The following is a 144179-nucleotide window of genomic DNA, read 5'->3' on the forward strand; positions in this document are numbered from 1 at the left end:
TAGAGCTGGAGCACAAAGTGGATCTATGAATAACATCTCAGGACTTGCAGGGGGATGCATGGATACAGCCTCTCTTTTTAGCCCCTACTCTGCATGTCCTGCAAGGGAGGACCAAGAGAGAACCCTCCCAAAAGAACCTCTGATCACAAAAACCTTCACAGAAGCCATTGCCACCTATTTTTTTCTCTATTTGTTTGTATTACAACATGGCCCAAATTTCCTGAGCAATACTAGCTCTGTTTGAGTTTGTCTCTGGGCACAGTTACCAATCCCCTTTGTGATTTGGAATAGGAAGTGTTTAAAATAGGTAAAATGGGGCATCACTGGCTTTGAAAATCTGACTTTCTCAAATGCATCTGTTGGATGCAGGAGATAAGGAAACAAGACCAAAAAAAAGGTAGAAATAAGCAGCAGGAGTGCAGCCAACATATGCCTTGTGCATTTTCCCCTGTTAATATTTTCTCCTGTGTCTGCTGAAACAGCATTTTTCTTCAGTCAGCATATAAACAAGAGAATAGAGAGGCTGATGACCTTGGCCAAATAAGCCCATTCCACTCTCCTGGAACTCCTTGGATGAAGCAGAAAATCTTTGTCAATCTTAGGGCACAAAGCCCAGACAGCCCTCCTGGAGTGCCCAGCTATCGGCAAAAGGCTTTCCAAGCATGCAGACCTAAGACCTCTGAGTTCCTCAAGAAGGGGAGTCAAGCCAAAATTTCAACAGAGGCTGCCATCCTCAGCTGCCATAGCCACAGTAAAGATTGTATCTCAATACAAAAGAGGAAAAAACAAGAGAAAAAGGGTGTTTCAAGGCAAGGGAAGGTCTTAAAGGAGAAGTTGCTTCTAACTTCACCCTGAAGTGAAAGATACGAACTTGCAGAACTGAGACTCCTCGGACCTTTGCCACTGAGGGTTGAAAACAGCTTTTTTTCTCTGAATTCAAATGCTAAGTAGACCCAGACTTGCTCTTCAATACTTGCGCATGAAGACACTACGAGCATAACTGAAGAAGTCAAGGTCGGGCGTTCAGCTCCAGAAAATGCTGAGCTGAAAAAACCAAAACACACCCCAAAACAACAACAACATCTTCTCAGCAGCTTTGGGCTGACAGAGGGGAAATGAGGAGAACTTTGCCATGCTGACTCACAGGGTACAGACTCCATGTCATTGACTTTTCTCTCAGTTTGCAGGGATTTCCCTTCTACCAGCAAAGGGGCAGCTGGGCCTTGGTAAAAAGGAGAAACTTATATTTTGTTCACACATCGGTGGCAAAGACGGGCTTGACAATGAGCTGTTTTCTTCTTGCATTGAGCAGGGAGCTTCAGTCACAGAGAGAAAACAATATCATCTGAAAAACTCTCTGTTTCCTTGGCTGGTAGAGGCTATCAAGGGTCAGGCTGGTTGGGAAATGTCTGGATAGAATTATTTGCAGCTCCAAAATCTCAGATCAAGTGTTCCTAGACCATGGTGACCACAAGATGCTGGAGAATGAAAAGGGATGTGGATTTATTATAACCTCTGTGTGACATATGGTCTTGCCATATACCACTAAATTCCCAGAGGTTTTCAAAGTGCCTGGCAAGGATTCTCATGCCTTGGAGCAGAGGGAAAACCTGCTGGACCAGTGTTGGTCAGCAGAGACAGAAGAAATGATGGGGATCTTTCTATTTTGGGGGTCAGAAAAGTTATTTCAGGAGACAGGCTGGCTGTGTAAGCTCCTGGAAAAACTGATATGAGCATCCTTGAGCACACAAGGAGGGAAGCTGCTCTGCACTGTCTTGGCCCTCCATGCAGTCAAGAAGCCAAGTGGCCCCCACCATAGTTTCATTGGGTTATTCATCACTCGAAGGATGATTATGAAGTGTTGCCTGCTCAGGGACCCTTTCCATGGATATATCATCAGGACTATGCACTAGCCAAACCTTCTTCCCTCGTAAAACTGCTTAATTGATGACACATTATTAGTGGAATCTCCTTAGGCCTCCTTATGCTTCTGTGAAGCTGGTCAGACAGACAGGGCTTAGCATTCCCGGTAGGAGGCAAACTCCTGCTCCCTCCTTGGCTCCATTTGGAGGAACAAATATATCTGTGAACGTATAAACTGCAGTTCATGACACATCTGCTCAGGCTCCAGGGCTGATGTGTTTGGCAGCCTCTTGAACTTGCTCCTTCACCAAGAGGGCACATCGGATGTGCCGGGGTTGGGAGGAGCTTTCACATGCTCCGATCCCTGCAGGCTCCGTGAAAGCAGGGCTGCATTCAGTCAGAGCTGAATGAATTTGTGGGACACCTTGTCAAAAGGCAGACAGCAGAGAGCACCCACAGGCTGTTTCCAGTGAGGGTTTGGAAGAGCTGAGGTCTTGAGAGAAGTGGGCAGACTTTTTATAGTCTGAGAGAGAATCAGCTGGCTGGAAGTATTGGGTAAAGAAATCTTTTGGAGCAGATCCCAAGAGCAAAGCTCTATGGTTCCATAATTATCTCAAATGGGAGGCACCTGAGGTCTCTAACTGGTGTTCATGGCCCAGCCTAAGCTGCCCAAAATCATAATGCAGTCAAGTCTCATTACTCCAGTGGAGAGACTGTGAGTGCCTTGATGTCTCATGGATGCATGAATGGCTCACTGATGAATTGGTGGATGGCTGGTAGATCCACTTTCCTGTAGAGTCCTGGTCCATGCCAAGGGGCAGAGAAGGTCGGTGATGTGTCACCTCCTGGTGTTCATGCTCTTGGGGTCCAGCTGGAGCCCTATGGAGGTGTGTGCTCGTGCCCCCATCTAGTGGCTTTCCCCGAGGCTGCAGCATGTCCCCTCCTCTTCCTCGGGTGGCATTCAGCTCTGTGAGGAGCACTTTGACTCTGCTGTTGATGTTTTTGGGTCCTACCTGGCTTGGGACTCTGTCCTTTTGCAACTAGGCTTTATGGAACATTCCAAAATTTCCATGTGGGAAATTACTCGTGCACAAAATTCCTGGGAGGCAAAGAATCAAATTCTGAAAACAGTCATGGAAGTGCAACAGGACTGGGTCTCTTACTCCTTTCCAGGTTCCCAACACATGATCTGGCACTGAAGAATGTGTCCTTGCATGGAGTCCATCACCTCAGCTAAAGCTGCAAAGGGGGGGAAAGTATATTCTGGTGATGATAAATCAGGTTTTCCCTCACCCTCATGCTTAGGACTTGCTTTTGTGCAAACAAAATTCGTTTTGCAATGTGATTACCTAAAAAAGAAAAAAAGTCATAGAATCATAAAATAGTTTGGATTGGAAGGAACCTTAGAGACCATCTAGTTCCAACCCTCTTACCATGACCAAATTGCTTCAAGCCTCATCCAGCCTGGCCTTGAACACTTCCAGGGATGGGGCAACCACAGTTTCTCTGGGCAACATGTTCCAGGGCATCACCACACTCACAGTAAATAATTTCTTCCAAATACCCAATCTAAATCTCTCCTCTTTTAATTTAAAATTGCTTCCTTCTGTCATATCTCTGCCTATGTAAAAAGATGCTTTCCCTGTTTTTTCTAACCCTTTTAAAATCCCCTAAAACCACCACCAGCAACAAAACAACGGGCGGTGGGTTCAGATGTGAGCTGCTTCCCCAGGCAGAGGATGAGCTTTCAGACAGCATCTGAAGCGAAAGTGGAAGCTTTGTGTGAACATTTGGCTGCTCTGTCAAATGCTGGGAAACAAGATGATGTGATTTTAGTGCTGAATGTAACTGGGATCTCCCAGTGAGCCTGAGACACTCCAGCAGTCACCTGCCTTTTACACAAGCTGCGTCACATATCAGCTCCAGTGGTGACATCAAGGGCTCTCTGTTTTCTGTAGGTATCTTTACAGCTCCTGTTACAACATTATCTCAACTCTACAACCTTTATTGTATCTCCTCCAACTCTTCAGGCAGATAGTCAGAGTTATTTCCATTCAACCACTGGGAAAATTGAAGCGCACTGAGAGATGTACTGAAGACCCCAGAGGAAATAACCAACAAAGAAAGCAGGGAATTGAACTTACATCTCTGCTTGCCACTGAGCTGCCTTATCTGAAACAAATCCTAAACAAAAGCCATAGTACTCCTATAGCAAGAGCAAGTTCCTAAAGATCTTAAAATTTTGAATAGGTGTCCTTTAGGTGCATCCTTAGGGCTTTCTGGTTGATTTTGCATAGCATGCTTTGGCTGTTCTTGCAGGCAAAAAAACAGCCTGGTTTTTTGACAGAAAAAAACATTACCTTTCAGCTATGCCTGCTTGAGTTAGCAAGTGTAATCCCTTGGGAACAAAGGCCTCTTGTCAGGACACATAGATATGGGACTGATAGCTCTGTCAGTCAACAGTGGTGGTACAGCCAAGGCTCAGGAGCTGGAGGTGGGGTTGATGTTCCCCCTGGATTTTGGTCTAACAGCTGTGGTAAAGCGAGGTTTGATTGGTGATCACTCCTGTTTTCCCAAACTGTTGCTTTTAACTCCCTGATGTATTACTTTGGGCTAGTTGAAGAAGTCTGCTGGGCTCTCCAGGAGTTTCTCCAATAGCTCCTCTTCTTTCTCTGTGTATAAGTTGGTGGAATTACAAAGATCAAGGCCAGGCTGGATAGGGCCCTGAACAACAGGATATAGTGGGTGATATCCTTGCCCATGGCAGGGAGTTGGAACTAGTTGATCCTTAAAGTGCGTTCCAGCCCTAACCATCCTATGATTCTATGATTCTCTGTGTTGAGATTGCTCCATACCTGGCACACATCACAGCATTGTCCAGGAGTAGTCAAGGTATGGAGGGCCAAAGGGCTTAGTAGCCCATCCTTTCCCCATTAATAACAAGGCTGGAGATCCAGTGATCACTTCTTCACCACCAGATTCACCTCTTTCAGGCCACTCATGATCATCTAGGCATTTTATTCCATTTGCAACACCCCATTTCTAGCTGAAATACTTAATTTCTTGACATACAGGGTCCTATTTCACTTCCCCGTGTCTCTTCCACTTTTGCTTGTCTTTTTTGGAGAACAAAAATTGTGCTTCATATTCTGTTTGTGGAGAAGGGCCTGGATGTCTGTGGTATTTTGACCTTTCTGACTTTACATTCTGACTTTTACTCCCATTCTTCCAGTGTCCTTTTTCACTACCCACCTGAGGTGTCCCCAGACCGTTCCTTCATCTCTCGTGGCAAAATGGAGAGGTGGGTAGTTTCTGGTATACAACCTTCTCAGGCCTTTTTCTCCCTGAAAGAACAGCAGCACTGGCTAAAGTCTTCCAGAATTAAGTAATCCAGTCAACACCTTCCTGGAGGCATGGTGGGGAGCAGGATGATCCCATGAATTGGTTTCATTGTCCTCTCAGCCAGAGGCCACCACTGTGGAGCTGTCTTGGCAAAAACTGCCCAGTTCAAGGACTAATAAACAAGCCCTCTTGGATGCAGTATGGTTTACAGTTGGGCTGGAAGAGAGAGGAAGAAAGTTTTCTTTTCAAGTCCTGTAGCGATCCCAGACTTAGTAAACCCACTCTTTTCCTTTCCTCTTCTTCCCTCACCTCCCAAGAGTACAGCTCCAGTATTTATGAATGCAAATGCTTCTGGGGTCACAAGCAGGTCAGAAAAGGCTGTGCAAGCAGGATAACATGTTCTCTGTTCCACCCAGGCACATACTGCCACACAAAAAATGCTGCCTGTGCCCCCTAGATGCTCCATGCTCACCCTCCCTCCCATTCTGACTTGTGCCCTGCCCTGCCCTGTGGAGAGTTTGGCTTTCTGAAATCATGGAGGCTGAAATGATCAATATCAGCCTGATCTGCTGAGCAGCTGTGTTTCTAAAAATGGATGGGATTATATAATTTTTTTTGAGGGGGAGGGAAGTAAAGGATGGAAAATCACCATCAAAAGCTAAGGCTGTGCTCATCAGCTGCAGGTCACCACTAAGGCAGGGAAGTTTCTCAGGAAATACATGAACTGGAGCCCTCTGTGGCAACATGCACTTAGTGCCAACATCTTTTAGAAGAGAAAACATGATTCTTGGCTTCCCAAGGCACAGTGATTCATGGAGACTGTGAGCCAAGCTGAGTTCTTGCTTTGGCTCCTTGTTCACCTGCCTAAAAGCCTCTTGAAGTCACTGGGGATCATTTTGACCCTTATTCCCTGCCTTTGCCAACTGAGTGCAGAGGAGCAAGGTCTGCTCCTTGGCAAGGAGCAGTCTGAGCCTCCCTTTTCCATCCCTCTTGGTCTTCACAGCAGTCCCAGTGATTAAATCAGGTTCCTGTGCTGTGTGAATGGTGCTGTGAACTCCAGGAGACACATTGGCTTGGCTTTCATTGGAGCACAAACTCAAGAAAAGCCCTCTAGATCCATGCCAGCATCCCTGCATTCACAGCACAGCCCAAGCACATCCCTGCATCCCTCTGTGTTTCTGCCTGCCTGGAGGACATTGGTACTTATCAACTAATTGGTCCTCATGACAGTCCTGTGACACATCTGTTCCAGGTCAGGGGGAGGGGAGAGCTGATTTCCATTATTGCCTCCGGAGATGATGGGGAGCACAGATCCACCCTGCCCAGCTAGCAGGAGTCCAGCCCTCCCCTGTTTACCCGTGGTGCCTTCAGAGGTCCCCTGGTGCTCATAACAAGGTCATTTATGAACTCTTGTTATGCTCAGCCCCTGCACAGAAAACACAGGCAGACTCTGAGTATGATCACAGTGTATTTATACATTAGTTACTCTTTTAACCTTGGTCAGCAGCAGCCTCCTGATCTGTAAGTCCTGATCCTATTTATATACCGGCTGCCAATGCTAAGCAGCGTTGTGCTGACCAAGCTGCCCTCCTTACTGCAGATAATGATGAGATAATCTAATTTACCATCTTGCTTCCTTCTTGTAAGACTAAGAAACATATTTAAACTCTGACAGCTGGAAGGGTAGGAGTAGTTGTCGCCTTCACTGATGCTTTAAGAACCAGCTTGTAGGTAACCCATGAAATCCAAATGCAGCTTGTAGGCAACCCAAGAAATCCAAATTCTTCCTTCCCTGTTTGTTTTCTGCTGAGCAATAGCTGGCATGGGTCACTCTCTTCTGTGAACAGAGGAGGCCACATTCAATGGAGAAAACCAATGACTCTTGAGATTGTAAAGTCACCTCTGGACCAAATTCAGCTCTTGATGTCAGTGGAAAAGCATTTCTAGCCTGGCCTGCACATGACAGTGCCCTGCACTGAAGTGATACATGTGTGAATGGGCCTAAAATTGAATTAGTTGCTTAGAAAAAGGTGATAGGGAAATAATATGGAAAACCTTGTGGAACTGACAGAAATCATCCTCTTCAGAGGTAAGGCTAGCAGGAGAAAGTCACCCTCTGAAACAAGTAGTTGCTCCTGTACGTTTGCTACATTCATCTTTGTCCTTCCTTCCCCATCGAAGCATTGACCAATCCTTGAACTGCTGCTCATCCTGTCCATGGAGAAGAATGATATTTTGGGGGAGAAGAAGCTGAAGGTCTGGTCCTGGTGTGTGAGGAGGCCAAACTGCAGTTCCCCAAGCATCAGTCATCTGTCAGCTTCCAACACTTTAGCACCACAGCTTGAAAGTTCACTTATCTGATGGAAAACATCAGAATATAATCCACAGTCGCGCAGGCACAGATTAACTTTACTAAGAGTACTCATGGCTTTTACAAAGGAAAGGGCGGCCAAATGCAATTCAGTGGATGTATTTGTACTAAAACCCATGTGCCTGCAACTGTCTGGGTTAGAACAGGCACAGGCTGACTGCAATATCCCCTCCAAATGAGGTCATTTGAAACAGTACAACAAACATTGCTAATGCTGCTGCATCATGCTGGGCTGTCAGACGGATCCCAGGGCTTTAATGCAGTGCTATATGTATATTTATACAGTTGCCCACACTTATTTAATTAGGAGATGCAAATGCTAGTGAGAGAAAAAGCAGAAAATGCCAACACAGGCAGATCATGCTTCCGTTCACATGGAGGCCCTCACTGCTGACGAGATACGGCTCCATCAGCGGTTTCTTTCGGGGCTGTATCTGGCTCTGTTAAATCCTATTGATTAACAGCAAATTGTCTGGAGTGATGTCATTTTCCAGGGGTGGCAGAGGGGTAAGGGTGGAGGGTTGGGGTTGCACCTAAGCTACCAGCTCTGTGGGGGGCTGTACTCATAGAATCATGGAATCACAGAATAATTAAGATTGGAAAAGACCTCTAAGATCATTGAGTCCGACCATTAACCCAACACTGCCAGGTCCACCCTTAGCTGTGTCCCCAGGTGCCACATCTACACATCTTTTAAATCCTTCCAGGGATGGTGACTCCACCACTTCCCTGGGAAAATTGTTCCAGTGCCTGACAACCCTTTTGGTGAAGAAATTTTCCCTAATGTTCCCTAATGCCACATCTTGAAACTGTTTCCTCTTGACCTATCACTTGTTCCTTGGGAGAAAAGACTGATCCCCACCGATCTACAGCCTCCTTTCAGATACTTGTACCAGGAGTGATAAGATCCCTCTTGAACCTCCTTTACTCCAGACTAAACAATCTCAATTCCCTCAGTCACTCCTCAAGGTTTGAGACACCATTGCCTGGACTGAAAAAGCTCATGATCTCAAAAAGAGATTGGGAAAGGTTGAGAAAGGCTGCCTGTGGATAGGACAACATGGGTGTCACTGTCCCTCCTTGGTCTGGTTCAAAATTTCCTAGTGCTGCAGCTGTGGGTGGATAGGGGCACGATGGGGATGAAGGGCATCAAGGGGATGAATGTACTGTCCTTTCTAAAGCAGAGAGTGGATGTGTAGGATGGGGCTGCAAGAAGCAGCCTGGATGAAATGTCCTTCAGGGCAGCTGCCCCTGACCTTAGGATCGTAGAACTGTAGAACTGTAGAATGGTTTGAGTTGGAGGGAACCTTAAAGATCATTCAGTTCCAACCCCCTGCCATGGGCAGGAACACCTTCCACTAGACTGGGTTGCTCCCTGTCTTCTCTTGGCTGGATGTGTGCAGTCACATGCAGTGTGTAGTGCTAGGAAATGCCCAAGATTTGGATAGGGAGAGGTTCATATTCTTGCTGTTTGGGAAAGAGAGGAAGAACTCAGCCACAACAGCTTGGCAGGACATCCAGACTCCATCACACATCACGCCCCTCTCTACACCAGGTTGTATCTGTCCCAGTCTGTACCAGAGGCATCACTCTCCTCTGGTGTGGACAGATCCTCCAGGTGAAGTGCCCAGATGTGCAATAGTGACTTGGTGGACAAGATGGATGTTGAGATAAGACAACCTGATTAACCTTTAAGTCATTCCCAGTGCTCCCATTTACCACAGTTTTCTTCAGAAAACTGCCCTCATGCCTTTAGGAGCAGAGTGATGGAGGGATGGGACCAATTGCAAGGCCGTGTACATACTTCAGACTATGGAAGGGGGTTTGGGACTAGGTGATCTTTAAAGTCCTTTCAAACCCAAACCATTCTGTGATTCTATGAATTTCACTATAGGAATAAAAAAAAAAAGCCAACAAAACAAAACAAAAAAAAACCAACATGGAAACAAACTGAAAGCTCAGCTGAGTTTACTTTCATCCTGAATAAAAAATAAACCCATTGCCTATCACCATTCTCATTTGGGTCTAAAGTAGGATCTGAGGTGAGACCTTCAAATTAAAAATATCATCCCTCAGTCCCTTGGTCTTGAAGGTTACCCTGTCTCATAGCTGTAGGATGCTTATATTCTCCTGAATGGCACAGTTCAAAGTGGAAACACCGAATATTCATGATTCTACTTTCTCAGGGACATGTCTTCATAGTATTTAAAATAAATGTAGCAGACTATAAAGAGAAGTGCTTATTCTACCAAAACCAGAGAGCAAGTGTGGCAGCAGGAGAATGATGTTTTGACCAGAAGTTCAGTGTAAACAAGTCCTTGGTGTGGAGGCTTAAACTGGGATTCAACCCTGGATGAATTTCCAGCCAGCCTGAGATTTTTTTACTTATTTTTCTTGTCAAATGTTTAAACTCTGAAGTTAATGTTTGCTTCTCCAATCTCAGTGAACTCAGTGTTATACTCTTGAAATAGTCAGATTCATTCATCATGAAGTGTTCATTTGTACTAAATCCCCAGTTAGTTGTACTTTGAAGCAATGGTGCTGGAATAATATTTGGTACCCAACAGAAGATTAGAAGAAGAGATATTCTTCTGCCAAATTTAAAGCTTATCAGAGTTGCTACTATACAGATTTAGAACAGAATGGAACTTGCTGGAAGATTTGCTTGGCTTTAGCTTTGGCAAACCCTGCTGTTTTGAGCTGCCTCCTATTCCCCAAAGAACCCTGAAAGTAAAAGAGAAAATTTTTTCCAAATAAGAATAATTATAGCTTGCATAACAGTCTTGCATTCAGTTACAAAGTCAAAGAAATCAGTCAGGGCATCTCATTTGTATAAACAATATCTTCAATTGCATAAAGGAATGTTTCATGATACCCCCAATCTAAAAAATATCCAGCTACCCTTTGTTCTAGGTTTTAAAGTTCAAAAGATTCAAAAAACCTAAACAATCCTCATATTTTTCCCCACTCCCCCTTGTTAAAGACCTGCCCTGAAAGTGAATTCCTAAAGTTTTTAGGTTGAGAAAATACAGGAAAAAAATCAATTTTGCCCTTGAATTTACCTGTGCTTCCTCCAAGGTCTTTAATAAGTAAATAATTTTGGAATTCTATGCACTCGTTTCTTTCTTCTCTTTATTTATTTACTTTTTTTTTTTTTTTTTAGGCTGTACATGCTTTGTGGCATGGATGTCTGTGCTTCAAGCTTTTTTCTCTCTGACTAGGGAGACAGGGATCTCTGACTGCAATACTCCCAATGAACAAATAATAAACAGTTCAGTGGTGGTTAGTTCTTTGGGGCAGGACACTATAATAAAGCCTGTCCTAAATAGCTGCCTAGACATGTTTTGGGAATAGGCTCTAATATGATAATTCTGGGGAATTTTCTTTCTGAAAGCAGAGGCCTGTGGAGCAATGCCCTCCTACTCTGAAGTGTCTCTGCCGACACCCTGGGATGTTGCATGGACATGGCAATTATTGAAAAGATGGAATAGGTTTGCAGTAGTGCCAGCAAATTCCATCCTGTTGAGAAGGAGGGGAGGAAACCTTGGTAGGAGCTGGATCAGATAAACAGAAGGGCTGCTTTTCAGTAGCTGGTGCCCGTGGGCTGGTGCACAGTTACTCTACTACTTGCACCCGTTGAAACCCAGCTGCCTGCAAATGTTTTTCTAGTGAAGGAGATCACAGAGGTCCTTGCCTCAAGTTTTGCAGGCCTGGACCCCAGGGCAGTGCCTGTAGTTAGGGATGAAGTGCATTGCAGGTCCTTTTTCTTCAGACACAGGATGTGGTGTGGTGTGACAGCAGATCCAACAGCAGCTTCTGTGGTTATCCACAATCTGGGATACCAGGAGGACCTACCTTGTCCTCATTCCTGTTTAGAAAACAAATGACCATTTCCAACTAACAAAATGTCCCTCAGGAAAATCATAGCTGTGCTCTCAGGCACAGGGTGTCCTTCCCATGGCTGTCCTGTGAGGGGCCAGGAGGTGGACTTGATTATCCTTGTGGGTTCCTTCCAACTCAGGATATTCTAGGATTTTATGTAGTTTCACCCCTCCAGACTTTACTTCCCCTTATTTCTAAGTAAGAGAATATCAAGGTATTTTCTTAGGAGCTGCCATTTCAAGGAAGGGGAAACACCGGGTACTTGCACATTCATATTGGAATTGTGTAACACAATCTACCAAGAAGATAATCTAATCTGGTTTAGAAAGACCTTCTATTTTTGCAGTGGTGATGAACCCACCTGTTGTGTCCACAGAACAAGAACTGAGGGATTTGCAAATCCCAGGGCCAATTGCAAGGCAGGAGAAATTTCCGTTTACCTTTTTTGCTTCCTTCCCGTGGAGGTCAGAGACCACAGGGGTGTTCCATGCTATTCCTTCCACCTCAGAAAACAAACATAGGGATCAGATTCATCCTACTGATACAGACACCCAGTATAGGCATCGGGACAGTGGTGTCTCCATGTGATTAAGGAGCCCAAAGAAGATTTAATTAAACTATCCAACAGAAATCTGGGCAGGGATCCAGCTGGTCATATGTAGGTGCCTAATACAAAGTGAGTTATGTCACTGCCCAGACTATTGATGTTGGGTTTAGTTTTCCAAATACAGATGTGTAGCAGATAAATTGTGTGCTAGAAGGGTTGGCTTCACTGCCTCAGAGGGAACCTAAACTCGGTGTTTTTAATGCAGAAGACTTCTGTGAGTGGCTGTTTGATGAGCTCCATCACAGTTAGAAAAGCGACAGCTCAGTTTCTATGGAGCAAACAAGCTCTGCTCCATTACTTTGACGAATGTACGAAAGGACAGGCAGGTGCTTGTCCCACTCTTCAGACTGTGGCAGCAAGAGGCTCACCTTCATTCTGCTGCTTAGATAATTAGGGATGAATACCTTCAGTTTTCTTGCCTATTCCCTCTTCCTCTAAATAGAAGGGAAAAAAATGGGTTTTGAACATCCCAAACCCACCAAAAATGGGTTTTGAATGGCTAAGGGCACTTGGTTGGTTCAAACTGGAGAAGAGGTGTCTGAGGGGAGACCTCATTGCAGTTACAACTTCCTCATGAAAGGAAGAGGAGGGGCAGTATTGATCTCTACTCTGTGGTGACCAGTGACAGGACCCGAGGGAATGGCCTGAAGTTGTGTCAGGGCAGGGTTAGGTTGGATATTAGGAAAAGGTTCTCCATCCAGAGGGTGGTTGGATGCTGGAACAGGCTCCCCAGGGCAGTGGGAAAACACTAAGCCTGACAGAGTTCAAGTGTTTGGACAATGCTTTCAGGGACATGGTTGGATTCTTGGGGCTGTCCTGTGCAGGGCCAGGAGTTGGACTCCATGACCCTTGTGAGCCCCTTCTAGATCAGGATATTCTATAATTCTACGATTCTATGACCTCCAGGGATTATTTTCAAGAGACAAAGCAAGTTTGAGCAGGAAACTCTTCACTGTCAGTGCTCTATTTTCAATTAGCTTTATGCTTTCCTGTGGCTTATTTCCAGAAGATGTTGAGACACTGACCTGATCCAAAATGAGTAGACACATGTAAAACAATGTGCAGTACACTTCATGGTTTGCTTGGTCACCACCAAGCTTCCTGCTGGGATATGGGGCTCAAATGTGTCCTGTGTTCAGTGTGACACCAAGAGCGTGAAACCATGGCCCGGGCAACTGGAGAACCAGGACTGTGGACACACATCCCATTCCCACAGCATCAACACAGCCAAGGATCCTCCCAGTCCTTCTCATCAACATCTAAAACTATTCACAATCCTTACCAGGCAGGGGGAGCTTCATGGGCACAAGCTGGATGTTTGGGGAAACCGTAAAGGAAGAATGACTCCTTGGAAGGGACCTCTTTGCTGGCCCATCAGCCACATTTTTGGCTCTTGTGTTTACAAGCTGTCTTAAAACTGAAAGGAAGACAACAGTGTGAACCCTATAGAAATCCCTCCCGACAGGGACCTCCTAAGGGCAGAAGAAAGCCTCTGCTACAGCCAGGAGTGCCAAGAATGTGGGACAAGCCCTTGTCAATAATTTTCCATCACCATTTCCAGTACGGGAAGCATTTTACACTGAAGGTTTCCTTAATTGCCGTGTACTCTGTGTTCCGAGCTGAACGCGGGAATTTATTTTGCTCTGGGGCCATGGCTCTGCTTGAGAATAAATTGCCTTTGGGTGGACACAGGAAGGGAGCAAAGTACATCATGTGTTCCTGATCTACCCCTCACCTTCCAGGCTCAGGCAAGAACAATAAACAAGATCAAGCCCCAGTGCCCCTCCTGCCTGAATCCTCATGGCACGTGTTGCTCTCACGCGGCTCCTACCTGGGACCAAAGAGCTTTAGTGAGTTACAATAGTCTTACTCAGTGCCTCCCCTCTGCCCTGCACCACATGATCTTATCTGAGCGAGAGAACCGCAGCCGAAAGTTTTTTCTTGCAGAGGGGAAAACATCAGAGATGTTATGAAATGTGTTCCTGGCTCTTGCCTCACTCCACGGTGGGTGGAATGATTTAAAAACACAAGCGCTCTCCCTCTCTTACCTGGCTCCTCTCCTCACCATGATCCTAAACCTCGCTGGAGGGCATTGAAAAGTCTCCCAGCTGGAAATGCCTGAGTGTTTTGCAGACTCGTGGCTCCTTCAAAATTGTCTCCATGCTTGGGCCCTGACCCTACTCATCTGTCAACAGGGCAAAGCACATGTCTGAGAGCTTTTCCCACGCACGCAGTGAAGCTCGCTTCCCTTGTCTGGTCCAAACATGTTTTAGGTCAGATTAAAAGCTACAGAAGCCTGATGCTGCCTTTTTAATGCATAGGTGTGGGTTGATTACCAGGGAGTGGTCAATTCTGTTCTGCTTTCTTGGCAGGGTTGAGGAAAGAGAGGGAGGAATACACTGGAGAGGAGCAATTCACTCTTCGAGAGAGTCTCTCTGTTCACAAACCAGAGGCATCTGAGGAATGCAAGGTGAAGCAGACACCACGGCAACAGTTGCAGTTATTGTCCCAGGAAATCTAACTTTTTTCCCACAATTTGTGAGGCCAGTGACACAGACACATTCATGGGAACTGCCTCTTTTTTGAAGCACGTCAAAATCCCAGATGTTTCCAACTCCATCGTGAGTTTCCAGCTGTCAGGACGATGGACAGCTGAGGTGAGTCCTTCCACCCCAATAGTTTTGGGATGCTACAGACTGGTTAAACTGAATTTTGCAGAGAGGAAAAGGCTGCAAAAGTATTAATTTCAAGGAGTTTAATGAAAGTAAATAGCCCAAATGAAGACAGAGAACGTAATAATTCCCCAACTGAGGGAAGGTCTGTGCAGTGAACTCATTCCTTACAAGGTACCAAAGAATTTAAATTAAAACCTGAGTTAGAGGGAAAATGCTATGAGAAGCTCATAAGCATGGAAAGTTCAACCACGAACTTCCAAACAACAATTCCAGGCAGTTTCTGTCATCCAGGAACAGCTTGTTTGGCCCTGATTAGAATAAAATGGATTTAGAAATAATAAATAAACTTTCCCTCCTACCCCACCCAGCTTAGGATCTGCTAGAGAGACGGTTTTTACATTTTCATAGATGCCTTTCACAATAACCTGGAGGCTCTGGGCTGCAGCTGCTCAGTCTTGTGGAAACGTTGCTGAGGCTTTTGTGATGATAAACATGGTATTATTAAAATGGCTTTCTGTGATTTGCCTACCATAAATAATAAGGTGTTGTGCTTACACAATGATTCACTTTCAGACCACTTCATGGAAATAAGATTCAAAATTATGGCTTCTGTCAGTGTGTGGGGAAGAAGAAATCTCTCTGTTCTTTGGGAGAGAATACATGAAAACTTGGGACTACCGGGTCTGGAAGAGTATAATGAAGGAATTTATGGAGTCGTGAAGATGAAGCATGATCATATTCCATAGGAGGCTGTAGCTCATATGAACTGAAAAGATCTACAGGACTTCACCAGCTGCATGTGAAAGGAAAAGAAGTGAAGGGCTCCAAAGTGTCCATAGCAGGAGAGGGAGGGTCTTCCAAATCTGGACACTGAAGATAAAGGCCAGTAAACTCATTTAACAAGCAGTTATACAAGGAATCCCTGGAAATTACTGAAGAGCCTCAACTCTCCCACTGAACAGGAGATAGTAAAAAATGTTGGGAGAAGAGTGGTGGTCTCAGGGCTGGATGCAGCCAGACTATGGAGAAATGAAAATATTTTTATGTACATCTGCAAGTCCTTGTGTTACAGTGGGTACTGTCAAAGGGGGTTGTAGCTCCCATCGTAAATGTCCGGTAAATAAAGCCCTTGAAGTTCAAGTGGGTAATGATCCTCGTTCTGGAGTTTTGTTCATTCTTTCCACCCCTGCTTATTCATCTTCTCTGTCCATCCAGTTCCCTTCTGGATGAAGTTGCAGGACCAGCACAACCATCAAACCTCTTTTCTGCACTGTCCTGGCTGGAAAAGGACATTACTGAGGATGTAGCTCCATCTACTGGGAGAATGTCAGTCCTCCACCAGCATCTGTGTTAGGCCCTTTTGCGGGTGCATAAAACAAAGTGAACTCAGTACAGAAATGACTCATTGATCCTTTTGTTTTCCCCCTAAATACTACTACTACTACTACTACTACTACTACTACTACTACTACTACTACTACTACTACTACTACTACTACAACAATAAATCAGTTACAAGCAAATTATAATTTCTGGACATTCAAAATTCCAGTAAAACAATTCTATTGAAGTAGAAAATAATAATATATGATTTTTTTTTTGTCCCTAGATCTCCAAATTACCCTACAAAAGCCATTTTACCAGCCATAATTATTCAAAACTGAGGAAAGTTCTGGAAAATCTGGCCCAAAACACTATGGTTTAATCTGACAGTAGAAAATTAAGTTGGCCATGGTCAGGGGGATGACTTTGCTTTCAGTGGGTTAGTTTTCCTCTGGGTTCTGTCACTGATAGGATAAGGAAGTAGTGTAAAATACTGTTTTGGTTCTCTTTGTGGCCAGTATGGAGAAGACAACAATTCCAGAAGGCAATTCATCCTCCCCTTGCCTGGCTCGGGATTTCACGGATGGCCCTCTCTCCGAAGAGACACAGAGGGTGGAAGCTGCAGCAAGAGATCCAGAGATGCAAACAAAACCTTTTCACTTTAACTGTAAGAGCAGAAACAACTTGCACAGGACAATGCCATTGGCAAGGAAATATGGATTGGGTCTCTCCTCCTGAAACACACAGTCCATTGGATCTGAGTGTGAGGAAAGAGCTCTTGGCTGAGCCAAGCAGAGCTATGGGTGCCTGGAGAAGGGCAAAAGCCACAGGTCGTGAGCACTGCTGGTGGGCAGAGCGTGCTGGAAATAGATTGTCACAGCATTAAACTTGCCAAGAAAGCCAGATGGAATTCTAAAGGCCCCAAATTCCCACTGACATGTCCTTGATAGCGTGATGTGACCCTACATCTTGACGCAAGTTCTCCACCACTGGAAGTCCTCCAGGAAAGGACCAGCAGACATGGACTTGCAGGGTGAAGTTTTTGGCCTTGTTTTTTATGTTTGTTTGTTTGTTTGTTTAATTATTATTATTTTTCCCCAGATCTGAGAGTCATTGTAATCTTTATCAAGGATTAATTAATATCAGTGATGTTATTAATGACACAGTGACAGTGAGAGCAGAGGAGTCTCCAACAGTCCAGCAGAAAAGTCTTGCTCAAGGATTTAACCCAGGGGATTTTGATGTTAAAACAGGCTCTTGGCTGGTTTAAAACACCTAGCTAATGTTTATTTGATTGATCTCTCATTTCCCAGCTCTTTTTTCACTAGAAAAGGTGTTGCTACACCTGGATAGTGGTTTCACATCACATCAGGAGCAATTCTTGGGAGAAGTAAGGCTTCCAAAAGTGGTTATGTGGGAGTAGAACAAAGGATTATATGATCCAAGTGCAGTTGTCAGAAGTCCTTCTGAGAGTAAAAGTCACTTAAAAATATTAAAAACCTACTGAAAATCGAAATTTTTATCCTGCATTCTCTGAAATATTCAGAAAAAGGTGACTGTGGATTTCAGGATCACTGGGGCTCCTGAGGGACATGCGCTGTGGTCCCATTCGGATTCATCAGCAGTCACTGGTAATACTTGTATTGATTTCAACAAAAGCAGGAGCCAGACTCATTTTGCAGAATCCAGGGACAGTGCATTGGTCACCAGAGACAATGACAGCCTTTCTATTGACTTCACTGGGCTCAGGCTACGGCTGTGAAAGCTGGTCTTGTGTTGCACAGAAAGGGAATGGCTTTGGGATTGCATAGCTCCAGGGATTAGCAATAAACAAAGAGCCTTTAACTTCTAGGTCAGTGCTCTGAACCCCTGCCAAGCTTCTGGCCAGTGAATGCTGTTGCCATTTGTACAGAGGCAGCTGATGAATGAGTTTAGCAGTTCTTGGCGTGGTCCTGGATAGAAAATGTCCATAGCATTGCAAAGACAGTCTTCTGTTTTTATCTTTAGGAATCAAGGGGACCTACGAGATAGACCATTTTGCTGCTGACAGTATTCCCAGATGTCTGGTACCTGCTGAGAGGGAGCAGAGGAGTGCTTGGCCTTTGAGGAAAGATGCCTTCACTCATTTGATTGGCCATAGCTGTGGTTGGGACAACGTATTCCTGCTTAGCATCTGGCCCAAAGGTTTCAGCTGGTGATAAAACAGATTAAATGAGCAGCTGTAAGGAGCTGAATTTCTGACCAACTCATTTTGACAGCTTTGTATCCTCCTGGACAATCTCCACTGCTCTCTGTCTCTATCTTAACAGGTCTTGTTGAACCTGAGCTGTATGTGTGTCCTTCCAGGTCCAGGTGAGTCCTGGATCCCTCTTTGAGTTGATATTAATTTTTCCCTGTTCAAACATATTATGAACCTCCATGATTTAGCTCTATTTCATAGGATCATCAGATAATTTCTTTGGGCTTGTAGCCTGCTCATCCTCTTCACTGGGAAGGGTTGGACATAGTGGTAGGACATGATGTACAATTGTGGTTTGAAGAGGAGTTGCAACCAGGCTCTTTGGCTGTTAGGGAATTGCTTTTGGGTAACTGAAAGTTCAAATGTGTACTTTTCCAACATATTTTCCACTGGTTTCAATCCTATCCAGTATTTACCCTTGCTGGTATCATCAATCTGTGGCACTAATAGGTCAACAATGTGCATGGAAAGAGGTAGAGCTATCACAGCTTAGGGCTCAAACACACAGTGCCTTGGCTGCAACACTGCAGTACCAGGACCTGACCCAAAATGCCATGATACGGGAGACTTCCAAGTGTATCATGATCCCCACCATCTGTCTCTGGCAAGCTGAAGTGGTACCATTAGGTAACCCAGAAAAGCAGATGCTCTCTCAACTGCATGAACTTCTCAGACTTGGTGTGATTTTTACCCCAGCAACTTTTATTTTGTTTTGTTTCATTTACTTTTTCCTTTCCAAAAGCTGCTTAACAATTTTTAAAAACAATCCAGAGTTTAGGAATAGTGAGCTGTGTGTGCCTGTGAAGGCTGCCTGTGAAGGACTTTCCTCATCATGTCCCCACTCATACTGTATTTATTTTAAAAGCATAGGATGTCACAGAAATAGGGACAGAAAGGAGGATGCTTGTGTGACTGAAAAAGCAGGGGCAGGTCTCTCCAAACAAGTGATTCTGAAGACAAACTGTCACAAAGAGTAGATTGATTATTACAAAGAGTCAAGGTAATTGCAGGGAAGGGGTAGCTAAGTGGAGATCTAAAGAAAGATGAGGATTTGACCACAGGATTCAGGGCCCACCCACTGAATTGATGCATAACTGCTCCATACTGCAATTTTCTGCTGCTTGGTTTATTCACCTCCAAACACCCAGCTATTAACTTGACATGTTGTCAAATTACAGGTGAATCTCAGAACCTCAACTGAAAAATTACAGGCTAAAAACTTACAGGCATTTCCAGGGGAGGATTCACTTTTAGTTATGTGTGTTTATACCTTGCAGGAGGGAACCTGGAGTGGAAACTTCTAGGAATGACATCAGACCAGTTTGTAGGGGCTGAAAGGAGAACATTGGGTTGGTTCAGGTGTGCAAATACCAATAACAGCTTATTGGCTTTCCCTGAGTCGCTGACACCTCCAGGGACTGCAATTCAGGTGCTACCAGGATGGCAACTCAAGACACCTCCACTGGAGTTGGACTTTGGTGATCCTTCTGGGTCCCTTACAACTCAGGATATTCAGAATATTCTATGATCCAGGGGTGTGGTTGTGTGAGGAGGAAACCATTTGGGTTTTGATGAAAAAAAAAAACCCACCTGAGAAGATGTTAAAGCTACATCTGTACAAACCACAGCCCCCTGTCCTGCCACAGCAGAGTCCTCATGAAGATGGGAAAGACACACATCTAAAGAGCTGCTCTGGACTGGGAAGCCAAGGAATTAGGGGTGGGAAAGGGCTAATGCATTGCTAGTCACTGAGAGTCCAAAAACACAGAGCAGCTCTCTCTCTCCTCATGAAAAGAGCATCTGCCGCATTTTGGCTTTTAGTGTATGGGAACATCTCCACAACAAGGAAAGAAATCTCCCTTTAGCCTTGTTTTCTTTGGAAAGAGATTTATGCAGTGCTGAGTGTTGCACCAAGAACCATTGAACCAGTTGGCTGGTTCTAATCCCAGTCAGCAGAGAGGGAGATGTCTCCCTGCCCATGGATTTTGTAAGCAAGTGTCTGGGAAAGAAGAATCTCTAAGGGCTCATATGAGCCTCTAATGAGGGGCAGACAAAGTCACTGGGCACCAAGAAGCCCCATGCCAGAGCAATGGACATAAATATGTGGTTCATAATGTCTCAGTCATGTGCTGACAGGGTTAGGCACAGAAGGCAGGTAAGGAAGGTTTTTGACTCCATGAGGAACTGTTTCCTCATTTTCATTAAAATTTTTTAGTCTGGTACATCTTTTTCTGAGTGAGTCCTACTTAATCACACGACTCTTGGAGCAGTGAATTACCATCTGCTCCATCTCCCTGGTAGATGATGCTTCTTTTCCCCATGTTCTTTTTGCTGTTGGCTCAGTGTTGTTCAGTGGCTCAGGTCTCATATACATCAGGGATTAGCTTTTCCTTAGAGAAGGGCAAAGAATTTGCATTGCATCCACAGTGGACTGAGAAGCCTTTTCCAAATGCTGACTGGGGTGGGAACACTGCAGACACAGCAGATCTGAATTTGGTTACAGTTTAATCCCGGATAGTGCATTTTTTGTTGCTAGTTTTTGCTCAGCTTGTATTGCATTTGCCATCTGGCACTTTCTGCCTGGACTAAAGAGGATTTTAATAGAATCATAGAAACATTTAGGTTGGAAAAGGTCTCTAAAGTCATCAACCATTAACACAGCACTGCCAAGTCTGACACTAAACCATGTCCTCAAGTGCCATATCTACATGTCTTTTAAATCCCTCCAAGGACCATCTCCCCATGGCTTCCAGCTCCTCCTGTTTGTTGCCCTTGCTGTGTGCATCAGTGTAGATGTACTTCAGTTGGGTTATTAATCCCATCACCTTTTTAGGGGGAGAAGTCCTAATTCCTACATGACCATTTTCAGGTGCTTCCATGGTCTCTAACACATCAATAACTCTTGTTTTAAATACCATGAGAATTAGAAACATTCAAGGCTGGCAGTTGGTGGATGGCAGCACCATCTTGTGTTCACTTCTGGAGAAGGGACAGTGGTTTTTTTCTTCACTGAACAGGCCACAGATTCTCAATCTCTTTGGTAGCTCTCCTGAGAAAAAGAATAACTTATTGGCAAACCAGGGATCAACACAAGACAGAGGCATAAAGTCTAGGCCAGGCTCCAAGCCTCCATCCCACCCGGGGTATCCAGGTAGCACTTTTATTTTGTTTGCACATCACAATTGATTAAAGGTGTGTGCCACTTGTATCCTAAGAGGTGCTCAGTCCTATCATATATGCTCTGGTAAGTCACTAAAACCACCCTTTAAAATCAGACATCTTATTTTTCCCACCCTGTAAAGTTTCAATGCACAGAAACTTTGCATTATCTAGTTTGATGGGCTATATCTGGACTTGATTATCATATTATTAAATCCAGCCAGCAATTCCCTCCCAGAAACAGATCTTGAAACTATTAAAGACAGTTTCAGACTGTTTTCAAAGAGAATTTGTACAAAAAAATTACCCCAAGACGTTGACATAGTGCAATGAGGTTATTGATTCCAATTATTTCGCATTTGCATATGTAAATAAATCTCTCAGGTCTCTTCCTGCAAGTTTGTAACTTCTCCATATTTCCTGCATCCAGGTTTCCCATAGGCAGGATCAAGTCTTATTCATTTTCAGAGCAGCAACAAGAGACATCAGCACTGTTGTACCAAATCACATTGGAGGCATCTCTGTATGATGATGGAGGGGTGACAGAGAAAGGGAGGAACTGAGATTTATGCAGGAAAACAGGATTGTATCTCCTCAGGGTGTGAGATTTCACCTCTCTGGTCCAAGAGGTCCTCAGTGTCACCAAAGTGCTTTGGTCAGAAGGCTGTCAGAGCAAAGGATTAGGGAAGGAAATGTAACGGTACACAAGAAATTCACCTTAATCACAGGGTGAAGAATTTTCTGTGTGCTTGGAAAATGTCTGCAGGAGAGCAGGCGTGCAAAGCTCTTTTGGGTATGTCCGTGTAACACACCATGTGCTGATGTGAAGCAGTGAGACCATGGCACAGCTCTACACCAGCTGGTGGGTCCTGAGCCTTTAGGGGCCCCTGCTCAAGCTTGGTACTGGGATTCTGTTTCCCCAGCCCTAGCCTCACAAGACCAGTGTCTTCTGCACTGGAAAAGTCAAGTATGTACCAACTGGCTGGGAAACTGGGGCACTGCCAGAATAAATCTTGTCCAGTCAACCTACACGTACAAAAAAGGTGCCCCTAGAAGTGTTTGTACTTGTCCTCCTATGTAATTTCTACCATGCTGTCACCTCAGCGCCAAGTTTTTGACCTAGACCTTCTCTGTTAGAGAAACCAGGTGACATCTGGCCAGATTTGAAGCAAGGGCAGATTTGCTGCTGGTTGCAAAATACGTGTGTGTCATAACTGTTGTTTGTGAAAACTGCGAGATTAGAGACCACAGTTTTGAAACGGGGATGAGGTTGGCCATCCTTTATTCATTTGTGTGATCTGCTTTGAGGTATAACTAGGAATTCACACTGTGTACCAGCTCTCCCTGAACATAACCACACCAGTATAGGTACACGCTCCACGTGTAACTATATAGATAAAACTGGTCAAGTGTGATGGAAACATTATTGGCCACTGCCAATGGTTGTGAAATGTTAGAACATTCTCTGGCACAATTTCGGCTTATTTTTAGCAAGTTACCCCCAAACCATTCCCACATTTGGCAATTAGTCCAATCCAGGGAGCATTCCCAGCTGGCAGTTTGCTCACAGGCTTGCTTTGGCAGCTGCCAGGTCAGTGCCATGTGGTCAAGCCGGGACATACAGGATGGTCCCAGTACATGGGAGCACCCCCTGGAGTACTTATTTTATTAGTGTGAATGGTTTTAACCCCACTGCCCTGGAAAGATGGGAAGTTTTACAGTCCAGACGGAAAACAGGATAGGAGAGGTTGATACAGGAAGAGGGAAACGAAAAAAGCATCATGAGTGGGGAGGAGGTTTTGCACCAACATTACCTGCCCTGTTGCCCACCAAGCCATGACAGTGTGGGAGAAGATAACACAGCTGGAGAGCATTTGGGAAAACCTCCCATCAACATGGTTCGGGCACTGAGTTGTGGGTTTCTTACTTAGGGGCAAGGCAAGTTGTGATTACACATATTTTTTAAAAAAAAATTCTCTGATGGTTTTGCTTCAGCTGAGATTTTTTCCAACCAGCTTTGCTGAAGAGCTGCCACCAAACTCCCAGGACACAGTTAACAACAGCACAAAGCAACACTCAGACAACATGAACAGCACAGATGGCCCAACCCAGTTCTTATTCTTGAGCTGATCAGAATTTTAGTCTGCTTGTGAAAATATTACACGTGTGTATGAGTGTGTTTGTACGTGTGTACCTCTCTAAACACAAAGATTTACATCACATCAATTACTGTCAAATAAGTGCAGTGGATGTTCACTCTGATTTCCAGACACGCTCACAACTGATATTCTCCTGCATTTACCACAGCATGCATATTTTAATGAGTTATAAATGAGTTTGCTGGCAGAAAACCCCACTCAAATAGCTGATTAAAGCAACTCATTAGGAGAGTAGATTTCAAATTTACAAGAATCAAATAGGCAGGCTGGAAATATGCTCTAAGTGTAACACTCCCCCAGGTGGGCACAATAAAAATGCTGAGAGCTACCTCGATTGGGCTCACAGTCTCTCACAAGGATGGGCAGCCAGCAAGCACAAATCAGCAGGCTTGGGTCATCCAGAGCAACAAAACAGCTTCTTTATTCCTTGTTTTCTCAGGAAAAAAACTTTACTAAAAAACTCTAGCTCATGAAGTTAGAACTATTTCCAACTCGAGGGCATCAGGTCACAATTCGTGTGATCTACACTTAAAATCAGACCGAGTTTGTGACAGAAAAGAGTTGCTTGTGGAAGAATTACAAATAATTCAAGGGAATTAGGCCATGATTGACCAGCAGCTGGGATTCAAGTTTGAAGAAAAATCCCCATCTGCTGATTCCAAGAACACAGGAAAAGAGGGAAAGAAGCTATTTGGGAACATTATTGGTCATGTGTTGTCTGTGTAGCTTGTCCTGTCCTCCACATTAGGACAATTTGGTAAGGACCAGATTCTTTTGGAGAAGCTTTTCTCTTCCCCCTTCAGTATTCTGTGAACCCCTGAGGTTCTTATGGGTCAAAAGTAGAGATACAGAGTAATCTGGCAACACAAATATGTTTATTGACTTGCCATGAACAGGAACATTCATCATGTCTGTCTGGTTGTCTCCATACCAAGAAATTAAACAGCAAAGGACCTGAATTGCAGTGGTTTCATTACTAGAATGATTATTTTTTTAATTAAATTCTTTCTAGTTGGAAATCTTCCAGAAAATTCCCACCACCCAAAATTAGTATGGGTCAGAGGGCAATTCAAAAGTCAGTTTTGATGGGAGCTTTCCTGGAGGTGAAAGAGTTGCACCTGATGGACAAGAACAGGTTGTCACATGGGACCTCAGGACCACAGGAAGAGCCCTGAACATGGTGATTTTCCTTGTAGGTACTCTCTCTTTTCTGTTTATTAATTTTGTTTTCAATGGGTCCAGAAGTTGAATGGAGCGCAAAGAAAAAGATAAGGAGAGAAGAAATCAGAGAACAGGACTGTTAAGTCTTACTTATCTAGAAAAGGAGGAAGAAAATGAAGACTGAAATAATTCCTTTACCCAAATTTATTTCAATGCAGCGTCTGGGGTGCTAATTTCATGGGTACACTGCACAACATGAACTCTGTTGATTTCTTAAGTCTGGGCTATGTCCTAAATTCAGCTCAGGTGCCTGAACTTTAATTACTTTTTCCTCTTGACTTTACAGGATGGCAGAGTCTGTTAGACTTGTTTTTTAGGTGGTTGTAATCACTTACCAGTGATTTCACACTGGAAGTATAATAGCCATTGACTGAATTAGCGTTTGACTTATAGGAGAAAATAATTATCCAAGTGATTGAAGTTAGGCTCAGGATCAGGGTGTTGTCTGGAACTGGAGTCATAGTCCTGGCATTTCCTCATGGGTTTAAGTCACATGCATAGCTGGGATTCTCCTTGTTTTTTCTGCCTTGCGTGGGAACTGCTATGGATGATAGAAGGAAGAGTGAAAGCAATAATTTATCAAAGCTTTGTCCTGCAGGTTTATTCTGGTAAAGAAGAAAAGTAGTTAGAATCATGGATTGGTTAGGCTTGGAAGGGATCTTAAAGATATCTGGTTCCAACACCCCTGCCATGGGCAGGGACACCTTCCACTATCCCAGGTTACTCAAAGCCATACCTGGACTTGAACACTTCCAGGGATGGGGCATCCACAACTTCTCTGGGCAACCTGTGCCAGTTCCTCATCACCTTTGTAATAAAGAATTTATTCCTAATATCTCATCTAATCCTACCCAAGTTCTTGTTTTAAATGGAAAATGGAAAAAAAAATAGAAATCTTTCCTCTCCTTTGTGAGCCAGAGACCAACAGCACTGAGGGAAAGGACATGATTGGTTTCCCTGGGAGTGTGTGACAGAAGTACAAAGTAAAAGGTGAAAAATTGAGGCAAAAAATGCTCTTTTTCTGTGGACTCATCCCTTTAACCCCCAGGACCTGCTGGACTTGGTCTGTCTCCTCACATCATTTTAATCACAAATATTACCTTCCCATCAAAGGACACCAGCTGGACCATCCCATCCTTATGTGCTGGTTGTAACCACATCAGTGACCAAGGAGCTCCTTCTTCCCCAAACAGATGCTTTCGTCAAATGCTCTGGAATTGGAGAGGTGTGATCACAATGGTGTTAAACTGGAATTAGTCTAATTTCACATCATGGGCAAAAATCACCCACCACCCCTGTCCTGGTTGCTACCTGTCAGTCCTTTCTTTCCTTTGTCAGTAAGGTACAGACACAACAGCTTTTTGAGGAGAAGAAGGCGACTTCAGATGGGTATTGCTGGATCTGTCCTTTCCTATGCAAAGGGTTTAAGGAAGGAACTATTTAGAGCCAGTACAGTAGCACCAAATATGGTTAAGAGTAGTCTCTTTGAAGTCTTTCTCCGAAATTTTACTGGAAATTGGTTGATTATGAGCCAACTCTGTCTTGGAGAGCCTTCTTTCATGCCATTGTTTAGGTTTGAACTTGTCTGTTCTTTATTTTTGCATCTGACTCAACTATACAAAAGGGTGATCTACTTGCAATGTGTTTTTCTCTTTCGGAAAAAAAAACCTCTGTGAACTATGAAAAAAAAGGCTGGTGCCATTGCCATGGGAATAAGTGGTTGTAGTTACAAGGAAGAGGACTTCTGAGAAAATAGGACATTTCTCTGGCACACAAAAACTAAAAAGTTTGTAAGAACTTTTCTTCAAGTCCAGATTCCAGAGCCGCAGGGACCTTCCCCTGTTAACGACCTCAGACTCACAACGAGCAAACCTCTGCAATTTTAGCTTGTTTTATACTTTTTAAAAATTTATTTCATTCTCTTCTCAATCTGAGGAGAACAACTTACAGGAGAGACAAAATCCACAGATGAAAGTACAGCTGTACAAAGCCTCAAATCACTATCCAACAAGAGAAGTTTACTGTGGACATGAGTCCAGTTTAGGTTTGCCTCTGTGCTCAGACAGGGCTGCAAACAAAACTAAGGGGTTTGAGTAACTAAACACAGGGAATTCATTATATCTAAACAAAACACACAGTTATTCCTGGAAATAGAGTGTTCCCTTTAACCAGAAGAGGTGTTAGTTCCAGTTTTTGTCTAAGTAGGGCTGCCTGGAAGTGAAGAACGTTATGGACCCAGAACCAGTGAGTGAAGGGAAGATTTACAGCGAGACCATCACCCAACCAGGCTAATAAAGTACAAATTAAGACAGATGTTGCAAAAGAATAAGCTGCGCAGATCAATGATGAGATGGCTGCTCAAAGTCTGTGCACAGACAATTCTTGAATAGAAGATGCTGTGATTATTTTCTTCCTTCCCATTATTTTGGCTTTTCAGCTGGCTCCAGAGCTCCAGCATCCAGATGCTGGATGTACAGCTCCGGAGCTTCTGTCCTTGCATTTGTTAGTTACTGTGTATGGAAAAGTGAAAAACATTGTTTCTTACATTCCAGTTATGTCTAGAGAGTCCATCCAAGTCTCTTCTTAGTTTTTACAGACATGGAGAGACTAGATCTGTGCCGGAGAGCTTAGGGTAATTACATTCTGCCATGTCATCTAAGGTGACTTCAGGTTTCCAGTTTCCACTTAAAGGAAGTTAAGTATCTCAATATTCTGAAAATATAAAGTGATGAGTTACAGTCTGATATTGAAATTCTATCTAAGTACATAAACCCAGTCTTTCTAAGCAGATGGTATCTCTGAAGGCTTTGAAACACTACTGGGAAACACTGGGCACGTGGGTTTAGGAGAACTTGGGGCTGTCTAACCCTGTCTTGAGCGACTTTGATACTGTTTTTATCTGGGGGCCTGGATATCTAGAGGGTTCAGGGATGGGTTTTGTGGGTCACAGGGTCTTCCATTGTCTAAGTAGGGCTGAAAACACATCTTCAACAAGCCAGCCATGCCTGGGGAAGGCAAGACACATGAGAATGGTTGTGGCTTACAGGAAGTCAGATGGCATTTTGAGCTCTCATGTATGTCTCCTTCACTGAGCTGAAACCTGTCTGTGCTCCCTGTGCACCCCTAAGTTGTCAGTTGCTTTTCTGTCACTGCACATGCTTTCCTGCTAGTCTTTGATTTTCTCTGCATCTTCAGAATTTGTTTACAGACATCCACATTCAATGAGATTAAAAGAAAATAATGAATAATTCATTTGAACGAAGAATTGAACTGCAGTGACCTTTATGTTAATAAAAGTGCCCCTTTCCTCTGTGCAAACGCTTTAGCCCTTGCAAAGCAGGGAATTCACTGCATCTGTTGAATTCACAAGTGGTTTTTTTTTTGTTTTGTTTCTGTTTGTTTTGTTTTAAATGACTGCCTAATAGCTGGAACCAGCATTGTGTTCCTCCTGCTGACTCACTGGTTTCCAAAAGCTCTGTGATGAGTGTGACATCTTTAAACACCACAGAATATACTGTTTCCTTTCAACCAGGCATAATCTGCAGTGATTCAACTCATGTAAAAGAACCATGTGGGTAGAAGTATCCCAGCGGGACACGTCACCTTCCATACCTCCAGCCTCTGTGCCTTGCACCCGACATGCTGTTGCCATTCTAATGCTACTTTTACTATGGCAATCCATGAAAAGGTTTTGCCTTTGTTTTGAAAATCATGTAATGAGAGTGGAATTTGGCTGAGGCAAACGGGTCCACGCTCCTTAAAGCGGATAATTCCAATCCTTGCCTCTATCAGGATGTGGAGTGTACTGACACTGACTACAAAGTGGTTGTATAAGGGGTGTCACCCACAGGGGCCTGGACAGGCTGGAGAGGTGGATCTATGCAAACCTCGTGAAGCTCAAAAGGGCCAAGTGCAAGGTCCTGAACCTGGGTCCAGGCAATCCCAAGCACAAATACAGCCTGGGTGGAGAATTGATCGAGAGCAGCCCTGAGGAGAAGGGCTTGGAGGTGTTGGTGGATGAGAAGCTTGACATGATCGGGCAGTGCACACTCACAGCCCAAGAAAGCTCTACCATGTCCCGGGCTGCAGCACAAGAAGTGGGACCAGCAGGTCAAGGAAGGGGATTGTCCCTCTTTACTCTGCCTTCGTGAGACCTCACCTGCAGTGCTGCATCCAGCTCTGGGGCAAAGAACATAGGAAGGATGTAGAGCTGCTGGAGCAAGTCCAGAGGAAGCCACAGAAATTCTCCAAGGGCTGGAGACCCTCTGCTCTGGAGCCAGGCTGGGAAAGCTGGGGGTGTTCACCTGGAGAAGAGAAGGCTCCAGGGAGACATGCTCCAGCCCCTTCCAGTGCCTAAAGGGGCTCTGAGAGAGTTGGAGAGGGACTTGGGACAAGGGGATGGAGTGACAGGACAAGGGGAATGGTGTGACAGGACAAGGGGAATGGTTTTACACTGAAAGAGGGTAGAGTTAAATTAGATATTAGGAAAAACATGTGAAGGTGGTGAAGCACTGGCACAGGTTGCCCAGAGAAGCTGTGGCTGCCCCATCCCTGGAAGTGTCCAACACCAGGTTGGACGGGGCTTGGAGCAACCTGGTCTAGTGGAAGGTGTCCCTGTCCATGGCAGGGGGGTTGGAACAAGTTGATCTTTAAGCTCCCCGTCAACACAAATCATTCTATGACTCTAAGATTCTATATCGGGTACCCTTTGTAGGGTAGGGCATTGTTTGGAGTTATGAAAGAGTGAAAGGCCAAAAATCCATACATTAAAACATCCCTATATCACTGCCTGGCAAAAAGTATCTAGATCTGAGCATTGTGCAAGGATGGGTATTCAGGGAGAGCAGAGGCTTATTTTATGATTCTTCTATTTGACGTCTAATTTAGGGGAAGTCTCTTCACTGTGGTCAACATCAGTTCCTCGTCTGGAAAATGAGAACAGTATTGTGTCATTTTTTTTTGTGCATTTAGACCAAACTCTTCAAGAAGGAGGTTATTTCTCCTCTGTGCATCTCTAGAATTGAACACAAGAGGGCTTTTCTTCTGGGTGAGATTTCAAGATAGTGCTGTAAAAGAAAGGATCTGTGAGTTTTCTTGTGTTTGTGTGCAAAATCTTTTTATTTGCTTTTTGGAGACTGTTTGAATGTTTACTTGTAAGAATGTCTGCAGAAAGTTAAGTTGTCAGGAGAATTGGTGAGAATAAATATTCATGAGAATACTCTCGCTGCAAATGCTTTTGTGGCCATCTGTAAAAGCTTTTTTATTATTCAAACAATGCTGAGCTTTTTGCAGACAATTTGCCAACAAAAAAAAAAAGGAAAGGGCTTTTTTCCCCCCTTTTTTTTTTATTCGTTTTTTAAGAGGCAGCTGATGCTGTAGTGGCAAAGTCATCATCTCTGATGTGTGATTTAATATCCAGCATGGGACACAAACAGCCAGGAAGGAGTAATGAGAACACTACTGTCAAGCTATCAGAGAGATATAAATATGTTTAAACTGACTATTTTGAATAGAGAACAAATTAGTATAACTACCACCTGTTTGTGAATAATTAAGGCAAACAAACAAAATATTTTCAATATATCAAATAACTTGTTTATAGCAGCAATTCTCTTTAATGTTGGTGTGATGCCTTGGTGTTGTTACACAGGAACCTTCTGCTCAGAAGGAAAATTCTTAATTGTGGGAATTTTCTTTTTTATTGACGTGAATCAGGAGTAACACAAACAACTTTTCTTTTATTGGTCTTTTCATCCAACGTCTGTGTTTTCCATTTTCACGTTAGCAGATGATCTCCAAAGTGCTATGGCTCTGTACTTACCACACCTGCTTTTTAAGGAAGACTGGCGATCTCTTTTTCCATAGGAAAGGAAGCGTGCAGAGATAATACTTGCCCTTTGCTAAGATCACCCTGTGGCAATTCTGGAAAGTGGGATTTTATCCAGTTCTCTTCTCTTCTCTTCTCTCTCTCTCTCTTCTCTTTATCCAGTATTGCCATTGTCACAAAACCGTACTCTCTGTTGATTATTCCATTCTTTCTTTTTTTTAAGTTTGAAGCTGAAAGGGAGGAAAAGTTGTGAGGATCCCTTTGTTCTCAGAATTTTTCCCTGGACAAGGACTTCTCACCATGATTAGACAGATGTTTGTGCACATGAGGGCCATTGATCTGACCCAGCCATCAGATTTCTCATTATATTTTCTTCCTATTCCACAAGTGTTTTGCTAAAAATGATTAAAACATTTGATGTGCTGTTAAACTCCACATTATCCTTCAGCAAGCGAGTTCCACAAGTGAGTTATTCATTGCATACAAAGTTATATCCATTTTTTAAAATTGTTTTGCTTATAAGCACTGTAAGAATTTTTGCTTCCCTGCACTCATCTGTATTCCAGCCTGCCAATACTCCTAGGCTGTGGCTTCTGCTGAAAGTCCTGGAGTCAGATATTTAATTAATAATAATAGTCAGATAATTAACCTTCTGCATTGCAAGGGTGAATCTCCTTTAAAAGTCAAGTCTTTGGTATCTCTTGCTTTTTCTTTAAACAGAGATTTTCCCAAAGAACCTTGAATCTGTAGAGAAATTTCAGCTGAAATCATCCCAACGGAATCCGTTCAGGGTATTTCAATTTTTCTGAAATCAGCCGTTGAAAACTTTGGAGAAGTCGTAGGAGCAAAGGAGAGAGTTTCCTCCTGGCTCGTTGCACCAGGGTGGGAAGAAACCAGGGAGCTACTCCACGGTGCCCAACCCTGCATTGTGGATGGAAATTAGGGCTCAGGAGAAGAAGGCAGTAAGATCCCAGCATATTTCCTTCTTCAAGCAGCAGTGATGAACACTGGAGGGAAGCAACGTCCTTCCAGAGGAGTCATCTCCAGCATTCCAGGGGACAGGAACAGCCCTGCCATCAGTGTGGGTGCAGAGGTGCACCATGTCCTTGTGCACCTGCTCGAGTGTCTGTGAACGTGGCTGTGATGCTGAAACACCTCTTGGTTGTTGGTTGAGCTGGAGCTGAAACAGGTTCCTGTGAAAATAACAGGGAATCCACCCACAGGAAAATTCTGTTTTCTCCCAAACAAATTATTTGCAAGACCATTTTTTTTTTTTTTTCAGAAAAAATATCCCATTCCCCATTTTGAGCTATTATTATAATTTTGAACACTTCTCATGGGGTGACTCAATCTCTGCTGCAGATTTTGTCCTGATTCTGATTGATCAGCACAGACATGGATCAGAAAAAATATGGCATTTACAGGAGGAACAGCAGCCCAAGCTCAAAATCATTTTTATTTCTCCAAATCTCCTCTTTGATGCCTACCCTTAGAATTTTAATCTATTTTTTATGCTTCACATGACCATTTGGAGTCACTACCATTGGGAGTAGCTGGGTACTGTGTGGTTCACGGATGGAGGAACAGAAGAATTTTGAGCATGGACTTCACAACCCTCTTAGTTCTGAAGGCCTTTATACATATCAAACATGAACCAAAATCAATAAGGATACATTTCATCCATAGCTTCACACCATGCCCTGCCCTAGACCCCAACTGGAATGTCACACACAGCAGTGAGTTTGGGCCCAGACTCTGAATTTATGATGAAAAATAAATTTCCCTCCCCACTCAGAACAAAACAGGCTGGCACTTTGCAGCTCCTGTCCTGCTCTCTCTCCCTCATCAATTCTTTTTTCCCTTTCACACATCAGCTGCAAACACCTCATTTGGCTGGGATGCTGAAGGCAGGCTCATCTCTAGCAGTTCCAGACTGTTAATTCAATCAGCTCTTACATCAGCACTAACATAAGGAAGCAAAAAAGGCTCTTGAATTTCATCACCTTGTTAAAAAACTCGGATGGATTTCTGGAAGGATTATTCGATTTGCTTCACTAGGTTTCATAAAGGTTTGTACACAGCATTTAAACTATTATTATTTACTTTTAACAAGCTATTTATGTCCTACTCTCAATTGCCTAATCAATACTGCTCTCCCATCTGTTCCAAGATCCTGACATCAGCACACTTCAATTCTCTGCTGAGTGAGTAAAAAGGAAGGAATAATTTAAACACAGTGAGTGAATGAGAGAAAAAGAGCCCAAAAGAGAGTGATATAAACTAAATCTCCATGTCCAAAGGTGGCCAGGCATGCAGGAATTGTGGATTCAAGTCCTAAACTTGAATTGAGGACATTGCTGAGAACACTGGAGGAAGATGCTATGACTCAGAGCAGATTAAAGTGCTTTCTTTCACTGACAAGAAGAATATTTTGATACTCATTAAAGCTACTTGAATGAGTGTTATTTAAAAATAATTAGTTGAGACTAGTTTTTTTGATTTTGCCCTTGAGCAGGCCAAGGGGCTTCACTTGGGCCTCTCCAGGTGCACAACCGGCACAAAATAAGTTCTGAAATAATTCTGCTCCAGGGGGCAGGCTAGAGTGTTATAAGTTTCTCTGACAGTAATAATTAATCCTTAGTGACGGTAGAGGGAGCTGAGGTTGTGCTTGTTCAGGTGCAAACATCTACTCTGTATACTCTACTACATACATAAATCACAGATCTGGTTTCTACAGCACTTATTTTCATGTTCCCTGCACTGCAAGTGTGTCCCAGCCACAGTATTGGCTCAGTCTTTGTATTAGTTCTACAGGCATCTGAAGAGTGTTTCATTTGATTTGTTTGTTGATCCCTATTTGGGATCAACCTCCCTCTGCTGATCATGTGGACAATCCTCATGTCTTGTTGAGCTGGACCCTTGGTGGACCAGGTTAATGGCTGGACTCCACGATGTTCGAGGTCTTTTCCAATCTAAATGATCCTGTGATTCCATGATCCCTACAGCTAAGGTCGGATGAGAGAAATAATCCTCGGTGCTAACACGGAAAATAAGATTCCAAGGACTTAACATTAAACTCAGGTCTACAGACCCTGAAGAAAAAGGATCTTCTCCACATTAAGCAAGGTTTGTGTTGCCTGCAGAGGCACACCAAATAAAAACACTGTCCAGAGTTCTCCTCTGATCAAGGTCACTCTGTAGCAGCAGAAGAAGCACAAGTAATCCAAAGACACTGATCAAATGAACAGACAGACCTTTGGGTCCCGTTTCCTGGAGTAAATGGGCATAAATCTGTGTGGTAAGATGTGGTGGAAAGCTGCCTCCACCTGAGTGCTTGTTACTTCTTCTGAATACAAAAAGCTTGATCACAGTTTCACCACTATTCAGTGCCAGTGTTTGGTGAGCACTAATGGTAAGGAAGAAATGTGTATTTCAGGGGGTGACACCACAACATTCAGACTTTTTAATTTCTTTATACCAAGAACAAATGCAACTTTTTCTCTTGCAGTGGCCCTTTGCTGCCCTTAGCCTGTATCTTGAATTTTCCTAGTTACCTTCTCAGCTATGTCTAGACTTAAAATTCTGACAGACTTTGGGTGCAGGAGATCTTATTATTCCTTATACTCCTGCTCTGAGAAAGAACTACATCACAGTTCCCCAGAGCTCCATGGGAGACCCTCCGTTTGGAATAGGGGAAGTGCTTCAAGATGGTTGTTGCTGCTAAAAACAGTGGGTTGAGCTGATACAGCTTTCTCCTTTTAGTGGTTAGTCCACATAAGTCCGTGAAAGCGTGGCAGCTTTACAGACAAGGCATTTAATTGAAATATTAAGGCATTTAGCCCTCCTTTCAGAAGGTTCAAGCCCTGCTTTGGGTGTTTTTCAGCAAAAGATGCCGTGGTTCTTTTGTGGAGATTTTCTATTTATTCCTTTCTTTTTAGTACACCCAAAGAAAAAGAAGCATGTGTATGATTTGGTGTGGAGACAGCCCAGCACAAAGAAACAACTGGTATTCCTCTTTCCATCTGAATGCTAGTGTCACTGGATCTCCTGAAGAAGTAAAACACATTATTAACATCTTTCCAAAAAAAGGTCATCTGGTGTCACTGCTTACTCCTACCTCACTATCTCAAAATGCTACTCTGGGCTGGGATTTATTATCCTTATGATAACTGTGTGCTCCATTTTCCCCACTTTGTCAGGTTTTTTTACTCTTTTCATTCTGCTTAGTATGACCAGAACTGAGTTGATTTGCTGGGTGGATTATTGTTCCTTTTGAATGAGGGTTGCTATTTTGTCCCTTTTCTCCACTGTTTTGGCCCCATGACATTTTTGGGGTGGAAAGGAGGGAGGCAATGAGAGGTTATATATTGAACAATTTCACCCTGCTGGAAAATACCAATAGCTTAAAATAAATATACTCTCCGAGATATCACATTATCCTGCTGAGCTCATGTACAGCAGAGATAAAATGGCTTTTTTTTTTAGAACTGATTTTTCTTTCTCCACCAGCTGAATGGAATATCAAAACACACCATTTAAAGTAACTGTTAGAAAAAAGCTTATACACAATGCTATCAACAGAAGGGAGCTGAAAATTAAATGGAAATTATTACCAGAGAACTCATTTCCTTTGCTACTGAGAGGCTAACAGCAACAATAAAATAGAATTTAGAAGTGAAAGCTGAGATTCTTCCTTTGATGTCTGAATATTTTCTGCTTATGTTCCTCTAAAATAAAAGGCCACATTATAAATTAAATGTGATACTTAATTTTTATTTTCTCTCCACTCAAACAGTATGTTTCCTCTAGGTGATTATTAAAATAATGATTCACCTCCCCAGCTGCTGTAGGCTGGCAGGTTTTTGTTTAGGCAGCAGAGCAGCATGGGTTGAGTGATTGCTGGGTCCCAGACAGGCAGAATCCAGTTGCCTCTTGGAACAGAGGTTAAGAGGGGTTTTTAATTTAACAGTGAAAACGTAAAATGAGAAAGAGCTGGTGCCCTTAAGCTTCATCTTAACTGAACACTTCCTATGATGTATCTCCTGTGATTGAATCATATAATCACAGAATGGTTTGTGATGGAAAGGACCTTAAAGATCATCTCATTCCAACCCCTACCATGGGCAGGGATGTCACCCACCAGGTTGCTCCAAGCCCCATCCAATGGCCCCAACACTTCCAGGGATGGGGCAGCCACAGTTTCTCTGGGCAAACCTGTGCCAGGGCCTCACCACTCTCTGAGTAGAAAAAATTCTTCCTAACATCTGATTTAAACCTTCCCTCTTTTAGTTTGAAGCTTTTCCCCCTTGAAAGCAAAGACAATTCTCAAAAGACCATAAATACTGATCTTGGTGCCTCTCTGGTTATCACTGCTTTAGTATGGGAAAGGGAACATGCTTGTCAATGGGAGGGGGAATGCAGTGTCCTCTGGTCCACCTCACTGAGGATGTACCAGAAGGATGGAAGATTTTCTTCATGAAGTTCCTTTAGCAACTACAGAAAACATGTTGATAATTAATTTTTGATGTTTTCTTCGTACAAGACTCAGCTGGTTGAGTGTAGGTACTTGCTGGAGGGTGAACTCAACCACCATGCCTGATTCTGCTGTGCGTGGGGAGGTATCCACTGCTATTAGGGGTGTTTTTGGGTAACAGGGCTGTGGGATGAGCCACAGGTTGTAGGACAGACCCACATTTAGTGAAAGGATAACCCAGGCTGTCTCAATGAGGCTGGGTGACTAAAGGCATCCCTATGCCATAGACAGTCCAATTAAAATATTTGAATCAGGACCCAAGTCCAAATTCAGAGCAGAAATAATTGGATTTCTAGGGGAGGTGTGGCAGTTCTGTGCTACCCAGGAGGCAGGATCAGAGCCATTCATCTGTTCTAGTCTCAGGCTCCAAAAATCCCCTGCTTCAGCTACAGAGGAAACTCTAGGATGGTGCTGGTGGCTTTGAAGGAAAACAGTGGAGTTCTAATTGAAACAAATGAAGGGAAGTGTTGTTTAAGATTACACTAACCTGTACCCCTCTCTTCTTCCTTACTTTCCTTTTCTGTGCTTGTTTCATCTTCCACGACTCAATGATGTTTTTTGTTTCCCTTTACTTTTATTGTTCAATTATATCTTTGTGTATATAAACACTGAGGTGATGTAGAGAAAAAAGGACTCCATGGCTCCTGTTACCAAACATAGAACAGACCCCATCATGTCAGGTACAGTCACTGAGCTGTTCAGGACTCCTGCGTTGTCACCAGCGCCAGGCACAGAAGAGCTAAAAATAAATTATTTCCTCTATTCACCAGCTCTGCATGTGCTGTGATGTACCAAAGATAAAACTTCTGTGTCTTTTGTGAGGCAGCAAGACTGGGGAAGGAGCAGTTGGGTGATGGGGACTCCCAAAACTCGAGCTGAAGCAGGTGGTGCTGGAGATCAGACCCTGATGTTTGCTGGTGCCACGGTCCTACGGTAGTGGTGGGGCTCCAGAACAGGACTGAGCCTTCAGCAAATGAATAACCAAACCTGGCAAGCCTATTTACCATGTCATAAAATAAACATTTTGTGGAGGAGGAGACAGGAAAAAAAAAAAAAAAAAGAAGAAAAGATGGGTATGGAGGTGCCAAGTTCAGCCATGGCAAAGGAGCATCTCTCATGAGTACCTGGGCTCCTGCTCATTTCCGTGAGGGTGTTTGGCTTTCAGCCCTCACTGACTGTTATCTCTCAATCTCTGTCACCACAGGAAAGCGTTTCCTGCTTCCCACGTCACTCTCAAACCCCGCAGGCACAGCTGGGAGGGTGCTCAGGCTGCGGCACCACCGCGAGCACGACCGTGGTGGTTCGTACCCACCTCTCCCCATCTCCCTCCCCCATCCTCAGTGGGTTTGTTTGGTTTTTAAGCTGAAGACACCCTGCAGAGAGAAGCAGGTGCTTCTTCTTGTGGTTTTCATCAAAAACCCTACAGTCAGCCTAACTTTGGCAGTTACTCAATGTGCTCCTTTACAAGCCACTCTTAGGTTTGGCTGCTTTAGCTATACAGGGCCACAGCTGGAGTGCAGAGAGCCTTGCATCTGGTCAGAGAGGTGTTAAAACCTGGTGATCTTCAGTTACTTAGCCAGAACAGGTGATTCAGCGTCCTCCTTCTTTAGTCTGTGCTTTTGGGGTCTCCCTGCATTGGTGTCAAGCACAAACTGCTGCACCATTGCAAAGGGAACATCCCTATCAGTCATTTAGCATGGGATACTGCCAGCCTTCAAATGCCTAGAAATGCAGTCTCTAGTCTGGATCAGGCCATCCAGACTCCATCAGAATGGACTTGAGTCTTGGACACACTCATGTGGGCAGAGTCAGGCCCTCCCAGGACTCAGCTGATCCAGTTTCATTCAGGTATCAAAGGAAGATGTCCTGAGTCACCCTCTAATAGTAACGACATCTGCACATCCCCTCTGAAACCCCTTTGAGATACCAGACCCCACTGACAGACCTGTCACCTTCTGGTAGTGAAAAGGAACATTTTATTCTCTTTTTGGATACCTTTGCACAGTGCCCAATGTTTTCTTTTAGATACTGCTCTATGCAGCAGTTGCAGTTGTTCAAATGTTTGCTGCTCCTGTATATTTATGGGTTGAAATTCCCCTGGGGAACATTCCCCAGACAGCACAGAACCATTTTAATGGCTTTTCTAAGCACCTCTGTTCTTTGTCCCTATTTAATCACATCAGTGTCCATTTTTCAATTGTACACAACGTTCTATTAAACTGTACAAACAGCACTGGCATTTAAAAAATTCATGTTAACCATTCTAATTAAACATGATGACCAGCTACACAAACTGTGAGCACAGATGCCCCCTGTGTTTCATACAGCACAAACAAGGATTTCATCAGAGTCACTGGACTGAAACTTTCCCAGGGCACTCTGGTCTTCTTGTTGACTTCAGGCACTTCAGCTCTTGTTCCTGCAGGATTTGGTGCCTGCAGTCGCTGTCAGTGATATCACAGCACTGCCTGCAAGGCTGCATTTATCCTGTAGGGAGGTCCAAGTTGACAGCCTGGTCCAGCAGAGTCAGAAAGGCACTTCTGAAGCAAACCTGATTTTGGGATAACTCATCTTCTAGAGCTGTTCTTCTCTGTGGACTCGAGGGGTTGATGCAATGAAGCTCCAAATGTTTGCTATTCAGTTAGAGCCTAACACCAACCTGGGTGACTGCCTAAGTCTAAGCTATTACAGAATCCTCTTTTTAGGTTTTGACTTAATTTTGACCCAGTATTTAAGTGGTATCTCAGTGACAAGCAGTAACTGGGCAATTCTACAGCTCTCCAACTTCAGAAAAAAGTGCATCTTTATTTAAAAGGATCCCATGGCAAAAGGATCACAGAAAAGACTTTTTTTTAACCCAACTAGTTTTCCACAGACTGTAAAGGGGTAGAGCACACAGCAAAATGTCATGAGATGAAGGCAAGGACCACCCTCACCTGATGTGCTGTCCTGCTCTCTGACTGTTGGGTGCAGTTCTTTGATCTGTGCCCACGTTGCCAAAGAGTTGGGGCATCATTTAGAGCAACAGAAAGCAAATCAGTCTTTGCAGGGACTGGTTAGTATCTCTCAAGTAAAATACCCCCAATCTGAGCCTGGAACACCAGTTTTATGATGCTTAAACAATGTTTCGAGGAAACATCTTCCACTTTTCTCATGCAGTTTTAGGATAAAAACCCAGAAATCCCAGTCCAGATTTTGCCCTGATTTTGGCAAGGAGAGTTAAAGCTTAAAACGTGGTTCTTGAGGCATTCTGCAACTTCCCATCCTTTCTGTTCTACTGCTAAATGTAAACCACTGGTTTTCTGTATTGATTTTAGCACTTCCCGTGGCAATGATCCTCCTTTGGGGTTGATTCATTAGTTCCAGTGCCTCCAGTTAAGATGTATGGTTATTGGAATGGGCACCTGCAAAGTCTCTTTGTCTCAGGAGAGCAAAATTGAATCCTAACACCTTGTGAACAGTATTTTTAAAGTGTGTAGGGAACAAAATACTTCTTCAAAACTGTGCACACATGTGCAGTTCTGCACATGTACACGTGTAGGTCAACAAAGCATCCAACCTGAAGTCTTCTCAGGCACCTCCAGGCCTTCAGCAAACCACTTTTCCATCAGAAGAAGGTGGGGGTCTAGGTGAGAGTTGTAGAAATGGGCACTGACATCACCAGAAGCTCAAATATACTCTTTTTTTTTTTTTACATAGAAGCCCGTTGGCTGCATGTACAAGTAGTGGGGAACACGTTTTGGCAGCTCCTCGTTTTCAGATGCTCTCAACTTCGATAACATTGGGAAGAGAGAGAAGAGAGACCGAATGATACCACGAAGAAACTTTATCATTAAGGAAGAGTGGCTGGCATCTGCTACAGACTGGACTAAGCTGGAAGCCTCCAGGCATGGTACAAACTTTCACTGAGGTGTGTTTTTCTGGAGGGTTCTTGATAAAAACAATGATGCAGAGTCTTCAGTTGACAAAGTGCTACTCAAACCATTACAGAGAATTCCTTCAGTAAGGCAGATCTCAGGAAAATATTTTCTCCATTTTAGGGTTCACGAAGGAGAAGTTGCTGAACATATTTTGGTCCATGCTGTTAATCAGCGCTCTGTCGGCACAGGACAGTCTAGGTTTTTCATTTAGAAATTCCTTGTCGAAGTTGCTACAGTCACTTGGAGATTTCTTCAAGAAAAGGAAAAAAAAAATGATGTCAAACCACTAATATTGAGATTTTCATTACAATGATACTGGCCCTATCAGGTTGCTTACATGGGCTCAGCTTATCTAGTCAGGAGCTAGTAAATATAAATATCATGTAGGAAGCACTGAGCCTGTGATCCATGAATTCTGCCAGGCAGGGATGTTAGAGCTTTACAACACATCAGACTGGACCCATCAATTAAATAACACTTGTGAAAGAATGATGCTCTTTTCAAATTAAATTATATTATTGTTATTTACAGGACCTTAATAGTTTAATAGGACAGTTACTAAAAGTCAGGATTATTCTAACTTACCCAACCACCTAGTTGCCTGAACTACTTTCCCTTCTGCAGTGCAGTGGAAGATAATCCCTACAGAATGGGGTGAAGTTACATGGTTAAGGCAAGGTGTTATGAGACATCCAGACCCCTGCTCTGGTAACTGAGAATGTGATGGGTAATTTATGGTTTCTCAGGTGTGGACATGCCAGACCTGGGCTTATAGCCATCACAGAGCAGTATTGTGATGATCAGGTCAGGCAGCTCAGCCACTAGAAGTACATAGTCTAGAAGAACATGGGATGGATGGAACTGGAAGAAGATGCATCCTCACCACTCTTGGTTTGAAAGGAGGCTCCATCCTTCTTTCTTCTAAAGCTTCCCAGTTGATTTCCCGGAAAAAGGCATGCTGGCGGATGTTCCCTCTTGCTCCCAGTCTCCTCTCAGGTTCTCTTACAAAAAGCTAGAATGTTGATTCCATAGGTTAAATTCTGTGCTGATAATGCAAGCATTAAAGAGGGTGGAATATGTAATTATCACGTCAGTGCAATGAGAACAGCCCATAATGGAGAAAATGTGGATTTTTTTCCCAAAGCAAGGCAATTTCTTGATTGGTATGAAGATGATTACTATCTCTAATCCTGACAGAAGTACAGGTTGACTGTGCAGAAAGATGGCAGTGTGTGTCCCAGAAATAGATGTTCAACATCCCAGTCTGCTGTAACCCTTAGTTAACCCGCCTCGTACCTTAGAGATTGCTCTGCAATAAAACTGACCTCTGCTGGTATCTGGAACCCTGTGAGGAGCCATATCATAACTCAGGAGAAAGAGGACATACAGATGGCCTTATGACTTAGGTGAGGTGCAGTTTGAGGTCCACAGAAAAGACAGTGAGTCTCTCCGGTCCTATCACACTGAGTTTGTTTTTCTGTGCAACAGTTGAAGATGCACAAACCAAAGATGACAATTCTGGCAAAAAAGACTTTCATTCCCTGTGTGGATATTCTTACCTTCACCAAAATGTCCTTTGCATCCTTGTCAAGCCAGCGAGGGTAGAAGGGGTTATCCATACGGATAGACTGGAAAAGCTCCTCTTCATCTTGGCCATGGAAAGGGGATTGGCCGATAAGCATCTCATACAGGAGGACACCAAAGGACCACCAGTCAACGGAGGTGTTGTACTTCTGCCCCAGCAGGATCTGCCCAAAAACAGGAGGGACAAAGGCTGAAGGAAAATGTCTGACATGAGTATTTCAGCTTCAGAAGGGCGGCCAGACCATGACCTTCCAACAGCTGCTTTGCACTGAGTGGGATGGCAGAGGTGCTTCCCTCTGTCTGCAGGAGCCAGAACATCTGCCAGAGGTGAAGGGGCTGTGGTTTGAGGAGCTCCAAGTCACAGCCACACCTGGGAGCCAAAACAGTCCTTCTCACTACAAATAAGGTTGCATGTAACTCTTAAGTTACTTGAACAAATCTTTGGCTACCAGAGACATCTCAAAACATAAAAAGCGAGGCAACTAAGTTTTTTTGCCTGCTCTCCAGATTATCCCAGGGGTTCAAATCAGGCTTGTGCTGTCCAAGAAGACAAATGGTTAGGCATGATAATTTTGGAACGGATTCAACTCACAAAAAACTGAATTTTAAATTACAAAAGCTGCAGTGTAAGGGTACTTCAGGACCATCAGTCAGTTGAAATGGTGTGAATCTATCCCAGCGAAATCTTCCCCAGGAAAAACAGGAAATTGGTTGCTGATCTGCCCTCTTGAGACAAACTGAGTTATAAGTAAAGGAATGGGAATTTGCCCTCAGTCAGTCCCTTTGTTTGTGCCTTTCTGTGTCAGCTATAAAGTGGAGGCTACATCCAGTGTGTGTGTGGGCCAGGAGGGTCAGCTGGAGTCACAACCTCTCCCAGGTCTCAAGGACCACCACCAAGTTCTCAAACTCTCTGGAGAAGCAAAATTATTCTCACCTGCCTTTAGATATCTGTTATGGAGATGCCTAGAGCTGAACCATTAGCTCCTTTTACAGCCAAGGAAGGGAATTATTCCAATTTTAGACATCCAGATAAATATCTACCTGCTGTAAAATACAACCCCCTGTTTGTCTCCTTTGGTTATCAAGAAACCTAGAAAACTTGCTCATATATAGATGTTTACCATGCAGATATCTAAAGGGTCACGTGATGACTGCGATGTGGAGGATTATCAGGATTTTAGAGCTGTAGAGGGGAAAAGTTAATTTTAAAGCACAATCTTTAGTCTTTTCAATGGGATGCCTGATTCTGTAGCTATGGGATAGGTATCAATGACAAGTCCTGGTGATGTCGTAATACCATTGAAAACAACTCTCCAGGTCAGTACAGGTGAAACTGCTGAGAGTTTAAAAATTATCATCTTATTGCCTAAAAATTATATGTCTTATTGATTTATGCATGCAGTCTTTCTATGGTTATGGAGGGAAAACAGTGATTTAATTGATTTAAACACTTGAGGTAGGAAGGGATGACTTGTTTCCTGGGATGTTTGTCCTTCTACAACATTATAAAGTGCCATCTAGTGCTTCATTTTTAGATGAATTTCCTCACATTAGGTGAGAAATATCCCCCTCTGATGTACCTGTGGCATCTAACAAAGCAGGACTTTATTGTCAGAAGTATAAATCCAATCTGATGTACAGTGCTCATGACTAACACTTCTGTCTCCAAAGGAGAGGATGCAAAAAGGACAAAAAAGAGATCTGAATATATGATGTAACATATACAAAGAGTTTCACTCAAAACAAACAAACAAAAAAGGAATCAGCAAGACTCTCTAATATATTTCTTGTGAATCATTTACAACAAAATCATCCCAACCTTTCCTTCTGAAAAGACATATTATTTTTGTAAGGTTTTACCTTCTAAAGGATAAAGTGTCTGGAAATTGAAATTAAATGTTTCTTGGAAATCAAAGAAAAGATTTATTAGCTTAGAAATTATCTGGGAAAAAAAGAAATAAACCCAGCAATTTCATTTCTGGTGAAGTCTTTTTTTTTTTTTTGTCAGATATTTTTTGAAATAAAAAAATTGTTTGTCTACTAACCCAAAGCCTCCTTATTCACGTGGCTGTGGCCAAGGTGCTGGGGCTGTAACAAATTACAGTGGTAGCAGCTGCAGTAAAATACTGACAAAGAATCCAGCACTCCTGCCTCTGGCAGGAGAGATGATCCATAAACTCTAGAATTGCTTTCAACTCAGAGGTAAAATGTTTTTATATGCACTCGTTGAATCTCTAAAATAAACGATGGTGCAGAAACAAAACTCTGAGCTATTTTAGTTTTTCTCTTTTCTATAAAGCAAAACCACAGATAATGGATCAACACTTGGCTCTCTTTTTATTCTTTAGGATAGAAAAATAGCTCTTTTTTTCTTAAATAAAAGCATATTGAAGTGGAATAAAACCCAATTGCAGCTTGATTGCAGAGCACACTTACACCTGATCTTAGGCAATAGAAATCCAATTGATTTGAAGAGACCCTTGAGTTTCAGCAGTGGTGTAACCTAGGGCAGAATCGAGCCCTGGGTGCACAGTAGAGGATTAATGAATTATAGTAGAGTGAAAAAAAAAAACACCAAAGGCTTTGAAAGCTATTTGGAAAGTACCAATATCCATCATGACAACAGTAAAATTACGAAATGGGATCTTGAAAGGCAAATAAATGGATTTCAGACCAATGTCAGACATGGATGACTTGTAGGTTTTTCTCCGAGCTGAAAAATGTTTCTTTGGCCCCAATTTTGCCACCTAATTAGTCAAAGCCTCTCCACAGTAAGATCTATTATTGTGTGAAGTCACCTGGTTAAGGGTACTTTCTCCTTTCTGGGGGGATCTAGTTCAAAATACTGAAATTAAAAAACAACAACCAACCAAAACCAACACAAACAAAAACAAACTAAAAAAAACCCCAAACAAACAGAAACCGAAACCAAAACAACAACAACAAAAAAGCCCAACCCAAGTTTCCCTCTGGTTAAAAATGGAAAGAAATAAAGGAAAGGGCAAAATCAGCATTCCTCATGCTGTTTCTGTCCCTGAATTGCAGGACCTACATCTTGGATCTTCTCCTGCCATGGCCCAAGCTGAATTTCTATTAACTATTCTGTTTCTTGGGTTAAGGAAAACACCACTTGTTTTCCATCCCCATTTGCACAAAAAAAATGAATTAACTTCAAAAATATTCAATTCCAGACAGGAACGTAGAGTCTGGGTCAAACTGAAGTCCAGTTTCTTGCCTGGAACTGCTCAAACCCAGGTTATTTCTTTTTGCATCCTCCACCACCGACCAACAGTCGTGTCCTAAGACATGTTACTCTGTCCCACAGCAGCTTGATGACCCCCCTGAACCCCACACCCACCTCAGGAGCAATATAGTCAGGAGTCCCACAGAAAGTGCTTGTTTTTGCATCTCCAAACATGTTCTCCTTGCACATCCCAAAGTCAGCAATTTTGATGTGCCCCTCATTGTCCAGGAGGACGTTGTCCAGCTTCAAGTCTCTGCAGGGAAAGAGAAGGAAGATCCCCCTTTAAAGTGTTCCAGAGACACACAAGTCATTTTAGTTATTTTAGCCTACAAAGGAAGGCTGAGGGATGAATGAAAAGCTGCTCTCTCAGAGTTAAGGATCTCTTTTCTTAATTTCTCTTGTCCCAGCACTGATTTACTTGTTGGAAAAGACATAGAATCATGGAATCACAGACTGGTTTGAGTTGGAAGGGACCTTAAAGATCATCTTGTTCCACTCCCCTGCCATGGGCAGGGACACCTTACACTAGATCAAGTTAGTCCAAGTACAATCCAGACTGGCCTCAAACACTTCCAGGGATCACATCACCCAAGACCCCTTCTAAAAGCTGCCTCCTTCAAGGATGCAAAATGGAAAAGCTAAGGGCTTTGTGCCGACTGGTGCTCCTGCCCTAGCACAGCCTGGAAAAGGGGAGTAAGAAGTGACCAGATAATTCCCACTTTCTCCTTCCCTGGGAGTGTCAATATTCTCTCTGAAGCTACTGCCAGATCTCCCTCCCAGTGCAGGCTCTACAAATGTTGGAAGAGACAAGGACACACAAGCCCTGCATGGCTCGCAGAGGGTCAGAATAATCACAGACATCAGTGGAACACCCAGCACCTTTTCACTGCTGGGCTGCACCATCTGAACGCCAGGGGTTTACAAAGCCCTTCACACACATCTGCCAGGCTGTTGTCTGAGGTTCCAGGCTCTGAGCTCCCCTGGGAAGCAGAGTCCAGAGAGAGGAAGAAAACAGAAATGCACAGGAAGGAAATGAAAGCCAGTGAGCCGATGAATCATGACCACTGATGGAAAACAATGAGGTCCTCACATGAGAACAAACTCTGAAAGGAGAGAAAAGCTTGCAAAGAAGGAAAGAAAAAGACTGAAAGAAAGGAAGGCTGGCATGGCTTCTATGTTAATTTTTTTATATCTTACCTAAAAGTTTTGCTTTGCATTGAGGTAATGACCTGGGGAGATGTTTGGATCAGTGATGCTGCACTTAATGTGGGAGGTAGGTAGAGTTTGGGTCAGCTGGTCTATGAGCACATGCATTCCTGCACGTCCTGTCTTGTGCTATAATCACTGCTCCTTCTCAGGGCTCCCAAAGCACCCAGACACATTTACTTGTACTCATAACTTAGGATATAATTGTTCTTTTTCAACCTCTGCTAATTCACAGCCTACACACATTTTGGCCAATAGGCCAAGTCGTGTGGGGCCTGATCTAGTGGGTGGCATCCCTGTCCATGGTGAGGGGGTTGGAACTAGATGATCTTTAAGGTCCCTTCCAACCCAAATCACTCTGTGATTCTATGATTTTCCACATCTCAGGCAAGAGTCCTAAGAGTGAGGCTGCTGTATGGTCACCCTCCTGATGACAACTGTTTTACGGTGTGGGTTTTTTTTCAGAAATGGCTTTGAATCCTTCAAAGAAGGTGATTTCTAATGCATGATGCTCTTGAGATGATTGCCTGCAACTGTAGGAAAGATGAGTGTTCAGCCTCCCTCTGTGCAAAGCTCCTTGTCTTTGTTCAGGTCCTAATCAGGGTGGGGGACATCGAAGTGTTTACACACTAAATTGTTGTCATGGGGCAATTGTTTCTTGCTGCCAGAATATGGCCCAAGACAAAATGGGAGTCATCAATCAAAGAGAAATATAGAGACAAGCGAGACATTTGCCTTCCAAGTGGCAGACACTCATGTTGTCACAATTTCCAGCTGGAATGACTTATTTTAGTTACACCACTGAGATCAATCCTGGGCTGCCAGCACTGCTTTTATTTATCTGGTAGATCGAAGCAAAGCAAAAAACCCATCACCTACAGTTTGCTCTCATTATTTTGATGAGTCACAAACTCATTGGCTCCAGGGACTGGAGTTTCTGCCAAAAACACTTCAGCTCATTCATTAAAATTTAAGCCAACGTTTCCAAACGTGGGTGCATGAGACAGAACAGCTGGATTCATTATTCTTACGACATTACAAGTGATGTAGTTTCAAAAATGATTTCTGTTCACTTTCCTAAGTGCTTAGTTCTCTCTGACAGAGATACTGATGACTGTGAGTTCTCAACTGACCTCGTTGTCATTGTCTTCAGTGAAAGAAGGAAAAGGGAGTAGGACTCATTAAACCTTTTCTCACAAGGGTTGATTCTCAAAGCAATATTACAGTGACTCCTTGGAATGAGATATTTCTTCCTATCCCCATGCTCCCCAATGCCCAGATATCCCAATTTTCTCACATTTCCCAAAGTTCCAAACTCCGAACACCCCTCTCCTTTCAGGAGGAAACAGGTCCTAAACCCTGACACAGCACCGGTGCAGTGATTCTAAGTAAAAATGTGAATTATAAATAAAATTTGGACATTAACAGTCCTGCCATAAACTCACCATGTCCTGCAGATATTTTTTTAATCAGCTTTTCTGAGAAGACTGAGCAAAAACTACAGGCATGGTAAAGTGGTTTGGGCACTTCGGAAAATTTTTCCCTTCAGTCATTCAGAATAATAATTAGAGCCAGAAACCTGCTGAGACCCCAGAGATCATCTTAGATTAATGCCACTGGTATTGATCTCATGTTTATGCAACCACCATCACTGGTCAATAAAGACTATAAATGGTTCCCACGTAAGTACTAACAAGAATCAAAGAGAGTGTTTTAAAGGGGGAATGGATTGTAAACAAGCCATTCGCTTTTCAGCGTTTGTTCTGATGTTCACACTACATGACAAACATTGCAATATGCTCATTTTGGGTTCAGCAGACATCGTTGTTGTGGTGAGCTTTCTTATTTGTTTGTGACAAGCTATTTGTTTCCTGCTTTTACAGAAGGCTGCAATGCAGTAACTGAATTTTGCCATGAAGATGAGCTTGACTAGAGCTCCCCAGAAATTCAGTTCCTCCTTTTGGCCATGGGAAATAAGACTGTGGCCTTATTTCTGGTAGAAATGGGCACTTCTTGTACACACTCCAACACAGGTTTGACAAACCCAAAAATGCCCACTCTTCTCTGCTTACTACAAGAAGAACTTGACAGCCAACTCACTCATGATGGTAGGTGAGATGAATCCCATGTCCCCGTGGAACTGTGCACAGCACACCTGCTAATAATCCAAAATTAAGATATATCACTGTTTCCCTGCTGTTGTTACTTGAGCTGAGCTTGTCACCACTGTCCCAGGGTAATCAGTACAACAGACATTTCAAAGTTCTCATGTCTAACTTGACCTTATATACCTTGATATGTTGAAAGCTTAAACAGGGTGCCTATACTGGGTGATTGTTGTAAATGTATGCAAGACCTTGTTTTAATGTTAACTGAAACAGGACTGGATTCTGAAAAAATGCCTCAAAAATGCTTTTTAACTCTATCTCTTCAAAATAGAGTGCCCAGATTCTGTAAAAGGGAAATCTACATAGAAAAGCAATGCCAGTAAGTACATCCAAGAAACAGGCTCTCTGTTGCCATTAGTGCTTGCAAGGAAAGCAGAAAAGGTTTAGCATATTAGCATATTATTTACATTACAGAGTAAAATTACCTGTATATTATGCCCTTGGAATGGAGGAACTGAAGCCCACAAATTATTTCAGCAGCATAAAACCTGAGTGAGAGAAGGCACAAGTTAGAACGGATTCTTCCCAAAAGTGTTTTCAGTTAGACCCAAAAAGAGGGAAATTTTGTCTCCGCAAGAACCAAAATTTCATTAGCTTCCCAGAAGGTTTGGAGTGTCTCTAGAAGGTTTGGGGTGACTGTGTTTTACTGATGGATGATGTGATATTCCCCAAAGTGTGCCACACAGCTAGCAGCCTAATTCCCACTGAAACCACTTTGGGCAATGGTAGGGATGTGGAGCCTACTTATCTTCAGGGATTTGGAAGCCACGCTGCATGGCTAGATGCGTTTTTCTCTAAGTAACTGATTCTGAGAATGGTTTCTTCAGGGCCAAAGAATGTCTCCACATCAGCTGTGGAGCAAAAAAGCCACCAGCTCCTACCGCCCACTCTGCCTTGCCTCAAAATATGATCCCTGTAACAAGAAAGGCAGACGTGTCTGTACTTCTCCCTTATTTACATATTTAAAGTAAATCAATGAGTTATAGTGATCAGAGAAAAATAAAATGGTTTGGAAGGGACCTTAAAGACCATTTAGTTCCACCCCTTCCCATGGGCAGGGACACTTTCCATGAGACCACATTGCTCCAAGCCTCACCCAACCTGGCCTTGGACACTCCAGGGATGGGGCAGCCACAGCTTCTCTGGGCAACCTGTGCCAGGGCTTCACCACCCCCACAGTAAAGAATGTTTTTCCTAATATCTGATCTAAACCTGCCCTCTTTCAGTTTAAAGGCATTCCTCCTTTTTTTATCCCTACATGCTGCACTGGAGTGCAAACTGCAAACTACAGTGAATGCCTCAGACCTCAGAAGAGCAGCTTTGATTTGCCACAGTGAGCAGCTGCTGCAAAAGCATTGGACTGTTCCCAGCAATGGGACAGGCAGGTAGGCATCTGGGATGGGGAGCACTGACAGAATCCTTGGCTTGTCAGATTGCCCTCTTCCCTGCTCAGATTTATGACTTGCCTTTCATTGACTCACAGAATGATTTAGGTTGGAAAAGACCTCTAAGATCATTGAGTCCAACCATTCCTCCAGCACTGCCAAGGCCACCACTAAACCATGTCCCCAAGTGCCACATCCTTGCGTTTTTTGAACGCTTCCAGGCGTGGTGATTCCACCCCTTCCCTGGGCAACCTGCTCCAGTGACTGACCACCCATTCAGTGAAGAATTTTTTCCTAATTTTGACAGCTTGTCCATTATATGAACTAGCAGCTTGGTGACCTTTCTCTGGAGTTTTTTTCTAATTTGAGGCCTTTGTTCTCCACACATTTTACTCAAAGGACATCACCACATCCTGCTGCAAAGAGGTAGCATCAGTGTGAAAAATGAAAATGCCCTCCCAGAAGGCAATGCAACCAGAGAATCATATTTCCCTCCAGTGTGGCACAGCTCTGCTCGCTCAGTCTTCAATGCATTGGTCCTTAATTCTGAATATTCAAATGCTTTTGAAAAAAAAAATCATCAAACATTTATTTAAATGACACTCTGGGGTTTTTTTAATTAAATTATTACATAAAAATTAATCCCTACAGTGGTTTCAATATTGACTTTCAAAATACCTATTGTTTGCAGAAGGATTAAAAGCACATTTCATTTTTTCTAATTCTTCTATTTGCTTTAATCAAAGTTAAATAAATTTTTAATTCTCTGTTGCTATATTAATTTTTTGTTTAAATTTACCTTTTGTACTTCTGATAGGTTTTATCTCTTTCCCCCCACCCCCTTGAACTTTAAAGGGAAAAAGGGAAAATCCCATTACTTCTAACAAATAACAGCTTCACCTCTGATCACCGGACTGGGAACTTCAGCTTAAGCAGGTCCTGCAGCTTGGCTACAGGCCACCCAGTGCTGTAAAGAACAAGGTATTTGGTTCCATAGACAGCTGAAAATGCATTTCTTGAATTTCTTTGATGGTGGTAAATCTGGAGCAGAGGTTGGGTCCATGATGTCATTATTGGGACCTCTGATTATGGGCTGAGCAAGAACTCAAAGAGTGCAACAGAGAGACCCCAGGGCTGCTGTAATTCACAGCGGACAGTTGTAGGTTGTTTTAAATGTAAGTAAAACTCTGAGATTAGCTCAGTTGGTTAGAGCATGGTGCTAATAACACCAAGATTTTGGGTTTGATCCCCATACAGGCCATTCACTTAAGAGTTGGACTCGATGGTCATTGTGGGTCCTTCCAACTCAGGATATTCTGTGACTCTGATTCTGAAGATCTGAGGCAGGTTTGGGGCTGTTTATATACAGTGGACACACCTCCAGAGGTGAAGTCACAGCTGGACTGGTTGGTGCATCTGAAGCCCTGATCTGAGTGAGGGACTGAAGCCTGGGAAGGGGACTAATCCATCAAGAAGGGCAGCCTAAGGGACAGCTTCCCTCCAGCTCAGCTCTTGGCTCTGAACAAACCTGTGTGGGACTGTGCTGAGGACACTGCAAAATACAGGAGCCAGGTCACAGGCTAGAAGGAGATTCCTGGTTTGCAGGCTAAAGATTAAGACTGTAGGCAGACACAAAGCTGATGAGGGTGTAGCAGCAACTGTAACACTTCCAGACAGAGAAACCTTCCTGGTTGACCAAGAGTGTAAAGTAAGTTCACATCTGACTAAAATCAACTGTGTGAATGGGTTCCAAAAGCCTTCTGTGGGAGGGGAAAGAGGACAGGGGGAGGAAGTGATTTGCTCCAAGTCCTTCACTGAGGAGGACTGACAACTTGCATGTCTGTTTTGTTCAGTTTGGAGAGAGCTGGGATAGAGAGTGATTCGGTTTCCAGCACAAGCGTTATCCTCACTTTGCAGCTGGGTAAGGTGAAGAGAGGTCAAATGATTTGCCCAATGTTTCCTCTACAGGACAGAAGCAGAGCTGGGAATAAAACCAAGTTCCCAGGTGTCTGCTGCCTTTGCTTCTCTCACGTGGGCAACCTGCAAGCCCAGAGGCAATAATAATAATAATAACAACAATAATAATAATAATAATATCTTACGTTGCTCTTGGAAGGTCAAACTTATGGCAACTCTGGATGTGGAACATAAGGTCTCCTCCATTGAGGTATTCCATCACAAAAAAGAGGTTTTCCTAGAGAATGAGACAAAATGAGAATAAATAAGGGCGGAGGAAAGGGCAAAGTAAAAGTATAAAAAAAACCTGAACAACAAACCCCTTAGAAAGCACTCAAAAAGAGGAAGGAAAAGATTACTGTGAGGGTTTTGGAAAGAAAGCAGTTTCTTTTTTAGATTCCTCATTTCTCCTCTTTGTTTCCTAAGCCCATACTCACTCCCTCCGCTCTGATTTGTATAAACACCATTAGCAAACATTGCAAATCCACTTAACAACCAGCTGATGCCGTTAATTTTTACCAGCAGACCTCCAGGCTCACTAGAAGGGGATGAGTAACTCTACAGTGCCTGTATAACAGAAGGACAGATGGATAAGCTTCCTAGAGGGACTAGTAGAAGAGGCAAAAGTCACTACTAGGTCTCTTCTGGTCCCCATCCCAGAGCATTATCCATCCAGTGGAGTGATCTCAAGCTGTTGCCACCCGAATTCCTGCACATCTTCTGTGGAGGCACACAGGTCTGACTTTTTCAAGTTCTCAGAGAAATTGGCCAGATGCAGCAATTTGTTTTAAGCACATGCCTGAAAGCTGCTCTATTGAACAGGGCAAGATGTAACTTGCTGGTGGGAAGATTCATGAATTAGTCATATTTCTGGATACCCATTGAGTGCCTGCATGCCAGAGAAGCCTGGAAGAACGTCCAGTCTTTGTCTCCAGTTGAATGCAATCATCAGCTGCTTGACGAGGGCAGTGGAAAGCCCTCCTCCTGCTACATAAAAATAATGGAATTGAATATTGGATAACGAACAGAACTGATCACCAAGGTTTCCTTTTCAATCCTTGATGTAGAATCATAGAGCCACAGAATGGTTTGGGTTGAAAGAGACCTCAAAGACCACTCAGTTCCAACCCCTTGCCATGAGCAGGGACACCTTCCACTAGACCAGGTTGCTCATGTACATGACACTGATCCTCTCACAGCTTCACCAGCCAAAACTTCACCACCAGACCCCTGCAGAAGGTGGAAGCTGGTTGAGACTGATCCCTTCCACGCTGAATTGTACCTACAAAGCAGGAGGGGCACCTTTTCCTGGAAGAAGCCAAACATCTGTTTTTGTAATCTCACCTTTTGTGCATAAATGCAGGAATAAAGTAAAATGGATGCAGTATTTTTATTTCTCAAAAGCCTCCCTCTGTTTCCTACACACCTGAAGTCAGTCATCTCTAGGCTGTGCTATAAAGTTTATGAATACCTTCCCTGTGTTGGCTATTGTCCATCACATTTTTTCGGGGGGTGGGGTGGGGAATAGAGTTCTTTTCACTTACATTTTTAACAGTTGAAGATTTTTATCCATAAGATCTAATATAAGTATCTCTGGCAGCCAGCCAAGAGCTGGCTATTTTAAAAGACCCCAACAGTGCTTGTTCCTTTCAAACAACAGCTGTCTGCTCTAATTTGTGAAATTTCTTTAGCCAGATCCTTTTAATTACAGCACTCTTATTTGAATGGATGTCTCATTGGAAACCCCACCTGTCATCCAACAAGCACAAGGCCAGATTTGGCCTCCTGGGGAAAGAATACAAATTTTATCACTAAACCAAATGGGTGCAGGTTTTCAGTTTGAAGGTCTTGCATCTGTAGAGGGCTATGCACGTAAATCAGTTTAAGCAAGTAAAAGGGCCAAATGGAGATGGGTAATTTAGTGGAGAAATGCATAAATCTTGGAAACAATGTGAGCTCAGGAGCCCCTCAAGGAAAATACTTGAACAGATGCTCTTTGTGAAGGCACACAGGGAGGTGATGAGGTTTAGCCACCAACACACCAGCAACCACATGTGTCACACTGGGACAGAACAAACCTGATGGGTCCTCAAATGGGCCAGATTCAGCTTTAGTGGACTGAGAAGCAGAAAACCCTTGGGTTTCCCTGGAAAGTCCACTAATTTTGGCTACACCTTACCACGCATCTTTAAGTGCAAGTTGAAGCCCAAGTTTATTCAGCAGAACAAGCAATCGTGCTCTGTTTGCTCATGGATTTGAGCAACCATCTGATGTACCTATTTAATTGAACCAGGGACTCTAACTTGAAACTGGGGACTTTGTCAGCACCCTTCTGCCATCCAAGGAAAGAGGTTGCCCACCTCTCAGATTAATTTACATCCAAATATATGAACTCTGTTGCTCAACTGCCTTAAGCTGTAAAGCTGCAGACAAACTCAGGCATGATTAGCACTGCAGTCTGTGGCCTACCAGGTGCTGTAGAGTGGTACATAAACACTGTTGTGTGATGGTATCACTCTGACTTTTTTGCTCTGAGGCTTGGATGTTCCCCTTGCTTCTTGCAAAGGGCAGTTGTCTGGAATGGGTCATGGAGAAAAACTGCTTGAGATCAGCCCTAAGTGCGTCATTATGAGTAGGAAGGTGTAATCAAGCAGGGCAAACTGCAACAAGTTATTGGAGTCAGCTTCCTAAGCCTGAGATCTACAGAGTCAAAGAACACACTAAAAATGAGAAGTGGCAAGACCCATACTTGAAACCACTGAAAACTCAAGAGTGTTGCTCAACAAAGGTTAAAGGGTTAGAGTGGCACAGGGGACGTGTTTGCAGACAGGCTCCAACCTAAACTTCCTCTTGTCCCGGGAAAGCTGCCTGATGGCTCCTGCCTGCTATTGCCAGGCTCTGAAGTCTGTCAGCACCTGGGGCACGTCAGAGGGGGTTAAGTGGGTATTATGTAGTTGAAAATGCCCCTGTTCATTCTAGGGGGGTTGGATTAGATGACCTTTAAAGGTCTCTTCTAAACCAAACCATTCTATGATTCCACGATTCTCAGACATGGCAGCTGGGATGGCATGACTGGGATGCCAAACAAACAGGAATGTTGCTCCTCAGTGGTGAGACTTACAAAGCTCTGAAGGAGGCTTAGAAAGAGTTCCCTGCCTCTCTCCCTTGCAGACGTGTGATAGGTGACATCCTGACCACCTGTGGGAGCATCCCCAGGTAGCAAATTCTCAAGCCAAACTTCTGGCCATGGTTCCAGACTCACACAGCAGAACGGAAAAAGTCTGGTCTCTCAGCAGAGCTTGGGACCATCTTTTACAACCACAGAGCTCGAGGAGGACTATAAAGGCACTTCCTGCATTCAGGGATGGATATTGTCCCAGGGTAGTTATAGAAACATAGAATCATAGAAATCCTGAGTACCCCTAAGGTCATTGACGTCCAACTCCTGCCCCTGCACAGGATAACCTCAGGAATCCCACCGTGTGCCTGTGTGTTGACCCAACGCTTCTTAAACTAATTGGCACATCCATGTGGATAAGAACATCCGTATATCAGCCATTCTCTACTTCCAGACCATCTTCCAGGGGCCTTCTCCATTGCAGCACAGGGAACATGACAAACCTTTTTGTGGGAGGATGAAGTGTTGCTCCTACAGCAGCAGAACCACACAACATGACGTTGTACAACACACAGACATGGACGTGCAAAAAATAATCCAGTTCCCTCATCTAGTCAATCCTGCCAGGTGCTGAAAGCTTTGATTACTGCAAGAACTCAATTCCCTGCCTCATCAGCCCCTCAGCACCTGTGCTGAGCTGAGCTCCTCTCCACAGAGCCACCTGTTCCCTCACTCTGCAGGACATGGCAGGGATGGAGTTAATCCAATCTGCTTCTGTTCTGCGTTCAACTGCTGTGAGAATGAATAGTCACTATCAGAGATGCTTCCAGCTTTATAAACAATGAGTAGAAAGCAGGCAGTATTTAAATTGATCTTTTGAAGGTACATCCTTTAACAGGCTCTTAAAATCCTCAAACCAGCTGGGAGCCCTCCAGAGCACTTTTCTGCAGAGATTTTCAGATTTTGTTTTCTTCGCATTTGAAAGCACTTGTATCCATACAAATACACAATTTAACACGATTTACTGAAGAGAGAAAATTCTTCTTCCCAGGGCTTCCAGGAGGTTGAATATCAGAATAATTAATGCTGCAGGACAGCGTGGCTTCACTCTAATTTAGAGCATGGCTTCATGTGGAGAAGGTTCCAAATTAAGTGACCTAATCCTGCTCCATCCCACTGAATTAGGTCAGCCCTGGCCAAGAGAAAGGTTTGACATGATACAGTGTTCTTTAAGGTCCCTTCCAACCCAGACCATTCTATGATTCTATGATTCAATTCCTGCAGCTGCCTCTTCTCTCAGCTTTTCATGCAGCTCAGCCCAGTCTGGGTTCTTATCCAAGCTTTGGATTTATTTTACTTCATCCATAGATGGGAGTCAAAGGCCTCTCAGCCTTTTCCACCACACCACTCAGAGTGTTTTGCAATCCCATCACAGCATCCCATCTGGTGGAAAAGCAGGGAATGTTTTCTACTCCCATGAGGAACAGTAAACACAGGGTTACTCCTTGCTAGTAGATGACCATAGAAGTTCACCTACATTTCTAATTTTTTGCTATTTGCACCAAAACACCCCCAGGTTTACTTTTGTTCTCTAGTTTAAAGACTTTTTCCCCCCTCTTGTGTAATATTAGTCCATCTTCTGGAGATGGCAGCATTTCTTAGAGCTGTCAAATAATTCAGTCCAGTCCCTGATCTCACTGTTTATTTCTTGTTCTAATCTTCGCACTGTCAGCATTTTGAACTGCCTGTTAAACTGCTCGTTTGGGATGCTTAGTGTTGTGTGCCCATGTACCTGGTACAAAGCATATGAATATATTTTTACACACATATATGGAATACATGTGTATAGATAAAGGTGCATACATGGCTGGCAATAGCTCCTTTCACCTGAGTTCTGAGATCCCAAGACCTTCATCACAGCTCAGAGCAGATATCCCTCACCGGTAAGCCGAGTTACTATCAGCTCTGTCTTGCAAGAGAAAGTGGTTTTCCTATCAGTATTGGATGGTATTTTGGAAAAAGACTAATTTTCTCAAGGCTAGGATAAGATTCTGTGAAGATTTACAGGTAAAAAAACCACCAGAACAAAAACTTAACAAAAAGGAGTCAAACTTGTGAAACATAAATATGTTATCAGCTGAAAATAGGCAAAAAAAATTAATATTTTTATTTTAAGAAGTAATTTTTTTTTCAGGATAAAAAGCAGCTACACTGCAGATTTTTGGAAATCTCATGCAAAGCTTTATGCATTTTGGGCTGATTTTCCTCAGGCTGGACAATGGGAAGGCAAAGAGAATATGTGTATTGAATATGTCAATCATCTGTCACTTAAAAAAACCACACTTGTGATCTGTCCTCCTCTTTTCCCAGCCAATACACTCCCCCTGTTCACAGCACACGGGCTGACACCACCCAGAAGTGTCTTGCTAAAAGTTCATATATTTGATGTTATAATTACAGCTGCTCACACCTTCTCTGGCACAACCTTGTTGGAGTCCCAAAGCTCTGCTGACATGCTGCTATTTCTGCTAAACCATGTTGAAATTTTGGCCAGGACTGAAGGAGACCTTGCCAGTTTTCCTGCCTGCTGCTTGCAAGAGGCAAAATCCTCAAAGCTTCCCTAAACACCCCAACTCATTCCCAACTTTCTCATTAGCTGGTTCACATATGGCCAACTAGCCTTGAATCAGATTTTTCCAAACTCAAAAATACTCCAAATACTAGGAGGATGGACAGATGTTTCCAAGCTGATGTATCCCCCCAAAAAAACCCAGAGAAGATCTATGGACCTTGTAGCTTTGGGATTGTCTCCCAAATGGCTGCACACCAAGGTTTGGGATGGTTTGCACATGGGAAAAGGATGGTTTATACAAGGAAAAAAATTACTGTGATGCCCTGTACTCTATTTTTCAGCCTTCCTCCCTCATCAATGACAAAATTAGGATGCTGGCTAGAAAGACACCTGGTTTGACCTCCCAGGACACCTTGTTTAGTGACCAGCACACCTTATTTAGGTTGTGCTGTAGTCAGAGAGGACCATGCATTCCCTGGGAAGGGCATGTGGGCCTGACCCAGAGCTGTTCAGAAGGTCTATGGCACAACCAGGCAAGTGGAGCAGAACATCCAGTGGGTGCGAAACACAGATGTACCAAACCACACACTCTGATGCAGGTCAGATAATTCAGCCCTGTCCCTCAGCAGCAGGTCAGAGAGAAAAGAAAACTCAAACTGCACTTGGAAAAATTTTGCAGGAATTGCAGTATCCCCTGAGGAGACATTTGAATGAGAAATCTCCTGATGACACTCATAGAAAACACTTTCGAGCCTAAGAATTTTTAATTAGGACCACACTCCCTGTTTATAATCCATTTCTCCTTCCTGCCAACGTAAGAGACTTTAAAGTCAGTGCTAAGCACGTAGAAGCAACAGAGCATGTGAAAATGGCTCATCACCAGGACTTTGAAAAGATATAACACACCAGTAAAGCAGAAAATAAACGTTTCTGTAATATTTGCTGTTAAATTGCAATAAAGATTACTTCTCTTTTGGGTTGAAATAGTTTTTGTTGCTATTTTGTGCGACAAGTCAAAATGCCTCAAGATTTAATTTGCATTTAGGTAAAAAGTGTTAATAAAACTTGGTCAATGAAGTAAAGAAACAGAAATAAAAGTGACTTTCAAAAAGGGAAAGCCTATTTTTATTGCAGAAGATCAGTGAGATGCAAAAAAGAAGAATAAACCATAAGCACTGGGATGCCAATCACTGTTTTGGCATTACTAATTTTGGGACTTCATAGAATTATAAACATGTTTTTCCTCCTCTTTAACATAACAGCATCCCTTTAAATCTAATACAACAGAGTAGCTCCCTGAGCTTATTATTGAAATTCACACCATATAATTATGTCAGCTGAATATCTGGATACAAAGATGACTGCAGTAAAATAAAACAGTCAGATTCAAAAAAGATTGGGGGAAAAAAACCCACAAGCACCCTGGGCTTGCATGTGCTCTCATGTAGCGAAACAAGACAAGTATTCTGAGTTTTGAAGCACTGATCATTCAGCCTCAGCAGGAATAAAGAGGAGCATTAGATGCCTACTAAAACCTGTCTGAAGGGCTGTCAAGCTTTTGAATGTTCACTGATTACCTCACTGAAACTTATCCCAGAGCTCCGAGAACTGTCCACAGATTATAGGACTTCTTTCTTCCCCTCTGGAGACATGTGGACTCCCAAGGCCCTTGTTTCAGTGTAGGAATATTCTGTTTTTACTGTCCTTTGCCAGGGCACACAATACCTGAAGCAACTCAGGTAAGCCACAGCATTAAAGACTCAGAAATGCATCAACACATATACTTCTGTTTGAAACTACTCTTCTATCCAGTGAAACCTTAAAACCAAAAAATATATTTTTTTTAATTGAAAATTCACGTTTTTGATATTGAAGTCCAGACAGGGACTCTACACAGCAGTGCCCTGGCTTCTGCCCATGGCAGGAGGGTTGGAACTGGATGATTTTTAAGGTCCCTTTCAACCCAAAGCATTCTATGATTCTAAAATGATTGCTATAAAAGGTATTCCGACTGAGTCATGCTGTCCTTTGGGCCATGAAAGCCCATCCATGGCTTGTCTCAGATCTCCTGCTCTGGGTGACTCTCCCACACTGAGTAATTGCTGCTTAGCTTGCAAAGGTCAGAGGAGAAAAACATGAGCTAAAAATCAATCACAGCCCAGAGCAGCTTTGGCCTGGGCAGCCACATTCCAGCTTCTCTGTCTGTGAACTTGAGGGCAAGATGGAGAGATTACATAACCTTAGAATGGAATAAAGGGTTGGAATGAGATGGATGGAGATTCTTTCTGTAGGACAGGAGGGCAGTACTGTGGTGCTGCCCACAAGACAGTGTAGGAAGAGATCATTTGGTTTTTGAGCCTGGAACCTACAGTTTTTTCAGGCATTCATTGCTTTCCCATCCTGCAAGATTCCCTTTCCTCAGCCATGGTTGGAAGCACTTCTCTTAAAGGGTCAGAAAATCCCACCTGGCTCCTTGCAGGACACCATTGGGTCTCTCACCTTTTTGCTGTGGACTCATGAGGAAAGTGGACCCTTCCATGCATGCACTGCTTGAAATCAGAGCTGCAGATTATCACTGCTTTATCCATCCTGAACCTGACCTCCAGCTTCCAGACCAGGGATAGACCAGGCTGGAGCACAGACAACACGGTTCAGCTGCTGTGTGCCAGTCAGATGCTGGCATCAGCCAGCATCTCTCTGGAGATACAGGCAGCACAAGCAGCATTCTCTGGAATAAATGCTCCCTCACAGAGCTGTGACTGTTGTGAATATTTTATCTCTTTCATTAAATCTTGATTTTCTCTGCTTTTGGAATTGCGTCATTTATATTTTGCTCTGAAATCTAGCTCCTGCAGATAGGGAATTAATTCCAGGCAAGGATCCATTCCCAGGACATACCATCCTGTCAGCCCCAAAGGGGTTAAACATTAATGCCTGGGATCAGTGTCACATCCCCCCCAGACATTCCCTCTTATAAATTTAATCTGTCTTCAAACAGGTGCCACACCCCACAGATGATTGGGATGTACCACAGAGGTTATATTTGTTTCTCCTCACCCTGCAGAAGCAGCGAGCCTCTTGCTGAGCAGGTCTTAACCTCACTCTGAACAGTGATTTGTGCCACTAAATCCTGGGGCTGAGCAGGGACTTGGGAGCATCCTGGGGCTGACCAGGGACTGGGAACATCCTAACAAAACCCTGGACAGGTAGCTACGTGACACTGCTCTGAATTTGAGCTAAGAGACATCAATCATCTTTCAGGAGTGGTTTGAGTAGGTTGAACAGACAAGACAATCTCTCAAATTTCCACCATTTCTTTCTTTGCCTCATGTATGCTTTGGTTGGTGATGGCTGCAGGAAAAGCTCTGGAAAGCTGATCAGTTGGTGGTTTGTTGGCAAGTAGAGCCACGAAGATATATACACATTACTTAAATGTCACTTCAGTTTTGGTTTGGAGTCCTAAGCAGGTTTTCAGGTGATGCTTTGTGCTGCCCCTCTGAACTGCAGCCACCATCACCAGTGTCTGGTGCAATTTACCTGTTACTGGGGGCAAAGAAGTAAATGACAGCGTGTTTATTCTCCACAACCAGAGTTTCTTGAGTTTTCTTTGATCTGGGCTTGTTGTTGCAGCATAATGCTTCATGGTGCAAGAGGTCCAGGTAACACCAGGGTGGGCACATCTTTACTCTGGCTGTGGATGTGCCTTTGAACATCCTCAGCCCAGGGTACCAGGATGCAGATTTTAATAGCAGGTCTCTGCATACCTCAGTCAGCCTTGGATGCTCTATCCCATTCCCAGGTTCATACGGAAAGGCAGATCAAATTTCTGGAGCCACTTCCCAAGTGCTTAACCTGAAGATCCCTTCCCTGAGCACCACTTCATGGTCAAACTGTTCCCTAACATCCGGCAGACTTAAGCCCTTCACCAAGTATCTGTACTGCAGTAAAGCACCCTCAGCTCATGGAGGAATATGACAGATCCTTGTCTTACCTTGGTCTGGAACGTACAGAAGACGTGAGTCAGGAATGGGTGTTCCCAAGCTAAGGAGAGGACTCTCTTCTCCACCATCGTACATTCAACGTCATCATCCATCAGTACCACGTCCTTCTTCAGGGCTTTCACAGCAAAATACTGGTCTGTGCTCTTCAGCTCAGCAAGGAACACCTAGGGTGGAAACAGCTGCTCAGCAGGAGTGTTTGTCTCCTCTCAGAGCAGGCAACACAACCATCTGAGGGTGGGAGCTGAGCTCTGGGGAATTCACCAGGGTAGACCTTAAAAAACCTGATGTTTAAGGCCCAGTTCTGCCATTAAGATTTTGTAGACTTTGAATTTGTTCCCCACACCCAGAATAGTTTTGTGAAGTTGAGCCCTGGGAAGGGATGAGAAGTTCTTGGTGATTACAAAAGCAGGGTCCTACATGCCTGTATGGACAGGACATACCAGAGAGCCACTTCTGATAACAGAAACCATCCTCATGCAAATGCTCCAGAGACACATTTCCTGTTTTCTGACTTCAAATAACAAAACAGATAATTGCTTTGTCACCATTTGAAATGCAAATGTCCTGCACCAGATCCTCAGCAGGTGGAAATTAATGTCCACTAGTGGTTAGACTGATCTATATCAGATGTGTCTTTCTCCTCTTCCTCCCAGTTAGCAGGTCTGAGCAAACAGGTTGGGTGCCCCATGCTGCTGCAGGAGTTCTCTAAGAATGGGAGAATACATCCCAGAGGAGTTACAACCTCTATCTATTTTTGTAGACAGTGAAAATGAGACATGGAGCAGAAGTAAAGTGTTTTCTAGAGACCACAGAGCAAAGAAGTCTACCTTGGAAGGCAGTACCAGTCTTGATCTTCACACTAACAGCCTGTCAACACTGTTTCCATAGACTAAATAAATATGTAAGATTCATCAAAGAGGTCTTTGAAGTTCTCTACCAGACACTATTTACTGAGTAAGCTCAGACATGTTTTAGCCCTGACAAAAGTTTTATTTACCCTTTTGGCTACTGCTGCATTTCACTTTGTAGCACCAGACAGAGAGTAGAGCCTAGAGCCTCCCTCTGTCTGTGCAGTGAATGACCAGAAATGCTAACAGTGCTGATGCTGCAGGCACCCTTTTTACCCTCGTTTTTGTGCAGGGCACTGCTCCAGTGGGGAAACTGGGGAACACGCCACAGTTGTGACGTGTGCTGTGACTTCCAAGGGGCAGGTAGGCAATGCCAGACCTCATGCAGAGGCTGTGGATCTGGTCCTCAACCTCCCTGGTCCACGCAGAGCTGGGGAGACCATCCAGGCACTGAGATCTGCACACCCTGTCCCCTCTATGGGGAAGTGAATCTCGCTCCAAGCAAATGAGGGCACCAGGAGCGACACCTACACAGGAAACTCGTGGGTGAGTTTTGTTGCAGAAAGGCATGAAATAGCCCATCCTCTGCACACCCACATGGTGCACTGCAGGGAGACACAGATGCTTGCAGGCTTGGAGAGTCCATGTTAGTATGAGGGTTAAAACAAGGTACAGAATCTACTTCAGTGGAGGTATTCAAACTGGACTAGACAAACACCTGAGCAACCTCATCTCATTAGACCTGTCTGGAGCAGTGGTTTGGATTAGAGGATCTCCAGAGGTCCCTTTCTTCCAATAAAAATATTTCTATGACTTCTCTTGAGTCCAAGTTAATCTGGGCTGTGGGGTTTGGGGTATTCTGGCTTAGCTCTGAGATGCCTCAGCTCTGGTTCCCATGCAAACTGTAGACATGACACCTTCTAGTGGAAAGTGTCCCTGCCCATGGCAAGGGGGTTGGAGTTAAATGGGCTTTAATATCCCCCCCAACCCAAACCATTCTATGTGTCTATGATTTTCAAGTGTGAAAAGCCAACACAGGAGATATTTTCCCAGTTTAAGAAATGGCTGCAGGAATTGCTCCAGATCACTTAGCAGGCAAAAAGCAGCTCTTTGTTTAAAGCACAGTTTCCACCTTGCAAAGTTGTGGGATGTGAGCAATGTGATACATAATGATACTCCTTTTCCTTACTGGCTGTGAAAATACAATAATGAGTTCCCCTGAAATTGCTTTTTGCAGCTCTGTGCTGGCGCTGAATAACGTGAGTCCCCTTCCAGGGAATATCTGCAAGAAGGAGGAGCAGTCCATAATTCATCAAGATTAATGTATCTGCTGAAAACAGGTGGTTCTTGTTTCTAAAGCACAAATTCTTGGCTGTTGTAAAAATTGCTTCACGCTCCAGCACAGATCGGAGCTGGGAAAGAGCAGTTATTGTTCCCAGCTGGGGACCTGCTGCTCTGGAGACGAGAGAGGATCTACCCTCAGCTTGTCAGCTAATGCTTCCATCTCCCTCTGAGTTTGCTCACTGAGCTGGCAGAAGTAGCTGCAGGAAGGGGGACAGCACTGAGATCTTTCCCACCAGCTTTCTGTGGATGCACAGGAGCCATTAACCCACAGAGAAGGGGAAGTTTCAGATTTACTTGGGGATTTCCTCTCCTGTCATGGGCAATCATGGGACAGTAACTAGTGGGACAGGGAGAAGATCTGTGTCTTAAGCAAGGAGAAGACAGAGTCCAAGATTCAGCGATGCCAGGGCAAGGATTCTTTGAAGGCTTGAAGATTTATCAGCGACAGTGTGGCCAGCAGGACCAGGGCAGTGACCTGTACTGGCCACTGGTGAGGCCCCACCTCTAATCCTGGGTGCAGTTTTGGACTCCTCACAAGAAAGACGTTGAGGTGCTGGAGTGAGAGAGAAGGGAACGGAGCTGGGGAAGGGGCTGGAGCACCAGGAGTGGCTGAGGGAGCTGGGGTTGCTCAGCCTGGAGAAAAGGAGGCTCAGGGGGGACCTTCTCACTCTCTACAACTCCCTGACAGGAGTGTGCAGCCAGGCAGAGGTTGGGCTCTGCTCCCAGGGAACAAGGGACACGACAAGAAGAAATGGCCTCAAGTTGTACGAGGGGAGGTTTATATTAGTTATTAGGAAAAATTACTTCACTAAAAGGTTGGCCAGGCATTGGAACAGACTGCTCAGGGCAGTGATGGAGTCACTATCCCTGGAAGTGTTCTAAAGACATGCAGATGTGGCATTTGGGGACTTGGTTTAGCAGTGGGCTTGGTTGGACTTGGTGATCTTCAAGGTTTTTTCGACCTAAATTATGACATCTATGACTCTATGTTTTTTCCCAAGTGGCCTTCAAACCACAACCTATTTCATGCCATAAAAAGCAACATTCAAACATATGCAGTGGCGTCTCAGTCCCCTTTGGCTTACCTTGCCAAAACTGCCCTTCCCCAGCATCTTGTGCAGGACAAAATCTTCAATGGTCAGTTTTAGCTGCACTTGGTGCTCTTGCTGCTCCTGGGACTGTTCTCCCAAGTCTGTCTCTATCAGAGCCTCCCCCTTCATTGTGCCCTCCACCGGAGTCTCCCAGGAGATGCCTTGTGGCTCTGCAACACACATCAAAGCATACAAATAAACCCCTGGAAATGAGCAGAAAACCCCCAGAACACTTATAGGTACTGTTCTTAGAGGTTTAAAAGGGTATTTCAAACAAATAGAAATGTGGTGGCCAGATCTAAGTACATTGACTCTGCTCCCACACTGCTTTCTGTCTAGAGGAATTTTTACTCCAGTGGAATTCCATCTTCTTCAGCTACATTACTTTATAAATCGCTTTACGAACTCCTTCATATGTTTTTTTGTTTTATGGCAGCAAAACATGACCAAACCCTTAATTTCTGGCCACCTGTCTCCTTTGGTCCTTCTTGCTGGTTGCCATTTTGATGTGGTCCCATGAAATGTGGTCCAGACAAAAAGGTGGGACAGCATTTTCACACTGGGTGCTGGGTCCCTGCTCTGGATGTGAAACATTCCAGCTCAAGCATTCCAGCTGTCCTGGAGTGGAATTGTTCAGAGTTTTTTCAACCATCCATTCACTTGGATGTAAACAATAACAACATGAATTTGTAAGAGATTCTGTCCCTCACTGGATTTATCTCATTGCTGCACTGTTCTAAAATACTGAACAGCAAGAACACTACTCAGCAGACAAACAGGTCCACATGTAAAACAGATGTGAAACCATCTGGGGCTTTACTGATTCACATCAGCATAACCATTCTACTTGCAGAAAAGAAAGAAACTAAGCACAGATGTGGACATAACTTATTTCCCCTTGGGGGCTAAAGGACACACTATCTCATTTATTCTCCTTAACATCTGTTCTTGTACATAGAGGGCTGTGACACCTACATCAGCTCCTGGGTGAGCGAAGTGAGGATCTGTCATTGGTTCTCAAAGCTACTGGAAGTCAACCTTTACCCAAAAATAAGAAATTGGAAAGAAAATCGGCCACAGTGATCAGAAGAACTCCAAACCTCCTGTTTATAGCTCGATTTCTCTGTAAAGTTCTCTGATTTTAAAAGTCTGTGAGTCCCAAGCAGGGAATAAGCACATTATTGCCAGTGGAGGTATGAGATGTGCTCAAGCATCTGGTCAGAAAGAGCATTTAGGCATTAGCTGAAGGAGTGGTGATTGGGGTCTCGAGTCATCAGAGGTTGGGATGACATGGGGGAAGTGCATGTTTGCAGAGAAAGTACCAGATTGGGATCCAGGGTATCTGCCTTGCCCAGGTGATGTGGCTGGGAAGTTGTTGATATTCTGAGATCAAAAAGGGCAGAGGTTAGATATTAGAAAAAGGTTCTTTCTCCAGAGGGTGGTTGGGCACTGGAACAGGCTTCCCAGGGCAGGGGTCACAGCATCAAGCCTGACAGAGCTCAAGGAGCATTTGGATGATAATCTCAGGCATATGGTATGATTCATGGGGATGGTTCTGTGCAGGGCCAGGAGTTGGACTCGATGATCCTTGAGGGTCCCTTTCAACTCAGCATGTTCTGTGGTCTTGCTCTAGGCTGGAGAGATGCATGAAAGATTCACTGGCTAATAAATTCCCCATCCTTGTCACCTCCAACTAACCCTGGACCACCTAAAACATTAACAGAGCTGCTGCCCTGTATCACCAGGTGGAATTACCTTTTTTACCCGTTGTAGATGCTGGCAATGCCTGCAATGGTGTTACATCCTTCACAGGTACTGGGAAGCCAATTTCCAGAGGTCCATCCCTGGAGATCTGCTCAGTGTCGCGCTGACAGCGAGCCTGGAGTACAGGAAACAGCAAATGGCTTCTGAGCCAAATGTCATGTTCTGAGCTTAAAAACATTGTAGCTTCTTGAGTGTGACCCACAAAAGTCAAGATCTATAAAAGGTCTTTGATTATGAGAAGAGCATCTCAAGGCTCAGATGATTTACCTGCTGAGTGCTCTCTATCATTGCCAGAGCTTCAGCCATTAGCTTCTGGTTAACTCCACAAAGATTTGCTACTTTTGTCTGGCACTTGTGATGGACATTCATGCCACATGCTGAAAGAAAGAACAAGAGGAGTCAGGAAAACAAAGGCTATAAAGGGTTGGGCAGGAATATGTGCTGCTGTTGGCTGAGGGCAGAGAACAGCCATTTAAACAGCTCTAATGTCTCATGAAATGGCACTCAGGTCATTTTTTGGTTCTCTATAGAGACTTTTTTATATCTTCTTCTGGCCAAAGGTTGTGTTTCCACATCCATCAGCCTTTGCAGGTACAAGCTACCAAAACTCTACAGCTCAGAGATAAACTGTAATCACAGAACAGGATCTCCCCACTGGTGTAGGATTATGGAGATAGTGAAGTGGCTTAGGTCTGTCTGGTATTGGAGATAGAGCATAGTTCATACTGGGGGTGATTTTGGAAGGTCAACAGTGTTCTTTGATTTTCTTTGCCTCTTCAGGAAGCAACCCCTCAGCCTTGAGGACCGCAGACCTTTCTATATATGGACAGTTCTCGTCCTCCTTGAAGAATGATCCTCCTTGAAGGACAGTCCTGTAGGCCACTCCTTCACCATTCTGGATGCCACCTCATGGAGGTTTTGCAGAGAAGGGTGATAAATGAGATCTGGCTTTTCAGATTGCAGCCCTCTAAAGACAATGACCCCCTTGCCATGCTCAGCTTGTGCCACACACACCAGGCACTCACCATCACACTTCAGTCCTTGCCGTGCAAGGCCCCAGAGGAGCGTCCCACAGTGCTCACAGAAAGTTGGGCTCTTGTAGTTGTAGACTTTGAAGCGGTGAGGCATGTCAATCTTGAACCTCTCTTTGTGGAACTGTAAGAGAAAAACCATGTTGGCAATTCACTCCTCTCCACCTCAGCTCCGCGTGGAAAACCAAACCTGCGCCACAGAACGTCTACAGCCTTTTAATCCTTCATCAAGAAGAAACTATCTATAACTATGATTCAGGCACACAAAGCCAAATTTTGATACATAATAACATATGCAATTCAGTTATTAATTAGGCAATTATTTCAGCCCTGGGCTTGATTTTATCTGACCAAAGAACCGCTTGACCTTCATCTACACACCCAGACTCCCTTAATGCTTAGTGGAAATACTTTTAAAAATGATTCATCTCATCCTGAAATGAATCTCTACATTTGTTGTCATGAATCACTCCTTGGAAGAGCCTGGTTTTCTTCTTTTAGTACATAGGGAGTGAAAGGTGATGACAAAGTTGGATACATCTACCCTGGAGATGTCAGAAGACAAGTGAGATGAATCTCATCTCTAAGAACTGCAGGAGAAAAGAAGAGTCAGGGTGGGACTGAGAGCAAAGAGAAGTTGTAGGACACAGGGAAAAGGGCATTGTACTGTCAAGAGTTTAAGTTCTGATTTTGCCTACCAAAAAGTCAAGTGTAGAATAAACTGACATGAGAAAAATAAAACAAATAATAATGGAAATAGATCTTCCACTGTCTGCTTGGAAATCTCAGATAACACAGAAGGGAATGTTCGAGTACAGATCTGAAAATTCAGTGTGATGTCCTGCCTAACATCTGATAGTGAAGATTTTTCTCCAGTGAATCCCCACTTCATGTCCATGACTTCCCTCTGAGTTGTACTTTATGCATTAGAAAAATGTCAGCTCTGATTCAGCAACTGCCTTCTTCAGCAGCTGCATTTGAGTAAATCCTAAGTAGGAGGTAATGAAACCACAGGGAATATAAAAAGCAAAGGACTCAGATCACACAGTTTTCAGTTGCAGTAGGACTTTTTGCTTCATCAGAAGTTGTTTTATAGAAACATCTGAATTACACTCAAGTTTTTAAAAGCAGCCTAATAACAAATAATAAATGACAACAATAATATTAATAATGATATTATTAATAATACATACCATTGTTTCTCTGCTATTGATTGCTGATCCTGTACACTTGGCTATTACTTTATCAATGCACTTCTTATGAATGGCAGCATTACACTCTGCAACAGCAAGTGTGTCATGGTGTTAATAAAGGAATTCCTTAAGAAAAGATTAAGGAAATAATGACAATAAGAAAATAAAAAAAGTTTCTTACGTCTGCATTGATAGCCTTGTTTATTCAGACCCCTGAAATAAACAGAGAAGTAGTTAATTCTGAGTTGCCTGAAAGCCTTAGCAGAAGAAAGGAGAGTAACATTAATGAAAGGAAGACAATAAAATTACTTTGCTTTTTATCAGTCTTTGTAGAGCTTATTTAATTTCACTGCCTTCATTCAGTCTAGTGGTGGAGTGATTCTCTGTGGTTTTCACAGCCTTTTCAGCACATATTCACAAAACAAATTTCACAATATTCAAAGAGCAAACTGGACTGATGAGAAATGTCTGCACATTTGGGCCAAACCCTAAAATATTTGTAAATAATAAAAAAATGAAGGGAATTTTCACAGTTGGGATTACGGCTGTGAACCACATCCTTGAAGTGATGCAATAACTACACGTAAGCTGTCAAGGGTCTGACAGCAGGAGCAGATATTCATCAGAGAATCATAGAATCTTTTAGGTTGGAAAAGACCTTTAAGATCATTGAGTCCAACCACTAACCTGGATGTGCCAAGTCCAACACTAAGCCATGTTCATAAGTGCTACAAAGACACAAGAACTAGTCTCTGGGGATAAAAGAGAAAAAGTATAGCTCTATTTTCATTTACCACACAAACTCATGACAGACAGAGCAGAAGGTGGGTTGTGGAAAGAAGGTGGCCGTGAATTCATGACACTTGACATTATGGATTTTGGCCTGTTTGATGGCTCCCCTGCGCTGGTGCAAGGAGAAGAAACCTTCAGTCTCACAGTCAGCCAGGTCCTTTGCATCTGGGGGAAAGGAAGCACAAGATTTATTAGGGTACCTTGTCCTGATCAGATGCCTTGAGAACATGCAGCTGCCAACATACTAAGTGACTGAAGCTGATGATTCACTCATGGCAATGAACACTTAAAGAAATATCATTTTATGAAACCCACACAAGGCTTGTTTAGGTGTTTCTTTGGATGCTTTTTATCTATCATTCCTGCACTAAAATTACTTTAAACTTGGGATTCTGAGCTCCCTTGAATATTCATAATATTGTTTTTGAAACGCAGACCAGAAATTTCCTAAGAGATAAGTGGAACATAAAATTCTAACTTTGAATGAAAGAACCATGAAAAAGATGAAATTACATTAAAATAATTAATTATTTATATATGCACACAAACCCACGTGTGTGTATATATATACCAATATATATCCATATATGTGGATATTTAACTGAATCTCTTATGTGATCATGTACGTGTTGGTGCACAAGCACATATGTATGTTCCTAGGATATTTTGGTTTGTTATTTTTCAATGCCAACATTTGCTTTGCTGTTTGCTGTGTCCATGCCATTATTCACAGTTCACCTTTAAACTTTTCAGAACAGCAAACAAACCAGTTCTGACTTCACGTGCATGTATGTGCTTATATGTGTGCTTGTGTCTACAAATGCATGCAGGATCTCCTTCTCAATTGCTGTTTTGTTTCACTCACACATTACCCAGCAAGTTACACAGGTAATATGTGGAAAATGGTCCCCTCTGTGATCTGATGCTGATCTTGCTATTTGTAACACGAACACAACTTAGATTTCCTATGCTTTGGCCTCTCTGACATAACACACAAGGAGGCAACAACAGTCTAGTCTATATTAAAGGTAGGAATGGTTAAGAAAACATCAGCATGGACATTATTTTTTTTTTTATCCTTCTAGATATCTACACCTTATAGCTTCACCCTGAGGGTATGAGAATTTTGGCAACAAAAAGACAGAAGAATAAAGCATTTAGATTCAACCCATTTTCTTCAAGAAAGCAAAATGCATTTCACTTGGACATCAAGCTCTGCAGGTGGGATTTGGTTCCCGGTGAAGACCTGTACATGACTGTGTGTCCCCTATCCAGGGTGACCAAGCTGCTGACACATCCCTGGAGGTCTAGTTGGAGCAGGCAAAGAGCCCAGTGAAAGGTTCGGCTCACCTTGCAGCAGAAACCTGCATTTGATCAAATGAATCACTCTCTAGGTTATTTTCCTCTTTTGCCTGCATTGCTCTTGGACTGAAAAGCTCCACCAAAAGTGCACTCAGGTGTTGTCAGCAGTAATTCTATCCCAGCCTTCACATCTGCACTAGAATGCACATCATGGCACATCTCACATGTACAGAATCATAGGATTATTCAGGTTGGAAAAGACCTTTAAGATCATCAAGTTATACCATTAACCCAACACTGTCAAGGCCACACCTACATGTCTTTTAAATGCCTCCAGGGATGGTGACTCCACCACTGCTCTGGGCAGCCTGTGCCAGGGCTTGACAACCCTTTCAGTGAAGAAATTTTCCCTGATATCCAATCTAAACCTCCCCTGGGCCAACTTGAATCCATCTCCTCTTGTCCTATTGCTTGTTATCTGGGAGAAGAGACTGATCCCCATCTGGCTACAACCTCCTGTCAGGGAGTTTTAGAGGGTGAGAGGGTCTCCTGAGCTTCCTCTTCTCCAGGCTGAGCCCCCCCAGCTTCCTCAGCCACTTCTCACCAGATTTGTGCTCCAAACCCTTCCCCAACTCCATTCCCTTCTTTGGACACGTTCCAGCCCCTCAATGTCTTTCTTGTAGTACATAAAATAGAATTATTTGAAAGGGAACTGGCTCATTATGTTTCTATTCTGTCTTGTTTAGCATAATGGGAAAAGTTGTGGGAAAATCTACCATTTTAGTGGTAAAACAGTCAAAAATCTGCCTTGCAAAACACAGAACAGTCAGTGTTCATCCCCATCACACAGTAAAAATTGCTTTTCTGGAGTTTTCATTTCAAATAGTTATGTCAGTTCTTATGAATCAATCACTAATAACATAGACACTGCTTTTAGTGAAGACATCACATCTCACCCACAGACCAGGAAACAGAGTTGTCAATTAACAAACAAAATCACTTGCCACTTATTTCCAGGAAGTATCTTGCATTCATCAGCATTCGCCCTTGAGGTTTCAGTTCTAGCTGGTTGAGATAAGTGAAAAACAAGAAAAGAAGGCCATTAAGCAGTCATTCAAAGAAGGAAAAATCATTTCAGATGACTTCAAGACAGCAATAATTTCAAGATGACTTCATCCTTTCAGATGACTTCAAGCTATCTCCTTTTCCCAGTGGGAATTGATGAATACCAATGAATGCTAATTTTAGGGTTGCTCCTACCCAGGGTAGGAGAGAGTAGGGTAGATCACCTCTAACCAAACACTCAAAGCGTTATGATAGAAGAGATGTGACTTAACCACAGAAGATGAAGGCAGATTTTTAGACACCAGATCAGGACCTGCTCTATCTATAGAGAAAGCTTGTTCCCTATGGATCCTGTAAGGGGAAAATGGGAGAAAGTTCAAAAAACCCAGCCTTCAGAGGGGTGATACTGAAGTCTTTTAGACACTGAGTTCTGCAAGTCTAACTTCACTGCGAGAGATGTTGTGAAAGATGCTAGCAGCTTACTCAGACACATTTTTTGACCTTTTCACTGGACCTGGAAATTGCCACCTACCTGAGTCAACACCCATAGATGCCTCTGGAAATCTGAATCCACTTGCCTAGGTATAAAAGGACCTAAATTCATGGATTTCTTCAGCCTGAGAGCCACAGCAGTGCCTTCCCCACTCAATCTCCAGCACAGCCCAAGCAGGGTCACCTCTCTAACCTCCAGATCAAAGAGTGCCCTTGCACAGAAAAGTGAAAAAAATTATATTGTCTCTCCTCATGACCCTTGGAGGATGAGATACCTGAGACCACCCTCCCCAGGGTGTAACTTGTATCAGGGAGTAAGTGGAGAGATCTGAGGAGAAGCCACCAGGCTGGGACACAACAGAACCAGGGTCTCCCAAATCCACTTCAGTTCAGCACTCCAGATCATGTGCCCCCTCTCTCCTTCGCCAGGCTACTGGGGTTGGAATCATGCTGAGCAGAGCCTTTTAGTTTTCAATTCCATCCCTAAGTATCCACATTCCTTCAAAGTTATGTTTTAAAACAGAGTGGACCATAAAGACCACCTAGTTGCAACCCCCCCCTGCCATGGGCAGGAACACCTCCCACTAGACTAGGTTGCTCAAGGCCTTATCTAACCTGGCCTTGAACACTGCCAGGGTTGGGGCATCAAACCAAATCCAAATGTGAAAATCTCAACCAAATCTTGTTTTTAGGGCTTGTAAGTGACCAAAGCCTTTTTGACTTTTCCACTCTCTCCTTAACCCAATCAGCTTAGCCTAAGAACTGTCATGAGAAATAATGCAAACAAAAGAATTCCACTATATCAGTTCCTCTCAGAATGTCTTTCCAGTTCATTGTTACTCACAACTACTGGATAGTAGATTTTAAACACTATTATCAAGAACTTTGTTGCTTGGACTAGCGGGGAACAGATCCTTACATTTAGCATCCTTACGAAGTCTGTTACTTCAAGTTTACTCCACTCTGACTGTAGCGATTTTAAAGGAGTTCCTCTGACATAACTCTGAAGTCAGGCAGCTGTGAATCAGTCTCCTGACATCAGATTAAATTTTTAAAGCTGCTTCCCCAGAGAACATAAAATAACTCATGTTTAGCCACTCATATCACGATTTGTTCCCAGTGGGTATCCTCAGCAAAGATTAATACGTGGCCACAGCTCACCCGAACCAGAAGCCTCACTAGCACAGGGTATGTTTCAACACAGCAGCAGCAGGTGATATAAATGTGCCACGCTCTTCTTTTCTGACAGGTCTTTCCCTCAAGTCACACCCAAGCAGACTGAAAACATCATTCCTTGGACGGCAGCCAGTTCCTGCTGCCCTGCTGGTGGCAGTCACAGCCTGGCACGGACACAAGGCATTCCCCTACCCTGCAGCAGCTCCCCACTGCATCCTGCAAGGGAAGATAACGATGCTCACCCATATCTCTGTCTTCCCATTGCTCTTCTTGCACCTCTCTGCCAGCACCTTGAGTTCCACCGTGGTCTCCGAAACCATTTCGGCGCTTTTGTCCTTGACGACGATGTGCATGACCCTGCCGTTGTTGATGTGGGCGTCAAAGGTGCTGTTCCAGGGTGGGTACATGGTGGGCTTCTTCTGCACGTACACCTGGCCATTCTCTGTCAAGAAGAAGTGGTTTGGATTGACTGGACCTGCTTCTCTTCTGCTATAAGGCCACCACTCCATAGCCCGTGAAACAGATCTCTGTTATTTACCCACTTTAAAGTCTCTCTCCCAGGAGGGTGTGTAATGGACCACATTAGACTGTCCTAGGAGGTTTCTATGTGAAGTGAAGCTTAGGATGGGCTTAATCTCACTTAAATTTAGATGTCTACCATGTGTATGCCCATATCTGGGCTCCCTGAACACTGACTTCATTCAGAGCCAGTGAATATAATCAATATAAATCAAAGGACTGAGGGTAGTTCGTTTGACCAAATACAGACACCTACCTTAGAAAAGGTAATTTCCACCCTTGACTCCATCTATTGAGTAGACCAATTATGCAGACTCCAACACCATAAATACCCACTTCTAATCACATGAATCTCATCACAGATAACCAGCTATGTGGATCATCTGTCCCAGTGTAAAATGAGACAGGTTTGCTTCAATCCCCCAAAAGCTGGGTGCACTTCAGGATTAAGGTTCAGCTGGAGCACATGTCTAGTCTAGCTAACTAAGGGATATTAATACATGAACTGTCTTGCTGACCTGTAACCATTCCAAAGGGATGCAGAGTTTTCAACCAAGCAAACTTTTCCTTGTGCTTTAATTCCTCGTCCTTCACAGCATCTTAAAACGGTGATATGTAAAAATGTTGTCTCTGAGGCTTGCAGAGAGTTCTCTAGTTATTTCTCTGTGAAAAGTCTCAGCCAGATTTATTTGTCTTATAGAACCAGTTTTATTTCCTACAGCCCTGTAAAAGTCTGGGAAACTTACTCAAGGTAAATTCTATATCACAGTTACCCTCTGAAAATTGTCAACCCATCAAATGCTGAAGCTGGAGAAACAAGAGAATAAAAAGCAGTTGTGTGAGCAGCAGGCTTATGACTCCTGTCTGCCAAAGACTGTGCTCCTATTTCCAATAATCCCAGCCTTTCCCTCATCCCACCCAGCTGGAAAAGAACATGCAGCTGATAGCCTGGAAGGTGACATGAAGGAGAAAATTTTTCCCTAGATGAGACGACTAATTCAGTTTTCTTCCCTCTGCTCAGCTTTGATTTACACAGGCAGGAACTTCAGGATTTCTGAGGCTTTTACCACATCTTTAGGAGACATTAAAACTGGTAAACAAGCTCCAAAGTTACTGAAAGCAGGAGAGAAGGAGAATAAATTCATGATTGTGTAACATTCACCTCAGGAAATGAGAGAATGTTTGCTGGGGAAAGAACAAATATCAGGGCTGTGAGATTATAACAAAAATCTCCCTTGGGCACCCTGTTCACTGGAGAAAGGGCTGCCAGAGCTTCAACATAAACTACACTCACTAGATAGATTTAGGTTGAGATGTAGCTTCCTGAGGAAAGGCCTGCAGGATCCTGCAATCAGCACCGACTTGCTGAAATTTCACCCCACGACCTGTAGTTTTACACTCGGTTCCATCACATAAGCTTGATTTAAGCTGCTTTAGGCTCTGACCATCAGCACTGCATCACAAATGAGCTGAAATCACAGGATCACCGAGGCTGGAAAAGACTTCCAAGATCACCAAGTCCAACCTTCAACCAAATACCACCTTGCCCACTAAAACATATCACGAATTGCCACATCTATTCGTTTTTTGAACACTTTCAAGGATAGTGACTCCACTGCTTCCCTGGGGAGAATTGATCTGATCCCCAGATCATTCCTGCAGCATAAAACCACTTCTCAACCTTGTCCTGCCTGGTGTGAGGAACAGCTGTGCAGCTAAATTTTAGGCAGAAATTCAATTTCCCCAAATCTTAGATCACCTCAATCTAAGGTGAATCCACCTCTGTCAGTTAAGTGGAGTTGACCTCTCACATAAGCAGATTGAGGCAATCATATACTGAGCTCATTGTCTGCAGGCTTAATTCATTCACATCAAGCTTGCAAATATATATATTTGCCACACTCTTTCAACAAAAGCACAAAAAAATCAGAGATAAAAATGAGACATAAAAACTTCCCAGCACCCCAGAGAACAGAAATCTCAGTAAGGACCATTATTTCTTTGCTACATCAGTGAAAAACCACAGATGTGAAACACACCACTTGCAAAACAAGTGCTTTCGTTTGTGTTGCACTCCAGAACACCAGGCTTAAACAAACAAACCCTGGAATGTGGATGAACTGCCCGATATATGGGATCAGACAGTCACCCCTGGTGCATCCCCGCTGACGGTTGTGGAATTCTGCCAGGGATTAATCCAACCCTGGGTTCCTGAAAAATAAAATAGCAACTGTTCTTTCCCGGGGAGCAGCTTCCACTACAGCTGGGAGCCCTTTTCCTGGAGGCTTGCTGAGTTCAAACACAGAGCAGGATCTCTCATGAAGCAAATGTCACCAAGGCAGGTGGTGAAATGGCACGAGGCCAGGTGGTTTGTGAAGGCAGAAGCCACTTTTAAAGGGCAGATTTTTTTATACCTCAGAGGCACATATGATCTCTGAAAAGTTTTGTCATCAGTAATAAACTGCTGTAACACTTCTAGGTGTAGGGGGTTGTGGTGTTCATGGTTTTTTCAAAAGATTAGATCATAAAAAAACAGGGACCCTTTTGTAAAATAAGCAAGTGGAGAAACAAAACAAAACAGAAAGGATGTCCAAGATTTTTCCTGAGCTTCTGAAACTCTTTAGGGTGGCCTTGTTGTGACACCCCTGTGCCCACAGACAATGTGCATTACTCACAAAACCCTGGGGACCTCTGTCCCAGTGACTTTTTCGTCATGGCTGGACAACAAGGTACAGCCTTTGGCGTGAACCCAAAGTCAAACTCCTTGTTTTTGGAAACCAAACACATTTATCATCTACCACAGTTCTGTTTGCAAACAAACAAGCAAACAAAAAAACCCCAGTCACAGAGTGGTTTGGGTTGGAAGGGATCTTAAAGATCATCTTGTTCCACCTTCTTGCCACGGGCAGGGACAACTTCCACTATCCCAGGTTATTCAGGGTCCCATCCAACCTGGCCTTGAACACTTCCAGGGATGGGGCAGCCATAGCTTCTCTGGGCAGCCTGTGCAGAGCCCCCCTTACAGCAAAGAATTTCCTCCTAATACATGGTATACATAACATGTATATGCATATATGTATATATTTGATCCATAACAGGACATTGAAAAAGTCAGAGCAGAGTCATCTTCCAAACTGGTTCCAGCACAGAGCTTGAAAGATTTGAGACTTGCATCAATCCTGGATTCAGCTCTGGGTTTAGGCATGTCCTGCCCTGCTCAGCAATCATTTGCCCTGAAGAAATCTTAAAGTCCAAGTGTCAGAGTACGAGGCTGGGGGTCACGGTGGTTTGCATCTCTTAACAGCTGTGCAGCTGATCCACTCCTACTCCTTGGTCATGGCAAAATTCTAGCCAAAATTTGCATATCAGGGAACCACTTTGTTTTTAATCCCATTATTATTGAGTAGCAAGTGCTTCATGAAACCAGGGACCAGAGAGCAAACTGTGACCAAAAAAATTTTTTAAAAAAATTGTGAAGCAGGGATAAGACATGGTTTAGTGGTGGAACTGGCAGTGTTGGACTTGATGATCTTAGAATTATTAAGGTTGGGAAAGACCTCTGTAATTCTACTTCAAATATATTCAGCTGGTGTTTGTCTGGAGACCTTGTGCCTTCTCTAAGCCTGTTTGAGCATGACAGCTCCTCAGGATGCTCATGCTGAGAGCATTTCTGGGATTTAGAGTCAGGCTTAGCTCTCTGAATGTCAGATGTGTACCCCTGAGTGGACTGTCCAGTCAGCACAGAGCACTGGCCTTTTCTAGGGTGTGATTCATCACTCTCACTATGGATGTGTTCCTCAAGCTGAGATGAATCCCACCACGGAAATCCCTGTTTATTCCCCTGAGCTATAATCCTCTGGTGGTTGAATTGCTCAGACATCAATATCCTTGCAGGAGACTGGAATTGTAGGGTAGATGGATCCCATGGTGGCCTTGTCTTTTCTTAGTCACCTGAAGGTAAAGTTCATCATCTACACATTTAAACACCCACCCTCAGCAGCAGATTAAGACCTCCCAAGGGTGGTTCAACCCACCCTAAGAGGGGAGTCTGAGGCGAATCAGGCCCAGGAGGTTCCTGCTGACACTGATGTGGTGAGGAGTCCCTCTGGCTGCCCCACCATGCTCTGAGCAATCACTAGATGAAATAACACCCCAGCAAACAGAAATCTTCTAATACTAGAATGTTATTTTTCCTATATTCAGTCCTCATTAATGGAGAAAAGTTCCCTCCAAACATATTTTTTTATTTCTTGCTTGTAGAGGAATTATTATAATAATCATCGTAATATCTATAATTATTATAATAATTATTATGATTATTGACTCTGAGTAGTACAAAAATTATATCCCTTAGTAAGTATTTTTGTGTTTTTTACACAACAGAAAACACTTTCAGCTCTGTGCGAGACTAATAAATATAGGTCTGTTCTGACCAAATTGATTTTATCCACTTTCAAACTGACACAGACTTCAGTTTGAGTTATGGATTTCAAAGGCCTCACTAAAGCAAACAGCCAAGTCCTGTATAGAGCCGAAATAGGACATATTTTCAGTTAAAAATGAGATCTTAGGGATATTTTGTCATGCAGTATTTTCTTTCCTTTGGAATTTACCAGTAATTGTATCTTACATAATAATTTAAAATAACATTTAAGTCAAGAAAAAGTTCAATGTGATAAATGCTGACTCTTAAAACAAACAAACAATTTCAGTGAAATACTGAATTATTTTAAAATTCTATTTTTTTTTTTTAAACTACTTTAACGTCCTCTGGGGATTAGAGTCATGGGCATTCTCAATAAAAAGGAATTTCTGAATGGATTTCATTTTTTTAAAGAATCACTGCAGTCAAATTACGAATTTATCAAAGATTTAAGATAAATAACAACCAGTGTTAGGGAATTCCCTAACACTGAAAGTCTTGCTCCTCATGATTCTTCAAAAGCACAACTGAAGAACTTTTCATCCTCTCACTGGGACTATTTTCATGCATAAGACATATAAGAAATGTTTTCCCTATGAGGACTCATCAGTGTTGGTCCATCAGGAAAAGCCTGCAACAGTCCCTGCATCCAGACAGAGAAAAATGCTCTGCATGAGGTTTCACTTTCAAACCTTTTTACACAGCACAGCAATTACACAGAGAAATTAACCCTCTGTAAAGACCAGGCGGTTCAATTGCCTTTTTTTTTTTTTTTTTTCTAAATCATGGAAGTGTCTGGATCCGTGAGTTTTCCAGAAAAATATGATAAGCATGGACAGCCCTGCCAGGATATTTTAGGACACTCAGATTTCATCTGTCTGGAGTCACACTGACAAACCAACAACTGCTCACAGAAAAGTGAAACCAAATACAGCTCATCTGCTCTGTCACATGTTGGGACTTGTAATGTAGTTGATAATAACCCCAAACTGTAGATATAGATTTGTTGGGCATTAGCTTAAAATTGGATTGTCTTGCAGACCATGACAAACCCAAACCACTACTGTGCTGAGACACAAAAAGGACTTCGCCTTCACCCACAATCCTTTTAAAGGGGGGTGGGCTTCACAAACCCATATAAAGGGGGGGAACTAGATGATCTTTAAAGTCTCTTCCAAGCCAAACTATTTTATAGTTCACTGTGTTTTACCAACATGCTTTCTACACACCAGAAACAACACATAAAGTCACCCACATGACTTATAAAAGCTCACATGCATATTTAACACTTCCCCACTTACCTGACTCCACGGCTTCTTTCACCATCACAGCACAGTAAGGGTTAATCACCTCCCCCTGGGATGGCAGGTAAGGGCCACTGTCATAGTTGGACAAACCAATACGCAGGAAGGGAGACATGACAAGTCCTGTGTCAAACAAAAGACAGGCGACACTTGGGAGACAGTCTGAAATTTCCCTTGGTTTTAACCAGGCTCTTATCTCCGCCGGACAGGGGGATGTTGGCTGTTAGTTATCCATGAGCTGGAGACTCTCTGGCTTCCTCCACTGACCAGCAAGGCGAGGGACTGAATTAACGTGCGCAAGGTAACGTAACTCAGCCGTCGGCTTAACCACGGAGCTGAGCTCATCCCAGGGCTGGAAAACCCACAGGAGCAGCTCTGAGTGCTCATGGCTTGACACCAACCGTCAGGAATGAGAACAAGAACACACAGGAGCCAAATCAGAGCTTTCCTGGCTGGGATAAGCCCTGCTGTAATTTAGGTTGAGTCACACGTTCAAGAACCCGAATGCTGTGGGATAGAAAGAGTTTGGGGAATACAAGGGTGCTGGAAGCCTGCAAGATGAATATGAAACTGTGAAATAGCTGTGTGCTATTTATATACAGCATGGAAAGGATCTCGAGCGTTCAACTGCCTGGGTGCTGACCCCTATCCATAAGTGAAGCTACAAAGAGAGAATTCAGCTCATATGAACCACACTCTATAGACAGTAAAACAAACCCCCCCACCAATGAAACACTACTTTGGGATAATTTTAAGCAGCTGAGAACAGAAACATATAAAATCAAGATGCCAGGAAACACTACAAAACCTTTGGGTTGGTATTCTTTGTTAGGTTCTTTCAAAGTTTTCAGAGAGAAGGTTCAGTGAAACCAGAAATTATTAACTGCTGTAGTTAATGCCCATCGTGGTGCCATCTGGGCCCAAGAACTGCGATTTACCACCCAACTTTTGTCTCAGCTTCTGAGCTTGTCATTCCTGGCTTCTCTTCTACTCAACGGGGAGCAAGAGGCACTAGAAACTCAGCTGCAGATGTCTGAGTCTTGGACCACCAGAGTTAAAAGACATCAGTCCTATCACCAGCTGTTATCTGTCAAATATATTGCAATGACATATTGTTCGACAGCAAAAAGTTGAATAACTTGTGGTGTGGGATGCAGCTCAAGTCTCTTCTCCTTTTTACACATGAAAAATGCTCTATCCCTAGGACAGCTTCTCTAGTCTCACATGGAAGAAGTTCCATATTTTTTGCTGGGAATAGTAGTTTCTTACCTGTAAATGGTATTTTCCTGACAGACAAGTTCAGTGTCTGGGAGGGGCTTCTCTTTTCATCACAGTTGTGGACAACATGAAAAGGATTTTCTCAGCTGAAGGAATGAGGAAAACTGCTCCTCCGGCTGGGCTGACTTTAAAACTTGACTCTCTGTTCAAGGAGACAGAAGGCAAGACCATCCAGGAGAGAGGAAAACTGGAGAAACCAAGATGCAGCGCTTTGCTTGAGTGTCTTCTCTCTTACCCAGCAGTGTGGAGCGATGAGTTTCCATCAGCCCCTTACACAAAAATCTGGGGCAACTGTAAAACTCAGAACAACTTCGTGTCAGTGCACGGTCAGGTGGCAGCAGGTTGTTGTTTCACTTGTGCCCTGGATATGGTGAGGTCTTCTTCCTGTTTTATAAAATGAAGACAAACAGCTACAGTTAGTGTTGGGTCTGAAACACCAACTCTCCTGGCCCAAATATTCACAAGTACTGAGCACTCACACTCCAACACTTTCTGCTGCCCATGCAGCCAACTGTAGGTGTTCTCTGATAGAGATTCAGGCTTCCCAGGAGGTTTCCCTAACTTTTCTACCCTACATAAAGCCAATCTATACAATAAACCACAGATGAAGACTCTTCTTCCCATTTGAGCTCCTGGGTATGTCAGCTACCAACCAGGCTGAGTTTTCAGGAAAACAGCAAAAGTATCTTGGATATTGCTCTTAAAAGAGAGGAAAACCATCAGGTTTCTGGGGGAGACAGGATGGGTGTAGTGGGTTTGTGCAGTTAAATGGCACTTCCTTTTCCCGAGAGCAACAGAAGAAGAGAAAATAATCCTGTGATTTATGTCTACTGTGTATGCCTAGGAATGATGGGTCATGGACCTCTGCATGTGGCATCACCCTCAACCAGGAAAACACCAGCGCTTCCGCAGTTTCCCAGAAGCTCAGGGGAAGGCAAAGCACCAGCTGGAGCTGGATACAGGAGATTAGGATGATCCTGTTCTCCTCTGGATGAGGGCCACTTGCATTTAGATTTTCAAGCACAGGCAGGCCTATAAGGAGAAGCATTTGTGGCACTGAGTGATTTATGAGTGGTCTATGGCACAAAAAGGATAAATTTTGTACCTCAACTGTCAGAAACAGAGAAATCTGATCAATTTAAGTAGGGAAAAATCTCTTCAACAGAAAGACATATATGTATATATATTTCTCCTCTCTGTGTGATGCAATTATTTAGACATTTCCTTTGTTGCAAAAAATAAGAAGCCTACTTAGTCTAAAGACAAAAGGACAAACAAATCAAAGGGTCTCTGGCAGCAGAAGAGAAATTCAAGGAGTTGCATGTTCCATCAGTGTGGAAAGCTAAAGACAGCCAAAGACTAAGGCCAACAGTCAAAATATCTGCATCATGCCTCTAGTCACTGCTGGGCAATAGAAGATTATAATCCTCTTCCAAATCCTTAATTTCTACATCTTTGTCTCTAGGAACCTGTTGTTCCACAGACAGGAGCAGGAGGAAGTGCAGGAGGAGCTGTAAGCATTCCCTTACCAGGACTTTTAAAATCCACCTTTCAAATCTCAGTGCTATTCAGAATTACTGATCCACATCTTTTGCATCTAAAATCATGAGTGTTGCTAAAGAAATCCAAAGGTTTTTTGATGACTCCTCAGCCCTAAAATGTGGTCAAACTATTGGCTCAATTACTAAAGAAATAAAATTAGGGCTGAAAGTTTGAGCTGACATTCATCATGTTTCAATGAAATCAACATAGTTATAGCGTAGTTAAAACTGTGAAAGCATCTTGTCCTGCTAAATACTCATATCCCTGCTCCAAAAATCAAGGTTGTATGTGCTTCAAGACACCTGTTCAGATCTGTGGATCAGCCCCCTAAGCAGTGACATTTAAAACTTTCCTTAATCTTAAATGCTGGACTACCCCTCCCTCCCCTCCAGTGCAATATTTCATTCTGGCTCTGTGCAATCACTTAATGAATAGCTTTCCCAGAGATGTTTTAATCCTTGAAGATACTCAAAAGCCATCTGGACATGGTCCTAGGCAACTGGCATCAGGTGTCCCTGTTTGAACAGGAGAGCTGGACAAGGTGACCTCCACAGGTCACTTCCAATCTCAAGCAGGCTGTGGTTCTGTGAAAACATGAGTGGGACAGATCTCACCAAGACCTAGATGCCTACAGCATCTCTATCTCCATCTCAGGCAGTTAGTTACCTGGGGTCCTGAGAGAGGAAAAAAGAGTAATTGACACTCTGAGATCCATTAACGTGTGATTTCCCTCCTTTGGGAGCAAAGTGGAATGCCTGGGAATGATCTGCTCACATAAAGCACCTCCACTGTAAGATCTAGTTTTGATCAGATTCCTCAAGCCTCAATTAAATTTCAAAAAAATCCCTTCATTGTATCAGATCTAAAAGATTTATGCTGGGACTTCACATAAACCAGTTTATTGCACGAGATGCTCTGCAGCCCCCAGCAAACAGGTGAGAATTTTCCACCCAGCTGCAAAGCATGTAGGTTTGGCACAGACAGTGTTAGCACTGGCAAACCAACAGCTGCCCATATCAGCCTTAAAATGCAGGCTAAAGCTTGCTAAAATCAGAGTTTACTGCTGCACCAGCCTCTTGTGAGCACTCTGCCCTAGGGTGAATTTCTTCCCTCTGTCCGATACATCAGACAGATAACTGGTTTCCTGCTTCTCTCTCACTGTCTTTCCTGAAACCACCTTGGCTTTGGCCCAAACATCTGTTTTCCAGGTCCTATCTCCAGCGTTTGCCACTACAGGACTGCTGCTTGGCTGGTATCCACAACCACAAACAATTAAGGAACAACACAGCTCAGCTCCAGCACGGCTCACTGTAATAGCAGCAGTTTAATTTAACACCAGAAACAGCTGCAGTGGATATGGAGAGTTCTGCTTAATTTCCCAGTGGAAAGGATAGTATAAGGTATCTGAAAACTGAGATGAAATGCAGCTTTCTATAAGAGGCCACCTGCAACCTCTCCTCCAATAAAACTTTAAACACAGTGTAATTGAGGTTCAGCAATACTGCACCCAACTTTGCTGGCACAGAGGAGCTTTGCCCATTGTGGAGAATAATGCAACATATGGAAATAATTCCCAAACTATATTAGGAAGTAATAAGACCCTTAATATCCTAATCAATTATGGTTAAGGACAAAGAAAGAAGCAAGCTCCTGCTCCCAGTCAGTAGAAGATCCAAGTGGAGAACAGCTGCCTTTGGTGGGATTTATGCTTTTGCCTTTAATTGAATGAAAATGAATGCTTGTATGACACAGTAAAGATGGCAATTGACTGAATGAGGGCCAATTGAGAGGGGAAATATTTCAGGATTTGAGATGCTGCTTTCAAAACTCAAACACTCATTTTCTCGAGGTCAGAGGGAGTATTTCCAGTGCTCTCTCCTTTCTGAGGCAAAACTGTGATTGCAAAATGAATTCATAATCTCAGGATCAGCATCACCAAGAGGGAAAGGAACGAGGAGTTACAGCTGAAGGGTATGAACTTTTCTTCACCCCCTGCAAGGCATCTCCCAGCCAAAAAGGCAGGTCTTGACCCTGCAGAGATCTGTTGGTATAGTTGGTGGAGACCTGCACATGAGCATAACACACCTCAAGGCCTTCCTGCAGATTTCAAGAGCAACCCTGAACACCAGCAGTGATGGCTATATCCCCTGACTCCTCATATCCCACAGACCATACAGTAGGGAACTCCCCTGTGTGACTCATTTTGGGTTCCCATATAAGCTGTTATTTCCAAGAAGATCAAACCAGCCTGTTCAGGAAGGAGGAAGTTCAGAACCTCTCTGGGTGCCACCCAACATTTCTCACACTCTCCTTTTATGAGGATTTGGATCAGAGGAGGAAGAGGAAAAGGAGGGGAATTTGCACAGCCATTTAATTTTCCCTGTCTACATAGTCAGCCACCCCATCTGCAACATCTCACAAAGGCAGTGGAGAGAGTGGGTGAGGAAGGGCAGAATCAACAGTCTTTGATGGGATTGGTACAATACCAGACTCAGTGCAACCAAGAACCTCCCAAAACTTCCTGGAACAGCTTCATTTCAAAACAGAGGTGGATGCTCTCCACCAAAACCCTTCCTCATCGACTGCAGTCACAGAGGACCCAGGCAAAGCATTTCTTCAATATGTGGAAATGAGGCTTGTAGACTTTTCTGGGGCCAATGGCAGGCATGGGAGAGACTCTTTAAAAGTCTCTGAATCTTGTGATGCTTGTTTAGAGCAAGTTGTGTGCATTAGTGACAGGACCTGATCTCCTACATACGGCCTACAAACATGTCTGGCTGGACTCTGCTGAGGTCATGGGTTTCTTTCTGTTGCATTTGTTGTGCACAAGGCAAGATTAGAGCCTCAAGCCCATTTTCAGATCTTAAACAGATTTAAAGCTGTGAAAGGGATGGTGTTCATCCCATTTGAGGAATTGCAGAAAGCAGCTGCTGGGAATGCAAGTGGTCATTGCATACATCCACGGACTCTAGGATGGAATCTACAACCTTTCTAGCAGACACATGTATAGCTGGGCCTTAAAAACAAGGAATTTGTGTATTGCTATCCTTAGGACTCCTCATAACAGTTGCTTTAATCCTTAAACCTAAATGCAGGCTATGTCCAAGGATACGGTTCAGCTTTCCACCCCATGTCACACTGCAGGTTCCCAATCTCTTCCAGCACAGCCAGTGGCTGTGCAGGATTTGGGATCAGGGCACAGATTTCTCTTAAAAGCAACCCTTCTTCTTTTAACTCTGCTTGACAAGTGAGTTTGCAGCTGTGTCCATTCCCTGATCTGACTGACCCTAATGGATGCAGAGCCCTGTCCTAAGCAGGAATGATGTGGGGGATGGTATGCAGGAACTACATTTGGCTTGGGATAATGAGACTGGGAAACTGTAGCCTCACTGCTGGTGAAGAGGTAAAGGGTGGATTCACATGAATATACACAGACAACTGCAGTGCACATATGGGCCACCACCCAAGCTCCCAGAATATCCAGCAAAGAGATATAAGCACTTGTAGGGGTGCATCACCCCATCCTAAAGAACATATTTTAAAGAGTTAAAGCCAAACACATCCTGCAATTGCTGTTTCCCCACTATGATTACATCTGCCACAAAGATGGCCAGGATGTTCTGATATCCACTGAAAAGGACGTAGATTTTAGGGTTTGAGCCAGGAGCAGATGCATTCGTGTCCAACAGTTATGACAGCTTGGAAAGATAGGGAAATACAGCTAGGGGAGGATCCCACCTCAAAAAACATTCACTGTGAAATTTGCTCTAGAAATGGAAAGACAGTCAGGAAAGACAGCCTAGGAACACCCCTCAGCACTTCTTAACTTGCTCACAGAGAAGGAGAGAAATTCTTATATTAAAAGTACAGTCTCTTTCAGATATGCCTTTTGTTTTCCAGTAGACAATGTGAATTTATCTCCCTCTGGAGAGGCCAGGCTTTTAAAGCCAAAACCCTTGTTATCTGTGCAAACTGGGAAGAGAAGCAGAGCAGACTCACCAAATTTCTATTTGGAATAAACCCTTCTAGGTCCTGTCCCTGCATCTAGGTCAACCCTCTTTTTTTCTTCACATTTAGTGAATTTTTGTCATGTGTGGTCCTGAAACAAAGCAAACTTGCTCACTGGTCCCACTGGAAAAGTGCCCAATTTTTCAGTTACTCTTACTTGTAAAACTTTTCCATTTTTTTTTTGTTAATTTTTTTGGGAATCCAGATTAATACTTGTCAATTTTGCTACTTTATTTTCCTGGAAAGCTTCTGGTGAATTTATTTTACTGTAACACTCCATGTCTGCAACACTTGGGCCACACAAACTGGAAAGAAATGCTGTCAAAGTAATTATCCCCACTGCACTTTTTATAAGTTAGTATTTAAAATTATCTTTTCAGGTTTTAGTTGTTTTCTAACAAACACAGGCCAAACTAGAAGTGACAGTGCCTTTTTTAATCAAACACTGAACAAAAGAATCTTTCAAGAGCTTTTCAAGGTAATGAGGGAAATAAAAATATCTTGAACTGAGATGTAGCTACAATAAGTCCTTTCCTTTGGCCTCTTGTTCGTTAGCACAGCAATTTTTGTATTTCTGTAACATTTTGGCACTAGTTCACAGATTTCTTGTCTTTTGGGGTTCTTGGTGCTTTTTTTTAATTACACAGGTGGCATGTTCCTCAGATACTTCACCATGTTGTATCAGGATGGTTGTTAAAGCACTGAATTTCCTGCCAGTGCCAGCACCTGCACCCATATTTTATTTTCTTTCCCTTAAAAAGAAAAAAAAAAAAAGTCCCAAGGAGGGGGACAGGACTAGAATGGGGCACATGAACATCCTTCCTTCTTAAGGCACAGTTTTATGCTATGATTAACCTCATTCAGCAGTAGAGATATTTAATGTCTTTGCTTAATCCAGAAATCTGCTAAAGGTATTTGGACCCTTAATTACCGAAATGTTGGGCTGGAAAAGAGCATTTCACTCACCCCTCTGCCACCCAGCAGACTGTCTGCATCATCCTTGACCTACCTGTCTGGCCATCCGTCAGGAGAGAAGTTTCTTGTGAGCCTGGTGTTACCACATACTCCTCAAAAAAGTGGGCTGATTTGTCACAGAGAAACCTCATATCGTAACTGGAGTCCACACTGGACATCCACACCTTAATTCTGTGTGACACAAAAATCTTGGGAGACGTAGTCCCTGAAGAGGGCCTGGTCTAGTGGAAGGTGGCCCTGTCCATGGTGGGGGGTTGGAACAACTTGATCTTTAAGTTCCATCCCAACCCAATCCATTCTGTGATTCTTTAATTCTGTGTATTTTAGGAAACTAATTTTGATATAGGATTGTCCTGTGTTTTTCCAGAGCTTGCACTATTATTTAAGGAGCACTGGACATTTTCTCCTGTCCGCAGCCATCAGCTGCCTCCTCCTTGCCCTGAAATCCTCACAGGAAGTCTGCAGGAATCTCTATCCCCTTGAGCACCTGGCCCAGCTCACATTTTACAGTGAACAGCACCACAGATATCTCAGATAATTCAGCCTTCTCCACACCCTTGCATCTTAACAGCAGAAATATTTGTTTTGCACAGCAGCAGCTGGCAGACCTACAGCTTCTGCCTTTATTCTCTGCTCCATCCATCTTTGATGCCATGGCTTCACCAAAATCCCCCCACCCCAGTTATTATATTTGTTTGTTTCCATCAATCTCAGGGCTCCCTGCTCCAGGTGCCCTCTCTTGTCAACACCATCACAATTCCAGCTTCCATGTCTTTCCTACTCCTAATGCCATCTACTTAAAGAAACTCTCATATATAATTTCCTCTTCTTCAGTCATACTCAATTTGAAACTACACTTCTATTTAAGTAAAGAAGCTCTGGCTCCAGTTAGGCTGAAAGCCCTCCTCCCATTTTTAGCCTGGTATCCTATTCTCGGTGTCAGAGCTTCAGATCAATTCCTGAGAGCCTTTCAGCCTCCATCTCTTTATAAAACTTCCCACTCCACTCACCATTTAGCTCACATCAACTTTATCATTTACCCACCAGTTTCTTTCTGTGCTTCTGCCCTTACTTATCTCCCTGACTGGGAGGGATAGAGGACACACAGTGGGTGGAAGAAAAAAATACAAAACACAGATAAAATTCATTTTAGCTCAAAGTGCTGAGAATCAGGTTTTTGGAATGTTTCTTTGTTTTACTTTTAAATTTAGTTTCTCTCTTTTTTTCATATCACCATCTGGCTGCTTAAGCAAACCTTCATGAGTTTATCTTCACACTGTGTGAAATGTTATGTCACGAGCATGCAGACAATATCTGCTTCTCTTCTTCCCAAAATTCACAGTGTTTCTCTACTAATTAGCCCTGGCTCATGCTGTTCCCTGAGCTCAGGAGGTAGCACAGAGCCTTGCATGAAGCAAACAAATGTTCAGTCCATCCCACACTGCCCATCTCAGTATTAGTGTAGCTCACAGTGCCCAGGAACAAACTCAGCATCACTCTTGCAGCTCAGTTAAGCAGTGCAGAGCACAAGGAAGATGTGCTCTCCCTCTGCACACACCACCTGCCAGAGAAAAGCTCAGTTACACACTCAGATGTCCAGGTACACTCACAAAATCCCAAATGGGGACCAGCTCAAAAGCTGGTCACCTCTGGACAGTGGTTTGAGTTACAGCCATAGCAGCATTTGCAAAGATAAAACAGACTGTTTATTTTGTAAACAGATGACTTTATTTAGTGATAGGACAAGGAGGTATGCCTTACTGAAAGAGAGTAGGTTTAGATTGGATATTAGGAAGAAAATCTTTACTGTGAGGGTGGTGAGGCCCTGGCACAGAGAAATTGTGGCTGCCCCATCCCTGGAAGGGTCCAAGGCCAGGCTGGATGGGGCTTGGAGCAACCTGGGATAGTGGAAGGTGTCCCTGCCCATGGCAAGGGAGCTGCAACTGGGTGGTCTTTAAGATCCCTCCCAACCCAACCCATTCTATGATTCTATTTTAGACAAATGAAATCTCTTTATTATGATCAGAAAAGCAAGGATTGACTAAAGAAATAAAGGCAGTGCTTGGCTCTAGAGATGACAAAGGTTATAATCAGTTACCACCCTTTCCTCACCACACACAAAAGGAAGAAAGACTCTTCCTCTAATGTGACAGCATAGCTGGTGTCTAACCTAGAACTGCAGAACTAGAGGGGCTGTGCAAGTGGGAGCTGTGCCGTGAAGAGGAGTAATGGTGGCTACCAGGACTTCAGGAAGCAGAAATAGCATTCCCTGAAGGATCGAATTTAAAGGCTCACATCACTCCTCTGTCCAAAGATCACTCCGTTAACACCACATCCTCATCTAACATTCCACTGCCCCTCTGCCTCATCCACCTGCACATCCTCCCTCCGAGTATCATCAAGAGAGGCCCACGCTCATATGGGGTAGTAGATGGTGATGCTTCTATTAATGGGGTGCCCTGCCTAAAAAGGATCACATTCCCCAGGAACCACCCTATGGCAACTTCTCCCACAGAGACAGACCCATGTACTGATCCTGACACACTGGAGGCCTCTTCCCTCCCCTCTTTACCCAAACAAACCAATTCCTGACATTTAACTTTAGAAATTCACTCTCCTACCTACTCCATATACATTTGCATATGGACTATTCACCCCAGGCCCCCTTCACAAACAGCAGAAAGAAAGAGACCTGCTGGGTTTTCAATTTCCATTATCTCCGTGGAGCTGACTAAAATGGGTCAAATGCCTGGTGACCTCAAATGCCTCTTTCTCCCCACTGCTGGTTCAGGTGGAGGTGTCTGTCTGGCATTTCAGCTTCTGAGACAAGAGGGGATGGTTCCCAGATAGGGTGTCTCACCTGCCAGAAGCTGGGCAAATGCAGATCTACTTATGGGTCTTTTTTCTGCATCGAGACCCCCATGAACTAACACGTGTATTGCAAATAGAGATGCATAAACTGAGGACTCTTGTCTGCAGGTTTGGCAAAGGACAAGATTCTGAATCAAAATGCACTGAAACCTTTATTTACTTTCTGTGGGGCTCGAAACTGGTCTATAAATAAGGCAGAAGGACAATGCTAATGGCTAGGAACTGGTAAAACTGACATAATTGAATTTTCTAATGATGAGATTTGGTAAAAGCACCATCCTTTCCAATGTCACTGGAAAACACCTGGCAGAGAATCACCTTGCTTTGATGGGAGGGAAAGGGAGAAACAGAGCTGTTTTGAGGAGTCCTTGTCTATTTTATTTGCTCAAACATTTTAATAACGATGTCTGTAGCTGCCCTGACATCCTCCCCTTGTATGAGGGGGAGGAGGGACAGGGGAGATGAAAACGGAAGGTGGAGGATGCACACTCTTTACTATTACACCAGTGTTACAAATCAAAACATAAATAGCAACTGTTACTGTAAGAGTGGAAGGGGAAAACCTGAGTAAATTCAGCTCTCAACACGTGCACAGTCCTTCAAGACAAACAACAGTGACTTCCACAATAGCATTTGTCTCTCTGGTTTCTGTAGATACAGAAGGTATGACCTTGTCTAAATCCCATTCACAAGTCAGAACAGATCTCTATAAGCCTCAGCTGCTCTTTCTGTTCTCGACATATCAGCCCCCAAATGCCTCCCTTTTCACTCAGATTCTCCTCCCACCACAACTATCACTTGTGCTGCTGATTTACATGAGAAAGAGAAGCGGCCTCACCAGCACATAGAAACTCCACAGCAAAATCAAATGACCACATTGAAAACCTCCTCAGAACAGTAAACTTGAACCCAAGTGAAAAATTAATCATATGTAACTTTAGTTTTGAAACAAAATAGAGGTTTAACTTCTGCTCCCTCTACACTTGCAGAAGTCAGGAGCCAGGTTCATGGGGATTTATGGCACTAGGTGACCCCAAAGCTTGGCCTCTTCGTCAGTGTGGTGGCTGGGATGTCCCTGAGCAGCCCTTTGGATTTTTATTTGCTCTTTGTAAAATCACAGGGTCATTAAAAGACCAGTTTGAGCTAGGACTTCACTAATACCAAGGCAAAGCTGCAACAAGCCTGCACGGTTCAGGAAAGTTACTCCAGCCTTATGCGAGTGTGTTTGATCTCTTTCCTCATCCCTGGAAGTGTTCAAGGCCAGGCTGGATGGGGCTCTGAGCAACCTGGTCTAGTGGAAGGTGTCCCTGCCCATGGCAGAGGACTGGAACCAGATAATCTTTAAGATCCCTTCCAACCCAAACCATTCTGGCATTCAATGATTCTATGACAATTCTGCTGCCACTAGCAATTCTCTCTCTCTTTTTGTCTTAACTGGGCAGTTTATTTAGGTTACAGGTTAAATTTGGCTCCTCAGACAGTCATTTAGCCCAGGTGAAGCTGATGTGTGTTTGAGCCCAAAGAAAGAACTGCCTCTGAACTGAGTTATTGCATCAATGAGGACAGACAGGGACAAAGTATTCACTACTAAACCAAGCAAAACTCACTGTCAGTCCAAAGTTAGGAGTGCATCTGTCAGAAGGGTTCTTTTCCCACAAAAACCAGCATAACATCACAAAACAACGAGTCAGACAAAGCCCTACAGCCATTCTGCTGTGAGAACACACCCTCTTTCACCCTCAATCCCTGCATCCCTGAGATGAGCTACTCTAAATCCACACTCTCAGCAAATGTGTGCATTTACAGTGGTGTGACAGCCCTTCTGCTTATTGGGATGGACTGGGTTTATTTGCTTTTCCAGAAAACATGTGGTGCAATGACATATGAGGCAGGAACTGCATTTCCTGGCCTGGGTGGGTGGCTGCTCTGCACTGAAATATCCCAGTGTCACGAGAGAAGAGGAATCTGTGTTTGACTTAGAGCTGTTGTTTGGGGTTTGTCTGTTGCACTGTTTGTCTGTTGCACTGTTCCTGGATCTTTCTAATGCCTCACACTTCACAGGATCATAGAATTGTCTGGGTTGGAAGGGACCTTAAAGTCTAGCTCCATAGGAACTGGACCAGGTTGCTCATAGACACCACACTGAGCCCCTTGTTGCTTCATCAGCCGTAACTTCACCACCAGAGCCCTTCAGTACAACATGATAGACCTAATCACAGCTGAATCTATACCTTAACCATTCACCTTTCTGCAGTAGGGAGGCCTGTACTGGCTGTCCCCAGTCCCACACAGACCCTGTCACCATATACCTATCTATCTTCTACCCACCTCATTGCAACCAGTGCCTTCTCAGGCTTTTCTGTGTCCTCAGTCTTTTTCCTGCCCTAGATTGCCATCCTGATGAGGTCTAACCCACCTTCTCAGCTCAGTGAACCACTTCTACAAGCACACTCACATCTTGTCCCGTGTTACTACCAGCATCTGGAATAACCTTTTCAAACCAGTTGCTAACATCATTTTCCTTCCTGCCTAAATGATAAAACCTTGCACATGCAGCAGGTGTTGAGCCGGTGCTTTTTGCTGCCATAGAAAACTCTGTTCAACACATCTGATAAATAATTGCTTTTTCAACTAAAAATTATGCCCATTTTCTGAAGAAAAGGGATGGGTTTTGCTCGAGGGTCTGAAAGGTTTTGATACAGCTGACCTATCATAATGACTCATGGAAACTATAGATAAGGTTCCCTCATACCCTCATTTTTTCTGTCAACCAGATTTATCCACATTTAGACAGTGGGGATAGGTCCAACACCTTTTTGCACCACATGAAGAAGACACATTGCACCTTGGAAGCACCAGGAAACAACTGAGTGCAAATGCACGTATCATCTTTAACTAAATTCCTACGACACAGGAATTTAGCACAGAGAATGGAAACATCTTTGTTGTGGACCAAAATATTTCCACAAAAAAACTTAAAAAGCTCTGAATATCTTCTGTGTTTTGGAAAGAGAAACACCTTATTTTTCTTGTCCTCTAAAGCCAATTGAATCTGTAACCCTGATGCTTCCAGCTTAGACCCTGCTCTTCTAACACCCTACCTGGGAACATGTCACTATGCCCATGAAGGGCTGTGATCTTGCCACACACAAGGTTGCAAGACTTCCTTCTTCCTTCCATCTCCTTCTTTCAGCTTTTCTACTTCTATGGGTACCATGGTTTTTTTATTTTTGCTTTCACTTATTTTTATATGCATTTTAAGCACCTTAGGATCAACTTGTTTTTATACATTCATGTGCTTTCTCATCCTCAGGTCCTGGTCAGGGCAGTCATATTTATGGAGATGGTTCATATTTATGGAGATGGTCCTCCTACTGTCATGTTTGCTCATAATTACGATGTGCTAAGTACAAAAGATTTTTAATGTCATCTTTGGAGTCCTTTACATACAATGGAAGTTGTTCCAACAGTCTCCTACAGATGTCATATCAAATACTTTCCTTTAACTGTCCATGGTCTGCTAACTCTGGATGGAAACTGAAATTTTCATCATTGTAGATGCTTTGTCTATGCCAGGAGATGATTTCAATGCAGCAATATTTTGGCAAATAAATACATATTTCTCATTAAAACAAAAAAGACACTTCCTATAATTGCTTTTTCTGTTTTTCTAGTTAATAATCAGTGGGGTGTCAAACGCTTGTGGGTTAAAACACTTGGCCACTCAGGAAAAGCACTGCAGGGGACACAGCATCAAGCGCTCATATAATGAATTCCACCCACCAGTCCTTCCCTCTTCACTGACCTTGCAGGGTTAGGATGCCCTAAAATGGTCTCAACATTAGGACTCCCTTCACCTTCCCAATGAAATGGCAAGTTCAGTAGATGTAATTGAAGTCACAGGAGCAACAGAGTCAGGCTGATTATGATACACGGGTGGCCATGAGATTCATGATGTCCCTGTTCTCACTCATTTATCAACTGGAAACTATTGTGTCTTTTAGGGTTGGTATTTCCTATGTACATGATCTGACTATACTGTATCCCCAGGAGACAAGTGAGATATTTGTCCTTGACAACGATAAGGAAAAAGGGACACACTTCTTTTGAATGAATGCCAAGCAAATTAAATGATACAATAATCGGGGCAGTTGTTTACTGAGAAACAATCCAGCCCCAGACAGGTAGAATGCGATGTGGAAATGGCCACTCAAAAACCCCAGAAAAATATTACGTACAGGTTATCATTTGTACATCTCGGGTCTCTTTACACCTCAGATAAATATAAAGAAATTCACTTGAGAGATAACTGGTACATCCTCACCACACACGACCCAGTAGTGAGAATGAAGAGTTACAGTTGTGTGAAAGCTGCACCATTTTCTTTCATCTCCCCCTGGTACCTCCTTTACAACTATACACTTATTCCATTCAGCATTTCTGCCCTGAAGGAGCAAATACAGCATATATTCTTATACACAGGTGGAAATAAGAATATCCCCGAATGGAATGGCACCATTCTGCCCCAGCAGGCTGCTCTGAAGCAATGATGTTACTAAAATACAAATCAGAGGAATTATCCACTGCTAAGACAGCTGGGCATAATTTGAAAAGCAATCTGGGTTCCTTCCACTCACATCATCAAAGTTAAATGTTATCTCTGCTGCTGGATGTGGTCTGGTTGGTGGTGAGAGATCAAAAAAACTCCAACAGGCCTGATAAATAACAAAGTTGACACAAACAAACAACGATGCAGATAAATCAAAAAATTGACACAAACAAGCAATGATGCAAAGGGCATCACTGGCTACAGAGAAGAGTTTGCAGTTAATGCTGCCTTTGCCAATGTTCTCCTTCCAGCCAGGCCAACAACCAGGAGTCAGATGCAAGTGGAGGCAAACAGAGAACGACACTGCGGAATGGAAACAAACTGTCACTAGTGCTCACAGGCTGCCTTCTGATGTCAATCACAAACACAATCCAAACGTCTCTGTGTGAGAACAGCCACAGAGCACGTGAGCAGCCCTGTCAGGGCAGCTGTGCATGCTGAGCTGCAGCTACCTGTGACTGCAGAACCCAGGCTCTGGTTACTCCTATAGTTGATATTACACACAAAGGTTTTGGATGTTTGTACTCCTGTATCGACTTTCTCTTCCCTTCCTATTTTAAGCATCACTTTCTCAATGCTTAGGCAAAGAACAACACTCTGCTTACACAAATCCTGGCTCCAGCAAAATGGGAAGCAACAGCAGAATTTGCAGCCAAGTGTTTTAATTTGATCCACAAACATATACATAAAAAGCCAAGAGCAGAGCAGCTCTGCTAACAAAGCCCTGGAAGGTGGTCTATATTTCACCTCCCTCCCAGGCTGCTGCAGAGCTATTTGCAATTAAACCCAGACAATAAGAGAACAAACCAAAAAGTTGCCATCCGAAGTTATATTCACCATATCACTTCCTGCAGAACAAAAGTGGAAGGATATACAAAGACTAACCTGGAAAAGATCCCAAGGGGAATCTAAGCTGTTGCTCTTGTTCTCTCCATCCTTCCTTCCTCGTCTCTCCCTTAAGCCTTTCCTTTGACCCCCTCCACCTCTGGTGGGATAGTGAGGCTGGACCTGTGAGAAGCTCAGAGTCAATCAATTGATTTTCTTTGAAAGGAAACACACCTGAGGCAGTAAAAAAAAAAAAAAAAGATCTCCACCCTGGCAATGCCATAACCCTCTGCTCACAGCTCTCCTAGATGTGAAAAAACATGAAAAGGTTTCCCCAGTGTAGCAGTGACTACAAAACCAGCCAGGGCACAGGGGGCTGCTGAGCTGCAGGATGGAGGTTCAGGAGGGACATCTGAATCTTTAATAGGGCTTTGAGAAAAATCCAAAAAGACACATAGAAGTGGGGAGAAGGTCTTACTAAACTCTGTGTTGCCCATACCACTGCAACTGTGGCATCATCTTAAATCGGGGAGTCTTTCCAGACCAAAACCTCTGCACAGGCTGAGCATAACTTGCTTCATTCATCATGTGTCCTCACAGGGATTGGCTAAAAAGTCATGTGGGGAAAATGAGGAGCTGAGCATGGCTCAGGGAGCCTTGGCAAGTGAAAGCTGGTGGACATCAAAGTCTCATGTCTAGCCTAGACACCAAAAAAGAGACAGAGGCAACAACATGGAGCCCACACTGGGATTTTGATTCAACTCTGATGTCAAGTGTTTAGGGAACAGCAGACCCGTGAACTCCAGGAGGCCATCTGATACTTCCAGCTGAATGCAGCCCCACTCTACCACAACCAGGTGGGACAGAACCTCCTTGGAGGTGCTCTTTGCTGGTCCCTCAACTCAGCTCCCAAAGCACATTCCCCAGAAACTCGCAATGCCTGGTGGCCCCAATGGGAATGTGGAGTCCTTTCTTCAATCAAAAAGAAGGATAAGAAAAGAAACATAAAAAACCACATGTCCAGGGCCTCAAGGACTTGGCTGTTTAAAGATACAAAAGTCTGAACATTGCCCTATTCACTGCAAATAGTTCTTCTCCCCCCGCCTTTTTTTTTTTTTTTTAATAGCAAGTTCAGTGAAACTTTATCTCTTCCTGCCCTAGTAACCCTACTAAATAATCTGCTGTTAGCATGACTCAATTGAGTGGCTCTCAGCTGCTGAAGTCGGGTTTTTTTGCTACTATTCTTTCATCGGTGGAAATTAAAAAGCTTAGCCCGTAGAAAGCTTCCCCCCCCCCCGCCCCGAAAAGTATCACAGTACTGGAGATTGAAGTACAGCCGAGAAGTCAGTTACTTGCCTTGGAGTCGCTATTAAAAAGGGTCCGATTACACCCAAGAGTGTAACTTTATTAGCATTCAATGTGCATGCAGGGAACACAGCCCAGGGCTCAAGCAGCCGGGCTGGGTCTCCGAGTCCCCTCCTTCAGAAGGAAATGCAGCTCAAACACTACGGAGCGGAGGAGGGACGGAGGCAGTTCCTTTCTCTTTACCGCTCAAATCTGCTTTCCAACTTATCACAGCTCTTATTTGTAGAACGTTACAAACTCGATCCAAAAATTATATATCCAGCTGCTGAGATACAACATCGCCTCTAAAGCTAGACTTCTATCTGCTGTCTCATCACATTCTGTTGTAACCAAGAAACACCTACAAAGCATCACTGAACCCAGAAGGGGAAAGTATTTTCCCTCTTTATTTTCCCCAGTTTGTTCATTGAATAACACTTTGTTTACGGTCGGTTTTAATTGTGTTTCTCACTTCCCCCTCTGTTGCATGAAGGTACACGGGAGAAATCAACACCGTTTTTTTAAAGGCAGGAAAATGTGATGGTGAAACCACAAACACTCGCTAAATGCATCAGGTGTAGAAGCTGAAAGTAATTTAGATTCTTATTTAGGAAAAAAAAAAGTAAAATAACGAAAAAGAACTTTTAGATAAATGTCAAGTTGTCAGGTTTAAAATCCCATAATAGAAGAAGAACTGATGGCTGGAGCGGAGCGTCCCAGTACAATGCAATGCCGACAGCAGCAAGCATTGCCCCAAACTTTCTCGGTGCTGCTGCATCCCACTCCGAGGGTCCCACCCGCTCCGCACTCGCCCCCGGCACATTTTCCCGCAGCTCGACGCCCTGCCCGCTCCTGCCCGCGCATCCCCCGCGCATCCCGCCCCGCTCCGCCGGCGGTACCTGCTGCCCACGCAGCGCAGGGCGGCTCGGCTCAGCTCGGATCAACCCGTTTCGGCTCAGCTCGGCTCGGCTCAGTTCAGCTCGGCTCAGTCCGGTTCGGCTCGGCGCAGCCTCGTTCAGTTGAGCTCGGCTTGGCTTGAGCCTAGTCCCGTCCGGCTCTGCCGAGCTCGGCTCGGTTCAGCCCAGCTTTGCTGAGCTCCGCCCGGCACAGCCGACTCGGCTCAGCTCGGCTTTACTGGGCTCAGCTCCTCTCGGCTCAGCCCGGCTCGGCGCTGCCCGCCGCCTCCGCAGGGAACCAGCGCACCTCGGGCCACCCGTCGCCGCTGCCGGGGCTGCCCTCGCCGCCTCTTCCTCCCCTTCCTCCTCCTCCTCCTCCTCGGCACCACCCTGCTCCGCGCCCGGCCGCGGCCCCCTCCCCGCCCCCGCGTCTCCCGTTCTCCTCTCCTGTTTGCTCCCAAAACGTCCCGATCCTGAGGGTTGGAGTTGAGCGTCGTGTCCAGTCCTGCACAGTACCCTACCTTAGGATGGGACGCACGGGGTGCTCCCGTGGCGCCGGGAATCCGTGGCTGCAATGAAATGCTCATCCAAAATAATGAAATAAGTAGGACCACCTGAATTTTTTTGCAGGCTGCAGAGCCTTGTCATCGTGGCTAGCCGGGGAGGTTTGCTGATGGGTGCACAGGGAATGTGAACAGGGAAGTTTTTCCACATTCATCTGTCTCATCCTGTTACGCTGTTGGCCTTGGGTGATTGAAACGACTCTGTTCCAGGCAAGTCCAGCCTCGGACCAGGGTGTTGTATGAAAGAAGGACAGGTGGAAGTGGTGCCTGTTTGGTGCACCCTGCTCAGGGCTTAAGAGTGTCAGAGATGGGGTTTGCCCAGGACATTTCGTGGGAGACCTTCTCAGCTCCTGTGGCTTCGTCCTGTGCAGGAGGATTACAGCACAGCAGTGTAATGCCGGGGGGTTGTGGACAGGTGGATCTGGAGCAGGAAACTGGCCTGGGAACCTGGGAGAGGAGAATAAGGAAAGAGAACCCCAGAAATGTGGGTGCCAAGGGGTTTTGGAGAAGACACTGGTAAATTCCCCCATTCTTCTGGACCACACCAGCTCTGTATGGACTTCATTGCTGCCAACAGGCAAATAAATATGACCACACCTATAGCAAGGAGACCTAAGATGTCCTTCACCCCCCTGACATGCAGAAGACACAAGGCCACATTCAGGCTCTGGTGAAGAACCTCAAATAGTGTTTCCCTAAAGGTCAATGCACAATTACAGGTGCAGAACATGATACCAGCCAGACCTTTTTACACCAGTAAAAGATGTTTTCTTTGAGATGACCCAAATGAGGTGTTCAGAAATTTTAGGACCTGTAAGAGTTAACTTTGAACAGGCTGGGATGGTTCTTTGAATACCATTGTGATCATTTTGCCCTAGATGCTGATCTCTAAAATGTAAAGTATGCATTAAAATAAGGAAAAGGGAGGCAAGGCAAGGCAAAGGGAAAGGCTGCTGGGATTTTGGAAATCAGGGGAAATGCTGCTTTCAAAGAGTGGTCCTTTCCTATTTTCTGGAACAATTAGAACTGACTATAATACCTACTCCTGTTACCAGCAGGAGAGAAAAAGACATTTCATGAGGTAGATGATTTTGCATTTAATTGCTCACACACTGTTAACTTACACATCCACCCTTCCTGTCTGCGTCAGAGTCCATTATACTGGGTTGATACTGCAAACATACAGAAGAGATTCTTCCACCCCAAGTGAAGGTGAGCTGTAGATAATTAAAACCCTATGTATTCCCATCCCAGGCTTCAGTTTTCAACTCCACTGGTTGCTGATGCTGTTGCTAAAGTTTGCACAGGAATGTGATGCTTGGAGGCCTATCGTATCCACCTGCAGTTAGGCTGAGTGCAAGCTTTGGGCATTGTAGTGGCATATCCCCAGCTGGGTTGCAGTCCCATGGTCTCTCCCCCATTCCCTGCCCCTCTGGATATTGCTTCCCCTGCCATAGATAAGATTCCATCCCTGGAGGTGTTCAAGGCCAGGTTGGATGAGGCTCTGAGTAACCTGTCCTAGTGGAAGGTGCCCCTGCCCAAGGCAGCAGGGTGGATGGAACTAGGTGGTCTTAAGGTCCCTTCCAACCCAAACCATCCTAGGATTCTACAGTCTGGGGGACAGAACCTGTTACAAGAGGATTACTTTGCCTACAGGGAAATTTTGCAGATGTGTAAATATTTAGGCTCAGGATCAGTTTCCATATATCATGCACCAAACACTGCATCAGACCACTTAGCTGCAGTTTGGCAGAAAAAGGTTCCAGTCTGTTTCCTCCTCCCGAAAAACATTTGACTCTGCAACAACAAGGTCTCAGATCAGGAAAAATCCTTGACAAGACAAGGCAAGAATTCCAGCCTGTGCTGCAAGGGAAAATCAACACAAGCCCTTTCTAAAGGAGCATTAAACCATCTTGTCACTCTGGTAACAGCTCCACACCTGCTTGCCACATCCTGTCCCAAAATTTTCCTTCACTGCCCTTCATGTGTAACCTAAACCTTCCTTGCTGGAATTTAAGCTTACTTCTTGTTGTGAGATCACAGAATTTCAGAATGGCTTAGATAGGAAAGGGTCTTTAGTCCAAACCCCCTGCAACGAGCAGGGACATCTTCTACCGTATCCTATCCGCCAGGGATATGGAGAACAGTTTTTCCACTTCTTTCCACTTCTTTTTTTCAGAGTTGCTTTTTTTTTTTCATATATGAAAGCAACAGCACTGTGGTCTGAGAGGCAGCTGCCATATTAATTAGCCAGACACAGGATAATTACCCAGCTGACACAGAGCTTCCACTGAAACACACACCGACTGCTCTGTATTGTTATTGTCATTTAACTTGACTTGTACAACTAATCAGGCATCGCCTTCTACAACAGATGAGGCCACTCCAGTGGGTGTAGGTATCTGGAAACCAAAAGCCCTTAAAGCTGCATCTTTCTGGTGGAAAATATCACCACAAGCCCGTTGTGTTTTATTTCCTGTATTTGAAACCCACCCACATTTTCAGTAAAAAAAAAAAAAAAAAAAAAAGGCAAACTGATTGAGTGTTTTGCCTGGGCAATGGGCCTTTCTGAAGAGTTTAATTCTCAAAATATTTGATCTCTGTTGTTTGTTTTTTTAAGGATAGTTGTTTGCAATTTATTGTCAAAGGAGATGTGGGGGGAAACTAAAAGGGAACATATTTAATAACTGCTGCAAAAGAAAATATAATATTCCTCTTTGTCTTTGCTTTGAATTCACTGAAACTCAGTTAATGAGTCAATGCATTTGAAAAATAAAGAAGAAAATATAACAGGGGACGTTATTTTCAGTTTTTCGGTATTTTTGTTTCCCCCCCCAAATGTTTCCATTTCTGCCCAAAGTGTGCACTGCACGTTACCACAAGGTTTACATTTCAATCTCTTATACTAGTCATGAAAAAGAAGGGCTTAGAAAGGAGCAGAGAGGTCACTTTATCCTGTCTACCATACAGTGAGTCCTCCCCCCACCCTGAACCACCCATTCCCATGAGATGTCTGTCCAGCTGGTTGTTACACATTTCCAGCCCGGGAGTTCCCTGGGCTCCCCCAGAAGAGGACAGGAAATGCAGTGAGCAAATCAAACCGCTTGCAAAATGCTGTGTGATGGTGCACATCCCCCAGGCTTCACCAGGAAACCTTGAGTAACTATGGGAGAATCTTTCTGCAGGGTACCGCCTGATTTTACCTCCTTGGAACAACTTGACTGGAGACACGTGTTGCCCCTTTCAAGTTATAAAGAGAAATAAATCAGCTGTGATGTTGGTCCTGTCACTGGTGGTGTTGCAGTAATTTAAAAAGTTGTTAGTCTCATACTAAGGATCAACCAAACAGACAGTGCTAAATGTGTTCCCAGTCCACAGAGTTTGCTCAGCTGTGATTTTATAACATTTCAAAGCTTTTCCTCAGTCCGTGTTCAGTCATTTTGGGCTCAATGTTAAGGTTTGTCAGCAGCATTCAAAATAATCAATTTAAGCAGATGTACAAAACGCATTTTAGGGCACAGGCTGAGGGAGGTAAAGCCACTGCCTGCCCTCACCTGCTGGTTCCCACAGTCTGCCTGTCTCCTGCTTGTCTCCTGCCTCCCCATTCCAGGTTATGCTCTCTCACTTTGCTGACTCAACCAATCACCTCATTGTGCTCTCAGCCAGAGCAACAAAACAGGCTGGATTTAAGAAAAACCAGCAAAGCAAAACTGAAAAAGGAAAAAAAAAACCCCAACCAACAAAACCCAAACGAAAAAAGGGGTTACCCTTTGCCTGTAACAGGCATCATTTCCACAGTAAATGGACCCGTGAAGGGCTGAGTAATCAGAGTGGTGGTGGGGAAGAGGTCAGGTAGATGGTGGGGGGGGTAGGAGTGGGTGAAAACTTCCCTATAGGCAAAAGATTCATGGGGTGTGACCACACACTCTAGCTGACCCTGCAGGAAAGGTGTGTGCTGCTTTGAACCTGATAGGAAAATACAAAGTCGCTTGTGATTAAAAGCTCTTCTCCTGTCCTGCACAACAGTCCCCTGTTGCCTGTGTGAAAGCAATACCTCTTCACTGGCTTCTGCACAAAGACACCATCTCTAGTAATTCTCCCTGACATGGGGATCATGGAAAGCCAGCTCCAAGCTTGTAGTGTTTCCCTTCCTGAATATCAGCTGTGGACCACCCTTGGAGACAAACTGCCTGGTCTGGAGGCTGCAGGACCACTGGCACACACAGATTACCATTCCAAACCCCTCTGATGACATTAAAAATTGCACAGGGAAATCTGAAGCAAAGTCAACAGTCAAAAGTCAGCTTAAAAATCACAGAACAGTTGATGTTGGAAGGGGCCTCTGGAAGTCTTGGCTCAAGCAGGCCCACACAGACCTGATTGCCCAGGACCATGTCCAATACATTTTGAATGCCTTCAAGGATGGAGAGCCCACGACCTCTTTGAGCAAGCAAATGACATTGGGCTCTTCCTGTTATGTATTTACATATCCCCTGTATTTACTGTTTCGCCAGTTAAAAGACATTTTAAACTCATTTGGGATTAGCAGAAGTCATTGAGGTCACAGCCGTCAAGAGATCAGCAAGATTTCAAGTATGCTAACATTTCTCTTTTAACCCTCATTGGTATTTAGCACAGAAATTTGTACCCCTTTAGAGGGTACTCTAAAGGCAAGATGACTGGGAGGCTGATTTTTTTTTTTTTTTTCAGTTTTGGATCTGGATGTCTGAGTTTTGCGCCTTGCTGCTGAGAACTCACACCATGGTCTCCTCCCACGACTGAGGTCTGTGCCAATATTTAAACTGAAACCTGAAATAAGCACCATGGATGGAAGATGCTGATGAAGCTTGTTGAGGTGGGACAGATGTTCTCCTTGGAGACACAGTCACCTCCTTCAAACTGATAGGTGGCAAGGGCTCTTACATTTGATCTGGTGATCGTGTGCTCACAATAGGTTTAAAACCTTCTCTCAGGAATCTAATAATGTTTTTCATTTATATTATTATCTGTACCGTTTCAACAGACCCGTAGTTAAAATAGTTTATCAGAAAGAGCAACAAGACACCATGATGCTAAGAAAAATTTCGATCTCAAATGACTACCATCTCTGTAATGGTGAGGAGCTGAGAGGTTTTGCCTGATAACTTTGATTCCGAGTTATACACTGCAGTAAGTCAAAGCAGTTTATCACTAGTACTGCAGAAGTGCTGAGTGTCCAGTACAGAAACTTCTTGTGCTGGGTCCTGAAAGGGGCCAACTCCTAAGAGCAAATGGACAGTCTGGATAGGGAAAGCCCAAAGGTTTGAGGTAAGACCAAAGGTTTTCACATCTACTATTAATATCTTCTAGTTTTTAATGTATTTATCCTTACTGTGCACTAAAAAGGAACAGCCTTCCCTCTTTTATAGGCAAGGGATTGGACCCTAGAGACACAGAAGGGCAATGTCTGGCTTTTGGGTAACCTTTTGCACATCCCACATTATGAGTCCCCAGACACCTTGTTTCAAGGGGTCTTTTGCACTTGGATATGTCTAAAAGGCATGTGGTGAAAACTGACAGGTCAGACTTGGCAGGGGAGAAGATGGAGACTTGTCCCATCATGTTTCCTGAGGTATGGCAAGTTAATCACAGAATCATGGAATCCTAGAATCATGGAATGGTTTAGTCTAGGAGGGACCTTAAATATCATCTAGTTCCAACCCCCTGCCATGGGCAGGGACACCTTCCACTATCCCAGCTTGCTCCAAGCCCCATCCAACCTGGCCTGGAAAACTTCCAGGGATGGGGCATCCACAGCTTCTCTGGGCAACCTGTTCCAGTGCCTCACCACCCTCTGCATAAAGAATGATGGAAGCCGCTCCAGGTGGCGAAGACTTAGGCAAAGGAAGATCTGATTTATCATGTGAAAAACTGCAGGAACTGTAGTAGGAGCTGGTAGATGCACACACAGCCACTGGTGAAGAGGTAAGCACCACGCAGACTCCTTCACCAAATTGATATCAGATGCTCATTAGAGGTCTTCACGACCACAGTAGTGCTTTTTCCAAGAAAGGCTTTGAAAGAAGTCTTCAGTGGTTTAGGAAATGGGGCTGTGAGACTGAGAGATTTTGGAAAGTGTGCTGGGCTGAGCCTGCTGACCCTGACTCAGCCCACTCTGCCTCCCTCCCAACCCAACACAGGGATGCTGAGCAGCCCCTTGCTCCACTTCCATCCTGCTACTCCACTGTGTGCTGAGGCACCTCCTCAGCGCTGCAAAATGAGAACTGATCTACTCCTGTGCTTGGTTTGCCAGAGCCACTCCCTATCTGGGACCACCCATCCAAACCCCAGCTGTTTCTGTATGTTTTTCCTCTCCTCTGTAACCTCCTCATGAGCAGGTGTGAGACAAAGATGTCCTGTGAAGATCATTATTTTTTTTCTCTGACTTCTCTCTTTGTTTCTCAGCTGAGCTCGCCTGCTAATTCTTGTGAACTGGCCAATTCACAAGAAACAAGGACGCCAGCAGACAGTGTCGTTTCCCAGTGAAATTTTGCTAGTAATTAGTTGTTCAGTTGGGTGCTGAGGCGTGTGAGCTCCTAAATTTCCCAGAAATCGTTCTCTGCTGCAGAATTAACGTAAACTGGGGTGAGCAGAGGCTGGTGATGGTAACATTTCAAACATGACCTCTGTGTGGTAAATATTTTGGGTGAGGAGTGGGTTTGCTGCCTTGCTTTCTTTTAGTGGTTAAGGGGAAAGGTCAAAGCACTTTCTTGTCAGCCCTGTGAAAGTCTGATGTGAGCGCATTTACCATCAGGGCTGGCTGATGGAAACACACCAGGGTCTGGGTAAGGGAACCATCGTCACATCACCGTCGCACATTTTAACTGATTCTGTGATTCTACGTTAATTGATTCTGTGATTCTATGTTAATTGATTCTGTGGTTCTGCATTAATAGATTCTGTGTTGACAAGGTGGTGTTCAGTCGTAGGTTGGACTCAATGATCTCAGAGGTCTTTTCCAACCTAATTGATTCTGGGATTCTGTCATTCTGTGATCCCTTCTATTGTGGCCATAACATTCTCAAAATTATGATTTTCCACAGTAACCTCTGTTCCCTGCAAGACTCTGGGTGTTCAGGATACTTTTCCCATCAATAACCTCTGCTCTGGGACACCCAGCAAGAAACATGATGGACTCAATTCTCAGCAACATGGAAAAGAACAAAATAAAATGGTGTCAAATGGTCAACTTCCCTGTGAAAACCGAGTGCCCTCAAGCCACCTCTGGTAGCCAGGAGAGCTGGTCCTCAGAGCTAGATGATCCAGAGGTCTCAGCTAGGATCAGGAGGAGGTACTTGGAGCAATGTCCTGAGCAAATGGAACTTTAGGAAGATATCTGAAGGTAAGATAAGCAACAACCCTCTCTTACTGACACTGGCAACAGTCAACTGGTTAAAACCCACTTAGGTACCCAAGTGTGGGAGGCATCAGTAGCAGGATTAGAAATGGGATTTCAGCAAAACAAGAAATAAAAGGGAGAACCCCAGGTATTTCATGGCTGTGGCTTGGCTGTGTGCTCACTGTTTGTTACTATTTTCCTATGAGTGGCTGAAGGCCACTCCATCAACCCCTTAGAAGCATAACTCTAACTTGATGTGACCCTCATGTTCTCTGTGGTCAAGGGGTATGGCAGGGTTGTCAGAAGAATCAAAAACTCCACACTCATGTTAGGAGACCAGAGGAGAAAAAAGGGAAAGAAATCAAGGACAGGTTGGTGCTGTAGGTGACCTTCAGTGACCTGTCTAAGCCATGAAGTGTGGGAAGAGGAGAGGGCTTTGAGGGAGGGACAGGAAGAGCTCATGCACAGCACGGTGATGATTTGGGGCAGCACACAGAGGGGACACTTGCTGTGGGGAGGTGTGAACACAGAGGATGTTGCCTCACAGGGCTTGGTTTTGGGGATGCCAGTGCTGCTCCCTCACAGTATTTCCATACAGTACGGAAATACCTGAGCTCAGCTGAGACAAGCTCTTGTAGCTATTTCAGGGAGCTGCTCTGTGACAGCAGAGATGTGGGGGAGGAAAGGCTGAAGTCAGTAACTGTGCATTAGATCACAGTCTTTGTGTATTGTACTTGTCACTACAGCAACGAAAATGCAACCGTGGGATAACCTAACAACTGGCTTCAAGTCTTCTGGATGCCTGGCATGAAATAAATCCTGGGCTGCTTCATTGAAAGTTGGACTCGATGATCTTAGAGGTCTTTTCCAGCCTTAATGATTCTCTGTTCTTCAGTGCTTTTGTTGTGTGTCGGTAACAAATGAAAGCCATGGTGTTATTTCATGATCTAGTCACGTCTGTTTGGAGAAGGTCAGGCCCTGAAGGGTGAAAAGACTCCAGAGTATCCTTTCCCAAAGGATATCTCCTAGCTGTGCTGCGGGGACCTCACACATTTACCCCAAATGCCCAGTCCTGAAGCGTTCATTTATTATTAAAAGCAGGTCATCACAGTGTCAGCTCAGGCTATTTTGTGGTGGATTTGAACGATTTGCTTTCCAGACAACGACAAACGCAATTGTATATGAATCATTTTTTACCTCCAGCTTTGTCTGATTCTTAGAGAGAGCTCTTAGAGAGGATTAGGTGGCTGGAAGCCTGCTCAGCATTGCTGCTAACGAGAGGAGAAACAAAAGATGCAGAGGAAAAGCAAAACTAAAATTTATTTTCTACCTTCTGATTCCAAGTGGTTGATCCTATGATTTCCTTCAGAATATGTAAGAAAAACCTCAAGCACGCCCTGAAATTAAATGCCTTTATTATAGAGGGTCCCACACACAGGAGGCGAGTTGTACTTGAGGGCTTAAGTGGGACTTCAGTGATAAGAAGGCTTTGTATTTTATCTTTCTGCACAGCCTTGCAGATCTGGATTTAATCTGGGTGTTGTGTAAGGCATCAAGGTGCTGTAGCACTCAGTGCCTCAGCAGTAACAATTGAAACCAACAATTCTTTTCATTGGTACCTCTGGTTTGCACTCAAATGCTCTTGTAATTTCTGAGCACTCTTCCATGCACTGTGGCATTAGTCAAAAGTCCTTTTCCAGGTGAGGGAATTCAGGGCTCTGTTTAGCAGGAGCAGAAGGGGCTTAAATCTCTTGAAATCCCAGAGTGCTGAAGAACCAGAGGAATCGTGCAGTGACAAAAATGAATTTGAAAGGTCACTGCACATAACCAAGAAAGTCAGGTCCTACCAACCAGCCCTGGGAATCACAGGGGCTTGTTTAATATTCATTGTGGGCTTTCCCTAAAAGTCAGCGAACGTTTAAAAATGTCACTGCACAAACTCCTAATTCATGTTATTTCTTAGGCCACTGCATGTTCAGTAACAGGGAATCAGCTCCATATTGCAATTGGAAGGTCATGAGGTACACGGGGCCCTGACTTTTGTAATGTCAGTACACTTAGCACTGAGTATGAAGACTGTGCATCTGGGTTTATAATTCCATTCTAGTAATGTCCCTCTCTTCCCCCAGTTCTTTTTGATTTGAAGCTTTAAGCTCTTTGGGACAGCAATTGTCACTTCTACAGGTGTGGACGTGTTGTAGCATGATAGCTTTTCACCATGGTCTGTACCAAGGATCTAGTGAGACATGAATGCTAAATAACAACTGTGGTGCTAAGGCAGTATATATACCCTTCAGGAGTTATGTCTTTGGCTTCTGAAATTCATGTAGAATTTCACTTCCATGATGAACTACCAGTCTAACTCAGATCCAACTTGTCAAGAAGGTGAAGTCAGGAAAAGTTCATTGACTTGTTGTGCTTATTTAAACCACAGCAGGCACATCTCCAATCATTTCAGAAGTCTGGATCGATAAGAATACTTGCACAAGCTTAGCTTCAGTGTCAGTGAAAGGGGTTATTTCTTTTGAGTTTGGGGACAGAAGGAATGTGCTGGAACCAAAAGTTACACGGGCTGGCCTGTGTTTGATATTTACTGAGAGAGTAACATAAGATGCAGGCTAAGAGCTCAATTTGGGAGCAAAAAACATGTTTTTAAGAGCCAGAAAACTAAGTAGTGAAACCATTGTGCATTAATCTAGAGGCATACAAATAACCAAACCCAAGATATTTATGCATACAAATCCATATTCATGCACAGAATCATTTAGTTTGGAAAAATACTTTTAGATCATCGAGTCCAACTGTTAACCTAACACTGCCAAGTCCTATCCACGTGTACTCTGCAGAAATGTTTAGATGCAGGTCTGTAGCAAAGGCATAATCTACACAGGATATCAAAAGATCCTTTATCTGTACACCTCCAGACACCCAGGGTACCACCACAGGTTTCTGCATTTAAAATCAAGGCATGGGCCTTGTCACCTGCAGCAGCAGGGGAAGCATGAGGTGACAGCAGCTTAAAGATATAAAAAGAGAGGCCCAGATGACAAAGGAGAACTGCAGTAACAGAACAGTCTTGTGTTCCATCTGCCCATGCGAGTATTTATGCATGTGAATATTTGTATTCTCCACCAGTCTCACTATCAGTTCTGCAAATGTTATTATTGCTTTTGTCCAGCTATTGGAAGCAAGGGAACAATGCTGTGTAACACCAAGGACATGACTGAGCCAGGGAAGCTGTTCCGGGCTGTTATTCCTGTGCAGCCATGTGAAAGAAGTGAGGAAGTGGATGGACTGACTCTCCATGCTTGGACCTTTAATCCTTGCTCCAGTGCCTCAGCATCGTGTCTGAGTCTCCACCAGTCCCTCAGCTGATTCATACGAGGGAAAATGAGAAAAATTGCAGACATGGGCACACAGATGTGCTGCTAGAGATGGTGTAGGAGATATTTCAGAAGATCAGCATCATGGAGAGATAATCTAGATGTGGAGCAGGAGGTTGAGAGAAGTGACTCAATCTGTAGTGGCACAGCTGTTTTCTTGCCGCTTAAACAGCTGATGTAATTTTGCTTTTGCTGTTCCTGCTGAGGACTAAGGGGCAGTGGAGGAGGTGGCTGCTGCTGCCTGACCTGCCCAAGTGTCCCCAGACACAGAATCATAGAATGGTTTGGGAGGGAAGGGACCTTAAACTCCATCTAGTTCCAACCCCCTGCCATGGGTAAGGACAACTTCCACTAGACCAGATTGCTCCAAATCCCATCCAACCTAGCCTTGGACACTTCCAGGGTTGGAGCATACACAGTTTCTCAGGGCAATCTGTGCCAGTGTCTCACCACCCTCATAGTAAAGGATTTCTTCCTAATATCTAATCTAAATCTACCCTCTTTCAGTTTAAAGCCATTGTCCTTTTCTTTCTATCACTATAAGCCCTTGTAAAAAGTCCCTCTCCAGCTTTTTTCCATGCCTTATTCTCCAGGTTTTTTGTAATAGAGACAGAACTATCTCTCCAGCTGTCCAAGTAGAGGGCTGTCAGCTACCCATATGTTTCACATAAGGAATCACACTTACGTTGCCAGGCCATTCAGCAGCCAGAGCCGGGTTGTGACTTTCCTCCCGCAGCGTAAACTTTTGAGGCATCACTTTTATTATTGCACAGGTCTGTTTGTCTGCTTTTCACCAGGCTACTCTACTGAGTTTGTACCCCTCGTTTAAACAACTTACAACGTCCCTGTTACCCTTTGGGTAAGGCCTGGTTTTGTGTTTGTGCAATGCTCTACAAGGTAAGGGGAGAAAGGGGAAGTGATCACTTGTGACCGAACACTGGGCACTATAATAAGCAGAAGATGATGATACATGTGAGGCTGAAAGGGAGGCAGGAAGTGCTCATTTGGAGATGAGTAGGTTTGATTCTAATTCATGTGACCTCCGACCGTGTTGTCACGGGTTCATGCAGTGGCATCCTAGTGAGCACACTGAGGGCCACAGGAGACAGGGATGGATAACCAGGATATCTCCATCCAACCTGCCAGAGATGCATTCATCAATCAGCTTTCCAAAGCAGTTCAGTAATCAAACTGCAGACCACAGGAAAACCAAAGGGATCATTTTCATATGCGTGTGTGTGTGTGTGACTTTCGCTTTGAATCCTTCTGCCTCAATGGGACACAGAGAGAACAGAGGAGCCACTGCTCAACCTAGGAGGCAGAATTGAAAAGTCAAGGTCATCTTCTGCTAGACCAGTTTGCTCAGGGCCCCATCCAACCAACCATAATCTGGGACACTCTTGCTTCTTTCTGGTAGGTGCCTCAGAGTTTATAATAATTCAGGCAACATCCTTGACATTAGTCAGAACTAGTTATCATACAGGGAGTTTCAGTTTCACCGTGATCACTTTATCTTAATACAAATCTGAACCCTCTGCACATCCTCAGACACATCTCAGTATACAAAAATACCTTACCACCTAATCGTGTTTTTCTCTGATATTTTTTCACTGACAGGTTGTTGGTTTACTGCTTCCTAGGGTAGAAGAACAGTGATTTGGGTTTGGTCTTTGCTGTCATGGATTTGAGTGTCAACATAGTCATCGGGGTCACAGAGGCATGTGAAAAATCCCAGGAACAGCTCCAAAGAGGAATCTCAGACATCCTAAAGGAGTTTTTTCACAGTGTGCATCACTAACTGGGAAGCTGGCAGGTGCTGAAGCCGGATCTGCAAACCCACAAGTTTCCCAGAAGTAGATTGGATCTAGAAATATTCCTGAGGTCACAGCAGTAGTAACCTGGGCTTAGTCACCCCCAGGAGCAGGTTAACCTGATATTCAAAAGAAATCATCCCCGAACTCTTTCTGCTGGATATAGTAGCATATGAACAGTGCAGCAGGAAATTCCTGCTACAGATGAAGTTAGGCTCCAGTATGGAGTGACATCCCAAAAGGTGCATAGCTGAAGCTCAGGTATTCAGATTTCATCACTGATGGAAAATTCATTGGAAGGTTCTTGATCAAACCCTTGTTGTAAACTCCTCAGACTCCCACTCCCTGAAAACTTTGAGCAAATGAGCTGTCTCTTCTCTGGCCGTGGAAAAGCCAACATTTCCAATGTCAGTTTGTTATTGGAGTTTGTGGGCAGTTTATTTTTATTCACTCAGATGGGAAAAAAATAACTGAAAAAAGCTATTGATTTTCAAAGTAATCCTTTCTGTCAATACAAGCCAAGCAGGTTTTGACTTCAAACAACTTATAGAGGTTTGAAAGCCTCATTTCAAGTATCATGTCACAATCCTGACTCCATGCTGCAAGTTGTTTAATTAGCTACATTAATCCACTAAGTGCTGGCAAAATGTTTAGTAATGATGTCTAACTGGGGCATTGCAAGGGAATTTTGTTGTTTAATTAGGAGATAATTGATGGTAGTGCAGGGAGTACCAGGTTATAAAAGGCTTCTGCATGTCAACTGGGCTTGTGCTGAGCTCAATACAATAGCTTTTAAGTGGCCTCTTCAAATTAATTGCCATTATTATGGTATATAGATTAAAGAGCGGCCATTATTCACAAAAAAAAAAAATAAAATTGAGCATTTCTTTAGATGTACCTAATTAGATGTAGGTATAATGAAATGTACCTGGAAGGAATGGAGAGGTGGTGAATTAATCAGCTCACATGGAATTAACTATAGTGATGGCACTGACTGAGGAATCAGCTCCATGAGGGACATGGAACTCTGGAGGCTGCTTTATCTTTCTACTGCTGTTAATGCAGCTGTGATTTAGGAACCCAAATACTCACGTGGATGTGGGCTGTGGAATCCCGGTTGTGTGTTCGCTGAGATGGTGATCAACCTGTCAAAGTCAAGGTGATCTTTCAGCCATTTCCACCATGAAAAAAATTTTGGGTGAGCTATGCCCTTCCAAAGTCCGTGGTTGTCCCTTCATGGACTTCGAGAAAAGGCCAGTTGTTGATTCCTCAAGACCCTGGAGATTTGGGAAAGGAAGGAACATCCTGTTGGGCAGAGCCACAGCATTTGGCTGTCAATGGGAAAAATATTTGCTACGGGGCTTTGCTGAGCACAAGGAGCTCAAGTGATGCCTTCTTTTCCTACCATCATTCAGTGTTTTGGCTTCACTTCTGCTCCATGACCTGATAGAGCTGGTCAGCTGCAGCTTCCCTACAGTTTGCAAGAACTGTATGTAAGAATATATAAGAATATATAACTGTAAGGATATATAACTGTAAGGATATATGGGAGTTGAACTGGTGTTACATGAGCTTGGCATCAAGGGAAAGCAAGTATTTTAAGCAATAACTCAAATTATTGTCATGGCCTTTTGGTGGCTTCTAATGATTCTACAGTTTTGCTAAACATGAAAGCTTGTCGACCTTCATTGCCTTGGTTTGACTCGAAAGGGTTGGATTTTTCTCCTCTAATTTTAGGTACCCTCCTCTGAGGAGGCTGCTGAGGCTTCATGGTTGTCACTGGAGATCCAGTCAATAGTCAGTGGAATTTAAAGTGCAATTTAATTGACTGAATGTGGACATTTACTTCAGAATGGGATAAACTGCATGAACATCATTGATTGCCTTGTTGACACATGCAATCAAGCTTAATCCTCCTGCCATACAATTTATTTCACCACCTCATTCTCCTTACCACTAGAAAGACAATTTTTCATTAACATGAAATCCAAATCCATCACGATAAGCCCCTGACTTCTTATCATGTGATGCAGATCTATGAAAACCATGAATGCCATTGAGACAACAGGCAAGAGATGATTGTCCATGGTCTTTCCTAGCCAAAATTATCACCAAATTATATGAAAGAAATAGGCTGAAACGAACATGCAGATGAAGTTCTTGATGCAGAGTGCAAGACCTGTAATTAAGCTGTGAAACCTCTCACTGGAGGATGCTGTGACCACTGAAAGCTTAGGCAGGTTCACAAAGCACTTGGACAAACACACAGATAAAAATCCATTGAGGGTTTTTAAATTCCAGTATACCCTCTCTCATGTAGGAAGTCCTGGAAATACAAGTTTCCTGGAGGCTGAAAGTATCAAAGAAAACTGTGTGTTTAAGCTACTAAAATTTTCCTTAGTTCATTTGCACTGAATTTGTCTTGTCTTACCAGTAAAATGCTCCAACTCAGTCTGCTTTTCCTTATAGAGGATGTTTTCTTGGCCTCTGAGGTCTTTCTTGCCATCCTTTCCGATTGCATACCTCTCTGGTCCAAGCTGGACCTCATCTTCCATGAGTACCAAGCCAACACCACATACAACAGATTTACCTCACCTTCTGGGTTGTTTTTTTTTTTTTCAGTCTGCGCTCTCAACTCCACACCCCAAAGTGCTGTTTCCTTCGGGTATAAATATCTCCTGTGAACAGATGCAGGCTGGTGTAAATCTGTGGTATGCAAATCTATGCAATGTAAGAGCATCTGCTCCTCCAGCTGATGGGGGAGGAAAGAGAGGGATTTGGAGCCCTGTGAACTTTCCAGGTAAATCCATTCCCGTGAAGATGTGGGTGTCCACCTCTTGTCCTCACCATATATCACCCCACCTCTGGTGTACTGGGACAGAAATGTCTGTTACATGGTGAAAGGCCCAGTGGGTGGTTAAAGTACATCTGCAATTAATTCTTGCAGCTGATAGAGACTTGATGTATGAACTCCCTCTCCTGATCACTGAATTTGTCTGATACCTGAGCCTCCACACCTGACTTGCCTGTTGGGCTCATCAGAGACCCTGGAGCCTCTGTGTTAGTCTTATTTCTGTTTTTTCTTCTGATGTTTTATTCAGCAATATCCCAAGTCTGGAGCTCTTGACAGCTCATGAGGTGTAAGATCTAAATCCAGACTCAAATTTTTAGGCTCAGGGCCATTTTCTAGCTATGAGACAGATGTTATTTGCAGATATCATCTTATTTAAAAGTGGTATGATCCCCTGAATTAGCATAGGTGTAATGAGGAACATTTATTTCAGGGCACTATCTAATAATTCCCAGCTACATCTTATACCAGATATTATGTTCCAACAAAAAGTCTCCATAGAAGCATTGCCTTCCTCTGCTTCTGAAATCCTTTAGTGGGTGGAATCTGATTATAAAGAAAAAATATGTAAAATATGCAAAGGTTAAAGCAGACAGTTGTTTTGAGGTATTTTCAGATCTGAACATCTTGATCTTTGTGATAATTTGTATTCAGACATGCTATGTTTGCTAAAGGAAAGCTTAAAATAAAAGTTAGTAAAATACTTTACTTTAGGGACTCGCTGGCTGGCTGTGAAGTGCCAGACTGCTCTTTAACTTTTCTCAGCATTTACAGGCTTATCACTTACTGGATTGCACTTAAATGTCACTTTTTTTCCAGTAGAAAATGGAGATGATTTTGTTGCAGGGGCCTGGACTTCAAGGGTGCCAGACTGTTGCTCTGTTGTAGGTGTCTGGTGCAATTTTAGATGTGCCTGAGTGTCATGCTCAGCTTCCAGCCAGACATCCAGAAAGGCCCAGGTCTTCCACAGCCAGTCTTACCTGAAGGTCTCAGGTACCCTGGGCATCTCAGATGGCCTCAGGCATCTAAGTTTAGGTCAGTGAAACAAGCCCTGCCTCTTCCTCCTGAGAATTCAATTTATTAATGATTGCTTTAGGAGCATTCCATTGAAATACAGAAATAAAGAAGGCAATTAAAACATGATCCATATTCTTCACTGAAATGATCATCTGCAGGTGTTTCCTCACACTTTTTGGTTCTAGCCTGCAGTACCCTGTCGTCACTAGTTTTCAGTGTTGATAGTCTTGGAAGGGAATGATACAAATTCCCTCACACAAAGGCTCCCTGATGCTCATTGAATATGGCTTGGGTTTATGTGTCCCTCACACCTTCCAATCTGAAACCTGCAGTTAGAAATAAGATTGTTTTTTTCAGGTATAAACCAAAATCCTGCAGCACAATTTTCCTGGAAGGCAAAAAATTCATTGACCAAATCTCTGCCATCCAAACAAAACTCTTAACCATGTCTGGTGAAGATAAGATCCTGTCTTCTTTTGTGTTTTCACCATGATCTTTAATGATTAACCTCCTACCACATTCTAGTCAAGTACACTGGCTTCCTCCTCTCCACAAAAATCAGCTGGCCTCCCTCCCCTTCAAGGAAATGAATATTTGATGTCGTTGGGGGAATTGTTTTAGGCAGGGCAAACTGTGGGCTGTCCAGATGCTGCCAGGATACACAAGAACTACTGGAAGGGGTTTTTGAGGCTCCTTCTCTGTAACCACCCCCTGCACCCCTGTCCCACTAAAGCAGAGATGGCAACTGTACAGCTTAAGTTGCTGCACAGCAGGATGGTGTGGGGGATAAAGCATCCAGCTCAGGGAATCTGTTAAAGGGTCTTCTTCCCTTCAGCAGCACAGAGCAAGATCCCTGCCTCAGTTTCCCCCTTTCCCACAGAAGGACAGTGCATCGCTGGGGTGGGTTACTTCAGAGCTGCGGATTTGCTGCAGGGAACTGGTTTGTTTCATCCACTTGTGGGGTCAAGCAGCAGCACAGAGGTTTCACCTTTGTGGATTCTCCGAGGTCTAATAAGGGTTGTGTTTGCAACTACAACCTTTGCAGGTGGGGATGGCTCTCCATCTTCTACTGTCTGTGTCTTTCTGTGAAACATGAAATGCTCAGAGCCCTCAGTCTGATCTTCAAACTGACCCAAAGATATGGAGCAAGGGATAGACATAGGATATGGCTCCACAAGCCCTATTGCTATGTGGAACGAGTGTGGGACGTGGCTCCAAGCACATGCTCCAGAGGAATTATTGCCCTGTAAGTCTGGGACACAGAAAATACATTCCTCAGCCATGTCCAACGCGGAAATAAATCCCAGAGGTTCCTCTGCAGGCCAGGAAAAATCAGATGAAACTGAGAAATGGAATTTAATTATTATAATGAATAGTTTCCATTGCTGCAGGATTACAGGTCCCCTTCTGGGAGTGAGAGAAAAAATAGCTGCACAGGTCTGTTGATCTGTCTTGAGGAAGCAAAATGTTTGCATGGACAAAATCTGGTGCATGTAGAAGTGTCTGGAAACACAGCAGAATAAACTTGAAAAAAGAGCAGTGTCTTGGAAGAAGGAACTGGGAGTCAACTTCATCATCTCAAGGGAGTTGTCAGAACGCAGGTAGGGAAATAAAAGGCATTTTCTGCTGCTGTAGACTGTCCTTACTTGGGCTTCCACGTAGGTTGTTTCTTGACCACAATCAAGTCTCCTCCAGACAACAGCTGAAGTTGTTGCTGTGTGGAAAATCACCTGGAAATGTTTACTAATACCTAATCAAAACAGGCATTAATTGCCTGTCTTGGGATGGTTTCTGGCTGTGTCCACACTACATTGCACTTGGCCCTGGCTCTTCTCCGTGACATGTCTTATGTTCCCATAGTCCTGAAACAGGTTTGACACCTGTAATGTCTTTATTTTCTCCATACCTTTATAATCTTGTTTTCAGGCCAAGGCTGTAAGTCTGCAGTGGAGCCTGATGGAGCTGTGCTTCATAGTGGGAACCTGTCAGCAAATGTTTTATACCTTGGGATGTGGCACGAGGATGTATTGGTGGGTGTGAAGCCCACAAGCAGCAGCCCATCCCTTGAGCTTATTCCCTGCCCCTCCTTCATTTTACAGCAAAGCCAGGAGAGTGGCTTAGGGAGTGCCCCTTGCAGGCTGTTGGTTTGATGTCAAACGAGGGAAAACCATCTAGGAGAGGGACAGAAGTGTGATAGACCTTTCTTGTACTCCCTCAGCCACCTCTTCAGCCTGGAAGTAACTCCAAGGTTATTTAATTGTTCCTCCTCGGGTTGCTCTTCAACACCTCTTTATCATCTTTGTCATCTTTCTCTGCACCTTCCTTGAGCTGTAAAGCAAACTCTCCCTTTCATGTTTTTTTACAAGTGAGTAAACACAAGACCTGAAAGACATATTTACAGAGAAATCCTCCTTAATGTATTATTCATTTGACTTTTTAATAGGAGTGTTTCTGTAGCCTTGATGCCCTGAGGATTTCAGTAACACAAGGTTTGTAGAGAGAGGTAATGTTTTTATTAGAGCAAGGATAGATTTGGAGAGGAAAAAAATACCAAGATTTGGGCACAATTCATGGTTTTGGCTGGGATAGAGTTAACTTTTTTCATAGTAGGTTGTACAGGACTGGATTTTGGATTTTGGATGAGTTGATAAGACACTGATGGCTTAGTTGGTCCTGAGCAGTGCTTGCACTAAATCAGGACTTTTCAGCTTCTCATGCTGCCTTGCTGGTGTAGAGGACGGGGGGCACAAGGAGTTGGGAGCAGACACAGCCAGGACAGGAGACCCAAACTGGCCAAAGGGATATTCCAGACCATACAGCATCATGATGAACAATAAAGTGGCAATTGTATTGTGCATCACCTCTTTTGTAGTTTATTATTATTATAATTATTATATTTGATTTTATTTTAATTTCCTTTTATGCCTTATTAAACTGCCTTTATCTTAACCATTAATTTTATCCATTTTTTGATTCTCTCCCACATCCCTCTGACTGTGAGTGAGTGAGGAGCTCTGTGCTGTGCAGCTGCCTGCTGGGTTAAACCACAGTGACATAGAAGCCCAACTTAAAAGTCTTTTGGAGAAAGGCTTTTGTAAGTAGTATCTTTAGTATTTTTTTTAGTATTTTTAGTATTTTTGTAAGTAGCATCTTTATTCCAGTTGCTATCTGGAGTTATACAGGGTTTGACATCTTTCCCCAACATTATTTTTTCCTTTTTTTTTTTTTAGAGGAAGAGAACACAACTGAGATGCTCAATACAAAGGTTAAAAGATGTGCAATGCTGTTGGCTGCCAAGCTAATTAACCTCCAGTCTTGTCAATACAAGCTGCTGGGAAGATGTGTGTCTTTCATTGACAGAGTGATATATTTTGGGTTGCCATTATCCTGTTTTCATGGACTTACTCTGCCAAAGAAATTAAGTGCACCAAAATAAGTGTCCATTTGAAAGTTTATACTGATTTTACTCTGTTGGTTCCACTTTGCACCTTCAACAGTATCACAGTGGTGTCCTCATGCTGACTCACTTTAGGCCTGTGCAGCTGCATTATTAAGGAGTCATGAGGTAAATGCATGTCATACTCCAAGCATGTCATGTTGGAAGATAAGCAAATAGAATTACCTGTATTTTGAAATACAATATATAAAGATCCACAGTATATGAATCTGATTAAAGTACACATTCCTTGATAATAAGTTTCCACCTTGGGTTTTTTTTGGTGTTTGGCATGAATTTATATCATACTTGACCCTATACCAAAACAACTGTCCCAATTTAACAGATTTTTCCTTACAAGAGCAACAATTTAATCATTTGAGACATTTTACACCACACTTACATATGCTTTGGGCTTTCAAACATATTATTTTTGAAGTGAGAAATTGTGGAAAGGTTCAAGGCCAGGCTGGATGGGGTTTGGAGCCACCTGGTCTAGTGGAAGGTGTCTCTGCCCATGGCAGGGGGTTGGAACTGGATGATCCTTAAGGTTCCTTCCAACCCAAACCATCCTGTGGTTCTAATTACAAACCTTTCAGAAATTAAAAATTCCATTTGGTTTTACCACCCTCCCCCACAGCTTTCACTACAGAGGTTGTTGAATAGATGATATCAGTACAAAGGGCTGAGTTCACAGGATCAGGACCAGCCTTGCCACTCATTCCACCAACTCTGCTCCAGGGATGAGAATATTTGGTGGAAACAGAGCAACAGGAAGGAAGAGATGGCAAGATCTGAACCACAACACAACACCCAGCTGGATGATCTGTGCTTCTTCCAGGGCAGCTGCAGCAAATCAATCTTGGTGGCTGCAAACCCCTTGGGCTTCTGTGAGTTCCTGAATCATCCTGAGATATTAAATTAAACAGAACAAAACAAGGGGACAGGAACTGAGAGGAAACCAAAGTATTAGGGAAATTGTTTCAACCAAAGCTCAGTTTGTGGCTTGAACGGTAAAAATACAGCCAGGCTGGATTCAATGGACAAATCCCACCGAGCATAGACTCCATGAGAAGGGAAAAGCTGCTGTTTCAATGCAGATTGGGAAAGCTGTATTTAAAGGCTGGACCACCTGATGGTCAACTTCTCTTTGACTGCAATGAGTGCCAGGTGGGCTCCAAGGTTTTTTGAGAGGATGATATAGCAAGGATTAGTCTGTAGGGAACATGGTCATGGCAAAGGATAGGAGCCACTGAGGATGTTTAGGTCGAGAGAAGTGAGCAGCAAAGGAAGATGTCCCAACAGCTTTCGAATAAGCCAGGAGTTGCAAAGGAAGAGGTGTCCATGCTCATGGCAGAGAGGCTGGAACTAGATGATCTTTAAGGTCCCTTCCAACCCCAACCATCCTATGATTCTATATCTTCTCTGATTCTGCTGAGGTCGAGACATTTTGGCCTAAAGTTCTGGTTGCATTGGATATCTGGGTGTACTTTCTAATCCCTCTCTGAAGCACTGCTTTTTAAGAAAGATTTTCCCAATGGCTTCCTGGGCTGACCTTGCCTTGGACCCTGTAGGGTGTCCCAAGAAGATCAGGTTGGTCCAGTTTGGCAGATGGCTGTGCTTAGACTGGTAGTTTTTACTGATAATTTGGACTGATGGCTTGCTTTAATAATAATAACAACAGTAACAACAATAACCATAACAACAATAACAAAACCAATAATACTTTAGCAAGAATATTTACACAAAAATATCTGTAAAGCCTGTGACTGAGAAATTATATCGAACTTCTTATTTTGTATTATTAGTTGAAATAGCTTTTTAATTCTATGACTGCATTAGAATAGTTTTCATGAGGAAGAGATGGGAACTTCAGTATTTTTTTATCCTTTCCAAATAAATTTTATTATAAAATGTTATAAATTTAATGAAATGTTATTTGACAAACATTTATTGAGAAGTGCTGGGTAGGACTAATCTTGCCTTGTAATAGAGGGATGGAGTGGATAATCCATTAGGCTCCTAGCAACTCCCTCTCTTGTAAAGGTTCCCCCTCTTTCCAGCCTTCTGGATATTGTATTTCTAATGAGAATCATCCGCCTTTTGGGACTGCTAAAAATGAAATTAAAGACCTGCGAATATTTTGGTTTATGTTCCTGGGTAGTGATTTCCTGTGTCTGCTGTGCAAGGTACCTGATTAGAAATCAGGTGGAAGGGCTTCATCTGGCCAGCCCCAGCTCTCCCATCTCCTTGGCTTGAGCAAGGATGATCAGAGAAAGACTAATTTCATTTTGTTGTAAATAAACTGAATTTTACTTCATAGTCACACAGATGAGGGCCGTAGTTTGGCCCAGTTTGCTTTTTGTTTAGTCAATATTTGCCACAGAATATCCCTGTATTTAAGGTTAGGATGAGGTGACTACACTTGATTGCTGGCACACCACTGATTTAAGGGGTGTGCTGCCTCCCTGCCTGTCAGTCAATGCCAGCGAGCAAGGAGTGAGAGAGGAGATTTTAGTTACATTCCTTATGGCACCTGCCATAGGGATCAAGCTTAATATATGTATCAGATGAAAATACAAATAATGTTTCAGTGCTAGTCTAGACAGGATGGCTGATCCCCCAAACCTCGTAATTTGCAGGTTAGATTTGGAATTGCCTCTGTTTGTTCTCATCCCTGGGCATTTTGTCAAGTTTTACTTCACCTTCTGACTTCTATCCAGCATCACTTGTTCAGATTTCAAGAACCCTCTGGACACAATCCTGTGCCACGTGCTCTGGGATGACCCTGCTTGGGCAGGGAGGTTGGACCAGATGACCCACTGTGGTCCCTTCCAACCTACCCCATTCTGTGATTCTGTGATTCTGTGATTCTGTGACATTCATCCCAGCAGTCACCTCCTTGGAAGCACCAACTACCAGGCATATGTGTCACTACATTTTCAAAAGATCTATGAATTTTACCCACCAGTTAAGCCTGACTCGCAATTCTGTATGTTCTTAGGCCTCATTCCAGCTGCTCTTTCCACTTTTGTTTTGCCAACAGTATGAGTTGGTCCATATGCCAACTGTGATGAGGAACTGAGGACACAGTGAAAGATGATAGACCCGTCACGACACCAATAAAGCCAACACAATGTGAGTGCTGGAAAGGTCTTTGCAGGTGCACAGCAAAGGTTTGTGTGACATCTGTCCTCCCTGAGACACCCTTATGCCCACACAGTGGGCATATCTCACCCACATGAGAAAGGCCTTGAGTGATGCTGGGAAGGAGGAAGGTGACACTGGTAATTTTGGGGATTGATAGTGTACCTTGTAACAGCACAGTGCTGAGTGAGCTGAGCTCTGGATATCTGCTGGTAGCTTGGGCTGGATCCAAACTGGATAAATCAGACCTGGGCTTATACAGAAGCCATGTACATATGGCTCCCAGATCCTGCAGGATGTGGGACTGATAAGTCCTTAAAACTGACCTTGTGGCCAACCAGCCAAATGCAAATAATTTGCTTTAATTTATTTGTTTTTTCATGCCTCAGGTCATAGGATTAGGTCAATGTTGCTTGTATTTCCTGTCATGCAAAACACAATCAAGATGAAAACCAACCTCAAATCACTCACTCTTGTGAGGAGCCTTTGAGAAACACATTTTCCATGAGAGAGTCAAGGGTTACGGATGCTACAAAGGAAGAAGGAAGCCTGGCTTTCAAGAGAATAGAGTTTTTACAGCAGCCTCAAGTTATATCATATGAACTTAAAAAAAAAATTGTGCTCCCAGCTGAAAAGCCTGGGAATAAATGAAACTAAAACAAACCTCTTCAGCTTCATGCACAGAGGAATATTATTCTTTTCTCTGTTGCTATACTTTCATGTTGGTGTAACTCCAAATAACTCATTTGTGCTACTTCTGTTTGTGCCAGATTTGGTGAGAAGAGATTCAGACCCAAGCACTGGTTTAGTGATTGACTCATCTTTTCCATTACAGAGAGAAAAACAGTGAATAGAGTTTTTATGGCTAAATCTGGATTTCGAACTGCATAAATTAAACATGTATATATACATGTTTCTATCTATATACACGTTCTATCCTGCACATACACGTCTGTATGCATGTATATGTATGTTTACTTCCTTTTGAATTTCTCTAAAACACTCTGGACCCTGGGTTTTTTTGACAGACTCTTGAAATGCACCACTTAAGAGAATTTATGTTCGAGGTAGATCTGAAATGTGAAATTTAGAAGATTGTTTGACAGCATGACAGGCCAAAATAAAACAAATGATGCAATCTCTAAAATTGACTGGATAATGGCACATTCTGGTAACCTATTACTCATGTATGTTTTTGTATAAATGTGTATATTCTTCTTTTTTTCTTTTTTTTCCTCTTTTTTTTTTTTTTAATGCAATAATTCAAGGAAAGGCTGTTTTCCAACACATTTCTACAGATATATGAGGATCAATTCAGACTTCAACTATTTGAACATATAAGTCAGGCCTGGAGCCCATGAACAGCCCATAATGTTAAAAAAGGTAGAAAGATGTTTCTGTGAATGAATGTTGCCAATATTTATGTGTCCATAATCTCACTGGAATAAAATTGTTCAGGTGTTTGCAGGATGGAGCTATTAATTAAATAAGAAGTAATATGGGGTAATGTATAACACACTACCTTGTTGTCTTACCGTTGGAGTATCACTTTCTCTCTCTCTTTGATAGTAACTGTTTAAAAGGGAAGAAGTGGTGCCTTATTATAAATTCTTACTTTGTAAAAAAGGTGATGTCACTGAAGGCAATTATTACCCTAAAATACCAAAGGGCATCTCCTGTGATGTGCATTCACTGGCTCTAATGGCAGTAATGGGTTTGAACTCCAGTGAGAGGGAATTAGGGCAGACATTGGGGATGTTTCATCAGCTGTGACCAAGATAGTCTGACCAGGTTGCTTCAGGTTTGTTGGAGATGCTCCATTGCTTGAGGTTTGAAGAATGAGTCAGGCGAACTTGCATGTGTACAAAAACTTGTGGGAGATTCAAATGAGGAATTAAATTTGGGCATGCACTGATAGGACAAGGAGTAATGGCTTCAAACTGACAGGGGAGAGATTTATATTAGATAGTAGGAAGAAATTCTTCCCTGTGAGGGTGGTGAGGCCCTGGCACAGGTTGCCCAGAGAAGCTGTGGCTGCCCCAAACCTGGAAATGTTCAAGGACAGCTTGGATGGGGCTTGGAACAACCTGGGCTAGTGGAAGGTGTCCCTTCCCATGGTAAGGGGGTTGGAACTAGAGGATCTTTAAGGTCCCTTCCAGCTCAAACTATTCTATGATTCTACGCTATAGAGAACTGAAACAGGTAGGGTTGATCCCACTCGGGGACAGATGATGGAGGAGATGGTGTCCTGAGATCCTGTTTTACTGTGATTCTATGACTCACACCACCTATGAGTTCAGATTTATATTTTTCTGTAAACATTTGTGTGCAGCACGAATAAGAGCATTTACTCTAGATGAGAAACACAGTGAATTTCAGTGGGCAACATAAGGTTTCAACCCACATCACATTTAATGGAAATCATGCATCTGAGTTACAGACCAAACAACAACACAGAAAACAAAAGGTATTAACAGGCTGTACATTTGCACCTTGTAGCAAAAAGGTTCTAATTACAATTAGCTTAATAAAATTTTGCTGTTAGCCCGTGAGCAGTTAATCCTGAGTTCAAAATCCTAAGACCAGCTTTTCTAAAGTTAAATGGGAAAACAGAGCATTGTGTGAAAAATCTATTGCAGTATGCAAATGACTCATTTGCTTTCTGAACTTTATAAAGTTTCTCTCCTGATGATATGAGAGAGTTTCTCTTTTTTGGATCTTAATATTATGAGTGATACTTTGTTTCAGAAAGATGGGCACTGAAGAGGAAGTAGCAGCATTAAATGGACATGGTCACCAGCACTGAGGTCACTCTTAAATTGTCATTGACACAAATGGACCACGAAATGTCAGAGACACCTGGAGTCAAACTAATTCTTACTGCACATGTCTGGAGAGCCAGAGTTCAAATCCTGGAAGACAAGGCAAAAAGAGGGAACTCAAGCAGACCTTTTAGGATTTCCAGAATTACTTCGGAGCTGCCGACGGGGTTTTGTGCCCACATGGAAAGTGTATAATAGGGTCAGACCTCAAAAAAGCCTGAGTGTCATCCACTGAAGGTGAGGCTTGCTTAAAATTCTTTGCTGAGCACCCAAAAATGAAGCTTCTCAAAATAGTGGCAGCTTATCAGATTCTTGGGCAATGTGCTGGAGAAGAATCCTTGTGAAGATTAACTCTGTGGGGAATGAGGAACTGGGAGATGCCTGAAGGAATGAAACTCTTCTCAGCCTTGCAAACTTTCTAGAGCTTTTCTGGCCTTGATTTATTGGCTGTCGAGGTTGTCAGGCAGTTTAAACATTATTCCAACAGCAATCTCATGTACATGTGTATTGAACACAGCAACAGGAGTCAGGTCATGCATCTCATTTCACGAAACAGTAACAAGCCAGTCAATACCCCAAGTGAGTTTAACACGTTTTTCCCAACAATGGAAGCTTTTATCCTGGAATCAATACTCGTTGCATACTGGGATGAACACGGAGATGTGGCTGCATCGCATTTACTGAAAACCACCAGGTATGAGCAAGACACCCCAGGTACCTCTAAATAAAGGGAACGAAGAACTTGGAATTTGGAAATCTCAGGTTTGGCAAGCTCCCATGAACTGCAAAACATGGAAACACAAGCAGTTAATCAGAAGCAGCTAATGCATGGTAACAGGGTAGTGCACAGTAATTCTCATGTGTGAAAGTTCCATGACGAGAAATAATTGAAACTCAGACCCTAAAGAAAGTGGGGTCTTGGCATAAACCCCTTGGGAGCGATTAATGAACATTTAATGGTGTAAGGAGTAAACCAAAGTAATGAAAAGGAGTCATATATTGCCTGGAAGATGAGCCTGGATATAAACACTAAACGAAGTGCATCTGCAGGGAGACAGAAGAGCCACTGGTTCGTTTTGTATCACCATGTTAAGCATGTCACGGAAACGAAAACATTTCTGAGAGCAGCTGGCTGTAAAACACTTCATGCTTTTAATGTTTTTCGGCTAACTCAGGCAGAGGAAGTTAACTGAGAAAATGTGCAGCAGGGATGGAAGGAGTACTGCACTCCACACCAAGACATGTGAGAGTGATCCCTTAAAACAGCTATTACCGAAAGAAGCTGAAAACATAGAAGACTTTATGACTGACTTAAGATTGAAGAGAAATTCTTGCTTTGTGGGAGGGTAGGTCCCTTGATAGAGTTCAGAATGAAAAGGTAACCAAGAACTAAAACATCAGAAAGAGAAGGTATTGGCAGATTAAGAATTAACCCCTGACAATGTGGCTAAGGTGCATTAAGGAAAAACTGGGAGACAGTTCCCTCAGAGCACAGCCAGAACTGTGACACCTGCACATGACATCACGAAGGCCCACACACAGCTGAGGATGTAGTAAGGGCCTTCCAGTGCCATCAACACCAGTGGCAATTGATGTTTCCATCCATAGCTGCAGTTTTGGGTTTTCTGTGGGGCCAGGTACTGCCCAGAAGCACCACATGTAAGTTTAGCACAGGGTTTATGTGGATGGTTATGTGACTTCAAGACTGCAACACATGCCTACACAAAACCTCTGGAACAGTAATATTGGATTTGGTGACCACCTGTGAAAAAAAAGCATGTTGGTAAATCCCCTGGTTCTTGAGGCATTATCCAAATGTCTCTACAGACATGAACAGACAACTGGAGTGTCAGCCTGCAAGGAATCTGACCAACATGGGATTCAAGACTTCACAAAACTTTTCAAAACTTGGGCAGATTAATTATTAGAGTCCTATGCAGAGTTAATACAGATAAGATGCCCATAAACACTTTCAAGAAGGTGCATAAGAACAAGAGTTCAAGTCAAACCAGTAGTACGTCAGAGCAAGGCTTGCTGTTCATAGACTTTCTGTAGTTGTGGCTTTACATTCAGTACCTCTTTATGGATTTTCCTTCTACGAGTTTATCTGGTTGCTTTTTGCATACCAGACACCTTCCAATATTCACCACATCCCATGAGGAGAATCACATGCACTGGCCTCCTGCAATACAAGTATTTACCAATATCACCACCACCAACAGTGTAGTTATTGCACAGGGGACCTGGAAGACCAGTGTCTCCAGAATCTCGCTGAACTGCTCTATCAAACCTCAATAATTTATGACTATTTCTCATAATTTCAAGTTCTGCTTTCTATTAGTGTTGACTATTGTTATTCTTGTCACTCTTCTATTTGGTATTATGGACATAGGGATGTAGAAAAAGAATATGTGCAGAACTGTGTTTCTAAGAAGTTTTGTTATGAACCTGGTGGATCCAGCAGTACAGGTGCAGCCAGGACCTGCTTTGGGTCAACTTTGCTAGATTATTTATCTTCGAGTCACTCCTGAACCAATGTCTGGAAGGAATTTTCAGACCCGTATTGCCTCTGTTCCCTTCCAATTGCTGCAGATAAACCATATACCTTTTGCACCATAACCTGGTTTCCAAAGTCATGGCCTTTGCCAAAGCATCCCAGTCCAGCTGTGACCCTCTGAAGCATCTCCTCATCACATGGCTCATGGTGATGGTGCAGCAGCAAAGAGCAGGGCTCTGCATCCCACAGAATGAAACCACAACCAACACCAGCCCTCCCTCCATCCGAGCAAGGAGGATACACTGCTGGTGGTGATGGGGGCTGCTCCCCTGCCTGCACTCTGTGAGAACTGAGGTTTGGGTGCAGAAGGGCTTTTGTCTCCCAGCTGCCCATCCAGCAGCAAAGAAAAGGAGTTCAAGTTAAGTTAAGGAGCGGACGGAGCCAGGGCAGTCACAAACTTCTGGGCTCAGTACACAAAATTAATAAAATAAAAATATAGGAGGGGAGTGAGAGAGGATTTCAGTGGATGAGGGTGTTGAGAGGTGTTTTCTGGAGATCAACAAAGCAGCTCAGAGAAAGTCTATTTAAATCAGGTTGAAATGTTTTGTCCCTCCCCAGGTTCAGCGGTTTCTTTATTTCCCCTGTATTTAACCATCTGTTAGTGTTCACAGTTAACTCCACTTCTCAGGGGAAGCAGGCTGCTCAAAGTCCCGATGTTTCATTCTGGAAAAACAGAAATACATCATCTTAACACTTCCACTCCTCTTTTTTTGAGGGGTGAGTTTCTCTATTGAATTCTACACAGCTTGCTCCATACTTTTGGCCAGCCCATTTTTTCCTTTCGTTATCTTCCTCACACACTCCCATTCATCAGCCAGAGCCCATCTCCATGTCATTTGCTAACCCACCCCATCAGTCTCAGTCACCACTTCTTGTCCTACTTGTCATTAAGCTGAACAAGTATCCCCTGGCTTGGAGGCTGAAAAGCTCTGGAGGGACCTGGCCCGGGGACCAAGAGTCAATGTCCCTCCTGAGATGGTGATCTGTCATTTCTACTCCCCAAGACCCCCCTGGGAACATGATTCCCAGAGCCAAGTGAAATATCTGATATCTTTGAGAGAGGAGCATGCAAGAGCTGTTTGTGTGGTACGACCATGGCTGATTTGGGCATGAAGTCTCTGAATCACAGACTTTTCCACAGGGTTGCAATCCTCTGACCAGGCCTCCGCGAGGTTGGTTCAGCTTTAACTTCCTCATAAACAAGCACCATAATGTTTGATTTTCCTTCTAGGAAAAGCAGAAGTTCATGAATCACAAAGGGCCTTGGTTATGAGAGCAGCTCTGTTTAACCTTTCACTCTGCCGCCTCGGAACAGCCCTTTGATGCCTATTTCCTGTGGCAAGTGAAAAACAAAAGAAAAGAATAGATGTATGGGAACACCTTTTTATTGTTTTTCTTTTACCCTGTTTTTGATGATTCAGTAGCACCTGTCACACTGTGTTACCTTTCCCTGGGATGAAGGCATGAGGGGAGAGATGGAAACCAGTAGATAGGTCCCCACTGGGGATTCACTGGGGCTTGGGGCTGCTGCATCTGGGCAAACTGCAGAGTCCCATGGATCAAGGCTCCAAGACTTAGCTGGGAGTGTCTGAGACACCACAAACGAGCTGCTCCTGAGGTTTCTGCTTGAGTTTATTTTCCTGTTGCTCAGGTAACTCTGAAGGTGAATGAGTGAGGGGAGGTGAGGGAAGAGTGAGAAACTCTCCAGCCTGTGCCTCCCCACAGAGCCCAAGAGGAAGGAGATATTGTCTCTGTGGTTAGAAAACCAGACGTGTGTCAAACGCTTGCATTCGAGTTTTCGGTAGAAAAAATTGTCACACGAGATGTGTCGTAGCTTGTGGCAAAGCTTTATCTGCTGGGCCCACCGAGGGTTGGTTTGAGGTGGAAAAACGTAACACCCAAATGCATCTATTTGCCTCCTGCAGAAGGACACTTGCAAACTTTTCCATCTTGGGGTCTTGAGGGGTGTCTCCTCCCTGATGTGTGGCCCACAGCTCTGGAGGAGCAAGACAGGCAGCAGTAGCCAAGCAGCTCCCTGAAAATCAGACTTTTTGTCTGTGCTTTTAAGAAAAAGGAGTGTTCGGTCTTCCTTTTTTTTTTTTTTTTTAAATGTGTGAAATTCAAGCCCTTGATGAACCAAAGCAGAGTGTGATAAACAAACAAGGTCTGACATACAATCACTTTACATCATGGGGAAGAAGCACATGGGCACACCCTTTCTGTAATTATTTCTGCACACAGACTAGAAGAACACCCTTCCCATCATGGCCCCTGACTGCCAGCTCTGTGTAGACCTGTTCACGATCCCAAATCTTAACTTCTCTGTGCTGTTCTAGCATGTGAGGGGTTGGTCTGACTTTATGTGCCTGTCTTGGTTTAGACACAAGACAGGCCATACCAATGAGCCTGGGGACAGAGAAGGTGTCCTGACCTATTTAGCTCATTACTACAGGGTGGTAATGAACCCACTGACTGTGGGTTCAGTTCAGTTTTGGGCACAGATCATCATGTTTTGCCTCAGCAGATGGTTCCTTCACAGGAAGCTGCCGCAAGTTTTGTTCTGTAGCTGAGCAGATCATGAAAATCCTCAGTGCTGCCACCTCACTCATCCACACCAGTGGAAAGAAAAGTTAAAGGAACCATTTCCTTCAAACCTTTGGGGGCCTGACAATCTTTTTACCAAGCTCTGGTTGTCACAATGCCATGGTGCAGCTTGGGCTGCAAGGCTGAGCAGTGATGGTTGGAGAAAGTTAGTACTTGTTTTTATCACTTTTCTTCTATCAGGGAACTAATTTTAGTTGTTCTTTAGTAACAGCTGCTCTAATAGAAAATTTTATAAATTTAATTGAATGACCACAACAGCTCAGAGCATAAGACCAGACCTGGCAACTTCTTCCCACAGGTCAATAACCCGTGTTTATAGGGAAGGAGGTGGATCACCATGTAGAGATTTCCAGGCTCAGGCCAACCTGGATGTGTGCAGCACACAGCACAGCTCAGCACAGCTCTGCTGATGTGGGGTGCAATCAGTGCTTCTTCCATCCAGCATCCCACATCCAACTCAGATCAACCCTTTCTGTGGCTCCTTGGGAAGCCTGGGTTGATGATTCTGGTTCTGTTTGAGATTTTCTTCTGAACTTTACTAGACAGGAATAACTGAAGTGCAAATATGAGTATTAACTATCTCAAACTTTGAGCAACAGATTAGAACAACATAAATTTTGTGATGGATTTGTCATCTTAGTAACAAACAGGGTCAAACACACATAAAGGAATATTACACAATTTTTAAGTGACAGGTATTGTGGTCAGAGTGTAGTAGGTTAATCACTCTCAAGACAATGTAAGTGAAATCAGCATTTCTCAAACATATGAAGCTCTTCAAGAACATTCATAGTAGAAAGTAATGTAGGAATGGAGTGTGCTTTGCTTACAGATGTTCCAGATGTGGATCCATCAGGACTGGTAGTCACAGCTGAAAGAGTCAGACACTTACTGAAGCCAAGGGAGACTTAAGCATCCTGTAAAAGGACACTGAGATAGCCTAGAGATGAGAAAGAGAAATTTCTTCTTCCTACAAATAAAATTTTATAGGAAAACTACCAATTGTTAAATGTTAGCCTTATGATTACACAGATGTCTGAAGAACCCCTGCTGATTCACATGTGTAGGTCAAATGCATGTGTTGGATCTGTTGATAAGACTAAATTATAAATAAAACTACGATGGGATGGCATGGGATCATCTTTTCCATCTGGTCAGCAGTTAAAAGAGAGGAGTAAGTGCAAATGAAACACAAAATCTGATCAAGTCACTGTCAAGCTGAGGGGAGACACTTGGATGTTTGTGGAAATAAATTAACATATGTTATATGTGAAGGGTACAGTCACTCTTTAAAAGACCCAGTGACAAAAACCTAATCAAATGACAGTTGAGCCCAAAGGGAACTGTTAAAATAATTATACAACATGCAGAGGGTTGTAACAGCAGGGTGTCACTTACTAAAAGATGAAAGGATCATGTCAAATGGAAGGATTTGTATTCTAAGAGATGCTTGGGGTGCACAAAGAGCAGAGCAGAGGAAAGGTGCATCAGGAATCAATTTACCTTAAGTAGTTTTGGCCCCAGGGGCTGCATGGTTGGACTGACACCGGAGTGGAACATGGATTCGTTGGTGCAGTGTGTGAACGGGGAAAGGGGATCCAGCCTCAGACCAAAAGACCCTGTGCAGGGTGATGAAGGTTTGCAGCTGGGCTGGCTGGTGCTCTGAGCCACCATGTCTGATTGTCAGGGTACAAGATTCCAGCTTCTTAGAACATTAGACAGTGAATGACATCAAAACATCTCCTTTTATCCTCACGCAGATCACCTTTGTCTTGCCTAAGGTGGTACTTGCAACGCTCCTGAGCGACATTTCCAAAACGGAGGCTTGAAGTGCACAGTGCAGTGGAATTAAACAGTCAGTGGAATTAAACTGAGCATTAGCATGGGATTTCTTTTCTAACATAATATATATTTCCTAAGACGACCTTCTTGATTTTTCTCCATCATTTTCTCCATCTGTTCAACTCTGTTTCACGAACTCACTGTTGCAGCAAAAAATAGGTGTGATATCAAGACAACATTCGTAAATTCCTTGATGCACAGTTGTGTTTTCCTATATAAATGAAAACAAAAGTAAATATCTTGAGCTAGGCATCCCTGCACTCCAGGCAAGGTCTATGATAGGTTTAAAGGTGTTGTGCCCCTTATACCGCCATATATTTAATTTCAACATGAACACACCTATGGAATATTAGTGATTATCCTATCAAATGAGAACTTGATAAGGAAAGCTGTACCACAGATCTTATGCATTTCACAGGTCAAAAAATTCTACTATCAAAATCTGAAGTCATCTCCTCTTCAGACTGAGAAAAAGAGAATATGTTCTTCCCTGTTCTCTAATTTTCTTAAGAACATAATAGCTTTATTTTTCTACAATTGAATACTAATAATATGTGTGGCCTGCTTTCACTTTAGAGACTGATCTTCCTGAGGGCCAAGAGGAATTCCAAAGCTTTTTATCCTTTAGGCTATCCTCTTCGTGTCAATCTGGATGGATGATCCTTCCTAACAGCTGGGGCTCCCAGAGTTATTCCTAGATTTTTAAGAAGAAATTAAATAGCTGTTGGGGAGCAACAGATAATGGAAATAAGTCTGAGATGGGGGCTTGTAGCTTCAGCAAAATGGAAAAGGACATTTTGAAATATGAACATCAGTGATGCTGGAGCCAGACCACATGTTGGATCTGTGACTGTTTAAGATGTAGTCTTATCCTATTGTCCAGTAAATTTGTGGTTGTTTACCCAATTCTCTGAGTAATGAATCCATTTTTCCCTCTGTAGCTCACAATTGCTGAAAAATCCTTGTACTGAAAGGGTCTGACTCACTCCTAACTAGCACTGTGTCCGAACTAGGCTGGAATATATATGACAGTGGATAAGAGCCAGTGGCTCAAGCCTGGCTCAGGGAGAGACTGATGTCAACTCCTGCTTGGATTGGTTCTAGATTGTATATACTACCATAAAAAAAAAAGAAAAAAAATTAGCTGAAAATACCATTACAATCTCTGTGTTCATTTTGTCTCTGTGGTTTCCTTTAATATTTCTGTCTCTGAGCACTATTAATTCTGTTAATTCCCAGCTGTTGCTTTTTGAGAAGCAGCCTGATGATCAAGAAACAAATGTTTATACTCAGCCACAGTATCCAGATATTAAAGGATGGTTCCCTTAATGCTCTACACCACAACTTTACTGCCACCTGACATATGGTGTAATTCATCCCTGTTGACAAAAGGAACTGAAATCAGCACGTTCATTTTACAGCCTAATCCTGTGCTTCGTATTGATGTGTAAACAGTGACACATGAGAATTTAACTGCCTGACATGAAATGTACATCAGCATTGAGGGAATGTGCCTGTGCATTGTAGGGAAGGGTTGTTGTTTCTTTTTTTTTTTTTGCTTCAGGGAAGACTTTTTTTCTTCATATGGAAATCTGGATGAAATAAGAACAAACCACCTACCTTGGAAAAAGCAAACAAATGCAATACTTAAAGAGCAAAAGGAGATAATGCAGCTCTTTGTGGTACCCTGAGAGATGCAGAGATTCAAATTTAGAGTCCAAGTGCCAATCTATGAGTCTGATGGATGCTCAGCTTCCACCACAGTCTATGGAGATCTAGTGCAGGCGGTCAGCAGAGCCTAAAGAGTGACTCAACATCCCCTTAAGGCAGATGTTAAAGGTCACATACCATTTTAGACACATCCCAGCTGGTCTCCAGCTATTACTCTGGATTGATACAGTCTGTTGTAGGTCATCTATTATATTTACTAGCCCTGTGCTGACGCCTTGGATAGCTTAGGGCAGCTCAATTGCCCCAGATGCCCCTAATTAGGCAATGGACTTGCATCCCTCTGCATGGTCAGCCGGTCACTTGAATCATTAAGGTTAGAAAAGACCTCCAAGACCATCAATTCCAACTTGCTGCCTCTATTATCTCCTGGTCTCAATCCAACTACCCAGGCACAGTGACACAAACAATAAGATAACCTCAGATATTTGTGGCATCTGCATTAGGATTCCTTCATACTTCAGGATCAGCAGCTGGAGTCCGGGCGACTTCCACAACTGAGCTGTGCCCCATATCCCTCTGATCCACAAAAGAAGGCTTGGCTACATAACACATGAATAGGCCTTAACATCTCTACAATCTGGGGGGAATTCAGCTCCAAATTCATGCACTTGGATTTTAGTGTCTGGAATTGAATACACACCAAGGACATGCTCATGAATCAACTTGATTCTGGAGTAAAGATTTGAGAGTTGCTATGATGACCAATTCTGGAAAGAATACTTTCCAAAATTTACATGCTCCACATCTAACTGGACTAAATCAAACATCCAAGAATATCAGTTATTAAGAATACAAGTTATAGAAATATTATAAAAATTAGTTATAGAAATTATATTAGTTATAGAAATCAGCTATTAAGCCTAAATTAGAGTTGCTTGTAAGTTGCATGGAAAAGTCTAGACCACATTTAGAATTTCTGGGGTACATTTATCCTATTAATGTAGAGTCTGAAACATATTTAGCTGTTTGAAAGTTTGTGTAGCTTTTGGCTTGGAGGAATGGGAAGATCTTTCTTCTTCCGCCTTGGTTTACATATGTTCTAAATTCTTGTCACCTGATTTAGCACAGATCCCCAGTTTTCATACAAAAGTTGCCTGAATTACAGGACTGTCACCTCTAGAGGAAGAAAAAAAGCACAGTGACCAAGTTCCTCTGCCTTCTTTCCCTTGAACCCAGACAACATTGAGACAACTGCATTTGTGGGTAATCTGGCTGCTCCTGGAAAACAGTGTCAAATCCAGGTAAGGCCTGGGGTCCTTAAAGTGACATAAAAGCAGATGAATTTCACCTGTTTTAATTTTTCTTGGGACTGTAACCACCATGTGGGAGATTAACATGAATAGGGATGTTGGGCATGAAGGGTGGGATTTGTGTGCTCAAATTTAGGTTTTTATTCTGAGAGAAACAGGCACTTCCAGATCACATTCAACTCAGACTAACATACATGTGGAATCATATGGATCATATCCTAAAAATTACCACATTTCCCCTTAATCATAAGTGGGAAATGGGACTGACACCTACAGAAATCATATTAGGTGGGATGAATCCCACCCTCAGTGCCTCTGAAAATGAAGTCATTTTAGCTGATGAGACACAAGGTTGATGTTCCAGACATAAGAGACAATATGCTCTATGAGTCTGTCTGAAAAATATGAGGTCTTCAGGATTTACAAAATCCAGAGAGTCACAGCGTTACTCTCTTGTATGTATTTGTGTCCAGGTATTGAAATGTGTCCTCTGAAGTTCTAGTTCTATGCTCCTCTGCAAGTTGTCTTGATTTTTATTTTTTTAATGAAACATGAGGGTTTTTTTAATTAAGAAGAGATTTCTTACTAGCTTTGGAAGGGAGGGAAGACAGGCTCCAGAGCTGCACTGGCCTGAGGACTTCTGTGCATTCAGAATTCTTGCTGTGGCAGGGAGTGACCCACTTGGGGTTGCTGAGGACTCTCTAATAGGCCAGTCAGATTCATAGACATCTCCTGCTCACAAACTATGGCACTTCTGCCAGGCCTATGATGGATGTCACAGTCAATTTTAAGTTTTAATTATTCTAATACAAAACTTCTTGAGCAAGAAAAGTGTCATTTGTGTTCTGTTAGGAAGCCTTTGCCAATATAACAATAACAGAAAAACATCATTACACTATTATATAAATCTTTCCATGTCCTTCAGCTGATGTTATTTATGTTGCTGTCCTGTCTCCCCACCTGAGAGCACAATATCCTGGGACTGGAAACAGTGGGAGAGGGACAAAATGCTAAAACATAGAATTATTTCTTTATGATGAACTATTACACACCCTAGGATTTTTTTTTTTGTTTTTAAAAAAGTAGCTAAGTGGGCACCTGCTATAAATGAATGCAGGAACAGGAGCAACTTGTATCTAACTTTCCTAACACTAAAACCCAGGGGAACATCAAATAGCATTACTGTCTGAGTAGTTCAGAAAAACCAAGAAGACATATTTCTTGTATCAGTGTGAAGTACAGATGTGAAACACTTTGACAGATGACAAGGAGATGATAATACCTATATGCTTTCAAAAAGTGATAGAACATATTCTGGGAAGAAAGCTCAGTTAAGGACTGTACTTATCATCCTGATAGCTGCTGAAGGCTCAGGGCCACATGTTGTCAGGATGTGTTTGGTTTTCCTCTTCTTTATTTATTTTCTGGAGGCAGGACATTTCTGGAGGCAGAACTTTGCTAAGCAGACCTGTATTCTGACCTCAGACTTTATGCTACTTCATCACATACGGTCTGTACCCACCACACAGGTGAGATCTGTGTGCTCTGTAGGAGCCCTCTAGAAGTAACTGTGTCCAGCAAATATTTTACCTTGACCTGAAGCAGAGGCAAACCCCCAAACTGCTTCAGGAAACCTGATGCTTTATGTAGTCTGGGTGAGATGTTTATTAACAAAATACTCATATGTGTTATTAGCTTTAAGTACACAGGGCATGTAAGAGGAGAATTTGTGAGACTCCAACAAGGATTTAAGGATGAGAACATTTCAAGAACAAAGCCCCAGTTTTTCTGCATATTTTATATCCTCTTTAGAAAGAGAAGAAAACACTTCTGCACTGCTGTCTAGTAGTTACTACAGTGAGACTGGGAGTCCAAATGTCCAGCGTGCAGAAGATAACCCCTGGCTGGAGGGTCCCCGACATGGGGTCTGTCAGTGTCCCCCATTCACCAGCTCTGTCCATCTTTGTGCCTCTGGACTCTTCCACACAATGAAGCCAGTGACACCTAGTGACACCCTCCCTCAGCACAAAGGAGCTGGACCTTCATGGACATTGAAAGGGACAAGAACAACTTTGCGTAGAAATGTCTGTGTTGGCATTGCCTGCTTGACCATGAGCAAGCACAGTAGAGCCCAATTTTGTTTTCTTGAGTAAAGCTGTAACTAATTTTCAGACCTATGATCTGGATCAGGTGTGGAGCATGACAAATGGAGAGGTTCAGAACCCTTGTGTCACCCCGCTGCTCTCCTCCTGTGTGACCTCCTGTGCCTGGCACCAAGTCTCATTCCGACCAGAAGCTCTAGATCTTTATGGTCACGCCATGGAAGAGTGGTCGGGACACTGCAGTGCAGACAGGACTCTGTTTCATGGCACTGTGGGCATAAGAAACCTTCCAGATATCACCTGCTCAGCTGCTGTTTGACACCACCCTCCTCCCACTGCCACAAGAGCTTTAAACCCGATGGTTTAAAGCCTCATGGGGCCTTGACAAATTCAGGACTCAAGGTGAAATCATAGATGAACTCAACATTCAGCTCTTTACCATCTTTATCAGGGGATTCTCCTGCCTGTGTGGTGAAAGCTGGCTGCTTTTGAATGCAGAGAAACAAGAGCAGGACCCCAGCCTTGCTGAGCTGATTTGGCTTTCAGCATTAAAAACAGCATGGAAAAAAATTAGATGTTTCTGGCTTGTGATTCCTTCCTTTCCTGTTCCCAGCCTCTTCCCTCGACAAACTGTTTAAATGTTTCCCACGTACAAGGAAGGCCCGGGGAGCAAAACTGTTTCCAACCAGGCAGCTCAGTGAAGTGTTGAAGAACTGAGGAGCAAAACTTTTTGGTCCAGCAGGTCAGCTAATAACGTCTCTCACAGAGAAACAAACTGGAGGGATTCAACTCTTTTAATCCATCTCTGACAGGAACGTGGTTGGGAGCACACACTGTTGTCTGCCTGCCAGAGCACACATCTGCTGCCAGTCCTCCCTGAGCCCACCAGGCAGGTGCAATGAAGCTTAACAGCAGGACAGCAGCCTCAGAGGTGCTACCAATCAGCCCTACAAGTGTTCAGAGTGCGTGTGCAGGGAAGAACTCAAGCCCTTTGGATTTTCTGTTGTGATTACACCCGCAGATCAACATGGAGACTCTTCCTTTCAGTGGAGAGGGTCAGATGAAAATGAAGAATTATGTAAACCAGTTTTTGAAACTAATTAGCCTTCCAGTACCTAAAGAGGGGTTTATAAGGAGGTTGGAGAGGGACTTTTCACAGAGGCATGTAGTGATAAGACAAGGGAAAATGGCTTTAAACTGAAGGAGGGTAGATTTAGATTAGATATTAGGAAGAAATTCTTCCCTGTGAGGGTGGTGAGGCCCTGGCACAGGTTGCCCAGAGAAATTGTGGCTGCCCCATCTCTGGAAGTGTCCAAGGCCAGGTTGGACAGGGCTTGGAGCAACCTATGGAACAAGATGATCTTTAAGATCCTTTCCAACACAAACCATTCTGTGATTCTGTGATTCTATGAATTAGCACCCCTTTGGCCACAGAGTGATATATGGGTGACTGTGCTTATCAGTTACCTGTCCTGGTTGTCTGAGAAAAGTTAGACTGCAGTAGCCAGGCCTTTCTGGTTGAAAACTGGATAGTGCAAACTTCCTTCTCTCCCACAAGTTGCCATAGCTGTTGGGATAAGCTTTTTAGTTACTGCTGAAATGCTGCTGCTTCCATTCCTGGGCTCCGGCCCTTCTCCTGTTCAATTGGAAGGATCCAAAGTTCACTCCTGTCAAGCCCTGGTTGAGCAATATTAACACAGCATCTGCCAGGCTGTTCTGAATAGCTGCTGATATCTTTAAGCTAAAAGAAAAGGCTTTTCATGTGTTGCATACATTACCCAGAGCAGTGGGGAAGGATGTTAATAATTCATTCATGCTCTCAGACTCTGGAGTGTGCTAGATCTTTCAACTTATAACAATAGACATCACCCTGCAGGCTGTCATGTCCTGCTTTTAACAAAGGGAAAGAAAAGAGAGGGGGTGAAAAGGAGGAAGATTTCCTGGGTGGAAAATCTGAAGCTTGATGAAGAATTAAAGCCTGTTAAATGTCTACTTGAGCCAGCCATTGAGCAATAAAACCTATTTGCAACCGGTTGTTAGAAGAAAGAGCTGCGTGTGCAGGAAAATGCATTTGTTGAGAAGATGCTGGCATTGCTTTCCACTGGTTGTGGAATATATCAACCCCCCGGGGTGCCTGTTCAGCAAGTTTTTCTTATTCAAACCACAGCAGAGATAGAAGAGGAAGGAGTTACCCTGAGAAAACATATATGTAGAATTGTTTTCATGTAACTGGACCACCATTTGAGTATCTGAATTGCCTTCAGATATAGCCTGTCCCCATAGTATATTCCCCAAGGATGTGATAGAGTCCCAAACACCTATTTCCAGCTATACCGGGAATAAAGGGAACCAGAAGTGACAAGAGGACTTGTTTGGGACATAGGACAAAGCAGGCAGGAAAGCAGCCACTGCTGAAGGCACAGACAGGACTTTTGAGCTGATGACCATTGCTGAAGTGTGGCTACCCCCAGCAGCAATCACTGTGCCCATCACACAGGGGCAAGGAGAGAAGCCATCGCTTCTTTAGGACTCATCCTGGGTCTGTATTGCTGCTTTTAGCTCCTCCTCCTGCTTACATGAGTGGAACAACTTGAGCTTCCTTGCTCCATCACTCCCAAGGTGGTAAAATCCTGCCTGTCACGTTGAGAAACCCCACACCAGTCTGACAGTCAAGGAGTGTCCTTGTCTTGGACAAACTACATTTTTAAAGAGAAAGACTGAGGTCCTTTGTGTGGTGGGTGCTAAACTACACCCCAAAATTACAAGAAGGTCCCTCCAGCAAAGAGTGGACCATGCGAATGAGCAAAAGAAGGTGACTGAATTGAAATGTTTCCTTCCTGGATTAGGTAGCAGATAAATAAATGGAATTTAATCCTTCTGAAATCCAACCAACCTTCTAATTTCTGTAGCCATGTCAACAGTTCTGAGACATTTAACAAATTCCTTGCGTACCTCCCCTCATTCTCATTCAGAATGATCCCAAATTAGTTGACAAATGGAGAAGAGGCATCAGGTCCTATCACCACATTTAATGACTTGATGAAAACTCTGGTTTTCATGGCATGTGCCGGCCCATTGAATACAGCATTTTACTCCCTGGAGTTCACTTTCTGCTATTTTCCATGGAAAACTCCCCATGGACATTATTGTGCACATGGGAGAAGAAAAGCAATGCTTTAATTCTTCCCTTGCACAAGTCTGCTCATCAACCACAGAATAGTTTTCCTTCAGAAGGACAGGTTCCCTCAAAGCAGAATTACAATTTGAGCACTGCTGCACATAACAACAAATTGGAGGTTTCAGGCTTCCTGCACTCAGTTGTACTATAAGTTCAGCACAGGCAGATTCTGCTGGGAATTATTTACAGCTGCCTGCAAAGATGCTGGGCTCCTCTGCACAGAGTGGGAACACTGACACTTTGGAGAGAAAGCCAAGGGAAAGCACTTCACAATGCAGGGATTGAACATGGTAAGTCATGTTAGGTGAATAGCTGAGGGAAGGAGAGAGAAATGTCCAACAAAATTTTGCTGATGCATTTCTTTTTTACAGTCCTGAATGGAAAATCCACCTGGACAACTTGTGCATCTCATGGTTGTAATTTGAGTTCTCCCTCTGGTTGAGGCTGAGTTCAAATTTTGCTGTTCCTTTATGTTTCCTGCTCAGGCTTACACTCTTTTTAAGAGGGGTGGGTGCTGAAGTTGTTTTTCACTCAACACTTCATATCCATGGGAAAACTTCTCGTTTACACTGTGACCCAATGAAGAGACCTCAGAAGGCAGAGATAAAGGTGACAGGGTGAAGAGGCCTGCCCAAGATCACCCAGAAAGGGAATTGGATTTGTATCTGTATGTGCACTAAAGCTGTGGGAGTGATCTTGTCCCCATCTCAGTTTTCCCTAGTTTTCATGCCTTTGTGCAGTGACATACAAAAGATTACAGAGCTGAGAGTGCAAAGGGCTGTGTTATAGTAGTTTCTGAAGGACTGTGACGGTAAGGACAAGACAGCAGCTCAAACATCTCTTATCTTTGCCCTCTCTCATTTCCATCTGCCACGTGCTTCCAAAAAAGTCTCTCACAACCTGACAACCTGTAGACAACTCCAAGCTCAAAATTAAATGAGCCCTGTAAGGACACAAAGCCTCTCAATGGGCATTGTTCTGCTGACTTCCACGGAAAAAAAGACTAATTTACACTATTTGTGTGCTTGTGGTATGATCATTTTTGTTCATGCTACAAACAAAAGCTCCACCAGAACACCACCACCAGCTGTTTTGTCTTGTAGTGAAGGCAATCCATCAGCTGGCAGTTGCTGTTGAAATTTTTCCAAGAGATGGTGCTCACAGGGCTGGTTTACAGCCAGTGCTGAGCTGTGTTAGGAGTCCTACTACACATCACAGCCATTCATGTTTTGCTCAATCTTCTCCGATGAGGTGAAAGAAGATGATTTTTAAATGACAGCCAAAATGATTGCCCAAAATAAAAAAAGGTCTGATTTAAGGGCACTTTAAGTCTCTGAGCTAAGACTTGTGACATGGTGGACTGTGACAAACATCCTCCAATTTCTTCATCCATAAGTGTGCGAGACCACCTGGCATCCAGAGATGCATCAAGGAGCCAATGGTGAGTTTCCAAGGCTGCCTTACACTGCAGAGCTTTCAGGCCACAAAGGGTCATAGCATGGTTTGGTTAGAGGAGACCTTAAAGATCATCTGGCTGCAACCCATGGAAGGGACATCTTCCACTAGAGCAGGTTGCCTGTAGTCCCATCCAACCAGGCCTTGAAAATTTCCCGATCACAGGGCATGGAGCAGTGGCGGAAGGTGGAAGCTGGGCCTGGTGCCCCTCTGCCTGGTGGAGTGACAAAATGAGGAGAGAAGCTGTTGGCAGAAGGGCATTGGGGCTCAGGAGAGTTTAGGTAAGTTGACAACCCCCTCAAGGAGCCCTCTGAGATGCTAAGCTTGGTCTTTCAGAGCTAAAGCTGCCTCAGGAAGGATTCATCAGTTGTGCTGGGACCTTGGTTTGACCAGAGCCCATATCCCCGTAATTATGTGTTGAACAGAGACTTCTCAGGGAACTTTAAATCAGTACCTGGGATTTGTCTGTTCGACCCCTTGTCAGCCAGCTCCACCAAGCCCCCTAAAACCTCCTTCATGGGTCAGAGGTCTTCTGAGGTATAGAGATCTCTCTATATGGAGATCATATAACTTCCTGAGTGAGATCTTAGAGAAGGAGATAGATGGGCACTGCCATGCCTTCCCTTGGCCCCTCAATTCACCCATCTCCTCCCCGTCACCCTGGGTATCTCTTCTGCAGAGGTGCCAGTAGGATGTGACAAGATTGCAAAGAGTCTTGGCACAGGACTCCCAATTTCTTTTTTCATTCTGTCTGCAGGGACGTGCAGCCAAGAAAGTGTCAACTCCATAACTCTGCCCCAGCAGAGCCCTGCAAAATTCCTCAGCCAAAGCAGCTGAATAGGAAAAGTGATGAAGCTGGAAACTTGTCCTTGTCAGCTGGGTTCTCCATCCAACAACTCATAAAAACTCCAACGTGAAGGCAGCCAGAACCATTATAGCTTGGTCCTATCTGAGAAATGGCATTCAATGCCCCCACTGTTTATTTAATTCTACATAACAGTTGTGTAATGTCATGTTGTTCTGTCCTCATTTTATTCCACAGAGAGGCTTTTTGGCTAAGGAAATTCATGGGTCAAACTGCCAGGTCTTGGCGTTTTGCAGAGCTCTGCCATGCAAATGATTATTTTAAAAATGGAATCCCACTAACCCAGAACTTTTGAGATCTGCAATTTTTTTTTCCATTTTAGATATATTTGTGATGAAACACTTGCATAGATTCCCAGGTGTAGTGGAGCTTTTTTTCCAGTCATAGTTTTTAAGGTCTTTTTGGGTCTATTGAACTCTTGGACTGTTTTTTTTCCTTTTTTCTGATTACACCTGAATGACTTGATTTCCTATTGAAAACACTCAGCTGAAGCCAAGGAGGATGGTGCAGCTGAGAACAAGATTTAGTCTCATGCTCCTCAAACAGGACCTTTAGAATTAACTCTTCAAAACCTGCTCACCTTCCAAAGCTAAACAATGCAGAAGGGAGATGTCTTGAATAAAATATTTTCCCCCCATGCTCAGTAAACAATAGGGAGCAAAGAGATTTATCTTGCATAGGGTAATGCAACTTGTGTATGTGTGTTTACCCTCATATTCCACTTCTGTCAGAATGTAAGCAAGGAAAATTTAGACCTGGGAAATTCACTTGCACTGAGTTACAAGTACATCAGCACAGAAATATTCACTTATCACCTGGAAAGTCTACAGTGACTTTATTCTGCTGTGCTCCAACATCCTTTTGCTTAGATTGTTTTTTGTGCAGTAAGACATTTATATTTAACAACAAACACAAGAAGCACAGATTTAGGTTTGACAAAAGCAACTTGCATAGCCACTGAGAATGACATTTAAATGCAATAACTGTTGTGCTGAGGAAATCATAGAATCACAAAATGGTTTGAGTTGGAAATGACCTTAAAGCTCATCCTGTTCCAATTCCCTTCCATGGGCGGGGACACCTTCCACCATCCAACCTGGCCTTGGACACTTCCAGGGATGGGGCAGCCACAGCTTCTCTGGGCAACCTGTGCCAGGGCCTTACCACCTTACCACAGGGAAGAACTTCTTCCTAATTGCTAATCTAAATCTCTCCTCTTTTAGTTTAAAACCATTCCCACTTGTTCTGTAGCTATTTGTCCATGTAAAAATTCTCTCTCTGTTTTTCATAATCCCCATTTAAATTCTGAAAGGATGCACACCAGAGATTTAGTAGCATCTAAAGGTGCAGATGAGATTAGGTTTGGCATTTTCCCTGGCATAGTGGTTTTGGACAGCATGTTACTTTCTTACTGCCAACCAGTGCTAAGAACAATATGCCATATGATCACCATCAAAACACCAACCCTACACCTTGACCTGTGCTTAGGTAAGCAGGTAACTGTGCAATAGTTGTCACAGTCAGAAATGAACACAAGAAATATTCAGTTTTCATTTAACTGTCGCAAATAAATAACCATTGACAAATCTCAGGGAACAGGGTTGAGGGGCAGTGACACGCCCAGGGAAGGGTGAATTCCATTTAAGAAGTTCCTGAAAATACGAACTTGAGGTGTTTTCAAAAAGGACCTCCAGTGATGGAGAGCCCAAGACCGCCTTGGGAAGGTGATTTTTGTGCTTTATCAGTCTCCTGATGGAAACTGATAACCATTCCTGTTACATGCAGGGAGCAAACCACAACACAGCACTGTCTGGCCAACTCAGAGACTGCCAGTGCTGGCTCCAGACCGATCTGTTCTGTGGCTGCTCTCGCAGAGCACGATCAAGAACAGCCTTCCTTCCATTCCCAGCCCTTTTCCCCACTGCACACATGGAGCAACAAATGGTATCTAAATATATGACAAGCGATGGATACAACAAGCAGATGGCGGGAGAACAAGGGCCCAGATCCCTTAGCAGAAATCTGGATCAACTCGTGGATGAATCACCGACTCAAATCAGGGGTAAATACGCAACAGACACTCCGTGCCAGCCATTCCCCCGGGAGCTGGACGTCTTGAGAGACAAATCCAGGGCTCTCG

At 43.5% G+C, this 144179-nt stretch overlaps 1 protein-coding gene across 4 annotated transcripts; it reads right to left on the reverse strand.

Annotated features, from left to right (window-relative positions):
* Nucleotides 1-38160: 38160 nt before the first annotated feature.
* Nucleotides 38161-98324, reverse strand: PRKCQ (protein kinase C theta). Of its 4 annotated transcripts, XM_027739948.2 has the most exons (20): nucleotides 98051-98324; nucleotides 95868-95990; nucleotides 80969-81361; nucleotides 79697-79822; nucleotides 73696-73895; nucleotides 71725-71785; nucleotides 69421-69583; nucleotides 68808-68839; nucleotides 68627-68712; nucleotides 67428-67557; nucleotides 66670-66779; nucleotides 66394-66517; nucleotides 64633-64808; nucleotides 61346-61519; nucleotides 51811-51902; nucleotides 48749-48811; nucleotides 45064-45202; nucleotides 41681-41869; nucleotides 41005-41133; nucleotides 38161-40371 (listed from the first exon to the last, which is right to left on the reverse strand). In XM_027739948.2, exons 4-20 carry the CDS (start codon nucleotides 79812-79814, stop codon nucleotides 40216-40218), a joined length of 2142 nt encoding a protein of 713 aa, XP_027595749.1. In that variant the 5' UTR covers nucleotides 79815-79822; nucleotides 80969-81361; nucleotides 95868-95990; nucleotides 98051-98324; the 3' UTR covers nucleotides 38161-40215. The 4 variants fall into 4 exon arrangements, with proteins under 4 accessions (XP_027595749.1, XP_027595750.1, XP_039239425.1 ...); XM_027739949.2 differs by lacking the exon at nucleotides 95868-95990; XM_039383491.1 differs by lacking the exons at nucleotides 95868-95990; nucleotides 98051-98324 and having other exon boundaries at nucleotides 80969-81119; nucleotides 81213-81231.
* Between the last annotated feature and the right edge of the window lie 45855 nt (nucleotides 98325-144179).

This window comes from Pipra filicauda, unplaced genomic scaffold, assembly GCF_003945595.2.
Source record: "Pipra filicauda isolate LSUMZ 115617 unplaced genomic scaffold, ASM394559v2 scaffold311_size1313980_pilon, whole genome shotgun sequence".
In the NCBI taxonomy this organism is placed as follows: Eukaryota; Metazoa; Chordata; class Aves; order Passeriformes; family Pipridae; genus Pipra; species Pipra filicauda.

Coding starts and splice junctions, on each gene's coding strand:
- PRKCQ (XM_027739949.2), bottom strand. CDS start 79,814: ATGTCTCCCTTCCTGCGTATTGGTTTGTCCAACTATGACAGTGGCCCT. Junction 66,780..67,427: donor GCAAGGACTGAAGTGTGATG/GTGAGTGCCTGG, acceptor TCTTTCTTTCAG/CATGTGGCATGAATGTCCAT. Junction 40,372..41,004: donor CTCCTTTCAAACCAAGAGTG/GTGAGGATGCAT, acceptor CTTTTCTTGAAG/AAATCTCCAAGTGACTGTAG.